This window comes from Myxine glutinosa, chromosome 13 (genome assembly GCF_964187855.1).
Source record: "Myxine glutinosa chromosome 13, kmMyxGlut1.1, whole genome shotgun sequence".
Lineage (NCBI taxonomy): Eukaryota > Metazoa > Chordata > Myxini > Myxiniformes > Myxinidae > Myxine > Myxine glutinosa.
The window spans coordinates 48,004,099-48,128,687 of NC_136273.1; the positions used below are offsets into that span (position 1 = coordinate 48,004,099).

At 46.9% G+C, this 124,589-nt stretch overlaps 1 protein-coding gene across 2 annotated transcripts; it reads right to left on the reverse strand.

Annotated features, from left to right (window-relative positions):
* Positions 1 to 2,784: 2,784 nt before the first annotated feature.
* Positions 2,785 to 118,493, reverse strand: GK5 (glycerol kinase 5). 2 transcript variants are annotated; one of them, XM_078767423.1, is made up of 17 exons: positions 118,297 to 118,493; positions 98,288 to 98,463; positions 89,168 to 89,261; positions 86,972 to 87,047; positions 83,083 to 83,176; positions 81,495 to 81,626; positions 76,067 to 76,142; positions 73,275 to 73,336; positions 67,591 to 67,664; positions 52,968 to 53,028; positions 52,712 to 52,838; positions 34,839 to 34,943; positions 23,914 to 24,008; positions 23,337 to 23,440; positions 23,149 to 23,208; positions 10,752 to 10,885; positions 2,785 to 4,293 (listed from the first exon to the last, which is right to left on the reverse strand). In XM_078767423.1, exons 1-17 carry the CDS (start codon positions 118,469 to 118,471, stop codon positions 4,133 to 4,135), a joined length of 1,806 nt encoding a protein of 601 aa, XP_078623549.1. In that variant the 5' UTR covers positions 118,472 to 118,493; the 3' UTR covers positions 2,785 to 4,132. The 2 variants fall into 2 exon arrangements, with proteins under 2 accessions (XP_078623549.1, XP_067990450.2); XM_068134349.2 differs by lacking the exon at positions 118,297 to 118,493 and adding an exon at positions 117,805 to 118,082.
* Between the last annotated feature and the right edge of the window lie 6,096 nt (positions 118,494 to 124,589).

Below are 124,589 nucleotides of genomic sequence, written 5' to 3' on the forward strand. Positions count from 1 at the left end.
ATCATCATGTGCATTCCTCCAGGCCTTAAGATATGTTTTCAATGCACAGGATCATCCCATTGAAGTTGAACAGCAATCTTAAATAACTGAAGATCACAAACCATTTACATGTATTTCTGTTTGTATCCTTTGGTGACATCTTCCAGTATATTGAGCATGGTCAGAACAGTGTTTGGGTGTGCTGCTTGTGCATATATCAATGGACCAACATGTACTTTGTTGCTTTCTTTACAGCTCCTTCTCGTGCCGTCACTGTCATGTAACCGCCCCATTCTACCCCATGTTCTCCATTGTTGTTTTGGGTCACGTTAGACACCAAACATTCCACATCGGCATTCAAAGCAGATGACATACTTGTTGTCTTGTCAATAGTTGCAATGGAAGGCCCTCCATGATGCAAGACCTTGGCTGGAAGTACACTTTCGGTCTATGATAATGTTAGTATTTCACCGAGACGAGGCCTTTCAAGTCGACAACTTTCAACTGTTGCCTGGCCAGTCTTGGTATCAACACACTGATATTCATTGTGACTGTTGCTGCTTGTCAGAGTTCTGCGACTTTGCATCCATAGGGGGATGTTGTGTGACCTCTATGACAATCACATGTGTTTCTCGAACACCATTTGGAGTTGAAACATACAGATCATAATTGTCGATCCAAGAACCATCTCTGCCGCCATCCTACTTTAGTCCTCTTCAGTATAATCCTGTTCCCCCATGTACTTTGTGATAGACAGATGAAAACACAGAACTTTATCATATGTTATGACACAGCCAAACTCGTGAAGAACTTTGATGATTTCCTCAGACCCCAAGCGATTATGAAGATCACCACCAGGCCAAGTGTGACATTATTTGCTCTTTTTAAAGATGCTCCAAAGATGGATGGAGGTTATGTTTTCACTACTGTGTTTGTGAACAGGATATCTCCAAAGGTTGTAGACTGATTCGGACGAAATTTGGTGGAGAGATTGGGTGTGTGACAAGGACGAATTGAGATTTTGGTGAAAATCTGAATATGGATTTGGATACGAGATGCAGATTTTTTTTTTTTTTTTTAATACACAAATCATTCTTCACCATTGAGTGAAAGGGCCAAAAACGATAGAGCATGATATTTCAAAAAGTTGTGGACGGATTTTGACAAAACTATAGGGAGGTGGATGAGTTTATTAGGCGACAAGAACAAGCCGGTTCGATTTTGTTTCAAGTCCGAATCCAGATCTGGTCTATCAGTGGGATGCAAAACAGACTGTTTAGCCTGGCGGAGGTTTGCGCTCCACCGAGTGCTATTCAAGTTTCCTTCTTTGGTTGGTCTAGTGATAGTTTGTTTTTGTTTTTTTGCTAAAATTTATATTCCTATTATATTTTCGGCACCCATTGACTTGGTCTTTTGCTTTAATTTTCACTTTGGGGGGGGGGGGGGGGGGGGGGTTGCTTCTCCTTCTTGAATTGTTCAATTCGGCCTGTTTCTCAGTTGTTACATCTCTCTAGTCTATTTCCATGGTGGTATTTGGTTTCTATTCATGGGGTCTGACCTATTTTTCTTGGCGTGTTTGCCTGTTCCTTTTCTTGAATGAGCAGTGCCGCTGCAAAACACACAATATCGATTTTGGTGTCTTTTTCTGAGTGATTTTTCTCCTTGGTAGTATTTTTCTCCATTTGTTTTCTATTCGATAGTCATGGTTTTTCCCTTTTTGTTAGCCAACTCTTCTTCCAGCCTCAACTGCTTATAGTCATCCTTGTATTCCTCATCTCCACTCTGCTGTTCATCCTCATTATCATCTGGCCGTTCTTGATTTTATCCCTTTTGTTTATGTATGAGTCATCTAGTCTGGGTTATCCAACTGGACTTGTTTTCTCGCTCCAAGGGTGGGTCTGCCTTATTTCCTTGTTATACTCCGGCCTTGCAATTGGGCTTTCGGTGTCAGAGCCATGGTCCGAGTTCGGTCCTGTTGCACGCACAGCTTCTCCTCTCCTTTGTTATTGTGACTAGGCAATCATTACTTTCTGTCTCTCTTGGTACTCTGCATACTGAGACTTGCTCTTACTGTTCTCCTCGCTGGCTACTGGGATGACCTGCCCTCTTGAACCTACCTGCCAGTGCCAGATTTAGGGTAGAGCAGACTAAGTAGTTGCCCAGGGGCCTCCACAAAACTGTTTTGAAAAAGGGCTTGTGCTTTCGGCACTGTGCCTCACCTGCTCTCACTGCGCCAACATGGCGTAAGACCGAGTTCATTACTTGACAACCTTGTGCTCCCAAACCTGGCACAGATGCTTTTTTCACTGCCCATGGGCCTTCCACAGTCCTAAATCTGGCGCTGATACCTGCTCGCTCCTGACATTCTGCTTGGAGTCAGCCCAGCGTACAACAGCATGGGGCTCTTCACTCCATGCTATTTCTCCCTCAACCAGCTCAGTGTGAATGGGAGGTGTGTGAGTGTGAGAGTGAGAGCGAGTGTGAGAGTGAGAGTGAGAGTGCGGTGCCTCACATGTGTTGAGATTGTTTTGCTAAATTAGTGTTTAACAATTGTTTTCTATCTGTCCTTGTCCAGGATTATGTGCCGTTTGTCATATGCACCTCAATTATTTATTTAATTATCAAAACTTCATTTGTGCATGGTTAGACATGAGGGGTTGACATAACACAACCGTTTATAAATTGGTTTGTGTCATCTGCGATGCCAACTTGAGGGAGCTCGGTTCACACCAAACAGCGAAGGAGCGCTTGTGTCGGTGCCGTCCACGAGACAACACGTTGAATACAACCAACACTGGCATGATCTTGAAATTCAATCAAAATATTTAATTAACATCAAATCAACCTGACATTAAATACAAAAAGATTGAATGTTTTGACACATGAGGACTACATTTAAAAAATAAATGACATTTCCACCCAAATTATCATATTGTCTGTGATTTGAAGTTTATAAACATTTCTTGGAATTACTTGAAGTTCAACAAAATGATAATTCACAGCAAATGTGTTAATTCATCCCGATAATCACACCAAGGAAGACATCGCATCACAAACCCATCGCAAACCCGCATTCAATATGCCGACCTTCTAACTAAACGGGTGAGATTCCGTGAACCAATCACCTTACTACGTGTCCACGTGATAAAACTATCCTGTTTCGTCACGTGAGCAGATACAACATGGGTCAGGAGAACAGGGCCTAATGGATCTAGATGAGATGTAATAGTGTCTTTACACAAACGTGAGCCATAAACTGATGGTCTGAAGTAAACAATCGTTTCAACCTTCTCATACATCAAGCACTGAGGAATATTTCTCACAAAGTTTAAAAGCCTCAAATGGACACAAGCTTCGAAATGGATAAGTTTGTAGTACTACTGCAACAACAACAACAACAACAGGCATTTTAAGGCCATTTTCCCTGCCAGAGCGGGGGTTAGCCTTGCGGTCCCCATGAAGTACCACTGCACCCAAAAGTCATTTTCTGTGGACAGATGCATTGTGGGTGGAGAGGTTGGATCATGTAAAATGCATTCATGAAGCATCTCTACGAGGTAGTACCAGGGGCCAACAAACAAACAGACAGGAAAACAAAGGCATATCAGTACCTGTGTTGATATGTACTCATGGAAGCATGACCACAGGTAGGTCTCAGCCGAGTAATAATTATATGGAAATGTTGAGTTGATATTTGAAGGTTCGAGTAAAGTTCAATTTACACAGTAGTAGTGATGGAACAGAACGCCATAATTTCAGGTTTGAAACGCCGATTCACGAACGTTCCACCCGTGTTCAAAGTTTGTAAGTTGCAATCCTGTAAATCAGGCAAAACTTGTGGCAAGGTAAATGGAGTAATACAACATAAATGTTTCACCTCAGGAAGGCCAGAAAGAAGGGGGTGAAAAAAGAACTACGACGAGACAAGCGACCGTTTTGTTCAATGGTATCTAGAGACAATGGAACAGTCTGTGAGCACATCACCAACAGTGAGCACATCAACAACTGAGCACATCACCAACAGGTCAGACTATCTCCAAGGTGTCAATCTTGTCCACTAAACTGTGCATTTTCAATTTTTTGGAGGTGACCAAAATCCAATCTATGTTCACCCATTCGTCTTACAGGTATGAACATCGGGCATGCCACGTGCTTAAGCTCTCATGTTTTCAGGGTTGTACCAGCCACGGGTGCGCTCAACCGCCTTTTCCCACCGGTGGAAAGCGTCCATCATCGATAGTGGACCCTTCCGTGGTTCGAATTGCTGGTGTCTACCACACATGGCAACCAGCTGCGAACGGTCGGTCCAAAAACCTTCAAAATGAGAGGTGGTACAACTATGAGTATGATAAGGAAATGCAATAAAAGAACAACCAATACTCACTCATATTGTACCTTTAAGCTTGAGGGAATAACCAGAGAAACTTCAATTCATTAAAAAAAAAAAAGGAATAATAGGTCTCAGCTAAAATGTAAAAAATACTCCATTACAAGGCAACATTTAACCTTTTAATTTATGAACCAGATATCCATTTAAATTAAGAACCAGGGAATTGATAACCCCTTCTTGGAACTCCCAGAGCATCAGTGGTAACTGCAAGTTACGAAACAGTACCCGATGAAGATATTCTACCATGATTAAATTTTCATGTTTATTTGTCGTGTTGGGGCTCGTGGATGAGCTAGGCCACAGAATGGATCAGGATGTAACAAAACAAAAATAACTGCAGAAAGAGGGGAAGGGGGGGGGGGGGGGGTTGGTTATGGGATAAAAACACATCAGCAGCAAGATTGACGGACAGAATAGATTAAGACTTGGGCACATAAGGGATCCGAGAAAGAATGAGGATAATGAGAGGACACATGGAATGGGCAAGATGGATACAGTCGCAAACTCTCAATTACAGAAGGGGAAGGAAAAAGTGGAAACTCGGAAAGAGGTGGGCTAGGGAGAGGAGGAGTTATTGAGTTAATGAGGGTATAAAAGATCATGGTTGTGGATTGGGGGGGGGGGGGGGGGGGGTTGAGTTAGCAGAATAAGCAAGACTAGAGGAAGAGGTGAATCCTGAGATGGTGGTAGAGATCAGTCTTGAGTAAATGGAGGAATGAATGAGATTGAACAGACTGAGGAAATTAATTCCACAGGCGGGGAAAAATAGGAACAAATGAGTGTAGGCGAGCAATAATTCTGGATTTTGAAAGTTTCACCAGAAGAGAGTTGATGGTGGACCATGTGCTCCCTGTATATACTTGGGGGAGGCGGTGGAAGAGAGAAGGTGGAAGAGAGAAGGTGGAAGAGGAGGTGGAAGAGAGGAGGTGGAAGAGAGGAGGTGGAAGAAGACAGACCGTTTATGTTAAACAGATGATGTCCGGTTTATCAGCAGCAGCTTGGATTGAGAGATATGTCAGGTTGGAATGGAGGCCTCAGATGTTTGAGGTCCACACAGTTAGGGACAATGGCGGAGGTGCAGCCCAGGAGGTGGGGGAGACTTTGGGGGTGGGGGGGGGGGGGGAGGAGAGGGGGGAGAACACATGGAAGAAGTGGGGTTGGAAGGACATGGTCTGGTCACAGATCTGGGGGATGTATTTAATAATATCAGTACCTCTCTCTTGCCGGAGATGCACTGATATTGTTAAAGAACAGAAGAAGAAGAAGAACCATATTTAGAGGCCATTTTTCCCTGCAGAGCGGGGGTTGGCCTTTTTCGGGCACCTTGGTCCCCTTTTTGAAGCAATGTTTTACGGCCGGATGCCCTTCCTGCCGCCAACCCTGTTAGTCACCCCTTGCGACACACAGGGAATTACCAGTGAACTGGTACTCAATTTGCCGACCTCGGAAGGATGACAGGCTGAGTCAACCCCCCTGGTGTTAATTCAGCGATCAACCGGGATATTGTTAAAGAACGTGAAGGGGATTTGATTATTGTGACCAGACAACCTCTGGTTGGACATATGGAGTAAATATGATCAGATGGGACGCAATAATTTTTGTTGAAGGCACAGAGAAAGGTGGTACTGCAGGTGCGGGAGGAGGGTCGATGGACCAAATGCTTAGCTGACAGACATACTTTGAAAATAATATTTGTGAAGAAAAGTAATCGAATGTGGTGAAGAAGAAGAACATGTGGGACACTCCTAACAGAGAAGTAAGGGAAGTGAAGCATTTATAAATATTTTTAAGTGCTTTGAAAGGAATAAGGGAAAAGCGTTTCCATTCAATGAAAATTAATTTGGGAGATACTGTGGTGGGAAAAGGTAGAAATAAAGAATGAGGTATAGGATGAAAGTACAGGCAGCAGGAAATTGGGGCAGAATGAGATCGTTTTGGAGTGAAAAATAAAGTTATTTCTTTTTTTTTTTTGTCGAGGTGAGGAGGGGAAATAGGAAAACATTGTGGAGGGAGAGAAAGTATGATATTTGGGAAGGAAAAAAGCTGAATGAGAAACATGGCAAAAGAGACAGATTTTTAATGGCAGCTATCTGATTAGAATGCCTTGAACAACATATTCAACAAATACACCACAAGGTCAAATTTAACACGGAAAATTGGACGAAAACACAAAGAGCAACACAGGGATGAAGATAAAACAAAAAACACGACGGATCAGCTTCAGAAAACCTAGCTCTGATGAAGCGGAAGCGGAAGTTGCAGGTTCAACCAACATGCAAAAATCACTCAATTGAAAGTTCAATATGCGATTATACGAAAATGAATATTTAAGCCTCCCCCTATGGGATAGGGGAAGGCTTAGAGCTGTTGTAGGGTTTGATGCTGCAATTATTTCCCCCAATTGTTAATGGAGCCCTAGAGTTTCTTACACCCCAAACAACCATTTACGTTTTTCTCCCTTTTGTCTGACATTGTCCAAAGCTGTTTCTCCGAAACAACTGGGACTTTCGAAATAAATGTTTGCATCGATAAAATGGGGGGAAAAATGTTCGTGACATTGACATAATTTTGTGACCTTGACAAAATGTTATGATCATGTGACCTAATTATAGACATTTTAACATTTTTCACAAAAACTCGACTAAAGTTTGTCCCTTCAGAACGAAATTGCCCTCTCTAGATAGCCGAGACTCCTAGAGGAAGGTGCATTTATACTTGATCTGCATCATACCCCTCAAAGTTAAAGGTCAAGGTCAAAAGATAGTCTGAAAAAAACATTTTTTGGCATCGCTTCATTTTTGCCATGCGGAATCTCAAAAAGCCTTCCAAGATGTTCTTGCATCATTGTGTACCTGCACTGATTTTGTGCACCGATTTGATTAGTGTCCTTGATCTACATTTCTCACCTTATTAACTAAAAATACGTTTTTTATGCCTCTGTCCCCAAAGGTGGCCGTAGGCATTGTTATCGGGTTGTCCGTCCGTACAGGCTAAACCTCGTTTTTCTCAGCAACCACATGTCCAATTGAGACGAAACTTTCAGCGTAGGAGTGACACCCATGCAGAATGTTTTTAATGATAATTGTGACGTCATTCGTCACGTGGTATGGCAGCCATCTTGGAATAAACTCAAATAATGAAAACAAAAAATTTCTCGTAAACCACTGAATGGAAAAATTTGAAACTTGGCACATTGTCAAGTACTCCCAATGGTGGGGGGGAGCATGATAATGATTACATCATAGGTGAAGTGGTATACCAGCCTACAATGTTTTAATCGAATTCCTTAACCTAAAAATCAGAAATTGCATGCACGTGACCAATTTGTATTGAAATATTAAATTTGTGACATCATAGGTCACAAGGCAATCCCTGGTGTTGGGCTAGCGGCTAGGGTGCCGGCTTAGGATCCTAGGATCCTGGGTTCGAATCTCGGTCGATCGCCGAATTAATGCCAGGGGGGGTTGACTCAGCCTGTCATCCTTCCGAGGTCGGCTAATTGAGTACCAGTTCACTGGTAATTCCCTGTTTGTCGTTGAAGGCGGAAAAAAGGGTTGGCGTCAGGATGGGCATCCGGCCGTAAAACATTGCTTCAAAAAGGGGACAAAAAAACAACAACTACCACGGTCCCCGAAAAGGCCAACCCCCGCTTCGCGGGGAAAAATGGCCTCTAAACGGTGGTTTTATAGGTCACAAGGCTAACCCCCGCTCTAGCAGGGAAAATGGCCTTTTAAAATGCATGTTGTTGTTGTTGTATAGGTCACATGGTTTGGCAGCCATGTTGGATTCAACGTAAAACCTGAAAAAAACATCTCCCAAACCACAAAATCGATTGACTCGAAGCTATGTGTCGGTTAAAAGATCATCATGAAAACATCATTGGTCACATGGTGTGGCAGCCCTATTGGATTGAAGGAAAATATTAAATAATTATATCTCTGAAACCACTTGCCCTATCGATGTGAAATTTTACAAATATCATCTAACACCATTGTTGCATATAGTTTGAAAATGATGATGTCGTAGGTCACGTGGTTTGGCAGCTATCTTGGATAAAAAAAAACGAACCCTATCCGATCAACACGAAACTTCACAAACATGATCCCCTACCCATACATATGTGAGTGCACATTTTTTAAGATCATAATTATGTCACATGGTGTGACAGCCATATTAGCTTGAAAGCCGATTAAAAAAAAAAAACCCGATAAATAAAAAATCCCTTCTCTGAAACCGTTTCACCGATTGATGTGAAACCTGTCATGGTTGGTGAAAATGTGATACTTGAAAACAGCTGAAGGGATTTAAATCAAATTTGTTTATTTTTAGGACAGAACGAGGGCATATACCCGTTGTGGGACTATGTGGAGGCATATTGGCGACACAGTCGCATTGCTCTAGTTTTATCATAACTTGAATCATTTTCTTCCGATTTTCATGATGTTGAGTTGTATGGATAGATTGTAGATGGCGACACATTTTCTTAATTTATACTCTATCTCTAAATGTTGAAGGTCAAGGTCATATATGAAAAAATAAATAAATGGTGTTCCAAAAAAAATATGGCCATCATTGGATTGTGGGCACAAGGGGAGGCTCACCCTTGGCGATCGTTTTGTGACCACAGATATAAGGTTTATTCTGACATTTCGCTTTCATTGAATGGAATGATTGATGATGTAATTATTGTTGTATGACACTTCAAATTTAGAACATGCATGTCTATTATTGTTTGTCATAGAATAGTTTAATATTGGTAATGTTACCGAAGTGAGGATTATTGAAATGTGAACCAATGTTGAATGGTCATAAACACAGACCATGATATGGTGGTTGGATAGGCCCAGACAGGAAAAGCATGCCTTAACAAGCTTGATCTCAGAGGCCATGGGCAGTCATGTGATTGGCTATTGATGGGCAAGGGTGTACCAAGAATGCTAGACCTAAATGCACGGAGAAACGAGGACCGAGAGACGCACACAACGTTGACAGAGGGAGGAATCGGATCAAGGAAAAGAGAAGTTGGTGAAATGATTTTGTTGGGATCACATAGAGTTTTTTTTTCATAGAGTGGGAGTTTCATAGAGTTCATAGAGGGAGTTTTTTTTTTTTACCCCACATAGAGTCTGGTTGGTTGTTGGCTTAGCTTAGTTGGTTGGACTCTGGTTGTTGGCTTAGCGGTTAGGGTGCCGGCTTGGGATTCTAGGATCCTGGGTTCGAATCCCGGTCGATCGCTGAATTAACGCCAGGGGGGTTGACTCAGCCTGTCATCCTTCCGAGGTCGGCAAATTGAGTAACAGCTTGCTGGGATGAATGATCCCGGTGTGTACCCCGGTTTAGAATAGGTACACCGTATCCCTGCGCATCGTAGGAGGCGACCAAGGGTTGGCGTCAGGAAGGGCATCCGGCCATAAAAACATTGCCTCAAACAGGGAACCATGATTGTCATGGGGCCCGCAAGGCTAACCCCCGCTCCAGCGGGGAAAATGGCCTTAAAAACGATCATTCATTCATTCTTTCATTCACATAGTCGTGCTTGAGGGAGTGCTCCTTTTTTGTCATACTTGGGGGTGAGGAAGGGTAGGGGAGTCCCAAATGAAGTTGACAGTTATCAAGGCAAAAGGGAAAGGATTTCTGAAATAATTTTTCCTATTATAATAAGCATTCTTATATCCTTAAGAGTTCATGGAATTCCCTTGAAAGTGCTTTTGGTTTCATATTACAATGATTTATTTTGTTATCACATCTCAATTAATTAATTTCCTCCTGGAATTGTACATTTGCATCACACTGTATGCAACATAAATAAATATATTTTAATCACCTCTTCCTCTAGTCTTGCTTATTCTGCTATCTCAGCCCCCTCTCACATCCAGTCTGACCAAGACACACATATTCTTCCATTAATACCCTCCTGGATCAACTCTCAAAATCCAGGCTGACCACAAACCTCCACTCTTTTGTTCCTCTTTTCTCCTATTTGTGGAACTCATAAGGTCATGGGGAAGTTCAATCTCACTCACTCTTCCTTACATAACTTGAAGGTGATGCACCACCACCTCACGACATCCTTTATCCAAATACACAATCAAAAATTTCCATTGACACTTATAGCCTGACATAACCCAGCATTCTTATTTCCAGGCTTCTGTTTCCTCCCCTCTTCTCTCCTCATTTTCCATTCTTTCATTCTTTCATTCCATTGCTTATTGCATCCACTGCCTCCACTGTCAGTATGTTCCCTTTTTGCCCTCTGTTACCTCCCTCGCTCTTCCATGAACCTACATCTGGGATATAAAATATAAAGATGCAACAAAAAATACACATTGCATTGACTCATTCATCGATCGTTTATTCACTCTATAAAGAAAAACAGACTCACCGACAACAAGTCCTGCCAGGAAGGCTGCCCCCTGGCAGGACATATTTGTACGCTTCGCTCTGTGTACCGTTTTCCCCAACACATCTGCCGTTTGCTGCACCACAAAGGTGTTGTTGGACACCCCACCATCAACCCTGAATGAACAGCAACAGCACAAGGTCATCATTTATTAATAATAATAAAAAACACAACAAACATAAAGCATTTATATCCTTCACGGATAACAGTCTGTGGATCAAGGAGCATTTATGGAATTTTGTTTTGACCAAAACAAAAACCCACCAAAAACAGACAATGCAATTACCGTATTTTTCGGCCTATAAATCGATGTGGAGTACAAGCTGCATTGGCTAGTTTTACCACTTTTTTTTTTCTTCCCTTTATTAATAGATACGTCTATTTGGAGTACAAGACAAAGCAAAATCAACTATGGTAGTTGGAAAAACTGTCAAGTCAGTCAGAACAATGGAGGTGTTATTTTCTCCTTACACAATACATCACTGGCTACAGTACTTCAAGGATATTTTTTGTATACATAATCAAGGATCATGGAAGAGCGAGTACACTGAAGGGATCAGGACATAACAGGACAAAAGGAAAAGTAGAGAGTGAGAGATGGGGTGGGGGAACACAAACAGCAGGGTTGAAGGACAAGATAGAGGGAGACTTGGACAGACAATGGGTCTGGAGAGGAATGGGGGGGGGGGGGGAGGGCAGAAAAGGACGCATGGGGTGGACAAGATGGATAAAGAAGGGAACTCTCAGAAGGGAAAAACTATAAATATGGAAGGAGGAGGGCTTGAGGCGGGGGTAGAAAAGATCACGGCTTTGGATTGGGTATGATGTGAGATGGTGGTGAACACCTGCCTCGAATATCTGGAGGGAAGAATGAGATTGAAGAAAATGATGAGGTTGGTTCCAAGGGTGGGGGGAAAAAAGAGGAAGGGATCAGTGGAGTGATCCTGCATTTAGGTAGTTTCACCATAAGGGGGTTGATGGTGGACTGTGTGAGCCCTGCATAAACCTGGGAGGGGTGGGGAAAAAACACAGAAAGAGCAGAGGGCGCAACACCAGAAAGGAGGCGGTAGAAGACAGAGACCACCAACATGCCTGCGATGGGAAAGTGATAGGCCCATAGACTCAGCTTCATCGTGGGAGATTCCAATAATCTTGTAGGTCTTGGTTTCCACAGCGTCAATCTGAGCAAAATGCGAAGCTAAGGAGCCACCCCAAATGGGAGAGCAGTATGAATGAATGAATGAATTCATTCATTCATTACCTGAAAGACACGTGTGTGTCTGTTCGATAGAACTTTGTCTTTTCAAGGGACAACCATTATTACTATTATAACTCCGAAGATGGATGGATGTTATACTTTCACCCCTGTCTGTCTGTGAACAAGTCATCTCAAATGGGAGAGCAGTACTCCAAGCTGTGGATGAAGGCCTTTTAGGCAGACAAGTGTTAAGATGTGCCAAGGAAGGACTTTGTACGGCAGAGGATGCCCAGTTGGCAGCTAACTTTGGTGGCCAACTTTGAAATGTGGTTTGCCCAAGAAAGATCATGTCTGATAATGAGACCAATAATTTGAAGGACTGAACTTCTTCAAGAGCGTTGTTGAGAAAGTAAATACGTAGAAGGGTTTGCCATGCAGTCCTTTCAGAGAGAGATTGCAAGAGTGTGAGATGTGTCAGGATTGAAAGACATATTCCAAGGGTTTGAAGAGAGGGAAGAGGCTGCAGCCTGTCTGAAGAATGAGGGATGTCACCGCAGAGGGAGGAGTCGGCAGCAAGTAGATAAAGAGGATTTTCCAGAGTCAGATAGATCATTTATGAAGATCAAGAATAGGACTGGGCCCAGAACACTGCGTTGTCACTCCAGCCTTGACAGGGAGAGGAGATGAAAATATTCCGTTGTGACACACATTGGCTACTAGAGTAGAGGAAATCAGCAAGCCATGTGTGGAGTTAACCTTGGATGCCATAGGCAGAGAGTTTGGAGAGTAGAGTAGGATGCCAGATTATATCAAAAGCATGAAATATGTCCAGAGAGACGGCCCTGAACTCATTTCTGACATTGAGGGCCCCCATCCATTGTTGGGTGAGTAGAAACACCATGTCCAAGATGGAATTGACCTGGTCTGACACCAAATTGATGATCTCAGATGAGGTTGTTGGAGAAAAGGAAGGATGTCCTATCGACATTGATTATGGATTCCATGACCTTGTTGATGATTGGAAGTAAGCTGATAAGTCTGTTGTCATGAATATCAATGCGTTGTTTTGTGCATATTGTTGCGGATCTGGGTTTTGGGGTTTTCAGATGATTGGGACTTCTTGGACTCCTCCAGAACCCTCATGTCCCGAGGTCACTGGTTATGGTCACAGCTCTGCAGTCTGGCGGGTTGCAAGTCAACCACGAACACTAATTGACACAACCAGAACTGGCAGGGTTCTCACTACTACACGCGTTACCTTCCCGGTGGCACGGTGATACCAAGGGGAGCTTGCTCATACGCTTGATACATAATTCCCTCCTCTCTTTAATCAGGTTCAGCTGAGCAGAGCTGCCAAGCACGTACCAATATATCACGGAGCCATTTGGTTGGGGTAGAACGTCCCGCCTATCACGAGTACATCTTAATTGAGTCAATAAGAGGGAGCCGAAACGGGCAGGTTGGAAACAATGGTTTACAAAGTAACTCGGCGCACATTATTTGCAAGGGTCAATGAAAGCAACCAATCTGTAATAATGAAAGAGTGGGTGTCAGTCCATCTGCCCATCTCCTCCATAACACCAAACAATGAAACCTAGCGGCCCCAACCTTTGCATGCATGCTTCTCAATCTCCAAAGGAGTGCATGAATGAAAACTAGGTGTTTGGGTGTGTTAAAACACCCTTTTTGAAGATGATCAATGGCCTTATTTAATTAAACTAAAACAGGCTTTATCCTTGGTCAGTCCGCTATCCCTCGCAGGGGTCTTATGCTTTTTCGACCTGCTCAAAATCGCCTTTCCTTGGAACAGGCTGCAACGGGTTCTGCACGATTAAACGCTCAAATTTTTTTTTTTTTTTCACTTTCCTCACTCACATTATCGAATGTCTGATCTTCATACCTACGGATCACTATAGATGTCGCTATTGTAGGTGCTATAGTTTTTAAATTAGGACCATCAAACAATTTTATGCATTATATGATGTTTTTAAAGTACATAATCAAAGTTGTGATATTTTTAAAAGAGAGCAGGAAATCTATATACTATTATGGATTACATAAGATAAAGACTCCTTCATTCACCACTTGCGTCTGGTCGCGTGGCATATATAGAGCATAAAAGTAAGCCGTTCCTTATCAATCAATGTTTGTAAAGGCATGGTGATACAGTCGCAAGCAGTGTAAATCAACTTTTTAATCAGACAATCTATTATTATAGATGGAACACCGGTGCTCCCTCCTCAGATTGAGTCTATTTTATTTATTTCCTTCATTTAAAAAGTAAAAAGTACATCGATCGACGAACAAAGGCAGCCCTCTGCCCAACACCTGCATGCGTTCAGCATACTGCATCGAGTGGTGTGGTCGATGGTCAAGTAATGGATATTTTAATATAAAGATCCTAGTTACCCTTTGTTTATGCCCTATGGTGACTGGGGTTGGGGCTTTGGGGGAGGGGGGTGGAAGCAGGGAGCGCAAAATTATGTTTTGTCCCCGCGGCACCAGACACCCTCATTACACCACTGGTGAGCATGTCTATAAAAGTTTGTACTACAGCATTTGTAAATCAGTAGTAGAACATCTATATATACATATACATATACAGATACATATTGTTACAGACGTGGCTTGGATGTTATTTACCGAGCGGTTTTATGGTATGACCACGTCTGCACAAGTTACCCGATTGTGCCCGAACGTTGACTAGTCGCGCGATGCTGGCTCAATAAGAAAAAGAAGACACCCGGCTGGATTACAATAACACAATACGACACCAATGTTTCAATTCTCAAGACCTCCGGAGGAGATTATATTCGTACGGAAAGGTCAGATTACAGGGGCTAGAGGTATAATCACAGAAAGACAGGCACTTAGACACACTCTTATATTAACCCCGGACAGACGACAGACAAACGGGACAACGGCTGACTCACACGGGGGTTGATGGCAGGAAAGCGGGTATCGATGGCTCCAGGTCCTCCTGGGCTCGGGGCAGGGTACAGTACGGTCCGGTCCGGTCCAAAGATGCGGGGAGGTATCGTCGCGCTGGGGGTGGCGGTGGCTTCTCTCTCCAAGCTGAGGCGCATCTGACGTCACATCCGGCGCGGGGCCGCGTATATCCGGCGGGGAGTGACACGCCCTCGGCTCGTTAGCTCCGCCCCAGATGGAATCGGCACGTTGCTTCTCATTGGGTGCGTGGGGGGGTTACTGGCTCCGCCCCTGACGAGGAGCTGACAGCCAGCCCTTTCGGGGTAACGCCGTGGAGCGCATGGTCATGGCGGGTAACCGAGCCGGTGTGAGGACGCACACTCCCCGCCCCTCTGTTGTTGTAGTCGTAGTTGTAGTTGTAATTGTTGTTGTAGTTGTTGTTATTGTTGTTGTTTGGGGAAGAAGATGGGAGGAGGTATGGGAAAGGTCCTAAACTCACTACTGATGCCATATAATCACATTCTGGTGCAACGAAGAGTCATAATTAATGGAAACGAGGCCTTAACTGACATAGAATAAGAATAACTAGGAAGATGTCCGAAAGTTGTCTACGTGTGGTGCGGTGGACCTGGGCACGACATTTAATGGGGGAATAAGGGGAAGGTCGGCTCTACTGATTGTTATTTACATGCAATGGGACTAGGGAATGGGGGATTGGGGAAAGTTGGGGAGTATTGGAGAAAATAGGGGAATATTTACAAGCGGATATGGAGGCCAAATTCCATATTCGCAACATTGCACCCTTCTCTACCCTCGGGGCGTCCCGACCCGATAAATTTTTACCTACTTTAGTGTGGCACGCAATGTAGTTCCCTCTACTATTAACTCTACCCTGAGTGCGACAGTTTTACAGATATTCACAAATGAGTAAATATGTCCCCCTGCGACGTTGCACCCTTCTCCTCACAGAAACACACCCACAGGATAACCGAATCCGGAAAGAATCCTCAAACTAAACATACAGCCGGTAGGGAGCATTATTTACAAGACTACGCTGCTATTTACACTACGATCCAGGACCTGTTTTTGGAGGAACACATGCAGATGTTATGCATAGAGAGAGCGCGCTTGCCAGCATCGATACACCAACCCACGAGTGCTCTGTGGCCGACGGCCTTTAATAACGTGCAGAGCACCCTTTCCCGAGCATCAAAAGCACCACCCCACCACCAATCGGTGCAGTCACCATTGTTCATTGGAATAAAAATAAATTCGACAACCCCTAACCCTGCAGGTGTCTCTTGCGCTTCTTGTGGTGCACTTGGTGTTAACTAAAAGTGGTTCACCTGTATGGCATAGGTGCCACGTTGACCCATAGGTCCATCCCCGGGTGGTGCTTGGCCGCAAACGAACTGCGGTCCTTTGTGGGTGGCCACAAACATTGCGGTCCATATGGTGTATCGATCCCGGCAGCAAACAGCGAAAGTGCAGGCCCACAACTGCGCAGCCAGCACCTCTCTCTCCTCTCTCTCTACCCCAAAGCCAGATCCTCGGAGGTGGGAGACAAAAGAAGCAGACAAGTGAGTAAGGTGGTAAGGGCGCAAAAGTGCACGCAATGTAAGGTGATGCACACTGGGGGCACATGGGAACCAGGTGAGACAGGTACGTTCCTATCGTACGCCCCCCCCCCCCCCACCAGGTAACCTACATGGCCCCTCCCTTACCCCTTACTGTATCCACACAACACAACACTACCCATAAACATCTACTTTACAAATCAACAAACATCCCTACTGTCTTCCCCGTTCCTCCCATATACCAAATTCGTCTTCTCTCCCTCCTAACCAATCAAATTTGCCATTTTCAACTCTCATCAAAATTTGCCATCTCCAACTCAACATCAAAATTTGCCATCACCAATTCATCATCAGTCCCTCCTAGGGAGGGAGAGATGGAATCACCCCAATGTCTCATCCACGTCGTGATGCGTCTCACAAATCCAACAGCAATTCTCATTTCTGCAACACAACAAAGAAAACACAGGTGTGGAGTCATCATCATCACCTCAGGTAAGTGGCTGCGTATGGTGCGACAGGTTCATCAATCCTAACTATTTCCTAAATGACTTTAACAACTTTACACTACCCGGGGTCTTTCTCCGGCCAACCCATTGGCCCTCTTACACTATGGGTTCTAAAAACCAACTCCCATTGGCCAAACTGTGGTGCTCTTCAATTTGGGGTCTCACTCCCCCGATTCATCTCCCGGTGCCCTCGCACAATCTCTGGGCTGTGGCGTGTACCTCTCCCAGTGGGTCTACCCACCTGCACACCTCCACCACTGCAGTTGCCTCCGAGCTTACCTGCTCCTTACCCTAACCTATCTACCTGGGGAAGGCCCTCTGGCGCTCTCCCCACTCCGTGCCCTCTCTGGCACTGGGCTGCCCGATCCACACCCGGGATCCTCAGGCACCCACTCACAACTACCGGCTCCCAGAGCCCACCTGCGGCCTCACCTGGCCGACATCCTCACAGTGGTGGAGTGCCCAACCAACTACACACACTAACAGGCTACACGCCCAGCCATTTCCACAACACTAATGCACCCATCCACAACACCATTCTGCCACCGCACCACAAATGCCAATATCCAACCACAATTTACCTGTACCCTCTACCTAACACTTACACTACCCGCCCCGGGTACTCGTGAGAGGGGTCCACTCTTCCCCCATCCACACCTTCGCACCATGCACACCACTCCGTACCACTTACTCCAACTCTCTCCACACACCTGTACTTGCACACCTGTGCTCTCACACTTGGTGCCACCTGCACCCTTCTCTCCCCAAGCGCATTCGCGCTGATCCACACACTCACTACTCATACACTGCTCCACACACCTGTCCAATTGCACACCTGTGCAATCACACCTGTTCCATCCTCACACACACGGCATCATCTCAGCTAACTACTCCCTTCTGAAACTTGCGCTTCCCAGTCGTCCCTTTAAACTATTGCGCTCCCACGTCATTATCATCCACACTAATCTACCTGCGTCCCCACTACAGGTATCAGTCACTAACTAAACTTAACGTTACCTAATGTCAATCTCTTCTAGATCCCTACACACAATATCCTAACCCACCCGGGCTAGTTTTCACTGCCATACACCCCATAAGCTATTGCTCCTTTGCCCCCACATGGGAAGGATGGTGGATTTGCCATCCCACCACATCGGGGGTCTCTTACTACCAATTTTGCACATCAAATTTCAACAAATCAAAAATTTGGCCAATCACTGCCCATCATCTGCCAATCACTACTGCCAATCCTTTGCCAATCATCAAATTTTGTTTTTCTCTAATTTTGGGTCCAAAACACTAACCTCATCACCCAGTCGACTCACTAATACCTCTCGGTGCGCCAATCCCTGTCCAAAGCCCGGCTTCGTAAAGCCAAGCAATGGATGCTGGTTGTTTTGTGCCAGCGGCTGGACACGTCCGGTACTCGGTGCAGGGACGGGGGTTTACCCGTGCCGAGATCCCACACATCACCTCGGCGTGGAGCCATCCAATGTCCCGATCTCGACCTGCCGGCATGCCTCAACAAAACGTGGTCGCCATAACGACCCTTCCTATCCAGCCGCCCGCTCCGCCTAGTGGAGCGCAGACGCGGCCGTTCAAAGCGAGGCCCAGCACGCACCGAGGGCCCGATTCGGCTATAAGTCGTTCTAAACTCTATCCCGTCTAACGTCGATGCTTCACCTGGACGCTTACACCCCGCAGCCCGTTCCTTGCTCACACATCCAGCCGTGCCCATGCTCCTCGTACCTTTCCTTACACACCCAGGTACACTCATTCCACTCACAGCCTTGGTCACACACCTGACCACCGAACATTTTGGCACACATTCGTTGCTCGCACACCTCACCAATACACCGCTTCGCGCCCCCTCCTCGGTCACCTCCTCTGTGACAATCACAGGTGTGCCCTCATTCGCACACCCAACCACGTGCCTCACCACCAACTCCAGCGTGCATTCCCACTCACGCTCTACCATTCCAGGTGTGCATCCTTCTATTCCAGGTGTACATCCTCGCTCACCTGTCACAACTAACTCACGCTCCATGTCACTCTCACTACTTTCACCTCCATTCCTGACAGCGCACTCATCCTTACTCTTGACAGCGCACTCTTTCCCCATGCACCTGTCCGTCACACACCTTCCTCGCGCACACTCTCCCGTCACACCCTCTGTAACACTCACCACAGGTGTGCATTCTTCCTTGCCTTTGACAGCGCACTCTTTCCCCATGCACCTGTCCGTCACACACCTTTCTCGCGCACACTCTCCCGTCACACCCTCTGTAACACTCACCACCCCGCGCTTCCATGTGCCCCCTCGCACACGCGCTACGACCGACTCACTCTCGCCAGCACCCTCACTCCTTGGCACACACTTTTTCCTCACACACCCCAGAGTCGGACTTTCTTGCACACCTCCTCTTTCGCACACCAGACCTGTCACACACTTCACCAACGGCCTCTCACGAACACCCAGGTCTATCTCGACCCCCAAGCTTCTTAAATCCCCTGGCGCATCATACGCACGACCATATTGGTCACCACTTACACCGGGTCCTCTTCCTCTTCGCTTCTCCTCCATCACCTGCGAATCCCTCATCCGGTTAATGAGCACATCATCACGATCCAAACACAGACTTTGGACCAATTCTTTTACTTCCTCTTTTATCTCTTTGTTATCCCCTCTCCGTCGCTTCTTAATTTCGCTCACCCCTTCTTCCACTTCTTCTAATTTGTGCTTCACCTCTTTTATTCCCCGGTACGTCTCCTCAAGCTCATCCTCTAAGGCTACCTTGACCGTTTCCATGTGCGTCCTCACCTGCCGGTCCTTCGTCTCCATAACCTCTATCACCTCGTCCAGCCTCGTTGTCAGTCCCTCACGTACCATCTGACATTCCCTCTTTGTCGCTATCAAGTCGTTTTTTATGTCGTTTTGTGTCGCTTTTAAACCTCCTAATACCGCAGTGTTCCTTTGAACCTGCTCCACTAACTCCGTCTGTCCCACCGTCAGCTGCTCCACCTCCTGCGTCAGGTCCTCTATGCCCCCTTGTAACTTTACAGTCCCCTTTCTCACCTCCTTCTCCATGTGCTCCTTACAGTGCCTCACCTCCTCGCGCACTCCTCCGACCTCCTCACTCACTCCTCTTCTGATCTCCTCTCCCATCACTTGCATCTCCTGCCCAGATGCCACCCTCATCTGCTCCATTTCCTCCCTGTGAGCATCCAGTTTGGCTTCTACCCCCATTCTGACCCCCTCTATCTGCTGCCCCATTTGGTTAACTTCCCTTTCCGCTTGGTCCCTCATGTCCCTCAATTTGCCTTCCATCCTGTTTTCTAACCCCTCTAACCCATTTTTCACTCCCTCTATCTGATTCTCCTGGGCAGCCATTCTATTTTCTACCCCCGTTAACCCATGTTTCACCTCTTTTATCCCGTTGTCTAACCCCTCAAAATTATTGTCTAACTTCCCAATTTTCTTGTCTAACTCCTCAAAATTATTGTCTAACTTCTCACCGGTACCCCTCGCTTCGTCCCTCATTACCCCCAATTGCTCACTCCGAGCCCTCGCTTCGTCCCTCATTACCCCCAATTGCTCACTCCGAGCCCTCGCTTCGTCCCTCATTACCCCCATTTGGTTTTCCAATCGCTCACTATTCTTTTCCATAAGGGCCGTCATTTGTATAAAAAAAAGTTCCAATCTTCCCAGCGGCGCTACTTCGGTCGCGGGCACGGTGACCAGCGAGGCGCCTTTTTGCGCGCCTGAAGCATCGTGCGCGAGAGCGCCATTTTGTGCACCTGCTACCCCCGCTGTTTCGCTCTCCTCATGTCCCTCATGTCCCTCAATTTGGTCCTGGACCGACCCTACCTCACTCTCCTTTACCGGACCCCAGCTGTCTTGACCCGCCATAGCGCGACTTTCAAAATTCGGTTTTTTATTTTATTTTCGTAAAACAAATTCAAATTTCGCCGTTATAATTTCGCGCGGGAAACGCGCTCCGAATCGATTCTACTTGTTACCAATTTGGGCCTAATAAATTTAGTCCCGGGTTCGAATTCCACTCCTCGACACCACTTGTTACTTAATAACACAATTGGTGTTCCAAAATTTGGGCCTAACAAATTTAGTCCCAGGTCCGAATCCAACTCCTGACAACCAATTGTTACAGACGTGGCTTGGATGTTATTTACCGAGCGGTTTTATGGTATGACCACGTCTGCACAAGTTACCCGATTGTGCCCGAACGTTGACTAGTCGCGCGATGCTGGCTCAATAAGAAAAAGAAGACACCCGGCTGGATTACAATAACACAATACGACACCAATGTTTCAATTCTCAAGACCTCCGGAGGAGATTATATTCGTACGGAAAGGTCAGATTACAGGGGCTAGAGGTATAATCACAGAAAGACAGGCACTTAGACACACTCTTATATTAACCCCGGACAGACGACAGACAAACGGGACAACGGCTGACTCACACGGGGGTTGATGGCAGGAAAGCGGGTATCGATGGCTCCAGGTCCTCCTGGGCTCGGGGCAGGGTACAGTACGGTCCGGTCCGGTCCAAAGATGCGGGGAGGTATCGTCGCGCTGGGGGTGGCGGTGGCTTCTCTCTCCAAGCTGAGGCGCATCTGACGTCACATCCGGCGCGGGGCCGCGTATATCCGGCGGGGAGTGACACGCCCTCGGCTCGTTAGCTCCGCCCCAGATGGAATCGGCACGTTGCTTCTCATTGGGTGCGTGGGGGGGTTACTGGCTCCGCCCCTGACGAGGAGCTGACAGCCAGCCCCTTCGGGGTAACGCCGTGGAGCGCATGGTCATGGCGGGTAACCGAGCCGGTGTGAGGACGCACACTCCCCGCCCCTCTGTTGTTGTAGTCGTAGTTGTAGTTGTAATTGTTGTTGTAGTTGTTGTTATTGTTGTTGTTTGGGGAAGAAGATGGGAGGAGGTATGGGAAAGGTCCTAAACTCACTACTGATGCCATATAATCACATTCTGGTGCAACGAAGAGTCATAATTAATGGAAACGAGGCCTTAACTGACATAGAATAAGAATAACTAGGAAGATGTCCGAAAGTTGTCTACGTGTGGTGCGGTGGACCTGGGCACGACATTTAATGGGGGAATAAGGGGAAGGTCGGCTCTACTGATTGTTATTTACATGCAATGGGACTAGGGAATGGGGGATTGGGGAAAGTTGGGGAGTATTGGAGAAAATAGGGGAATATTTACAAGCGGATATGGAGGCCAAATTCCATATTCGCAACAATATTATACATATACATATATATAATGTATATATATATATTAAGTAATGACTTGCGGTTGGGATTAAAATCAAATGAATCCATTTTTAGTTCTCCAACCTTTAATGAGCAAATAAACAACTGCTCGACGTTTCGATCAGCAACACGGATAAACGTGCATCCACTGACCTTTCTCAAGAGTAAAGCAAAACAACTCTGTACCCTCCCTTATATAAGGGAAAAAGGGGTGGGGACACCGAACCACCAATCAATGCCATTCTGGAACAACTCATGCCATTCAAATTTAAACCGTACATTTCATCGATTTATTTGAATTATGCTACATTTTGTTTGATTCAACGTGTGATTTAACGGTTGTTTTGATGCAACATCCCAAGGTGTGGTTTCAGTGGTGCAATGGTTTTGATGTATGGTCTTATATAAGACGGGTCTTATATAAGACGGGTCTTATATAAGACGGGTCTTATATAATACGGGTCTTATATAATATGGGTCTTATATTCTAGTATTTATTAAAAAAAGAAAAGAAACAAGTACAGTAATAAAAACATTTTTTAAATGAAAAAGGATGTAAAACAAGGTAGGGATGATCCCATGAAATGATCATGTGAAACCATCCCGACATCTGAGTAATGGTCGTCCCCAGAAAAGACACACATGTCAGTTCGATAGAACTTTGTCTTTTCAAGGGACAACCATTATTACCATTATAACACCGAAGATGGAGGGAGGTTATGCTTTCACCCCTGTCTGTCTGTGAACAAGACATCTCAAAGTTGTGGACGAACAAGTCATAACCACCTCTCTCCCCCCCCCCCCCCCCCACCCACCAATTTTATGTTTCAGGTAGTATGTCAAGACTAAAATCTGGCCCATAAAGCTTGTATACTTATGACAAACCTGATGCTTGCAATAGCAATCCCAGTTTCTCTCTCCATTGTATCCAAAAGTAGTTTGTTCCTAAAAAATAATAAAGGATGAAGAAAAAAAAAATCAAGAAAATTAGACAACACAATGAATCCCATATGTATTCAAATTCCAACCCAAGCTTCCTTACACCTCCTGTATTGACACTAATAGTTTCTTACCTGAAGATTAGAGACTCGAGGATTGCTCTAACTATGTGGGCCGGAGTAGTTGAGGGACGCAAGCCAAACATCGCCGTGCATGCAGAGGGGTCGTTCACCGGAACCTATGAATGCAAATGACAGAGGTTGTCCATGCAGTCAAATTAGGGTACATTTATTAATTGTAGATGAAATCGGAAGAGTGGGGGAGTTAATTTATGAAGTTTCAAAATTATAAGGAGAGAGGAAAAGAGAGACAGAAGAAGGCTAATTGGATGTGGGAAGAGTAGAAAGAGAGAGAAGGTTGGGAGTATGCAGGAGTAAGGGGGAAACAAGGAATGTTGGGAGTGGGAAAGAGGGGGAGGGGGATGTGAATATGGAATTTTAGGGGTGGGTGGAGCAGAATACAGAATGTTGGGGGCAGGGAGATGAGAATAAATAAGTCTGAACTTTAAATACTATTAATAAAAAGAAAACCAATAATTTCAGTGTGGAAAATCGAATGGTTTCTTCAGGTTGCTGCAGATCAGATGCAACGACTTTGATAAATACCAGGATGTACAGTGTCGAGACTCGGTTATCGGGCAACATTACAAACCTGAATTCCACTGAAAGATGGGACAAAGTATACACCATCTGTATCCGGTACACTGTTTGCTATATCCGCTGTTTCGGCAACATCTGTGAAAAGCCCTGCAATACATGAAACAATACATTTGGCACCACAGTCGACTCACTGCGATACATTTGGCACAAACGCAGACTCCATTCATGAGATGACCGAATGGCTCAATTCTGTATTTACTTACAAATGTTGTGTCCCAAACCCCTTGCTCTCTGTATAAACCTTACCCAGTCACACATAACTTCGCACAGACACTGTGTCTTTGTACCTGAGAAGATGGAGAAGCTTCTGGCAACCATAGACTCTGATTCTGCAACTGGATCAGATGGCATTGTCTCATAAAAACGTGCTGTACTGCTCTTGCACGTCCTCTCTCTGCCCCTTTCCCCATATAATTCGCCCGAGGTCACCTTCCGTCGACTTGGAAATCTGCTATAATCACTGCATTACATGAAAGGTTCAAAAACCTGATCCCCTTAACTACAGATCTATGAGCTTACTTCCAATCATCAGCAAGGTCATGGAATTAATCATTGCAGTTGGTTGCGATTAAATCAATCCTTTTCACCAACAATCTCATCTCAGATCACCTATTTTGATTCAGACAAAGTCAGTCTACCTCAGGGATGTTGCTGCTCCTCTCCCAAAAAAGTATTGAGGCCCTCAATGTCAGACGTGAGATTAGGGCCATCTCTCTTGGCATATCTTATGCTTTTGAAACAGTCTGACATCCTGCCATGCTCTCCAAACTATCTGCTCATGGCATCCAAGGTCTATAGTCTGGAGGCACTTCCAGGAAATGTGACAGTAGGGGTACACTCATGTTACAAGCTGGCAACAATGTTTTTCTGAAAGCCCAGACCTCTAGGAACCCATAAAGTCTTGTTGCCAGCTTGGGAAATGGTTTGGACCAGATTTGTGGCCATTTTTCAAAATGGCCGCCTACATTTTTGGTGTTTTCTAATATTTGAGCTCTAGAACTTATATCTGGCTGTCTTAAAGGTCTCTAGGGTTATGACCTTATAACATATAGTCATACAACAATCCTCACCCAAATTGGGGTGCATGGCATATCTATAAGTGGTTTTATTGAAGCAAAAAGGCAAAAATATGCCTGAAAAACGCCTTCATTTTGATTTTTCCAAATCACTAAATTGCATACTGTGAAGTTGTTCTTTGGTCAATTTCTTTCAAAATAGTTTTAAAATTTGCCCAGATCCCTCCTCTTCATTAGCAAATCTTCAGGAATATACCCAAGTTCTCAGAAAATATGTTTTATGCATGATCAGCTACCCCTACCCCCTAAATCACAAAACGTGCCAATTTTCAATATTTCCAGATTCCAACCAATATCATTGTTGTATGACTTTTTCTCATCATGATAGGTCCAAATTAACTTACTCTATGTGATTAGGTGTTAATAAAAATTGAATTTCACACTTTAGTGAAAATCCAAGATGGCTGCCAAATGGCCAATAAAATATAATATTTCACATTATGACGTTAAGTTAAGGTAATGCAGTCTACCATTTGATACCAACACATTTTTGAGACTTAATATATTGCAATAATGATGCTTTCCTTTGTATCCTTCCTCAGGTCCTGCCCGAATCATCATTTTAACATAATTGTTGTGTTAACAATGTACTATAACATATTGCTTGTTGCATGTGCTGTAAATAGCTTTCAGTGTTGTGGTAGACATAGTCTTTGTCTCTTTCCAGATATGAATGAAGATGGAACCTGTAGCTGTGATAGGCGGGAGACGGAAGAGAGAATCAGTTGCACTGGACATCGACTGGAGCATATGCCTCATTTGCCAAGGCAACAGAAAAAATGAAAAGACAACCAAGCCCACAGATGTTGGTCTCGAACGCTTTAAAGACTGTGATTACGAGACAGAAATACCATGACCATGAGTACATCTCAACACTTGACAGAATACAGAGTATTGACCTTGATGATGAAAAAGAACACATAGTATGGCACAGGGGCTGTTATTCAAAGTTTACACATGCCAACCATATTGAGAGACTGAAAAATCGGCATGAAAAGGAAGCAAAGGACTCGTGTGACCAACCATCTACATGCATTCGCCCCTCTTCTAGAGCATCAGTTGCTTCAGTGTCCTGGGACAAATGTATTTTCTGTCAGGAGGATAAGGCAGGAAAGCAATTGAGGAATGTAGCCACTTTAGAGACCTCAGACAGAATACTAAATGATGCTCAAAAGAACAAGATTATGAGATCTTGAGGCAGGTTTCAATGAAGGGGACTTCGGAGTGAAGGAAAGCACACAAAAGTTCAACCAAGTACCTGATGATCAAGGACTGGAGCATGTCAACAAGATGGGCAAAATCGCTGGAGGAGTCATTGGTATCACACGCTCTGAAACTGCCCTAAATCGGTGGGGACTGACCTACATCGATAGAGCTAGGATTGCCGATGAAACTAGGGACATGCTCGGAGTAACAGAAGATAATAATGATGACCAGTCTGTGCACAAGGAATCTGGAAAAGCAAGGATGCTGAGGGATGAATCTGATGTCCAAAGCCTGATGTCGATGTTTCAGAGATTTGAGGTCTTCAACAAAGAGTCTGAGGAACTTGTATGTCTCACTACTGGGGATATTGCAAATGCCGCAATTAAAAAGGATCTGCTATGTGCGGAGAAGGTTGGACATCAAGTGGCCCGTACCTTTGTGACTGAGCGTTTCATTGAGAAAAAGACCAGCCTACACACAAGCATCCCAAAACAAAAGTTGAAGACATTTGCATCCATGTTTGCTGTTGAGGTGTCCAAGGACAAGAAGAAAAAGGGTACTGCTATTGTCAAAGCAGATCGCGATCTGTTTCAACGACTGATTGTTGTCATGGAGGCAGGCAGAGATATTGACATAGATTCACTTCTCACACAAGAACTTTGCCATGTACCTTTAGCTCTAGCCAATACTGATGGGACCCTCAGACAAACAAACAAGTCACAGTTGCTACCTCTTCTAGAGAAAGATGGTGTGTCTCAGGCAAATGCCCCAGCATCTAACACACCAACATGCACAATTGTTGATGGAATGGCCTTAGTTCAGGCATTGGGAAAGCCAAAGGACACAAAGACATTTGGAGACTATGCCAAGAGGGTCGTAGCTGCAGTGTCAAACAACTTCAAGGAGCCCTGTAACCGTGTGGATGTGGTCTTTGACTGCTATGAAAAGCACTCAATCAAAGATGCAACAAGAAAGAGGCGGGTTGGAAAGGGTCGTGGCATTAGATGTGAAATAAGCAACAGAGATCTCAAGCTACCACAGCAATGGAAATCTTTCATGGATGTCAATGACAACAAAGTGGCTCTTACAAAGCTTCTCAAGGAAGAACTACTTGAACATGAACATGAAGCCACACAGGAATTGGTGGTTAGTGGTGGAAACAATGGCATGGCTGCCTCTTCCACAGGCAGGAACATGGAGCATCTCTGTTCATCACAAGAGGAGGCAGACACGCGTATGATTCTTCATGCTCTGGAAGCAAAGGCTAGAGGATATGAGAGGATCGTCATCACCAGTAGTGATACCGATGTATTATTGCTTTTGATGGCCTTCCAGCCCCAAATGCCAGAAGAGGTATGGATGAAATCAGGGACCTCTAAATACAGGCGCTACATTGCTGGCCACAAAATTGATTGCACTGATGATGTCAGGGACAGTCTTCTAGCTTTCCATGCCATTACAGGATGTGACAGCACCAGTCAACTCGCAGGCATATCAAAGAAGGCAGCATGGAAAATATTTTGTGAAGTTCCTCACCTACTCTCCCAGCTAGGGGTTGCACATGTTCCAAGTGAAGAGATTTGTGCAAAGGCTGAGGAGTTTGTCTGCCGTCTTTACAACCCGAAAGGAGACGCAAAGGAAATCCAGGCGCTGAGATGTTCCCAATTCAGAAAAGTTGGTAAAAAGCCAGAGAACATGCCACCAACAGAGGATGCATTGCACCAGCACATTTTAAGGGCACATCATCAAGCCCTTGTGTGGCGAAATGCCAATGTGCCAAATCCAGGAATCCCCAATCCAACAACATCCGGCTGGTACCTTGAGGACAACCAGCTGATGCCCCGTCTCATGACCAAGGAAGGGCTCACAGCAGAATGTGTCAAAATTGCGACGTGTGCATGTACCTCAAAGGCCCGTCCATGTCTAACTGGCAGGTGCAACTGTAGGAAAAATGGATTGCGGTGCACATTGGCATGCAAATGTGCAGACTTATGCAGGAACCCCCTCAATGACTCTGATAGTGATTAGACGACATGCATGGAAACTTGAGTATATTCCATAATGTCATATTGTTACTATGCTGGCTGTATTTGACGTAATGTAACTAGTCTTGCTTCAGCTCTGTTCCACCAATGTATTACTAGTCTATGATATGACTGTATCCCACATTCTGTCACTTATGTATGAATAGCCAGATTAGCTTGTTGGGTATGACTTTGTTAATTCAGTGCCAAATATTTGTTTAGTTTAAAGGTGCAAGCATTGCATTGACGTTTGTATTGTTTGGATCAGTGTAACATAATAATGTTTGCATTATGTATACAAGTTATGTATGTTTATTTTTGTTTTACATTAAATAATATAGCTTATATTTTACAATCTTCTATGTCTTCATTTATGTAAGTGCCTTGTTTGTCAGCTATGTTGGAACTAATATACTCCGCAAACAAGGCACTTCCAAATCCACACTACTTTCCTGAAATTCAAATGTTATAAAACATAAATTTTACATAAAGTCCCCCTCTAAAATAATACATCTTCAACTCATCAAGACTCTTTCACATACATGTGACCTATAGAATAGTAGTGCCTCATATATTTAGTATAAATGGAACATTTTAGAAGTGCCTCTGAATGAAATTGCAGTCTTATGGTCTCGCGCCACCAAATATTCTATGGCCATTTGGCAGCCATCTTGGATTTTCACTAAAGTGTGAAATTCAATTTTTATTAACACCTAATCACATAGAGTAAGTTAATTTGGACCTATCATGATGAGAAAAAGTCATACAACAATGATATTGGTTGGAATCTGGAAATATTGAAAATTGGCACGTTTTGTGATTTAGGGGGTAGGGGTAGCTGATCATGCATAAAACATATTTTCTGAGAACTTGGGTATATTCCTGAAGATTTGCTAATGAAGAGGAGGGATCTGGGCAAATTTTAAAACTATTTTGAAAGAAATTGACCAAAGAACAACTTCACAGTATGCAATTTAGTGATTTGGAAAAATCAAAATGAAGGCGTTTTTCAGGCATATTTTTGCCTTTTTGCTTCAATAAAACCACTTATAGATATGCCATGCACCCCAATTTGGGTGAGGATTGTTGTATGACTATATGTTATAAGGTCATAACCCTAGAGACCTTTAAGACAGCCAGATATAAGTTCTAGAGCTCAAATATTAGAAAACACCAAAAATGTAGGCGGCCATTTTGAAAAATGGCCACAAATCTGGTCCAAACCATTTCCCAAGCTGGCAACAAGACTTTTTGGGTTCCTAGAGGTCTGGGCTTTCAGAAAAACATTGTTGCCAGCTTGTAACATGAGTGTACCCCTACCACCTTTTCTAGGCCACTTTTGGGGATATGCCTCCAGAGCACTACATCACTCATGGCTAACTAACTTCCTCTACTCTCATAGCCAACATGTGACACTCAATGGAATCCTTTCACCTCCTCTCCCTGTCAAGGCTGGAGTGCCCTAAGGCAGTCTTCTGGACCCAGTCCTATTCCTGATCTTCATCAACGATCTCTCTGACTGAAAAATCCTATTTATATATTTGCTGATGCCTCCACCCTCTGCCATGACATAGCTCATCCTTCTGACAGACATGCAGCAGCCTCTTCCCTCTCCTCAGACCTTGACAAGATCACAAGCTGGTGTTACGGATTCGTCACTTCCGTCTTTGTGGTTTTCATCTACTTGAAGCATTTTTAGTTTCAGGTACTATTATTGTTACGGTTTCGGTGTGAAATGGAGATAACTGTCTTCAAAGGTAAAAATAGTGTTTCAGAAGAAAAACGAAATGGGTGAAGAAGAACCCGGAAAAAGAAGAAGAGGCGGGCGATAGGATCGAGAGAGATCTGAGGAGAAAAGGCTTATCTGCTTCGTGGTGGCGAGCGGACCTTGTGGACATTGGTCGCGAGCGAATGTTGGTTTCCCCGGGAAAGGTATTCCCGTGACAGTGTCGTTATTGCTGTTGCAAATAAACCTGCGTGATGGGTTTTGGTTCCGAGAGTGAATCATCATTGGAGAGCAAGCTGACGCCTCCATTATTGGCCGGTCCGCCATTTCACATAGCACCAGCCCTTCGCCCGGTTCCACGTGTGTGTCGTGGGTTTTCCCAGAGCGACCTCAGCGTGGGAACCGCTGATTGTTCATGTCAGCTTCATTGTCGGGTGAACGGAAGGTGTGAGTTCCCACTCACCTTTTGGGTGAACCATTACCGGACCGACCTCTCACCAAGCGGCTCTTCTGCAGCTTTGACTGCCGACCGACCTGGGTTCAGGTCTCAGTACGACCTTTTCGTGTGATCGCCAGAGCGGGGATCGACTTTGGCCTTGTGTCGTGACACCGTGACTTTGGGGAATGTTACAGTTTGCTCACGTTGGAGTACTGCGAGTTATTGATTAAGGAAATATTGGTGATACCATCATAGGAATTGTATGGTTTATGATGTGCAAGTGAGAGTTTCCTTGTACTTGCGTTAAGTGTTATTATTGTGTGAGTTTGAATACAACAATTGGTTTTGTATCAATTGCTTGGTGTGGTTCTACCATTGGTCATTAGGACACACACATAATAGCACATCTTTCTGCCGTGACTCCTTTCGAGGCTCGGAGGTACACTGTGGCCGGGGTTTGGGGGGGGGGGGGGGAGGGGGGGAGCACGTAACACTGGTCAAACACTTACAATCACAAGCTGTTTTTAAATCCTGAGAAATCCCACACTCTTACTATCTTTCTCCAAAAGGACTATGGAAAATCCTCACATCTACTTTCTTAACACTCCCCTCAAAGAAATTCAGTCACTCAAACCTTTGGGTCTCCTCACTCTTGACATTGAGAAGATTAGGAATAGGATGATCTTTCTTGGGCAAACCACATTTCAAAGTTGGCATCCAAAGACAGTAACCAACTGGGCATCATACATCACACAAAGTCCTTCATTAGCACATCTGAACCTCTTTCACCTACAAGACCTACTTCCACAGCTTTATGCAGTACTGCTCTCCCCTCTTGGCTGGCATCCCACCTCACACCTTGCTCAGCTTGACGCCGTGGAAACCAAGGCCTTCTCGATCATTGGAATCTCCCATGATGAAGCCGTCTATATGTCTATCACTTTGCCATCGCAGAAAGGCATCAGTGTTCTCCTTTGTGGTCTTGCACCCCAATGCCATCTTTATACTTTGTTTCCTCCCCCTCTGCTGCCCCCACCCCAGGTATATGCAAGGCGTACTCGGTCCATCAGCAATGCCCTTCCAGTAAACTCCCCAATTGCAGAATCACTGATCACCTCCACCTCGTTTGTTAATCTTTTTCCCCACCTGTGAAACCAACTTCTACATTCTCTTCAATCTCATTCTTCCCTCCAGATCTTCAAGACAGATGTTCCTCACTATCTCCGATCACCCCCATCCAAAACCATGACTTTTTCCAAACACCACACCCACCACTACCTGAGCATTTGCATCTGTATCAATCTTATCCATCCCCTACCCCTCATTCTTCGACACATTCCTTGTTGTCCGTCTCAGTCTTTTGTCCCTCGACTCTGCTTTTGGTTTCCCCCATCCCTGCTGTTCCTTTTGTTCTGTTGGATTTTGATCTGTTCTGTGTTCTAGCTCTTCCATGAGCTTTGACTATGTATTATAAAAAGGACCATACATTGTGACGTGGCATAACGGAGCTCTGGCAATCGCAAAGCAGCACAACGGAGAGCCAGCAATCAGGATGAAACGGAGAGCCGGCAATCGCGACGTGGTGTGACAGAGCCAGCAATCGCAATGCAGAACAATGAAGAGCCGGCAATCGTAAGATGGAGAGCCGGCAATTGCAATGTGGCGCATCAGAGAGCCGGCAATGGCGAAGCGGCACGACTTGGAGCCGGAAATCATGACTGAGAGCCGGCAATCAGGACGCAGGGCAATGGAGAGTCGGCAATCAGAATGCAGGGCAACAGAGAGCCGGCAATCACGACACAGGGCAACGGAGAGCCGGCAATCATGACACAGGGCAACGGAGAGCTGGCAATCACGACACAGGGCAACGGAGAGCCGGCAATCACGACGCAGGGCAATGGAGAGCCGGCAATCACGACGCAGGGCAACGGAGAGCCGGCAATCACGACGCAGGGCAACGGAGAGCCGGCAATCACGACGCAGGGCAACGGAGAACCGGCAATCACGATGCAGGGCAACGGAGAGCCAGCAATCACGACGCAGGGCAATAGAGACCAGAAATTGTGACACAGGGCAATGGAGAGCCGGCAATTGCAAGTCTACACAATGGAGAGCCAGAAATTTTGATGCAGTGCACCGGCAGTCATGGCTCTGTGCAACGGAGAGCCGGAAATCATGACACAGGTGTTACGTGCTCCTCTCCGACCCCCTGGTCACGGCGTACCTCCGAGCCCCGAGAGGAGTCACGGCAGAAAAATGTGTTATTCTGTATGTCAAAGATCAATGGAGAAGCCACCCCAATTGTTACTCACAAACAAATACTGTATTAAGATCACATAAGAATAACGGTACAACAATAATAGTAATCAAAAGTACAATCAATATCCTATGATGGTACCATCAGTTTTGTAATATATAACTCACTGCGCTCCAAGTGAGTGAACCAAGAACATTCCCAAGGTCTCTTATTCCCGGCTCCAAGCCAAAGTTGATGTGCTCCAGCGATCGCCAGAACGATGTCCCATCGAGACCAGAATCCCATTCGGATGGCAAGAACAGTCCCGCTGCCAACGCGGGGCACAGGCGCCCTCAAGGCGACTGGGAAATCCAAAGGCGCCCTCCAGGCGACTGAGAGATCACACCCTCGGGTATGGACGAATTAACCTTCAAAAAGCCACGTCACACACACGCCCCAGATTGACGTCTGAATGCGGTGAAAATGGTCGAAAAGACACGAAACCGTGAGCGAAGCACAAGTCCTGCGTGAGTCAAAATGGCCGACGACCCGTTCTTGAGATGCAACGGCCCGGCGATAATTCTCCTCGGAATCCACCGCCAAAAACCTGACACGCCGGTTGATCGGTCACAGCGATGACAACTCTGTCGCAGGAATCCCTTTCCCGGAAACCCGAAAGTTTGCTAGTGACTCTTGCTCGCCAACGTTCGCTCCAGAACGCAAGTAGCTCGGCTCCTTCTTGTCCGAATCACTCGCTCCCCCGTTTTTTTCCTCTTCTTCCTCTTCGTCGTCCGGTTCCCGATCCGGTTTCCTGTTTCTTTTAACATTAACTTTTTTACCTTTTGAAAACAGTTCATGAACAATAAACCTTTTGAAAACAATAATAGTACATGGAATCAGAAATATTTACAGTGGATGCAAACCACCACAACGGAAGTGACGAATCCGTAACACAGGGCAACATAGAGCAGGCAATCATGAAGCAGGGAAACAGAGAGCTGGCAATCATGACAGATTCCAGGAAATCGTGAAGCGGTAAGGCAGAGTGGTGGCAATCGTGACGTGACAGAAACTGGAGATATGTTAGAGAGTGGGGTTTCCGTTTCCTTCGATTAAGGGTACAAGCAACGGTTCCCGCCCTATGGGCGGGGCTTCAATTGGAAAGCCCAAATGAAAAGGCAAAATATCAGAAATTGAAGGCTTTTTTTATTTTAAACAATTCATATAAACATCCGTTGAATCATACCACACGCAAATCATCAAAATCTAAACAGTACATGGCACCCATTTTGAAAAAAGATTGAATTCTGCAAAACGGAAGCGGCCACTACACGTCTTTGTCAGTCGCACGTTTATGTGTGAAGAGTGCGCGCCGAATCTGTAACACGGAAGCGGCTGCTACACCTGTTTCTCAGTCGCTTTGCACACGCTGCCATGTTACTTCGGAGCCGCACGTTTATATCGGAAGAGTTCATCAGGAGTCGATCTACTCTCTCCTGGTACGTATAATAAACAGTATTTGTACAATTTCAATAAAAGCCACATCACTGTTCATATCAGTAAATATTATTACATCGTGTTTGGAAAAACTGGAAAATTGGAAAAATTGGAAAAACAATATAGCCTATTTTACTCCAGAGGGTCCCATAATTACCCACCCAAAATATCGTTGCGATCGGTTCAGCCGTTTTTGAGGTACCTTCGAACGGACAGACAGACATTTGGTGAATTATAGTAAGATGAAAGCGAGATAGATGGTACTAGGGTTTTAATCTCTTGAGTGAGAGACCAAAATCCCATGCAATTTGAATATCAAACAAGGAAAATTCCATCCAGTCCGCATTGGGCAAACAAGCAGGGGAGGCAAAAGAGGCCGGCCATGTGGCTTAATTTGAACCTTGAACCTGATTTTTCGACATCCACTACTAATACACAATCAGAGCTATAATATAAACACCAAGCATTCCATAGTACTTTTAAACATCCACTACAATTACTCAGTAGTAGCTTTAAACCGCAACACTAGCAGAAGTTTTAAATGAGCATTTAAAATGCTTCTTTTTATTATAAAGAAAAATGTTTGATAATTGCCTCGTCAAGCAAACTAAACATGCATTTCAAAGTCGGTGCCAATAGTTTATGAATAAATCTCGTGACCCTGTCATGGTAAAATCCACATGCTTCGGGCTGCAGTGACACCCAAAACATACCCAAGTGTCCTGCCCACTCAATACTCGTTCCGGTGTCCGCTGCATTTCCTTCAGCCAAGAATACAACTTCATCTCCAATCTTCCAGCCAACCAGGGGGTACAGTCCTGACAAACACATGCAACAGGATGAGGGTGTGTGTGTGTATATATATATATATATATTATATATATATTTATTTAACGAAAGAAACATTAACCCCTTGACATGACGCTGACATGTGCATAAATTAAACGAACACATCACCTCCAAACTAGGAGGCATCCGTGTGGTACTCAAGTATTTGCACACTGAGATTAAAGCTCGATGGTCACAAATATACCAAGGCAGAGATGTCGATCTAGATTTTTTTGTATACAAGATCGAGGCTCGTGAAAGAGCTAACATTAATCACACAAAAAGTCAAACCAACACAAACCGACACATAAAACACAAAATAAGGGGAGCGGTAGACAAGATGGGGAGAGAGGGGGAAGGACACAAACACAACATTTGAGAGCAGGGACATCGAGAGAACTGTGGGAGGGAGAGGGATTGGGGGAGGTGGGAGAGGTATAAAACATATGGACACTGCAAGGACTTCCAGGAAAGAAGTTGGAATTTCGAAAAAGTGTATCTGGGGTGAATTAGAGGGGGTAGAAAAGATCAAGGTTTTGGATGGGGGAAGATAAGAGATGGTGGTGAACAGCTGTTTTAAAGACCTGGAGGGAGGAGTGGGATTGAAGGGAGTGGGGGAGTTTGTTCCAGAGGCGGGGAAAAAGGGGAATGAAAGAGTGAAGGTGAGCAGAGAGCCTAGATTTTGGCAGTTTAACCATAAGAGGGTTGCTGGCAAATCTTGTGCGACCTGTAGGAATATTTGGGGGACAGAGCACAGAGAGCTGGGGGAGCAAGGCCGGAGAGGAGTCGGTAGAAGACAGAAAGACCACCAACCTGCCTGCGGTGAGCGAGTGAGTGAGTGAAAGGCCCTCGGAGTTAGCTTCATCGCAGGAGATTCCAATGATTCTGAAAGCTTTGGCTTCAACAGCGTGAAGCCGAGCTCGGTGTGAGGCAGGAGCACCGGCCCAGAGGGGGCAACAGTATTCCATTGAGCTGCGGATGAAAGCCTTGTATATGGTGAGGAGCTCAGGTGTGCCAAGGAAGGACTTCGCACGACAGAGGATGCCCAGTCGGTGACTGGCTTTGGAGGCCAGCTTGGTAATGTGATTTTCCCAAGAAAGATCATGGCAGATAGTGAGACCCAAAAGCTTGAGCGACAGAACTTCTTGGAGAGGATTGTTGAGAAAGTAGATGGGAGGGTTTTCCAGTCGGTCTTTTCGGAGAGACATAGTAAGAGTGTGAGATTTGTCAGGATTGAAAGACATGTTCCACTTGTTTGACCAGTCTGTGATTTTGTCCAGGTCTGCAGAGAGTGAGGAGGCTGCAGGCTGCCGATCTGAGGGATGAGGAATGGAGCGGCAGAGAGTGGAGTCATCAGCAGAGAGATAGAGAGGATTTTCTAGAGTCGGAGAGATCATTGATGAAGACCAGAAAAAGCACAGGGCCAAGAACACTACCTTGAGGAACTCCAGCCAGATCAGGAAGGGGAGATGAGAGAAATCCATTCAGGGTCACACGTTGACTACGACCACAGAGGAAATCCGCAAGCCATGCGTGGAGATTTCCATGGATACCTGTTACGGATTCGTCACTTCCGCTGTTGTGGTTTTCACCCACTTGACATGTTTCTGATATTATGTATTATTATTATTTTCAAAAGGTTTATTGTTCAGGAACAGCTAGCTAAAGTTAAAAAGGTTAATGTAAAATGATACAGGAAACCGACCCGGGAGAAAAAGGCGGTGAAGAAGAAGAAGGCGTGAGGACAGTGAAAACGACGCGTTCTGAAAAAGCTCGGTACCTAGCGTGGTCGAGTGTACATGGCGAGTGAACTTTGAGCCCTTGAAAGGAATCTCGTGCGATCGGTGTTATCGCTGTAGTTGTGGAAAAGCCTGCGAAGTCAGGTACAGGCGTGAGGTTCCGGAGAATCTTCGCCTCGAGGCCGCGGCTCGAGTGAGAGCCGTCCGCCATTTCGCCCCGCGCGCCGCCTTCATCGGAAAACGTTTTTGTTGCGTCGGCTGGGCTTATCCTCCGGTGGTTTGCCGGGGACGGCTGTGCAATAAAGCGGCGTCTGAAGATTGCACTGCGGTTCGCTGATTGAACGGTGCAGGTGCACGTCTGGATCGCGTCTTTGGGAGTTCCCTTTCCACTGCCCGTTTGCTGTTGGTGTGGATCACGTGACAGTCCATGCCTTACCTACACCTCCTTACTCGCCATCGCCCCGTCGCCTCATCTCCGTTGAGTTAGAGACATTGAGAAGGGCTCGGTTTCAGTCCCTGGGGGGGTAGCGTGAGTTTGAGCTAGGTTACCCTCTTGAGATCTTGATTGAATGGTTGATTGCCAATGGCGCGAACCAGGTCCCGACACGCCCTTGCTCGCTTGGCCCGATGAAGGCCTCGCTGGGTGTTCTCCAAACAGGGGCAGAATCGCCCAAGCCGCGCTGGATTTCGACGGCGGAAAGCAGCCATGAAGCGACGATATTCGGTCGGGCTGTAATGCGAACACCACGGCGGCCCGGTCAGTACCACACCCTTGGAAAGGACTTCGATGCTGTGGAGAGATCGAAGCAAGCCTCCTTCGATCACGAAGGTTGAAAATTTGTCATCTCCACCTAACAACAGTTGAAGACCTCGAAACAGCTGTCAGGGGCTGCTTTTATGACCTTCAACCCTCAACATGGAAGATGTCCAGAAGAACATTGAGAAAAATTCAAATTTGTGAGGAGAATGGAGGGGAGCATACAGATAAATTCTAACAAAATTCTAACTGCGTGCATAGGGACTTTGTAGCCTTGTTTTTAATCTCTTAGAAGTCTCTCCAATGAAGTGAGCTGTGCAGTTGCTGCAATTTATCTTGTAGATGACGGATGATTTGTCCTCTCGATCCAATCTGTCTTGTGGTTGCATAATTCTTCGTTTAATGGTAGCCTCAGGTCGATGTGCAATCCCAACTTCAAACGGGATCAGCAAGCGAGCAGTAGCTTCTGATACGTTTGTCACTTCGTTTGTCATACGAAGCTATTTAAGGCTGGATGTGTTAATGATATTTTTGATAGAGACTTGGCCACTCGTGAGGTCGCTTGCAAGGCTCTACTGCAGCAATTTACCACCATTAACTCAAGACAAAGCGTATTTTTCCAGATGAGTGTGCTATTTAACTCAGCAATCGATCCAGGAATGTTGATTTTTGGTGCAAAGAAAATCCTCATTTTTATGAGGAAATTGAACAGCATTCTCCTCATGTCATGATGTGGGCAGCAATTTCAGAAGATCACTTTATAGGGCCATATTTTTTCGATACAAGTGTCAATCACACAGCTTATTTGAACATGCTTCAGACGTGGTTTGTTCCACAACTGTGTGAGAGGTCTCGAAGCAACAGCTATCCTGCAACAAGATGGTGCTCCAGCACATTATGCTCTCGCAGTTAGAGAATATCTCAACGACAAATTCAGTGGACAATGGACGTGGTTCTGAGATAGTGTGACCTCCTCGAAGTCCGGACTTAACATGTGACAACTCGCTTTGGGGCATTGTGAAGAGGAAATTTGTCATCTCCACCTAACAACAGTTGAAGACCTCGAAACAGCTGTCAGGGGCTGCTTTTATGACCTTCAACCCTCAACATGGAAGATGTCCAGAAGAACATTGAGAAAAATTCAAATTTGTGAGGAGAATGGAGGGGAGCATACAGATAAATTCTAACAAAATTCTAACTGCGTGCACAGGGACTTTGCGGCCACTCTGTACATTAATCCCTTCAATCCATAACAACCACACCAAAAAAATTATATATATATATACAGACTTGGCATTTAATATGGAATATTTTTTTTTCTCGACTTGGGTTTACTTTCTGAACTCAGTATATCAATCTGGTGAGTTTCTTTTACCCTTCGGTGATGTCTTTGTTGAAAGAACCATGTCACTGATTGTCTTTCGCAGCAAGAAGTCAAGAACAGGATTATATCACAGGTGGCGTGACAAAATGTAAGGACAGGTACATTTGACGATTGGCTTCACATTCAGGTATATAAGGGTTGTTGCATTCTGTATTAGTGGAAAACAACTGCTGCACATCTACAAAAGTTATTGCCGCTTCCTCTGGAGATGGTCCGTCAACTTGACAATGCTGTTTGTCATGGAGTGGTGGCTTTACGAAATTCTGGCATGAAACAGTGTGCTATTGCTGGGCAGTATGGCATCACTCAAGGTCAGGTGTCAAAGATCCTGAAACGAAATGCTCAGAGGGGTGTCCCTACTCCAATACCGAGGCCAGGACGTCCACGCAGAACTACAAGGAGAGATGACCGCCAGCTGCACCAGTCAGTCTGTAATGGCTGTACCAAGTCAGCTAATCGGCTTAGGGCTGAGTGGCAGCAACTGACAAATGTGCCTGTATCCAGAAGGCTAGTCAACCAACGACTGGTTCAAGCAGGCTATCGTGCCAGGCATCCCCTGAGAAAGCCACGCCTGACCAGACAACACAGCCAGCGCCGATTGCAGTGGGCCAGAGAGCACCGTCAATGGCAGCCAGGACACTGGAATCACGTGACCTTCAGTGACGAGTCTAGATTTCTGGTCTAACGTCAAGATGGCCGTGTCCGAGTGCGCAGACAAGTGCATGAAGCCCAGAACGAAGATTGTATAGCGCCAACAGTCCAAGCTGGAGGTGGTGGGGTGACCGTTTGGGCTGCTTTTCATGCAGGGGTCAAAAATGACCTGGTTGTTCTGAATGGAAACCTGTACCAGTTCAAGTACAGGGTCATTCTGGAAGAAACATTGCTTCCATTTGTTCGTGCAGCCTTTCGAGGAAACTTTGTCTTCCAAGATGACAATGCACGGCCTCATCGTGCTCGCATGATCCAACACTTTCTTGCTGACCGTGGTGTAGAGCATATGGAGTGGCCTGCCATGTCCCCGGATATGAATCCGATAGAGAACTTGTGGGCAGAATTAACGCGTCAAATCGACAACTTGGACCTGCAGCCTACCTCTGTGCGTGAATTGCAGCAGACTATTGTCACTGCATGGCAAGCGATTCCTGTCCAAACCTTGGCAAATCTCGTGAACAGCATGCCTCGACGTGTACATGCTCTCCTGAATGCTCGTGGGGGTTACACGAAGTACTGAACTGTAATTTTACTGTCCGTAATCCCAGTCATAACTTAGCTTTTGTTTTTGTTGAAATTTTTTTTGGCTGATATGCAAAATAGAGATACTTCTGGAAAACGTACAGAAGTTTAACACAGTACTGTCCGTGAATTGAGTTCGATATCAGTTTACATCACTTTCAAGGATCAATTTATTTGCTTCGAAATGTCAAATGTGGTTTTTGTTTCTTTTGAAGGTCACATTAACAAAATCTAGAATAATTTCAACATAATTCCAATGAACTTTTGGTTCTAAGTCATCTTGAAAAGTAAGTTCACCCCCACAAAAAAAATATTCCATATTAAATGCCAAGTCTGTATATATATATATATATATATATATATATGTGTGTGTGTGTGTGTGTATGTATATATAAAAATACTAGCAGAAGTACCCGGCATTGCCGGGCGGGGGAGGGGAGGGGAGGGGAACGGGGGGAGAGCGAGACCCTTGGTAAAGCGAGCGATTTTTTTTTTCATAACGTCATAGCGTTCATAGCGATTTTTTTTTTCATAGCGTCATAGCGTCATAGCGTTCATAGCGATTTTTTTTTTCATAGCGTCATAGCGTCATAGCGTTCATAGCATCATAGCGATTTTTTTTTTCATGGCGTCATAGCGTCATCACTCATCACGTCATCACGTGATCGCTCTGAGCGAATCAGCGCCCACCTGCTCTGATTCCGTTGATTCCGTGCGCTGAAATGCGCTGAGGTAAATATGAATAAAAAATATGGATCGTCAAATATTTTGAGTTCGGCCATGTTCGTCCCAGGCTCAATGGCCATGTCTATGCCAAATATCAAGCACGTAAGCCTCTCCGTTTAGGAGTCTATCGGTAACATCTCTCACACACACACACACACACACACACACACACACACACACACACACACACACACACACACACACACACACACACACACACACACACACACACACACACACACACACACACACACACACACACACAACTGTGTTTTATATATATTGTTACAGACACGACTTTGATGTTAAAGTGGGCCGAGCGGAATGGCCGTCGTGTCCGCACAAATTACCCGACTATACTCGACGTTGACGAAGTCGCGCGATGCTGGCTCAATAAGAAAAAGAAGACACCCGGCTGGATTACAATAACACAATACGACACCAGGGGTTCAGTTCTCAAGACCTCCGGAGGAGGTTATATTAAGGCGGAAGGTTAGATTACAACTACAAGAGGGACAGCATAGAAAGACAAGCACTTAGACACAATCTTATATTATTCCCAACAGACGACAGATAAACGGGACAAAACTGACTCACACGGGGATTGATGGAAAGGACAGGCGGGTAGCGATGGCTCCAGGTGCACCTGGGCTCAAAGGTCAGAATCGACTCGGTCCGGTCCAGAGATGCGGGGAGGTCGCAGCGCTCGGATGGCGTCTTGTCTGCTCAAGCTGGGGGCGCATCTGACTCAGCGCTCGCAGGTGGCTTTCCTTCTCCAAGCTGGGTGCGCATCTCTCGTCACATCCGGCGCGTGGCCGCGTATATCCGGCGGGGAGTGACACGCCCTCGGCTCGTTAGCTCCGCCTCGTGGAATCGGCACGTTGCTTCTCATTGGGTGCGTGCGGGGGGTTTACCAGGCTCCGCCCTTGACGAGGAGCTGACAAGGACCCCCTTCGTGGTAACCCCGTGGAGCGCATGGTCTGGAGCTAATCGAGCCGGTGTGAGGACGCATCCTCCCCCGCTCCGCCGCCATCTCCTCTGTTGTTGTTGTAATTGTTGGGGAAGAAGATGGAAGGAGGTATGGGAAAGGTCCTAAACTCACTACTGATGCCATATAATCACATTCTGGTGCAACGAAGAGTCATAATTAATGGAGACGAGGCCTTAACTGACATAGAATAAGAATAACTAGGAAGATGTCCGAAAGTTGTCTACGTGTGGTGCGGTGGACCTGGGCACGACATTTAATGGGGGAATAAGGGGAAGGTCGGCTCTACTGATTGTTATTTACATGCAATGGGACTAGGGAATGGGGGATTGGGGAAAGTTGGGGAGTATTGGAGAAAATAGGGGAATATTTACAAGCGGATATGGAGGCCAAATTCCATATTCGCAACATTGCACCCTTCTCTACCCTCGGGGCGTCCCGACCCGATAAATTTTTACCTACTTTAGTGTGGCACGCAATGTAGTTCCCTCTACTATTAACTCTACCCTGAGTGCGACAGTTTTACAGATATTCACAAATGAGTAAATATGTCCCCCTGCGACGTTGCACCCTTCTCCTCACAGAAACACACCCACAGGATAACCGAATCCGGAAAGAATTCTCAAACTAAACATACAGCCGGTAGGGAGCATTATTTACAAGACTACGCTGCTATTTACACTACGATCCAGGACCTGTTTTTGGAGGAACACATGCAGATGTTATGCATAGAGAGAGCGCGCTTGCCAACATCGATACACCAACCCACGAGTGCTCTGTGGCCGACGGCCTTTAATAACGTGCAGAGCACCCTTCCCGAGCATCAACAGCACCACCCCACCACCAATCGGTGCAGTCACCATTGTTCATTGGAATAAAAATAAATTCGACAACCCCTAACCCTGCAGGTGTCTCTTGCTCTTCTTGTGGTGCACTTGGTGGTGTTAACTATTAGTGGTTCACCTGTATGGCATAGGTGCCACGTTGATCCATAGGTCCATCCCCGGGTGGTGCTTGGCCGCAAACGAACTGCGGTCCATTGTGGGTGGCCACAAACATTGCGGTCCATATGGTGTATCGATCCCGGCAGCAAACAGCGAAAGTGCAGGCCCACAACTGCGCAGCCAGCACCTCTCTCTCCTCTCTCTCTACCCCAAAGCCAGATCCTCGGAGGTGGGAGACAAAAGAAGAAACAAGTGAGTAAGGTGGTAAGGGCGCAAAAGTGCACGCAATGTAAGGTGATGCACACTGGGGGCACATGGGAACCAGGTGAGACAGGTACGTTCCTATCGTACGCCCCCCCCCACCAGGTAACCTACATGGCCCCTCCCTTACCCCTTACTGCATCCACAAAACACAACACTACCCATAAACATCTACTTTACAAATCAACAAACATCCCTACTGTCTTCCCCGTTCCTCCCATATACCAAATTCGTCTTCTCTCCCTCCTAACCAATCAAATTTGCCATTTTCAACTCTCATCAAAATTTGCCATTTTCAACTCAACATCAAAATTTGCCATTACCAATTCAACATCAGTCCCTCCTAGGGAGGGAGAGATGGAATCACCCCAATGTCTCATCCACGTCGTGATGCGTCTCACAAATCCTCACAGCAATTCTCATTTCCTGCACAAAACAAAGAAAACACAGGTGTGGAGTCATCATCATCACCACAGGTAAGTGGCTGCGTATGGTGCGACAGGTTCATCAATCCTAACTATTTCCTAAATGACTTTACAACTTTACACTACCCGGGGTCTTTCTCCTGCCAAACCATTGGCCCTCTTACACTATTGGTTCTAAAAACCAATTCCCATTGGCCAGACTGTGGTGCTTTTCAATTTGGGGTCTCACTCCCCCGATTCATCTCCCGGTGCCCTCGCACAATTTCTGGGCTGTGGCGTGTACCTCTCCCAGCGGGTCTACCCACCTGCACACCTCCACCACTGCAGTTGCCTCCAAGCTTACCTGCTCCTCACCCTAACCTAACTACCTGGGGAAGGCCCTCTGGCACTCTCCCCACTCGGTGCCCTCTCTGGCACTGGGCTACCCGGGTCCATCCTCCGGATCCTCGGGCCCCATCCACAACTCTACCGGCTCCCAGAGCCCACCTGCGGCCTCACCTGGCCGACATCCTCACAGTGGTGGAGTGCCCAACCAACTACACACACTAACAGGCTACACGCCCAGCCATTTCCACAACACTAATGCACCCATCCACAATACCATTCTGCAACCGCACCACAAATGCCAATATCCAACCACAATTTACCTGCACCCTCTACCTAACACTTACACTACCCGCCCCGGGTACTCGTGAAAGGGGTCCACTCTTCCCCCATCCACACCTTCGCACCATGCACACCACTCCGTTCCACTTACTCCAACTCTCTCCACACACCTGTACTTGCACACCTGTGCTCTCACACCTGGTGCCACCTGCACCCTTCTCTCCCCAAGCGCATTCGCGCTGATCCACGACACTCACTACTCATACACTGCTCCACACACCTGTCCAGTTGCACACCTGTGCAATCACACCTGTTCAATTCTCACAAACACGGCATCATCTCAGCTAACTACTCCCTTCTGAAACTTGCGCTTCCCAGTCGTCCCTTTAAACTATTGCGCTCCCTCGTCATTATCATCCACACTAATCTACCTGCGTCCCTACTACAGGTATCAGTCACTAACTAACCTTAACGTTACCTAAGGTCATCTTCTCTAGATCCCTACACACAATATCCTAACCCACCCGGGCTAGTTTTCACTGCCATACACCCCATAAGCTATTGCTCCTTTGCCCCCCCCTACATGGGAAGGGTGGCAGGGATGCCATCCCACCACATCGGGGGTCTCTCACTACCAATTTTGCACATCAAATTTCAACAAATTAAAAATTTGCCAATCACTGCCCATCATCTGCCAATCACTACTGCCAATCCCTTGCCAATCATCAAATTTTGTTTTTCTCTAATTTTTGGGTCCAAAACACTAACCTCATCACCCAGTCTACTCACTAATACCTCTCGGTGCGCCAATCCCTGTCCAAAGCCCGGCTTCGTAAAGCCAAGCCATGAATGCGGGTTGTTCTGTGCCAGCGGCTGGATGCGTCCGGCACTCGGTGCAGGGACGGGGGCTTACCCGGGCCGAGATCCCACGCACCATCTCGGCGTGGAGCCATCCCATGGCTCGATCTCGACCTGCCGGAATGCCTCAACAGAAAGTGGTCGCCATGACGACCCTTCCTATCCAGCCGCCCGCTCCGCCTATTGGAGCACAGACGTGGCCGTTCAAAGCGAGGCCCAGCGTGGATCGCGCACGGCGGTTCTTTCGAACCCGCCGTGGCTCGGATCCCCGCTGGTTCTCGCGGCACGTGAAGCCCGGCACGCACCGAGGGCCCGCTTCGGCTATAAGTCGTTCTAAACTCTACCCCGTCTAACGTCGATGCTTCACCTGGACGCTTACACCCCGCAGCCCGTTCCTTGCTCACACATCCAGCCGTTTCCATGCTCCTTGTACCGTTCCTTACACACCCAGGTACACCCATTCCACTCACAGCCTTGGTCACACACCTGACCACCGAACACCTTGGCACACACTCGTTGCTCGCACACCTCACCAATACACCTCTTCGCGCCCCCTCCTCTGTCACCTCCTCTGTGACAATCACAGGTGTGCCCTCATTCGCACACCCAACCACGTGCCTCACCACCAACTCCAGCATGCATTCCCACTCACGCTCTACCATTCCAGGTGTACATCCTTCCATCCCAGGTGTACATCCTCGCTCACCTGTCACAACCAGCTCACTCTCCTTGTCACTCTCACTACTCTCACCTCCACTCGTGACAACGCACTCACCCTTACTCTTGACAGCACACTCTTTCCCCATGCACCCGTCCGTCACACACCTTTCTCGCGCACACTCTCCCGTTACACCCTCTGTAACACTCACCACAGGTGGACACTCTTCCTTACTTCTGACAGCGCACTCTTTCCTCATGCACCTGTCCGTCACACACCTTTCTCGCGCACACTCTCCCGTTACACCCTCTGTAACACTCACCACACCGCGCTTCCACGTGCTCCCTCGCACACGCGCTACGACCGACTCACTCTCGCCAGCACACTCACTCCTTGGCACGCACTTTTTCCTCACACACCCCAGAGTCGGATTTTCTCGCACACCTCCTTTTTCGCACACCAGACCTGTCGCACACTTCACCAACGGCCTCTCACGAACACCCGGGTCCATCTCGACCCCCAAGCTCCTTAAATCCCCTGGCGCATCATACGCACGACCATATTGGTCACCACTTACACCGGGTCCTCTTCCTCTTCGCTTCTCCTCCATCACCTGCGAATCCCTCATCCGGTTAATGAGCACATCATCACGATCCAAACACAGACTTTGGACCAATTCTTTTATCTCCTCTTTTATCTCTTTCTTATCCCCTCTCCGTCGCTTCTTAATTTCGCTCATCCCTTCTTCCACTTCTTCTAATTTGTGCTTCACCTCTTTTATTCCCCGGTACGTCTCCTCAAGCTCATCCTCTAAGGCTACCTTGACCGTTTCCAGGTGCGTCCTCACCTGCCGGTCCTTCGTCTCCATTACCTCTATCACCTCGTCCAACCTCGTTGTCAGTCCCTCACGTACCATCTGACATTCCCTCTTTGTCGCTATCAAGTCGTTTTTTATGTCGTTTTGTGTCGCTTTCAACCCTCCTAATACCGCAGTGTTCCTTTGAACCTGCTCCACTAACTCCGTCTGTCCCACCGTCAGCTGCTCCACCTCCTGCGTCAGGTCCTCTATGCCCCCTTGTAACTTTACAGTCCCCTTTCTCACCTCCTTCTCCATGTGCTCCTTACAGTGCCTCACCTCCTCGCGCACTCCTCCGACCTCCTCACTCACTCCTCTTCTGATCTCTTCTCCCATCACTTGCATCTCCTGCCCAGATGCCACCCTCATCTGCTCCATTTCCTCCCTGTGAGCATCCAGTTTGGTTTCTACCCCCATTCTGACCCCCTCTATCTGCTGCTCCATTTGTTTAACTTCCCTTTCCGCTTGGTCCCTCATGTCCCTCAATTTGCCTTCCATACTGTTTTCTAACCCCTCTAACCCATTTTTCACTCCCTCTATCTGATTCTCCTGGGCAGCCATTCTATTTTCCACCCCCGTTAACCCATTCTTTACCTCTTTTATCCCGTTGTCTAACCCCTCAAAATTATTGTCTAACTTCCCAAATTTCTTGTCTAACTCCTCAAAATTATTGTCTAACTTCCCAAATTTCCTGTCTAATCCCTCAAAATTATTGTCTAACTTCCCAAATTTCCTGTCTAATCCCTTAAAATTATTGTCTAATCCCTCACCGGTACCCCTCGCTTCGTCCCTCATTACCCCCATTTGGCCCTCCATCCTATCCATTTTTGCATTCAGTTGGGTCAAGAATAATCTGAGGTCAAACCCGGTTTGCCCAGCGTCCCCAGCCGCCACCGCAGGCTCGCCCTCCGCGGCGCCGCTATTTTGGGCCCCTTCAACCACGTGAGCGAGCGCGCCATTTTGCGCGCCCGCTACTTCGTGCGTGACGGCGCTATTTTGCGAACCTGCCGCCCTCACTGCTTCGCTCTCCTCTTGTCCCTCAATTTGGTCCTGGACCGACCCTGCTTCACTCTCCCCTACCGGACCCCAGCCGTCTTGATCCGCCATAGCGCGACTTTCAAAATTCGAGTTTCGTAAAACAAATCCAAATTTTTTTTTTTCGTTATAATTTCGGCGAGCGCAGTAACCGCGGGACCGCGCTCCGGCTCGATTTTGTCGAGCGCAGTACGCGCTCCGAACCGATTTTCCCTCCCAAAATTTGGGCCTAACTAATTTAGTCCCGGGTCCGAATCCCACTCCTGACACCAATTGTTACAGACACGACTTTGATGTTAAAGTGGGCCGAGCGGAATGGCCGTCGTGTCCGCACAAATTACCCGACTATACTCGACGTTGACGAAGTCGCGCGATGCTGGCTCAATAAGAAAAAGAAGACACCCGGCTGGATTACAATAACACAATACGACACCAGGGGTTCAGTTCTCAAGACCTCCGGAGGAGGTTATATTAAGGCGGAAGGTTAGATTACAACTACAAGAGGGACAGCATAGAAAGACAAGCACTTAGACACAATCTTATATTATTCCCAACAGACGACAGATAAACGGGACAAAACTGACTCACACGGGGATTGATGGAAAGGACAGGCGGGTAGCGATGGCTCCAGGTGCACCTGGGCTCAAAGGTCAGAATCGACTCGGTCCGGTCCAGAGATGCGGGGAGGTCGCAGCGCTCGGATGGCGTCTTGTCTGCTCAAGCTGGGGGCGCATCTGACTCAGCGCTCGCAGGTGGCTTTCCTTCTCCAAGCTGGGTGCGCATCTCTCGTCACATCCGGCGCGTGGCCGCGTATATCCGGCGGGGAGTGACACGCCCTCGGCTCGTTAGCTCCGCCTTGTGGAATCGGCACGTTGCTTCTCATTGGGTGCGTGCGGGGGGTTTACCAGGCTCCGCCCTTGACGAGGAGCTGACAAGGAGCCCCTTCGTGGTAACCCCGTGGAGCGCATGGTCTGGAGCTAATCGAGCCGGTGTAAGGACGCATCCTCCCCCGCTCCGCCGCCATCTCCTCTGTTGTTGTTGTAATTGTTGGGGAAGAAGATGGAAGGAGGTATGGGAAAGGTCCTAAACTCACTACTGATGCCATATAATCACATTCTGGTGCAACGAAGAGTCATAATTAATGGAGACGAGGCCTTAACTGACATAGAATAAGAATAACTAGGAAGATGTCCGAAAGTTGTCTACGTGTGGTGCGGTGGACCTGGGCACGACATTTAATGGGGGAATAAGGGGAAGGTCGGCTCTACTGATTGTTATTTACATGCAATGGGACTAGGGAATGGGGGATTGGGGAAAGTTGGGGAGTATTGGAGAAAATAGGGGAATATTTACAAGCGGATATGGAGGCCAAATTCCATATTCGCAACATTATAGATACATAAATATAAATAAATATAAATATATTGTTACGGATCTCAACGTCGGCCCCTTTTCCCCTTACCAAGGGGGGATTAATACCCTTGTCTGCGACTGACCGACGTGAATCCTGGGGGTCCCAACGCTCCTTCCGGTCGGGAGCAGCCAGGGTATTTGGTCAATGAAAAGTCCCAAGGACCTGAGTGCCACTCCTGACCGCGAAGCAGGGGAGGGACTCCCGCTCGAACCACGGTTTTAGATGTTCCAATTGCCGAGCGGTTTTAGCAACCCGGAGTTCGAGCTATTAACAGTCACTAACCCGATTCCGAAGCGTTGGCCGAAATCGCGCCACAGGTACTCAATGGGGGAAATCACAAAGACGATCGGACGAGCATGAAGAAGAAGACGAAGGTAGGAAGAACACAGGTATTTATTACTAACTATTGTACAAAACCAAAGAAACCAAGGAGAAGGAAAGAAAACGAAAGTAATTTACAGAAGAAGGAGACACAGTGCAATTCTACTTATCTATACAGGCTTACTTAAACCCCAGGGACAAAACAAACAAGACAAACTCACGTACACAAAAGGATGGTATGGCAGGGATGGTACGGGACGGCAGAGGAGGGTCCAGGTAGATGGTAGGCGTCGAGGTTCGGCTCCAAGCTCGCGCTTTGGTCCACGCTTGTGGGTTCGAGGCGAAACCCAGCACACAGCTCCGCTTCGGGCTGGTAGCGAGGAGCCGGCAGCTCCACGTATTCGGTTTCACACCGGCAGCTGTCTCACGCGTCCTCTGCCTCCTGCGTCTCCGACGCTCCTTTACTACTTCACAGAATCTGTCTGCGGTCCAGCGCACCTCCCTCAAAAACCTCTCTCAGCTTCCCCTCAAACGAGCTGCTCTGCCTCGTGTCCGGCTCCGAGCTCATCTTTTCAAGCAGTCCCTCCCAACCTCCTTTTATGGCTTTTCCCGCGATCAAGCCACGGGTTAAGAGGGCACACCTACCGGGTCGCTCTCCGCAGTGCCGATTGGTGGGCATGGGCTCTCTGGCTCCACCCTTGATGACGATGGGCGGGCACGCCCTTCTTTCCCGAGCTGACCACGCCGTAATGGCGGCAAATGCAGTTGGCAATAATGCAGTTGGCAACAAAGGCTTTGGGGGAATTTGAAAAAGGGGATCTATCTTTTTCGATTCGGTGCAATGCAGTGTCAACTAATGGGCAACAGAGCCTTCAACTGGAACACATAATAAAGAAATAACTATTTAGAAGGGTATATGATTTTCTACGTGCATGCGATGGACTAAGGGGACGACCTTTGACCTATACACAAATGGAGGTATTTACAAAGATCATGACATTACTTACAGAGGGTGATATTTACAAACACAGGATTCTCAAATCCGCAACAATATATTCATGTAAAACAATCCAACCTGTCAGGTTATCTTCACTCCCATGTGGCTGCCTGTGAGTTACATCAGTTTTTTTTTTTTTTTTTTTTTTGTATACTGAATCGAGGCTCGTGAAAGAGCTAACATTTACTTCACAAACAAATCAACCAGACAAACAAAATATATAAAAAGAGGGAGCGGAAGACAAGATGGGGAGAGAAGGGGAAGCACACAAACACTTGAGAGCAAACAACATTTGAGAGCAGTGAGATGTGTGGGAGGGAGAGGGCTTGGGGGGAGGAGGCGTGGGAAGGGGGGGGGGGGATTCCAATGATTCTGAATGCTTTGGTTTCAACAGCGTGAAGACGAGCTAGGTGTGAGGCAGGAGCACCAGCCCAGAGGGGAGAGCAGTGTTCCATTGAGCTGCAGATGAAAGCCTTGTATGTGGTGAAGAGCTCAGGTGTGCCAAGGAAGGACTTCGCATGACGGAGGATGCCCAGTCAGCGACTGGCTTTGGAGGCCAGATTTGAAATGTGGTTTTCCCAGGAAAGATCATGGCAGTTAGTGAGACCCAAAAGCTTGAGTGACAGAACTTCTTGGAGAGGATTATAAGAAAGTGGATGGGAGGGTTGTCCAGTCGGTCTTTTCGGAGAGACATCGTAAGAGTGTGAGATTTGTCAGGATTGAAAGACATGTTCTACTTGTTTGCCCAGTCTGTGATTTTGTCCAGGTCTGCAGAGAGTGAGGAGGCTGCAGACTGCCGATCTGAGGGATGAAGAATGGAGCGACAGAGAGTAGAGTCATCAGCAAAGAGATAGAGAGGATTTTCAAGAGAGTCAGAGAGATCATTGATGAAGACCAGAAAAAGCACAGGGCCCAGAACACTGCCTTGGGGAACTCCAGCCTGAACAGGAAGAGGAGATGAGAGAAACCCATTCAGGGCCACACGTTGACTACGACTAGAGAGGAAGTCCGCCAGCCATGCGTGGGGATTTCCATGGATACCAAAAGAGGAGAGTTTGGTGAGCAGAGCGGGGTGCCAGACCGTATCGAAGGCACGTGATATGTCAAGGGAGACAGCTCTAATTTCCTGTTTGGCATTGAGGACCTCCATCCATTGTTGAGAAAGCAGAAGCAGCATGTCCAGAGTAGAGTGACGAGGTCTGAAACCAAATTGATGATCAGAGATCAAGCCATTGGAGAAGAGGAAAGATTTCATATCTGAAGCAATGATGGATTCCATGACTTTGCTGATAATTGGGAGAAGGCTGATTGGTCTGTAGTTGCTGGGATCTGTTTTTGCACCTTTTTTGTGCAAAGCGGTGATGTTGGCAGATTTCCAAGCAGATGGCAGATGACCTTGAGCAAAAGAGAGGGTGAAGAGAACAGAGAGAGGGAGTGAAAGAGCAGAAGAACAGGATTTTAGGACCCGTGGGCTGATGCCGTCAGGTCCAGTTGCAGAATCAGAGTCGAGGGTTGACAGAAACTTTTCCACCTTGTCAGGAGGAAAGGACACAGAGTCCAGGAGCAGCTGGGTACGACTGGGTACGGTGGGTACAGAGAGGGATGGGTTTGGGACACAAGATTTAGAGGCAAACACAGAGTTGAGGCATTCAGCTTTTTCATGTGCGGAGTCAGCCGTGTGGCCCTTTGAGGTGAGGGAGGGGATGGAGGGGGAACAAACACCAGAAACAGATTTGACCAGATGCCACAGAATTTGGAAGAGGGAGACAGATAAGAGAATTCTGTCCTGAGAACGGAGAGATATTGTTTCCTGGCTCTCCCGAGGGTGGACACACACTTGTTTCGGGCTTTGTGAAAGGAAATGAGATTTCCTTCCGTTGGATTTGCTTTCCAGGAGACGAAAGCAAGTTGTTTCTGGGCAATAGCCTCACCACAAGATTCCGTGTACCATGGACGGGAGGAAGGGTATGACAACTGAAGACGAGATGGGATAAATCTGTGCATGAGAGAGAGCCATTTACTTTGGAAAAATTCCCAGGATGAGTTGATGTCAGAGGCGGTAGAGATGGGAGACCAGTCCAGATGATTGATGGCTGCTTGAAGACCGTGCCAGTTGGCCTGAGTGAAATGCCAGACTCGTCGACGCTGAGGAGGCTCTCTGAGAATGGTCAGAGAGATGTCCACTTTAACAAGCACATGATCAGAAGAGCCGATTGGAGCAGAAGAAGAGCAGCAGACATTTTCAGGGAAGTTAGTCATAACCAAGTCCAGAAGAGAAGATGCTCCGTTGACTGAGATCCGGGTCGGGAAATTGACAGATTGTGTCAGTCCCAGTGAGTCACAGAAGTCCTTTGCTGAAGAGCCATGGCTGGTGAGAGAGGTATCCACACCCAGCCAACTGGCATGGTGACAAATGAATTCACCACATATGAGGAAGAGAGAGTTGGGATGGGTACAGTTACATCATCAGATTTACATCATCAGAAGAGACAGTTACATCAGATTTGCATCATCTATACTTCGCTTCGCTTAGTCAGACTGCACCAGTGCACCAACCTGCCACAGCAGTATATGGATGCTCGCCAGTGTTCATGTTGGCAAAAGTACCAGTGCCCATGGTGAGCTTTACATCACCATGTGTGAAGCAACATTCGCCAAACATCGCCGCCTGTTGGTCAGCGATCTGGAATACAGCACTCATGTTACCATCAGCCAAGAAAGGCTTTGCAACATGAACCTAAAACTGTGGTACATAGTACGTAAATAAACACCCACCCAGAGAGCCAAGGTATGGGATGAGATGGAGACTCACCAATGCAGCCACTGGCACAGAAACCCCCAGCACAGCCTTGTCAGTGTATCCAAAAATATGACTGAAAATAAAATAAAACTGTTCATGTCAGTGAAATGCCAGTTCAAGCAAATATGTAAAACTTTAGTAATTGCACAATGTGAACAAAATAAGTCATTTTATTAATAAAGCAACAGCTTGACAAAGACGTCACACTCCATTATTAAATCCATCGTGTACCGATAAAGTTCCAGGGCATTTACATTTCCCGGATATTTCTGTATGGGGAGAAAATGAGTAGAATGGGAGTGGGGCGAAGGGAAACACGAGGGTAGTGGAGCTGGAAAGGTGGTTGGATAAGGTAGGGCCAACGCGAAGGGAGGAAAGGAAGGATTTATGGAAGTAACTCAATGGTGTGTTTAAAATTTCCATCATATTTGTTTGCACATGTACATCGTCTCTATCATCTTGTGGAGATCAAACATTATTGGGCAGGGACCGAGGTCAAAGATAAAATTGCTTGTTTATTTTGTACAATAATGCCTGCGATTGCATCGAAATAAAAAAATTTGTACAACCCCTTCTCACACTACATTGCAAGAAAGACGACTCAAAATAAAATGAAACAAGTACAGATACATTCAAAGTACACCGCCCCCATGCCAAATAATTAAATATCCTACAGCGTGGCATTGCCGCATTAGCGCTAGCGGGCAAAGGGCATTAGCGGGCCTCTGGTGCCCGGCAATACCGCAGTGCAACTCATAGAGGCTGCATTGGGAGGGAGAGGTGTACGTTAATTGATTGATTAATTGTATAATTAAAATCAATAAAAGATTATCACAAAATATTTTCTTAATCAATTGGCTAATAGCATAACTAAACCACAAGTGCTTCATCCGAAGATGTATCTTTTAGAAATTTAAGTAAATAAGTCATTAATAAAAAATTAAATAATTAATTGATTAATCAATAATTAATCAATTAATCAATAAATTAATTAATCGATTAAATGATTAATCAATAAATCAAAAATATCCTTGATAGCCACCACTTGGTCACGCATGTCCAAATATTAGCTTCCGAGCTCAAAAGGTGCCTGAGATATTGGCCAAATGAGAGAGAAAAAAAAGAAAAGATTAATAATGAAAATAAATAAATAATAATCATAAAAAAATTAAATTATTAATCAATTCGGTCAGAGAACACACAAACCACCACCATTTGATCAGAATCTGTAACTTAAAAAAAAAAAAAATTTTTTAGTCATTAATCGAATAATTAAAAACAAACAAACAAACAAACAAACAACCAGAGTGAAAACTGAGTACTCCCTTTCAGCGTGCGTCACTGCCGAGCCCCCTTCGATGCCCGGTAATGACGATTTGCAATGCCTCGAGATGGCATAGGAAAGGTGCGGTGTACAACAGCAATATTTAAAAATTTAACCATTATGCATAACAGAGTGAGGGAAATTTAGAAAACTTGCAATATTTCATGCAAATGTCATTTAATCATAAAGATTTCAGGTAAAGGTTATTGTGCAAATCAGGATTCATTTATGGAATTTAAAAGGAGGGGTTTAGAGATTAAACTGCACAAGTGTGTATACATGCTTTTGACAAACACCGTTCTCTTGGGCACCAATACAGATTACTATGAGTCAGTGTACAGTACGAGCACCGCAACATTGATACTGTGCCCGAATCTCCACGCCAGCTTCCGATACTGGATGATGTTTTGTGTAATCCTATTCCTTTCTTCATCAGCATTAGTCTGGGTCCCCTGAGGTCACATGGAGGCTTATGATGTCGATGAACTATGTCAGAGGAAATTACAAACATGTTCTGGTGGAATAAGATCTAGCAATATGTTGCATCCGACTTATGTCTGTACAAAGGGCACCGGCAAAAATTGTCTTACAAGGTCCAAGAATGTTTCATTGCCTGTTAATCCACCACAAGAGGAGGTCTGTGCAGCTGCCAGTGGAGATGCCATTCCAGACGAATTGACCACATCTGAAACTCGAACGGCACTCGGTGGAGCGCATACCTCTGCCAGGCTGAACATTTTGTATCACACTGATAGGCCAGATCTGGATTCTGACCTGAACCAACATCTAATCGGCTTGTTCTCGTCACCTAACCAACTGATCCACCAAGTTTAGTCATAACTCGTACTTAACTTTTTAAAATATCATGTTATATATCACTCTTCATCCGATCTCTCAATGGTGAAGAATCACTTTTTTTAAAAATGATAATTATTATAGTATTACCGAATCCATATTCAGATCTTCACAAACAGCGAATCGATTCAGTCTTGTCACACACCCAACCTTTCCACCAAGTTTTGTCCAAATCCATCAAAAACTTTGAGATATCGTGCTATATGTCGGTTTTTAGCCCTATCACTCAATGGTGATGAATCACTTTGAGAATTCTCTGATCATCTGGATCTTCACCAAAATCTAATCATTTCGTCCTTGTCACATACGCTACCTCTGCCAAATTTCGTCCGAATCCATCCTCAACTTTTTAAGATATATTTTTCACAGTCAACAAACAAACAAACAAACATACAGACAGACAGTAGTAGTGAAACAGACAGTTGTGAAAACATCACCTTTGGTGGTGGAGGTAATGATCATATTCAAACACCGATCTCGATCTGAGGTGGCCGGATTAAATCTGGATTCATCAGTGAGCAAGACAGGTGTCTAATGATGGATTGGACCAGTTCTTGGACCTCTGCAATATTAAGACATATGTCATAGCTGTGGGTAATATCCCATGTTTAATTACAGTATCCCCTCTTGAGGTCTCAGTGTACTATTTCTGGGGGGGGTAACCTTCTGACAATTACTATGATGCAAGGACCATTCATCGAAAATTTGGCACTTTTGTTCGCCCGGCGACGGGCATTTCCAAAATGTTTCATTAAGCCACGTTTGTAAGAGAGTGAACACCAACAACAGGGTTGAAGGACAAAATAGAGTGAGAGTTAGACAAACAATAGGTGTGTGCAGGATTGAGGGGAGGAGGGGGGGAGGGGAGGGGGGGGGGGGGGGAGTGAACAAAATTAATCCAGAAGGAAACCCTCAGGAAGCAAAAATGGGAAATTGGAAGGGGGATGGCATGGGATGGGGAAGGAGAGAGGAGAACTGTATGACGGGGGGGGGGGGGGGGGGGGGTGAGTGGGTAACAAGAGTAGAAAAAGTAATTTGTATGATGGAGGATTTGTATGACATTTGTACATAGGTTTGTCGTGGGACATTACAATAATCTTGAAGGCGCTCTCACTATATCTCTCCGAAGGCACTGTCCGGCAAGACCATCCGATCTACTTTCTCAACAATCCTCTTGAGGAAATTCAGTCGTTCAAACTCTTCGGTCTCACCAACAGCCATGATCTTTCTTGACCAAGCTACATTTCAAAGTTGGCCTCCAAAGCCAATCAGTGACTGTGACTCCTCCGTTATACAAAGTTCTTCCTTGGCACATCTGAACTCGTATTCACATACTAGGCCCTCATCCGCAGCTGGATGGAGTACGGCTCTCCCCTCTGGGCTGACAACCCTGCCTCACATCTTTACCAGCCTGAAACCATGGAAAGGCCTATAAGATTTTTGGAATCTCCCCATGAAAAAGCTGAGTCTATGAGGCATGAGCCTATCACTTTGCCATCACAGACAGATCAGTGGTTTCTGGCTTCTCCAACCTCCTTAATAGTATTGCACACTCTTCTTTCCGTGCTTCTGCCCCCCCCCCCCCCCCAGCCCCTCTTCACCCCAGGTTTATGCAGGGCACACATAGTCCACCAACAAGCTCCTTCTGGTGAACTACAAGATCACTGCTCATCTCCAGGATTCAGTGTACCATGGGTAGGATAATTAATGATAGGGTGGGATGAATCTGCGCAAAAGTGAGCCAGGTTCTGTGGAAGAATTCCGAAGCAGAGTGACTATCAGGGGCAGTAGATACAGTGGCCTGCAAAATTATTCGCCTCCTCCAAAATTCACATTTTGATGCCACCTGAGCTCATTTCATGATAATTTCAAATCAAATTTAAAACAAAGGGTCTTCACAAATTACACCAGAATGATAAAGCTAGAAAATGCAAACAAAATGTGAATACATTTGATTAACAGAGAAAAAAAAAAAAATCAGATGATTCTCAGTTGCATAAGAATTAAAACCATTTGCCTAATTATCCCTAAATCACTTCAGGAGCAAATTATTTGATTGAAAGGTCACAAAATAAGTGCAATAGGCACCTGTTTGTAATCAGTGGTTTATCTTAAAAACTGTGTCACCAATATGCCTCCACATAGTCCCACAACGGGTAGATGCCCTCGTTCACTGTCGTAAAAATAAACAAGTTTGATTTAAGTCCCTTTAGCGGTTTTCAATCATCACATTTTCAGCAGCCATGACAGGTTTCACATCCATCGGTGAAGCAGTTTAAGAGAAGGGATTTTGAAAAACATTTTGAAAATTATTTTTTCAAATTTTTGATTTTGACATTTTAGACATTTGACATTTTTGTCACCATTTGACATTTTTGATGACAAAACAAATTTTCAAAAATTTGATTTTGAAAAAGTGAGGGGACTATTGGTTTGCTCTCCTGTCTGACTACAGGTCTGTCTGTCTGTCCGTCCGTCCGTCCGACTTGTGGTTTTCAGCCTCCCCCTCCCCCCCCCACAACTTTCAACATATTCAACTGAAACTTGGTACATGGCTTTATTATGATAGGTTCCAGAAGAAGTTCGAGTTTCATGGCGTTTAATCAATTCTTCAAAGAGTTATGCCCTTTTTGGACTTAAAATATCATATTGTGGTGCTGTGCACACACGATTCGTTTGTCAAGAAGGTAGGCCTTGGATTGTACAACGCGTTGTACAAACTGAAATGCTTTATTAACAGCTCGCACGTAAGCACTGGGCGGGCTCGACTATCGAGCCCGCATATATGTCCCGAGGCCATGCCTTGCCCCCGGGAGTGGCCGGTGGGCCGAAAGGCGGGGCATGCCCTCAGTTCCACCCTGCGCCTCCACGCCCGGAGGCTCGCGCCACCCACTGGTGGTGCGCGGAATTATTGCCCACTGACAATGTGTCCGCCACAATATCAGTTAGGGGACATGTATTGCAAAGCAATTCTCGCTCTTGTTCATCTTCCTTTCCCTCTTCCTTGTACTCTCTTCCTCATACTCTATGGCTGCTGCTAACACAATACATTTGTTTGGGGAAGTTGCTACAAGAGGATCGAGTAAAACTGAAAACGACGGCCTGGAGGGCCTTTGCTCGAGTACCCATTATTTACTGTTACGGAACCGGAGTACGGCACTCCCCTTAGCAAGGGGGGGTGGGGGGGCCGGGGGGGGGAGGGGTTAATCCCCTTGTGTTGTTAAGCTGGCCGTCTCCGTTCCTGGAACTATCCCGCTTTGTGGGGTGGGATTGGCCAAGGTGATTGGTCAATGGAATGGACTCCGCCAATCCCTCCACAAAGCAGGTGGATGGCCCCGCTCGAATCCCGGACAAGATGGTAAATGCCGAGCGGTTTAGCAATCTGAGGTTTGAGCCATTAGCAATAGACTAACCCGATTCATGAGCGGTTCTGCCGAAATCGTGCCACAGATATTCAATCGGGAGAAAAGACTAAAGCGATCGGGGGAGAGGAAGCAAAGAATACGAAAGGTATAGGAAGAACAAATATGATTTATTATACACAATTAATTAAAGAGGAAAGGAAAGGAAGAGAATATACAGGTAGAGGAAATAAAAGGACATAGGGCAGCCTTAAAACAGTCTTAATTATGGAACCCCAGACAACACACAGGACAGACCACAGACTTACACGACAAAGGGAAATTGCAATGGTCAGAAATGGCTGGAAGAGGGACACGGTCCAAGTAGCCGGCAGGCAGGAAGGTCCGGGGCCGGTGGCACGACGTCGAGGTCCCGCTCGAACGTCCACGCTCCGGTTCAGCGGCGAAAAGCGGCTGGCAGCTTCGCGTCTCGTTCACGCGGGGGGGATGATGCAATCACTCGTCTGGTTCAGTAGCTGGGCACTTCCCTCCTGCGTACCTCTCCGTGCTTCGATGCTGCGGTCATCTGCCCTCTTCCTCATCTCTGGAAGCAGTCCCTCGCAGTCGCTTTTATCACTCGTGGCCGTATCAAGCTGCGGGCTGCGAGGGCACGCCTATCGGGTCGCTCACCGCGGTGCTGGTTGGCTGGTTCGGGCTGGCTGACTCCACCTCTGATGACGAGTTGATGCCACGCCCGTGATCTGGTGGCTCCTCCCCCTTTTTCCTGTTCTTGGCCTCGTGAGCAATGGCGGCGTGGTGCCAACAAAAACAGCCCAATGCAACGGCGGCGAACGCCACCCTACTGTTACTGTGCGGAGGCGATTGGGGGAATTGAAAGGGACCTATCTTATTTGATTAATGCAACGTAGAGTCAAACTATTGGAAACACAGCCTTACCTGAAACACATAATAATGAAATAACTATGAAGAGGGCCTATGGTTCACTACGTGTTGCGATGTGGACTAACTAGGGGACGACCTTTGACCTTTACAAGAAATGGAGGTATGTACAAAGAGAATTATTTACAAAGGGGTATATTTACAACAATTTACACAGTGCAGGGTTCTCAAAACCCCAACATTACATTATAGACCGCCATGTTGTTAAAGCAGTGCCGAGCACTCTGTTGCGTTGGAGTGTTTGTTTGATCACTTTGAATCAAGCAAGCCGCTTCGTAAGCGATAGCAAGATGCTTGCTAATGTGACACACCTCTGGTGTTGGTATAGTGCAGGCATGATGGGTCAAAATATCTAAACGTTAATCATCTCCTGTATCAATTCCTTCTAGCATTTACCATTTGTCAAGTTGGACTGAATGGATAATCACCAGAGGCCTTTTCATGGGGGATTAGGATTAGCCCTCAGTCCGGACTGATGAGGCCTGCGGTCCGGATGTGGACCTCGGTACGCATTTTGAGGTCACACTTGGCACTCTAATTACACATTCATGTCCGATGAAATTTTTCATGGGGAGAACTTTTCTTATCTGAAAATTCCGCTATGGGTGAGCAAAGAGGCTCCTTCAGAAGAGAACTTGAAGCAGCACAGCACGACTAGAAATGTCTATTACGTATCAGTACTCACTCACAAGTGATACATTTTCAGCACATCAGCACCATGCACTACATGCTTACTCTAATTAATGAAATGCAGCACATGCGCAAGCCAATACCGGTCTCTTTTATTTTATACTGCCCACCGGTGCAGTATTGATTTAAGAGACAACTTATTTGGGAAAAGTTAGTATTGATTAGTACATAATTTGATAATTTTGGGGAACATCCCGCATCTGGGTCTATGTGCATTTTACAGAGGAACGCATTTTATGTTAAACTAGCAGGGGTAACCAGTATTGCCCAGTGCTGTTCTAACCCTGTGGATATTTAGATTTTTTTTTTTTTTTTTTTTTTGTGGGGCCCTAAAACAACACACCCACAAAGGAATGGGGTCAGTGGTCATTTAATATTTCCTTTAAGTCACTACAAAGTCAAAGGCACGAGCTACAGAAATTAAAAATATATATTTTTGCCTAAAACACTCCCCGGCACTCACTGATTAACCTCTGAAAGTTAGACGAAAATCCATTCAGGCATCTGAGAAAAATGGCGACACAAACGGTTCTCGTATAGTACATGTATGAGCAAATAAGGGTGGGGGTGGTGGGTGGAGAGGAATGAGGCAATTATGTGTTTCCCCCTCCCACGAGTAAAAAATTGAGGGGGGGGGGCGGGACGAAAGACAGATGTTCCGCCCCCTCCCCCTCCCCCCATCCATCCATCCATCCATCCATTGCCGCCCCGCCCGTACACGTTTCATTCAAACTTTAAAAACAATGAAAAATGTGTTTAAACCTCAAATCTAAAGTTTCCTCTTTTAATTTATTATGAACTAGCCGAAAGCACCCGGCGATGCACCGGTTTCTTTTTGAATGAATTTACGACTATAATTCAGCTTTTACTCGCGGCAGTAGAAGATTGACTACTATAATTCAGCTTTTACCCGTGGCCGTAGAAGATTGACTACTATAATTCAGCTCAGCTTTTAATTGTGAAATGGGCCCTGCCCGGCCGAGGCGGCCTCGCCAAAACCTTCCCGGGGCCCGCCCCGACATTTTTAGTTCTTTTTGAATGAATTTACTACTATAATTCAGCTTTTACTCGCGGCCGTAGAAGATTGACTACTATAATTCAGCTTTTACCCGCGGCCGTAGAAGATTGACTACTATAATTCAGCTTTTACTCGTGGCCGTAGAAGATTGACTACTATAATTCAGCTTTTACTCGCGGCCGTAGAAGATTGACTACTATAATTCAGCTCAGCTTTTAATTGTGAAATGGGCCCTGCCCGGCCCAGGCGGCCTCGCCAAAATCTTCCTGGGGCCCGCCCCGACATTTTTAGTTCTTTTTGAATGAATTTACTACTATAATTCAGCTTTTACTCGCGGCCGTAGAAGATTGACTACTACAATTCAGCTCAGCTTTTAATTGCGAAATGGGCCCAGCTCAGCCGAGGTGGCCTCAACCGGCCTCGCCACCTAGCCTATAACCTTCCCAGGGCCCGTCGTGACATTTTTTGTATTAGAGGTTTCCTCCTATCTTTCACCGTTCAGGAGATTAGCACGTGCAGACAAACAAACAAAAACTTTTTTATATATATATAGATAGATAGAAGACAGATTATGAATGAAAATATGGCAATTATATACACGGTATATCTATCCCCCCCCCAACCCTCTCCATAAATGCCCCTTCAATTTTCTTCCTTTATTCCTATCTCATCCCAAACTTGTTTACCTCTTCTCTCGCCCATCAATATTCTTGCCTTTCTCTTCTCACTCTGCTGTCTACCTTCTTTATCTTCCTTTTCACAATTTATATTTTTTCACTTTCACTCTCGCCAGCTTCCTCCCTCCCTCCTCCCCCCCCCCCCCCCCACAACAACAACCACCACCACCACCAAGCAGGACCAAGAGAATAATTAATGTTTTTTTTTTGTTTGTTTTTTTTGTTTGTTTTTTTGTTTTGTTTTGTTTTGTTTTGTTTTGTTTTGTTTTGTTTTGTATACAAGATCGAGGCTCGTGAAAGAGCGAACATTAATCACACAGAAAGACAAACAGACACACAAAACAAATAACATCGGGAGCGGTAGACAAGATGGGGAGAGAGGGGGAAGGACACAAACACAACATTTGAGAGCAGGGACCGAGAGACATGGAGACATCGAGAGAACTGTGGGAGGGAGAGGGCTTTGGGGGGGAGGCATGGGAAGGGGGGGGGGGGGGTGGGAGAGGTATAAAACATATGGACACTGCCAAGACTTCCAGGAAAGAAGTTGGAATTTCAAACAAGGTGGATCTGGGGTGAATTAGTGGGGGTAGAAAAGATCAAGGTTTTGGATGGGGGAAGATAAGAGATGGTGGTGAACAGCTGTTTTGAAGACCTGGAGGGAGGAGTGTGATTGAAGTGAGTGTGGGAGTTTGTTCCAGAGGCGGGAGAAAAGAGGAATGAAAGAGTGAAGGTGAGCAGAGAGCCAATATTTCGGCAGTTTAACCATCAGAGGGTGGCTGGCAGATCTTGTGCGACCTGTAGGAATATTTGGGGGACAGAGCACAGAGAGAGCTGGGGGAGCAAGGCCGGAGAGGAGTCGGTAGAAGACAGAAAGACCACCTACCTGCCTGTGGTGAGTGAGTGAAAGGCCCTCAGAGATAGCTTCATCGCGGGAGATTCCAATGATTCTGAAAGCTTTGGATTCAACAGCGTGAAGCCGAGCCAGGTGTGAGGCAGGAGCACCAGCCCATAGGGGAGAACAGTATTCCATTGAGCTGCGGATGAAAGCCTTGTATGTGGTGAGGAGCTCAGGTGTGCCTAGGAAGGACTTCGCACGACGGAGGATGCCCAGTCGGCGACTGGCTTTGGAGGCCAGCTTGGAAATGTGGTTTTCCCAAGAAAGATCATGGCAGATGGTGAGACCCAAAAGCTTGAGCGACAGAACTTCTTGGAGAGGATTGTTGAGAAAGTAGATGGGAGGGTTGTCCAGTCGATCTTTTCGGAGAGACATAGTAAGAGTGTGAGATTTGTCAGGATTGAAAGACATGTTCCACATGTTTGACCAGTCTGTGATTTTGTCCAGGTCTTCAGAGAGTGAGGAGGCTGCAGACTGCCGATCTGAGGGAAGAGGAATGGAGCGGCAGAGAGTGGAGTCATCAGCAAAGAGATACAGAGGATTTTCCAGAGAGTCGGAGAGATCATTGATAAAGACCAGAAAAAGCACAGGGCCCAGCACACTGCCTCGGGGAACTCCAGCCTGAACGGGAAGGGGAGATGAGAGAAATCCATTCAGGGCCACACGTTGACTACGACCAGAGAGGAAGTCCGCAAGCCATGCATGGAGATTTCCATGGATACCATAGGAGGAGAGTTTGGTGAGCAGAGCTGGGTGCCAGACCGTATCGAAGGCACGTGATATGTCAAGGGAGACAGCTCTGATTTCCTGTTTGGCATTGAGGACCTCCATCCATTGTTGAGACAGCAGAAGCAGCATGTCCAGAGTAGAGTGACCTGGTCTGAAACCAAATTGATGATCAGAGATCAAACCATTGGAGAAGAGGAAAGATTTCATATCCGAAGCAATGATGGATTCCATGACTTTGCTGATAATTGGGAGCAGGCTGATTGGTCTGTAGTTGCAAGGATCTGTTTTTGCACCTTTTTTGTGTAAAGCGGTAATGTTTGCTGATTTCCAGGATGCTGGCAGGTGACCTTGAGCAAAGGATAGGGTGAAAAGAACAGAGAGAGGGTGAGATAGAGCGGCAGAGCAGGATTTTAGGACCCGTGGGCTGATGCCATCTGGTCCAGTTGCAGAATCAGAGTCGAGGTTTGACAAAAACTCCTCCACCTTGTCAGGAGAGAAGGTCACAGAGTCCAGGAGCAGTTTGGTTCGACTGGGAAAGGTGGGAACAGAGAGAGGTGGGTTTGGGACTAAGGATTTTGAGGCAAACACAGAGTTGAGGCATTCGGCTTTGTCACGTGCGATGTCAACTGTGTGGCCATTTGAGGTAAGGGAGGGGATGGAGGGGGACCAAACACCAGAAACGGATTTGACCAGACGCCACCATGATTTGGAGGAAGGAGACAGGTTTGAGAGTTCATTCTTGAGTGAGGAGAGATAGTGCTTCCTGGCACTCCTGAGGGTAGACACACACTTGTTCCGAGCTTGGTGGAAGGAACTGAGATTTCCTTCAGTTGGATTAGCCTTCCAAGAGGCAAAGGCAAGTTGTTTCAGGGCAACTGCCTCACCACAAGATTCAGTGTACCATGGACGGGAGGAAGGGTATGACAACTGAAGACGAGATGGGATAAATCTGTGCATGAGAGAGAGCAGTTTACTTTGGAAGAATTCCCAGGAAGAGTTTGTGTCAGAGGCAGAGATGGGAGACTAATCCAGATGATTTATGGCTGCTTGAAGACCGCGCCAGTCGGCCTGAGTGAAATGCCAGACTCGTCGACGCTTAGGAGGCTCTCTGAGAATGGCCAGAGAGATGTCCACTTTAACAAGCAAATTATCAGAAGAAGAACAACCGATTGGAGCAGAAGAGCAGCAGACATTTGCAGGGAAGTTTGTCATAACAAAGTCAAGAAGAGAAGATGCTCCGTTGACCGAGATACGGGTCGAGAAATTGACATTGTGTCAGTCCCAATGAGTCGCAGAAGTCCTTTGCCGAGATGCCATGGCTGGTGTGAGAGATACCCACACCCAGCCAGCTGGCATGATTATCGTTGAAGTCACCACAGATGAGGAAGAGAGAGTTGGGATGAGTGGATAGACGTTGTTCCATGTTGTCAGACAGCAAGATGTAAATGGAGTCATCACTGTTTGTTTGACGGTACAGAACACATATGAACGAAAGGTGGGAGCGGAGAGGAAGCCATAGCCGTAGGTACTCCTGGGGGTGGGGTGGAGAGAGGGCAGTGCAAGGAGAGTGAGGAAGAGAGTTTTTGATAAAGATAGCCACCCCACCACCAGGCCGAGGCTCAGGTCTATCATACCGGAGGAGGGAGTAACCAGGAAGAGATATTAAGGAATCAGAGACATCTTGAAGGAGGAAAGTCTCTGTTAAGCAGATCAAGTCTGGATTGTCAGAAGCAACCTGTATGGAGAGATCAGTCAGGTTTGAGCGAAGGCCCCGGATGTTTGAGGTCCATACCGTTAATGAAGAGAGAGGGGGAGCATCGGGTACAGGACAGAGGAGGGGAGGAGTAGGGTAAGATGAAGGATGAGAGGGGGAGGTAGGGAGAGCAGTTGTTAGTGTGTCAGCGATTGCAGAAGAGTTCCAAGAAAGGGAAGGATGAAAGGTTTGAAGGTGAAGGGATGAGGCACAGAGAGGGGTTGTTTGAGGGGGGGCAGAGGAAAGAAGAAGGTTGGGGGGGGTGGAGGTATGAGATAGAAGGGAGACGAAGTGGGGAGGAGGCAGCTTTGAGGAGGAGGGGGGAGGAGGGAGAATTGGAGAGGAATGGTATGGGGGTTGATTTGAATGGGAGGGGTTGGGGGGGAGTTTTGAAGGGGAGGAGTGAGGGGGGAGTTTAGGAGGGGAAGGGCAAGGGGGGAGTTCAGGAGTGGAAGGGCAAGGGGGGAGTTCAGGAGTGGAAGGGCAAGGGGGGAGTTCAGGAGTGGCGGGGCAAGGGGGGAGTTTAGGAGTGTAGGTGCAAGGGGAGGGATTTGGATGGGAGGGGCAAGAGGGGAGTTTAGAAAGTGGATGATTAATGAAAGACGAACATTGAAAACAAATTGGGTTTGTTGTGATTTTCAAGTTAGCAATCTGGTTCAGAATGATGGAGGAGGGATGGAATGAATGTGAATTTAGACCATGTAGTGAGGGAGACGTATAAGATATTGAATTTCTTTTTTTTGAGGTGGAATGAGTTGGAGAGGAAATTGAGAAAAGCCTTTTAAATAGGAAGAAAAACAGCGTGTTGTAAAATACCACTGAGTAAAACACTGAAGGGGAAAGGTTATACATATTTAAATAATATTTAAACAGAACCGTGAACAATCTTATGTGCACAAAAATACCAACGGGGGGAGAGCCGAGAGGGACCACCATGAGTCACGTGAAGGGCAAACGGTGGATCAAGTGCAAAAGGAATTGACTTTCCGGGCCGACCGGGCCGACGTTTAGCAGGAATTGACTCAACACGGGTCTCACTGCATTACAAGTAATCAAGTCTGTTTAAAAGCATGTTCTACTTACCATAAAAATCCAGGATGCAAGGGAAATAGAATTGGGTGGGAAAGGGTAAGTGCATCAAAGAAGGAATTAACAATTACAGTAATGTTACTATTTAATAAAAATCAAAGGCAAAATGATGCCCCTACATGTGGTGATAAACGTCATCAATTGTTTCCCATGCTCATTTACTTGAAACATGAAGTCAAGAAAACATTAAACACTCCAAAAGTAGTTTGCACAAGATCAAAAGGTGCGATATCTTTGCAGGAAAGTCAGACAAGATCAAATCACTAAAATTGAGAGTTCAGCAGCTAAATAATCGAATAGGAAAAATGGCAGGACATCACCTACGAGATAAAACATGATTCAGACAAACCAGCGGAAACCGACGGGTAAACCGAGGGGGAAATTCTAAGCAGGAAATGAACCAGAATGGCACTCCGTTGAGTGCATACATCCAGGTCGAACAGTTTACGAGTTGTATCGCACGGATAGGCCAGATCTGCATCCGGACTTTAACCAAAAAAAAATCTAATCAGCTTGTTCTTGTCACCTACCCAATTATCCACCAAGTTTTGTCATAATCCATCCATAACTTTTTGAAATATCGTGCTACATATCATTTGGCCCCGTCTCTCAATGGAGAAGAATCACTTTGAAAATTATGTTATCCGGATCCAGATCTTCACGCAAATCAAATCAATTTGACCTTGCCACACACCCAAGCTATCCACTAAGTTATGTCTGAATCCATCATTAACTTTTTGAGATATCCTGCTAACAGACAGAAAAACGGACAAGCAGCCAGAGGTGAAACTAGAGCTGCACTCGTGGAGCGCATACCTCTGCCAGGCTGAACAGTTCATGTTTTGTATCCACTGATAGGCTGGATCTGGATCCAGACCTGAACCAATATCGAATCGCCTTGCTCTTTGTAACCTACAAAAATCACCTACGTTTCGTCTTAATCTGTCCACAACTATGAGATATCATGCTATAAAGTAGGACCTCGTTATCTGCAGGGGGATACATTCCTAGACAACGCCACAAATGTTGAATCCGCGAATGTGGGGGCATTGTTTCAATGGGAAAAGGGGGGATAGGTTCCCGGCAATTTGTGATTCATAAGTGAAAATGCCGACGAATATGTGAAAAAAAACTTTAATGTGAAAAGGTCAGCACAATTCTCGAAATTGCAGAGCAATGTTAAAGCACAGGAAGCTAAATGAATGATAAATGAATGCAGGAGGTCCTGTACGAGGAACATCGGGCCGAAAGACGAGCGTTTGAGAAAAACATTGCTGCCCGACCTGCTTAAGCTGACTCACCCGGTGTCTCTGATTGGAGGAAAGATTTCGGGAGGGATGGAGAAGAGGGAACACAAAAGGCCACTCCACGCCATCTAATAAATGTGAACACAGGATTTCTCAGAGTAATAAATAATAATAAAAACCTCAGTGCTTTTGTTTTAACATGCAGAAAAAAGTGCTTTTGTTTCAACATAATTTGTTTCAAATTAGGCAGCACATACAGGGTGTTTATAAAGTCCCTATCTATTTCAGTAAAATAACGGTTTTTACTGGTTTTTACCAGGCCGCCGTGGTGTTCGCATTACAGCCCGACCGAATATCGTCGCTTCGTGGCTGCTTTCCGCCGCCGAAATCCAGCGCGGCTTGGGCAATTCTGCCCCTGTTTGCAGAACACCCAGCGAGGCCTTCATTGGGGCCGAGCCAGCAAGGCTTCCGCTGCCGAAATCCAGCGCGGCTTGGCGATTTTGCCCCTGTTTGGAGAACACCCAGCGAGGCCTTCATCGGGGCCAAGCGAGCAAGGGCGTGTCGGGACCTGGTTCGCGCCATTGACCGAGTGGTTCGCACCAACCGGAGCTGTTTTCGGATGACGTGCTGATGTCCTTGGACTTCGCGCCAGGCTCTGGGCCGACCGGGCCGACGTGGTGTGTGGTGCTGATATTTTGAGAGGCTTGATTTAATACCCCAACCTCTCAACCCCACCTCCTTTTCTGCTACCCCACCGTTATTATTTGCGAGTATTTTTAGTGAAAGCCCTCAATATATTATATCCTTATATATATGTGCACATTATATATATGTGCTTATATATATGGACTTCCGCTTCCGGTCCGCTCGAGCAAGGAGGCTTGCTTCGATCTCTCTACAGCATCGAAGTCCTTTCCAAGGGTGTGGTGCTGACCGGGCCGCCGTGGTGTGGTGCTGACCGGGCCGCCGTGGCGTGGTGCTGACCGGGCCGACGTGGTGTGGTGCTGACCGGGCCGACGTGGTGTGGTGCTGACCGGGCCGACGTGGTGTGGTGCTGACCGGGCCGACGTGGTGTGGTGCTGACCGGGCCGACGTGGTGTGGTGCTGACCGGGCCGACGTGGTGTGGTGCTGACCGGGCCGACGTGGTGTGGTGCTGACCGGGCCGACGTGGTGTGGTGCTGACCGGGCCGACGTGGTGTGGTGCTGACCGGGCCGACGTGGTGTGGTGCTGACCGGGCCGACGTGGTGTGGTGCTGACCGGGCCGACGTGGTGTGGTGTGGTGTGGTGCTGACCGGGCCGACGTGGTGTGGTGCTGACCGGGCCGACGTGGTGTGGTGCTGACCGGGCCACCGTGGCGTGGTGCTGACGGGGCCCCGGCAGCCATGATGGCCCCCCCAACCCCCCAAAATTTCCATGTTTTAAACGTTTCCCAGTGTGTACCCTGGATTAGAATAGGTACACCGTATCCCTGCGTGTCGTAAGAGACTACTAAGAGGGTTGGTGTCAGGAAGGGCATCCGGCCATAAAAACATTGCCTCAAAAAGAGAACCATGACAATTACAACTACATATGGGCAGGGTACAGCCCGAAGTGGGGATCGGTTTCTGAGGTTTGGGACATGGAATGTAGGGACAATGACAAGGAGATCAGGAGAAGTGGTGGAAGTATTGGTCAGAAGAAGAGTGGACATATGTTGTGTGCAAGAGACGAGATGGCAGGGAAGTGGTGTGAGAATGGTGAAGGGTAGGCAGGGACAGAAATACAAGTTTGTGTGGCAAGGGTGCCTGGAGGGCGTGAATGGTGTTGGTGTCCTGTTTTCTGCGGAGTTTGTAGATGGTGTGGTGAGTGTGACTAGATTGAGCGATAGGTTGATGATGGTGAAAATGACGATTGGAAAGCTCTTGGTGAACGTCATCTCGGGATATGCTCCGCAAGTTGGTCGGAGCGATGAAGAGAAGGACAAGTTCTGGTGTGCGATAGAGAAGCTGATGGAAAACGTGAAAGATGAGGAAGTTGTTGTGGTCGGAGGAGACCTAAATGGACATGTGGGAAGGAGTATGGATGGTTTTGAGGGAGTTCATGGGGGTTACGGATATGGTGTGAGAAATGGAGAAGGTGAAAGGATTTTGGAGTTTGCTGATGGAGCTGATTTGTTGATTTGTAATACTCAGTTCCAGAAAGAGGATAATAAGCTTGTTACATACACGTCAGGTGGGTCAACGACAACCGTTGCCTACCTGAAGGTGCGTAGGCGAGATAGGGGGCACCTCCGGGACACAAAGGTGATCCCGGGGGAGGAGGCTGTTTCACAGCACCACTTGGTTGTCTGCGACATAAGGGTGAATGGTGCGAGGAGAGCTTGGCGGGTGAAGTACCAACCGAGAATGAAGGTGTGGAGGTTGAAAGAGGTGACAGTAAGGGAGGCATTAAAAGAGAGGCTGAGTAGGGTAGAGGATGATGTGGTTGAGCTTGAAAGTGGTTGGATGTCAATGAAAGCTAGTCTGTTGGGAGCCGTTGGTGAGGTACGTGGATGGACAAAAGGACCACCGAGGCACTCGGAAACATGGTGGTGGGATGATGAAGTTGGAAATAGGATTGACGAGAAGAGGACGAAGTTCAAGGAGTGGCAGAAGGCGAAGGGTACGGGAGCATAAACAGCAGAGCATGAAAGTTATAAGGCAGCCAAGAAGGCTGCAAAGAAAGAGGTAGCAAAGGCGCAGGAGGCATGTAGGAAAATGTTCGGAGAACGCTTGGACTCGGAAGAGGGACAGAGAGCAGTATTCAGGAGTGCAAAGCAGATCGTGAAAGAGAAGTGTGATGTGATAGAGGTGAGTTGCTTGAAGGATGAAGTGGGACAAATCGTTGTGGACCCAGATGGAATTCAAGGAAGATGGAAAAGATATATGGAAATGCTGTTGAATACAGAGAATGAATGGGATGGCAACATAGAGAGTAACCCAGTTTTAGGACCGGCAGAGAAGATAACTGAGAAGGAAGTTGAGGAAGCGATAAAAGCAATGAAGAGTAGAAAAGCGGGAGGGCCGACGGAAGTTGTGGGAGATATGTTGAAGGCAGCAGGAAGTTGGGGTGTGAAGAGAATGGCAGAGATCTGTAATCTGGTGGTGAAAGAAGGTCGCATTCCAGTGGATTGGGAACTGAGTACCCTCGTCCCTCTAAACAAGGGGAAAGGTGACCCTCTAGAGTGTGGCTCGTACCGAGCGATAAAGTTATTTGAGCATGGAGTGAAGGTATTGGAAAGGGTGTTGGAGAGGATAAGGAAGAAAGTGAACATCGACGAAATGCAGTTTGGATTTATGCCAGGAAGAGGAACGACAGACGTGCTTTTTATTGTGAGGCAGTTGCAGGAGAAGTACATGGAGAAGAGGAAGAGGTTGTTTCTTGGGTTTGTTGATCTGGAGAAAGCATTCGATAGGGTTCCACGCGAAGTATTTACATGGGCAATGAGGAAGTTAGGAGTGGAGGAATGGTTGATCAGAGTAGTGATGGCAATGTACAAAAGAGCGCGCACAGCTGTAAGGACGAAGGATGGGAACAGTGGTGAGTTTGAGGTGAAAGTGGGAGTGCATCAAGGGTCGGTACTAAGTCCACTACTATTTGTAGCTGTGATGGAGGTGCTGGCTCAGAACGTAAAGGAGGGTTTAACGTGGGAGTTGTTGTATGCAGACGATCTGGTGTTGATTGCGGAAAGTATGGATGGACTGAAGGAAAAGATGAACAAGTGGAAGGAATGTATGGAGACAAAAGGTCTGAAGGTGAATATCGGAAAGACGAAGGTGATGGCAAGTGGTAAAGCATGTGGTGAGGTGGAAAGAACTGGGAAGTGGCCCTGTGCTGTGTGCAGGAAGGGTGTCGGAGTGAATTCCATTCAATGTACAATGTGCGCTGATGGGTTCATCAAAAATGTAGTGGTCTGAGAGGGTCATTAACCAGTGTGGCAGCTACATTCAAATGTAAGGTGTGCACAGAGGGAGCTGCAGATGGAGGAAATGTTGAGTTGGATCTTGGAGATGGCGTGAACCTGGAAGGTGTGAAAACATTTTGCTACCTCGGAGACATGCTGAATGGAGAAGGTGGATCAGACTCGGCAACGGTTGCTCGAGTGAGATGTGCATGGAAGAAGTTTCGGGAACTGAGTGGCGTGCTGATGAGGAGGGGAGTGTCGTTGAAGCTCAAGGGAAAGGGGTATGCTGCATGTGTGAGAAGTGTTATGATTTATGGGAGCGAGACATGGGTAATGAACGTAGAGCAGCAAACGAAGGTTGGAAAGGGTGGAAATGCAAATGGTTCGATGGATGTGCGGAGTATCGTTGAGAGAGAGGAAGACAAATGATGAATTGCGAAAAATGATGGGAATAGAGCCTGTGATTGATGCTGTGAAGAGGAACAGGTTGAGATGGTTTGGTCACGTGTTGAGGAAGGATGAAAGTGACTGGTTGAGAAGAGTGATGGAAATGAATGTAGAAGGAAGTAGAGGACGGGGAAGACCGAGAAGACTTGGCTAAAGATGGTGGAAGAAGAAATGCGGGCAAGGGGGTTAACAAGGAGAGATGCAGAAAATAGGGCAAGATGGAGAAGATTGTCATGGGGACCGCAAGGCTAACCCCCGCTCTAGCAGGGAAAATGGCCTTAAAATGCATGATGGGTATTGTTGTATTGGTTTTTATTGCAAACCCCATGAAGATGAATGTGCAAGAACGTGTGATGGTGGGTGGTAACATTGCGTATTCAAGGAAAGAAATTTGAAAGAAAATTTCATAAGCCAGGTCCTGCAGACAAGACAATATGCAAACTGTTGAATAAATTCAAACGAACGGGATCTGTTAATGATGAACCAAGATCTGGACATCCACGCGTCTCAGACCATGCTGTAAATGCAGTTCGAAATGCTATCACGGAAGAACCACGAATGTCAATTCGTGCCGCATCACGTCGACTCAAATCAATAAAAACCGTTATTTCACTGAAACAGATAAGGACTGTAACACCCTGTACATCGATAGATTTGCTCAATATATACATAAAAAAAAAAAAAAACACACCATGGTATGTGTTCAACATACATTCAAATGATGATGCAAACTCAGTGCTATATATTGTAAAGAGCTCTTCATTCTCCAAACAAAACACAAAGTTACTCCAACTTTTCTTTTATACACACTTGCAAACAAATATTACATGAGATTCCCCTTATATGTCTGTTGGGCTAGCGGCTCGGGTGCCGGCTTAGGATCCTAGGATCCTGGGTTCGAATCCCGGTCAATTGCTGAATTAACGCCAGGGGGGTTGACTCAGCCTGTCATCCTTCCGAGGTCGGCAAATTGAGTACCAGTTCACTGGTTTTTATTCCCCTTATATGTCTGTCACTAAGACACAATGTCATGTGTCAATGGTGACTTCCAGTGTTTTAGATATTTATGGGTGAGGGGGTTATGACAGTGACAGGCAAGATGGGCCAAAAGTCAAAAGATCCATATGTCAGATTCTTGTAAAATATATTCCAATATCCTCCCCAGTATCTGCAAGACTAATTTGTTTCAAGGATAGGCCTTCAAGCAAATTTGTGCCTGATGAAGTCCCTGCTAAGTAACGAAATGGAGCCACCAACTCCACAAAACCATGACAAGTCAGAAGTATCATCTTTAGTCAACAAGGAGAAATAGAAGAGTAAAGGGGATTTTTAAAAAAGGAGAAAAAAAAAAGAAGAGGTTAGCCCACCTGGAAGGGGTCAAACACACCCGTGCTACTGGCGTTCGAGTAGTCTGTGGCATACACCTGGCCTGGAAAGAGAGGAACAAGGAGAACATCTCCATTCAACAGAACAGGAGGTGAGCGAGATGCAAGATTCCAAAAATATGATTCAGAACGAATGGAATGCCAACCCCAACAAAATAAAATATTGAAATGTAATCTGATGTTCAGATTTGGGATACCGTACTCTTTACAGAGCATTGGTGTTGCCAAAGAAGTTTCTTGGCAAGGGTTACACTGGGTGGTTTGCCATTGCCTTCCAAGTGTTGTTTGTCCATTCTCTATACTTTTAATTTCTCAGCATCAAGCAAGGAAGTAGCATGTACCATTTCTAAAAGTCTTTGGTACGAGTGGGCGGGGGTTTGAACCACGGACCAACCAGACTCAGAGCGGGCACTCTAACCATTACGCCTACAAACATTAATAAATAGCCCTGAGAGGGCTGACCATCATCTTGAGGTTGTAGTTCAGACCTCTGCCGATTTGGATAAACCCCCTCGGAGATCTTGATCTTCAGGAGTCTTTGTTCCAAAATCGAAAAATCTAAGACAGACCATCAAGTAGAAGGGCTGTATCAGGGTTCAGAGCAACATGTTGGTAAATAAGGGACAAGTGGGGATCTAAAGTTTCAGTGCTTTTGGAGCCCCCCATAATCCGAAAAAAAATAAATTTGTTATGAATTTGGGTAGAGGAATATCTAGAGCCAGATAGTTCTGTATAGGTAGGTATTCGAATGTCGCGATCGGGAATCTACCCTGTAATAAGTTCTGTGTTTTTAGGCGGTTTGTCAGGATAACAGTATACCTGTGAACATACCAGGATGTTCGGGTGTTAAATAGTGTGGGGAATAAGATAACACCCCTTGTGTGTCAGACCTGGTAATCATTCCTTTGTTCCTTCTGGCAATGCATACACATATAAACACTTAGATAGGCCATTTAGTGCACACAGTAATTAAATCCCCTTCCCTTACAACGACTTTGGAAAACAGGCAGGAAGCCAGATCGGGGCACTGCCGGATGGCCGCCGCCAGCTACACCTCCGGCAGGCCTAGCAACATCGAGTGACACGAGCTATAACCACGCTACAGGGAACGTGTGATTGGTTGGCGCGGAAGGCGCGAACCTCCAGCCAATTAGGGCGAGCAATACTGGTGCGGGAAGCACTCGGCCAATGAGAGGGCGCCAGCAAAACAGAACATTGGAGGAGAGTCGAGGAAGGTTATGAAAGGGAGCGCTGGACGACATTTGGACTCTTTCCTCGCTGGTCTCTTGTGTCTGCGCTTCCCTTCTTGGTCTTGGGAGGTCCCTGGTGGTCGTTGGTTCACCATCTTCGTGGTGCTTAGAGCGGTGCTCGGTGCTCTCAGTGCTTTTGGTGCTGTGAGCGGGTGGGACCTCGTGTGCGATCGATTTGGAGCTTGGAGCGAGTCGTGCCGCTGAACAGATGAGGCCAGGGCGAGCGGGTCGTTGAGGCCTGGTGGCGCACGAGCAGGGCCGAACGGAGCCACGTTGGACGACACACTACAAGACGACGGACAGTTAGGACGCCCCACATTTCACACACGCCGTACGCTTTATTTTCCTTTCATTCATTCCTGTGTCCTGTTGTTGAGTCTGGTGTGTGGGATCCCAATTTAGGACTATTTATTCATCGTCGCGTTTCACTGTATCGGGTTCCATTTAATAAATCATTGTTTTTGTACATTTTACCCCGGATTCCCGTTTTGAGTTAATTCCCCTACAGGATCGGAGCTGCAGTCGGCGCGCTACAGGTAAGCGCTTTTGCCATATCTTCCTCTTCCCGCGAGTCAAAACAAAATCTGTGTTTGGGCGTCGCCTCCAGTAAATCCGTTTGGTCCATCCGCGGTCCCTGGTGTTAACCGGAGGGATTCACACGACAATATACAGAAGCCTGACAATTGTGCGGGCTACTGTCTTGTATTAATTTCGCAAGTTTCAGAACAATCGGCCGGGAGGAATAGCAAAAAGAGCAAAATGTTAAACGACCGGATGGACGGATGGAAATCTGGACATCACAACCCATTTTACAAGTTCATCTGTTCGAGATAGAGATGAGATTACCTAAAATGTAATACGAGTGTAACGGCATGCCCATGTCAGATTACGATATGTATTGTAGCGGACTCGGGATCGGTAGAGATCACTGAAATCCTATAACCAGCCGACGATCCTGCAAGTAAACGAAACATGGATAATTCCACAGCATGGCAGGTTTAATGAGTGCCATCTAAGACATTTCATTCAGGCAGGGTCCAGCCCAGATAACCTGGGGGGTGGGGAGGGGGGGGGGTAACGATAGCCTAGATAACCCAGTGGGAATAATAGCTCAGATAATTCAGTGGGAATGATAACCCAGGGGGAACAATAGCCCAGATAATCCAGAGCAAGCGTTAACCCAAGATAACCCAGGGCAAGCAATAACCCAAGATAACCTAGGGTGAGCGATAACATAGGGCGAGTGATATGATACAGCACCCCAGGGCAAGCCGCATGTTTTACATTGGTAAGGTTAAAGGAACCATATAAATAATGTTTGTTATGAAAAGTTGCTCAAAGCATTGCTAATACACGACCCAGCTTTACATTTTATGATCCTCGTGTTCCAAACTTTAGGCTATGACAAATAATAATACAGGGTCAGCAGAAAATGCAAACGGTGGACACTAGTCAAAAACGAGATGAGAATGTGCAAAATAATATGAGAAGGAAAGGAAGGATGAAAGCAAGTTTGCTGCTCACCATTTGTCAGTTTGTACAGTAGCCAAGTGTCAATGCAACCAAAACAACAGTTTCCCTCTCTAACAGCCGTACCTAACTGCACACACAGGGCGAAATACACACAGACAGGTGGAAAGTCTGTTAGCAATAGCGAATGAACCCTCAGCAATAATTGACATATCAGCAGTTAGAGCGGAAACCGAAGGGGCAGGCCACCCAGGGTAGGCCACGCAGCCACAGCATGCCACACCCCAGTGCGACAAGAGGGGCAAAAGCAGGGGTTTTCAACCTTTAGTAATATGTGCACCACTTTTCTCAGTGGCATTGATCGTGTACCAACCAAGATTTTTAAAAAGTGAATTTTTTTTGATAAAAATATATAATCTCAGAACTTGATGAAATAATAAGCGAGATCGTGATTACAAACACATTTTTATTCTCATATAGTTTTGCAGCAAACACGACAACAATTTAAAAAAACTCTTAGAACTGCAGATCACTCGAAAAGGAGTTTCTAAGTCAGAATTCCTATTTCAGAAATGCATCTGTTGCTCTAAGCACGAATTTTCATCTTCATGTGAACACTGGGCCAGTTTATTATCAATCAGATTATCAAAACGAGGACTCGTTTCCGTTCATCTTCGAGTTCAAGTCTTAAAATTTAGATTTCATCACGAAGAGGGATGAGAATCCGTTCTCACACAACCATGTTGATGGAAGCACCATCAGGGAACAAATCTCTTCAAAGATATCCCTGGCTCTAGAATCATTCTGGAGATGAATGAGAGACTTCTGGACAGGATCAGGTAGCTCCATCAGGTCATCAAATCAAAGTAAGTCATGAACTGGTTTTGCATTCAATTCGGAAAGATCAGGGCAATAGGATGCAAACTCTTCATTCAATGCAGCGAGATAGCTTTGAATGAGGATTTTCAAGAACTCTGGCAATCACTCATCAACTCCACATTCACTGATGTCAAACATTTCAAAATCCCCATGTCCAATCTTCCTGTTCCAGAGGAATGGCTCAAGCGGCTACGTTGAGCCAGAAAAAGTATCAGTTGGTAACATTTCCTGCCCATTCAGTGTGTAATAAACTGGGATTCTTCTTTAACCTTGACATGTTTGTTTGCTTTTTTTGTCAAATATAATCTCCTGGACAATATAAAGTAATAACGATTCTATTGTAGCGGCTACCGCTGGGTTTTCACAATCGCCTTGCACCTATCAAGGACGCGGAGCGATCACCATGCCGGGCTCGTCCAGGACGCCCGGGCAGGCCCGCGCTCAACTTGCCAGGCCTCAGTCGGGACGCCCGGGCATGCCCGGGCAGGCTCGCCCTCAACTTGCCAGGCCGCAGCCAGGACGCTGGGCCACGCCCCCTCTCGCCTTTCCTGGGCAAACGCTCCGGGATAATTTGTATATATATTGCTGCCCGATAAACGGGCTTTTCAGAGTGCCTGAGTGTTTGGTTTGATTAAAGCAACTCGGATGAATTCCAGCTTTTTGTCGCGTCCATTCTTCCGATCGACGTGGGAGCCCCAGCTCCTTCATTGGTGACCTACCGACATGGACACGGCAGTCGCCCTTAAACTGCCTACCTTCTGGGAGGCTCACGCGGCGGTTTGGTTCGCACAGGCGGATTCCCTGTTCGCCCTGCGAGGCATCACGGCCGACGACACCCGCTTCCACCATGTGGTAGCAGCGCTCGGTTCGGCCACCGCGGCCCGCGCCCTGAGCCTCCTCGAGAGCCCGCCAGCCGCTGACAAATATGGCGCAATTAAGAAGCTTCTCCTCGACGCTTTCGCCCTCCCATCGGCGGAACGCGCACGGCGCCTGCTCGACCTGCCCGAGCTCGGCGACACGCGCCCTTCCGAGCGAATGGACTACATGCTTTCACTGCTCGGCGAGCACTCTCCGGCATTCCTGTTCCGGGAGCTGTTCCTCCGTCAGCTGCCTAACCCGGTACGCCTCGCCCTGGCAAGCACGACGATCACAGATCCCCGGGCCCTTGCCGGAGAAGCCGACAAGATCTCCGCCGCAGGACAGCGCATCGCAGCGGCGACATGGGACCCACCGCCGTCCGACGCAACACCCATGGCGCCCGAGCACCCGGCACGGTCGACGACCGAACTGCCGACGCAATTGGCGGCCGCTACACCGAGCCGACCACCTCCAGCACGACGACCGGGGCCTCCACCTGACCAAGCGTGGTGTTACTATCATGCCAGGTTCGGACAGAAGGCCCGGACATGCCGGCCCCCGTGCACCTTCGGCAGGCCGGGAAACGGCCGGGCCGGCGTTCATTACCAGCCATGAGCGCCGGCCACACGGGCAACTTACTGTTCATCACGGATAAAGCGTCCGGACGGCGCTTCCTGTGCGACACCGGTGCCCAACTGAGCGTCATACCCGCTTCTGACCAGGACAGGCAATCCGCGGTTTGCGGCCCCTCCTTGGTTGCGGCCAACGGATCGACCATCCGCACCTTCGGCCCGCGCAACGTCACCCTCTGCTTCGGCGGCCAACGCTTTGCTTGGACGTTCGTAACCGCAAACGTGCCCATGGCTCTGCTAGGCGCCGACTTCCTCTGCGCACACGGACTGCTGGTGGACGTCCAACGGCGTCGTGTAATCAACGCCGAAACCTTCAGCTCCCTGGTATGCACATTGAGCAGCTCCGCGCCGACCGAGCTGGCATGCGCCATCCCGGCGGCGAACGAGTTTGCTCGCCTGCTCAAGGAGTTCCCGGCCCTCACGCGGCCGACGTTTTCGGCCGTCGCAGTACGGCATGGGATCGAGCACCACATACCAACCACGGGCCCGCCGGTCTACGCCAGGGCCCGCCGCCTCGACCCAGCCAAGCTCGCCGTGGCGAAGGCCGAATTCGACGCGTTGGAGCACCTCGGCATCGTGCGGCGCTCCGATAGCGCGTGGGCCTCGCCACTGCACATCGTGCCAAAGCCGGGGGGTGGATGGCGCCCGTGTGGCGACTACCGCCATCTCAATGACGCTACCACCCCTGACAGGTACCCGATCCCGCATATCCAAGACTTCTCCGCCCGTCTGGCGGGACGGGTCATTTTTTCGAAAATTGATCTCATACGGGGATATCACCAGGTACCTGTCAGGGCGGCCGACGTCCCTAAAACGGCAGTCATCACGCCGTTCGGCTTATTCGAATTCTTGCGGATGCCGTTTGGTCTCAAGAACGCGGCTCGGGCGTTCCAGCGCTTGATGGACGGCGTGCTGCGTGACCTGCCGTTCCTTTTCGTTTACCTGGACGACATCCTCGTCGCCAGCACGTCCCGGGCCGAGCACCTCCTCCACCTCCGAACACTGTTCGGGCGCCTCAGCGAGCACGGCCTCATCGTCAACCCGGCCAAATGCCACTTCGGCACGACGGCCGTTGATTTTTTGGGCAAGCCACATCACCAAGAACGGGGCCGTGCCGCTGCCAACCAAGGTCGAGGCCATCACCACGTTCCCGCGTCCCCGCACCATAAAGGCCCTGCAGGAATTCCTGGGAATGGTGAATTTTTATCACCGCTTCGTGCCCCGCGCTGCTCAACTCATGCGGCCACTCTACGAAGCCCTCCGGGGCAAGCCGGCCAAGCACGACATCGCCTGGTCCGCAGCAATGGATGCGGCCTTCCAAAGCTCAAAGCGGGCCCTCGACACCACGGTGCAAGCCCTCCGGGCGGCGGACACGGGCCTCCGCCTGGCCGACATCCCCTTCGCGGACACTGTCCTGCTCTGCGACGTCTCCCAAGGCCAGCCTCGCCCCATCGTGCCCGTCACCTGGCAACGCCGCATCTTCGCCTCCCTCCACGGCCTTTCCCACCCGGGCCGGAAAGCTTCCCAGAAGCTGGTGTCGGCGCGATTCGTCTGGCATGGCCTTCGTCGGGACGTCCGCAATTGGACCAGCACTTGCACGGCCTGCCAACGGGCCAAGGTCCACCGACACACCCAGGCCCCGCTGGCACCTTTCACCGTGCCCGAACGACGTTTCGACCACGTCAACGTGGACCTGGTGGGCCCCCTCCCCCCGTCACGGGGGTTCACACACCTGCTCACCATGGTGGACAGGACCACCAGGTGGCCGGAGGCCGTTCCCCTCGTCTCCACCACCACCGCCGACGTGGCGCAGGCTTTCATCGCCACCTGGGTCGCCCGCTTCGGCGCACCGGCGGACATCTCGTCAGACCGCGGACCACAGTTCACCTCCGAGCTGTGGGGCGCGGTCGCCCGCAACCTGGGGGTCAAGCTCCACCGTACTACGGCCTACCACCCCCAAGCAAACGGGTTGTGCGAGCGATTCCACCGCTCCATGAAGGCCGCGCTCATGGCCGGCCTTCAAGACGGCGGTTGGGCCGACCGGCTGCCGTGGGTCCTTTTGGGCCTCCGCACGGCCCCCAAGGAGGACCTCCAAGCATCCACCGCCGAGCTTGTCTATGGCCAGGCGCTACGCGTCCCGGGCGAATTCGTGCCCGACGCTACCAGTCCCTGGTCCGCAGCTCACCAGCGCTCGGACCTCCAGGAGGCCGCCCGACGGTTTGCCCCCGTGCCAACATCCCACCACGGTGACCCCCAGTCCTACGTCCCCCCAGCACTTCGCACAGCGGAGTATGTTTTTGTGCGTCACGACGCACATCGGGGGCCACTCCGGCCGCCGTACGACGGGCCCTTCCGGGTGCTGCGACGGGACGACAAGTCGTTCGTCATCGACATCGGCGGCAGGTCGGACCGGATTGCGGTGGACCGCCTCAAGCCGGCGCACGTGGACGTCGACCACCCACCACGGGTGGCCCTTCCGCCGCGGCGAGGCCGCCCCCCGTCCACGGTGCCCCCCACTCGACCGCCCACCACCACACCGGACCCCCTCCCACGACCCGCCAGGGGTCGCTTCGGCCGGGTCATCAGGACCCCCCTCAAATTGACCCTGCCGGTGCAAGTCGATTCTGGGGGGACGTGTGTAGCGGCTACTGCTGGGTTTTCACAATCGCCTTGCACCTATCAAGGACGCGGAGCGATCACCATGCCGGGCTCGTCCAGGCATGCCCGGGCAGGCTCGCCCTCAACTTGCCAGGCCGCAGCCAGGACGCTGGGCCACGCCCCCTCTCGGCTTTCCTGGGCAAACGCTCCGGGATAATTTGTATATATATATTGCTGCCCGATAAACGGGCTTTTCAGAGTGCCTGAGTGTTTGGTTTGATTAAAGCAACTCGGATGAATTCCAGCTTTTTGTCGCGTCCATTCTTCCGATCGACGTGGGAGCCCCAGCTCCTTCACTATCATCTATTTTCATCATAAGCACAGCAACAATGGCTGTAGTAAAAGTATGCAAACATTCTAAGTATAAAATTCCATATGTACCACCGGGAGGGAACATTTGGGCTCGAGAATTGCGATGACCATGCAGAGTACAGTCGTATCCGAAGCAAACTAACCTGTGGTATGTTCCTCAGCGCCCACACTAGCCTTAAGGTCACGTGCTGCGTGCTGAAGCGCAGAATGCTTGCCGCTTGAAATCTCTGTTGTCGTGAAAATGTGTGAAGAAGCTTGCAGGCACCTTGAAGACACTGAAACACCACAGTTATCATTGAAAGCACAGAAGCCTTGTGTTGGTTTAACGGTTATGGTGGCTGGCTTGAGATCTTTGGATCCCAAGTTTGAACCTCTGTCGTGCCGTTGAAATAACTCCAGTTGGGTTGACTCAGCCTGTCATCCTTCCGAGGTCAGCAAAATGAGCACCAGCTTACTGGTAATAGGGGGCACTGCATCGGTGGCACAGCAGCACCCCCAGAAAATGATGCAGGCAAGCAACCACAGGCCGCATGCAAACCACCACCACATTGATTGTTTTTGTTTTTATGTTTTGCTATGCATTATGTTTTGCACTCTGTCAAAGCGTCTTTGGGCTTCCTGAAAAGCGCTATATAAAATAAATGCATTATTATTATTATTATTGAAAGCACAGGTGGGTGAGCTCATCAAGCAGATTACCCTCGCAAGCAAAAAAACAAACAGCGAAATGCTCTATTTTATGTTGATTCATAAACTGCATAATAAATCCAGATCCCAGAGATTTTGGTGCAGGTGAAGCAAATTATAGAAGGTGCATCACTGTACACCAGAGCATCACACCCACGGCAATTGAGCAATCAGTGCACCACATAATAAAACCATCTTCACCACTCCATCTACAGAGGATGTATGCAGAATTAACATTTACTAGGGCATGCCCGTACTATATCTATATCTAAAATTATATCCCCCCCCGCCCCCTCTATTTACATGAAATGGTTTGGTCCAAAGCGAACGGCTTGCGAGTGGTGACAATCCCCCCCCCCTCTATTTACATGCAATGGTTTGGTCCAAAGCGAACGGCTTCCGGAGTTTGGTAAAGAAATCGCCATCGCGTGCACAAACGCGCAGGAAAGCGAATGAATCGCAAATTCGTTTTTATTAGTTGTAAAACATAGTTTAACGCCAACATAGTTTGCAAACGTGAAATAAATGAATACGCTCTCAAATGTGCCATCCGAGGCAGAGTGTGCCCGCCACGTTCGGCACACGCGATCGTTCGCTGCTCTCTGATTGGTTGAATCGTTTTTTGGACATAGCTCGGTAAGTAATTGTCCGATTAATATGAAACCTTGAAAAGGCACATCCTCGGGTCCCCAGCAATATACCTGGCAAGTTAAAAGTATATCGGACCCGTGGTTGTCGAGAAACAGCGGTCACAGACAAACAAACGTACAGACAGACAGAGATTACTGGAATTATAGATAGATTATAGCTACAAGGCTTTGTATATGCCACATGAAAATGAGTGGAAGCAGAGGGTAGCTGGCACTCTTTTACATGGCAATGGAAGTTTCCACAGCTCACAGTTCTTCATTACCAATCATAGTTATAAAAATAATGGAATCAATAATTAAACAAGCAGTGTGTCTGACACATGACAATTACTATATATCATCACAGTTGAGCCATTATTTATGCTTCATGCACATAAATAACATGGAAGCATACCCTGAAGCTGAATGAGCGGTTCCAGTCTTTGACAAGGTGTGAAGCACGAAGGTCTTGCCAGCCCAATAAGTTGTGGAATGGCTTTCCGGTCTCACTACAAAATAAGGACAATCCATGGTAAGTCTCAATACAAAATAAGGTATTTCAAAAAAGTGGATCTGGGATGAATTAACAGAGGTAGAAAAGATCAAGGTTTTGGATGGGGGAAGATAAGAGATGGTGGTGAACAGCTGTTTTAAAGACCTGGAGGGAGGAGTGGGACTGAAGAGTGTGGGTGTTTGTTTCAGAGACAGGAGAAAAGAGGAATGAAAGAGTGAAGGTGAGCAGAGAGTCTTGATTTTGGCAGTTTCACCAGAAGAGGGTTGCTGGCAGATCTTGTGCGACCTGAAGGAATATTTGGGGGACTGAGCACAGAGAGAGCTAGGCCGGAGAGGAGTCTGTAGAAGACAGAAAGCCCACCAACCTGCCTGCGGTGAGTAAGTGAAAGGCCCTCAGAGTCAGCTTCATCGCGGGAGATTCCAATGATTCTGAAAGCTTTGTTTCAACAGCGTGAAGCAGAGCTAGGTGTGAGGCAGGAGCACCGGCCCAGAGGGGGGAACAGTATTCCATTGAGCTGCGGATGAAAGCCTTGTATGTGGTGAGGAGCTCAGGTGTGCCAAGGAAGGACTTCGCATGACGGAGGATGCCCAGTCGGCGCTTGGCTTTGGAGGCCAGCTTGGAAATGTGGTTTTCACAGGAAAGATCATGGCATATAGTGAGACCCAAAAGCTTGAGTGACAGAACTTCTTGGAGAGGATTGTTGAGAAAGTAGATGGGAGGGTTGTCTAGACAGTCTTTTCGGAGAGACATAGTAAGGGTGTGAGATTTGTCAGGATTGAAAGGCATGTCCACTTGTTTGATCAGACTTTGATTTTGTCTAGGTCTGCAGAGAGTGAGGAAGCTGCTGCCTGCCGATCTGAGGGATGAGGTATGGAGCGGCAGAGAGTGGAGTCATCATCAAAGAGATAGAGAGGATTTCCAGTCGGAAAGATCATTGATGAAGACCAGAAAAAGCACATGGCCCAGAACACTGCCTTGGGGAGATGAGAGCATTCCATTCAGGGCCACACGTTGACTGCGACTGGTAAGGAAGTCCGCAAGTCATGCGTGGAGGTTTCCATGGATACCATGAGAGGAGAGGTTGGTGAGCAGGGCGGGGTGCCAGACCATATCAAAGGCATGTGACATATCAAGGGAGACAGCTATGATTTCCTGTTTGGCATTGAGGACCTCCATCCATTGTTGAGACAGCAGAAGCAGCATGTCCAGAGTACAATGACCTGGTCTGAATCCAAATTGATGATCAGAGATCAAGCCATTGGAGAAGAAGGAGGATTTGATATCCAAAGCAATGATGGATTCTATGACTTTGCTGATGATTGGGAGCAGTCTGATTGGTCTGTAGTTGCGAGGATCTGTTTTTGCACCTTTCTTATGCAAAGCGGTGATGTTGGCTCAAACTCAAAGAACTCAAAGCTGATGACAGATGACCTTGAGCAAAAGAGAGGGTGAAGAGAACAGAGAGAAGGTGTGAAAGAGCGGCAGAACAGGATTTTAGGACCCATGGGCCGATGCCGTCTGGTCCAGTTGCAGAATCAGAGTCGAGGTTTGACAGACACTTCACCTTGTCAGGAGAGAAGGACACCAAGTCCAGGAGCAGCTGGGTTCGACTGGGTAAGATGGGTACAGAGAGAGAGGAGTTTGGGACACAAGATTTTGAGGCAAACATAGAGTTGAGGCATTCAGCTTTTTCACGTGCGGAGTCAGCTGTGTAGCCGTTTGAGGTAAGGGAGGGGATGGAAGGGGAACAAACACCAGAAACAGATTTGACCAGATGCCACCAGGATTTGGAGGAGGGAGACAGATTTGAGAGTTTAGTCTTGAGAGTGGAGAGATATTGTTTCCTGGCTCTCCTGAGGGCAGATACACTTGTTCTGAGCTTTGTGAAAGGAATGGAGATTGGTCTTGTTGGATTTGGATTTGCCTTCCATGAAGAGAAGGCAAGTTGTTTCAGGGCAGCTGCTTCACCACAAGCTTCTGTGTACCATGGATGGGAGGAAGGGTATGACAACTGAAGACGAGATGGGATAAATCTGTGCATGAGAGAGAGCAGTTTACTTTGGAAGAATTCCCAGGAAGAGTTTGTGTCAGAGGCAGAGATGGGAGACTAATCCAGATGATTTATGGCTGCTTGAAGACCGCGCCAGTCAGCCTGAGTGAAATGCCAGACTCGTCGACGCTTAGGAGGCTCTCTGAGAACGCCCAGAGAGATGTCCACTTTAACAAGCAAATTATCAGAAGAAGAACAACCGATTGGAGCAGAAGAGCAGCAGACATTTGCAGGGAAGTTTGTCATAACAAAGTCAAGAAGAGAAGATGCTCCGTTGACCGAGATACGGGTCGAGAAATTGACATTGTGTCAGTCCCAATGAGTCGCAGAAGTCCTTTGCCGAGATGCCATGGCTGGTGTGAGAGATACCCACACCCAGCCAGCTGGCATGATTATCGTTGAAGTCACCACAGATGAGGAAGAGAGAGTTGGGATGAGTGGATAGACGTTGTTCCATGTTGTCAGACAGCAAGATGTAAATGGAGTCATCACTGTTTGTTTGACGGTACAGAACACATATGAACGAAAGGTGGGAGCGGAGAGGAAGCCATAGCCGTAGGTACTCCTGGGGGTGGGGTGGAGAGAGGGCAGTGCAAGGAGAGTGAGGAAGAGAGTTTTTGATAAAGATAGCAACCTAACCATCAGGACAAGGCTCAGGTCTGTCATACCGCAGGAGGAAGTAACCAGGGAGAGATATTAAGGAATCTTAGACATCTTAAAAAAAAAAGAATTAATGCATTCTTTTTTTCTTACATTTGAAACTCATGATTTCTTCTTAAATACATTTTTGGCTCAATCATAAACAGTGATAATTATGGAAAGTTGATTCACAAATTTGGATAATCTTTTGACGGGTACTATGGTGATGATGGAATCGATGCAGGAATAAATGGGGCCAAACGGCAATTTCATTCAGTTCAGTATCTCATTTTAACCACAGTGAACTGTCACGGTGAATGAACAGCCATAGTACATCACCAATGCAAAAAAAAGAAAAACAAGTACAGATACAAAGTACACCACCAAAAAATAAATATCCTCCAGGGCGGTATCGCCGGGAAGCCTTCGGCGCCGGACAATACCACCGTGCAGCACAAAAAGGCGGTATTGGGAGGGAGAGGTGTACAATAATTGATTAATTGCATAATTAAAATCAATAAATAATAATCGTAAAATAATTTCTTTATCAATTGGCTACTAGAACACCTAAACCACCACCGTTTCATCCAAATCTGTAGCTCTTTTTTTTATTTAAATTAAGCCATTAATCAAATAATTAAATAAATAATCGATTAATTGATTCATCAATAAATCAAAAATACCATTTACAGCCAAATCACTTGGTCATTGTCAGCTTCCTAACTCAAAAGGTGCCTAAGATATTGCCAAGATGAGAAAGGAAATAAATAAGTACTTCATTAATCTAAAATAATTAAGTAACTAATCAATTAATCAAAAAACAAAAAATACAGTTTTTGCCAAAGCACTTGCTCACTATTGTGCCCAAATTTCAGATTCCTAGCTGAACGGCTAGCTGAGATATTGCCCGGACAAACAAACAAGAAAGAAAGAAACTAAACAATCGGAGTGAAAACCGAGTACTCCCTTTCAGCATGCGTCATTGCCGGGCCCCCTTCGATGCCCGGCAATGACGTCATGCAGCATCTGGAGATGGCATAGGAAAGGAGCGGTGTACAACATTTAATTGCTGTAGGGACTTTTAAGAGGGTTCCAAATTACCGGTGCCAAGTACAAAACGTTGCTCTCTGCGTGGATATTCCAAGTGCTACGATCTCCGAAGGTTTGGCACCAGAGTCTGTAAAGTAAATAAAAACACAAACAGCACTAATTACACCAACCCAAACACCTCATTTTACCATAACCCATCATCCTGTAAAGCAACATCACAAATCCATTTTAAATCTGCACATTCTCACAGTAACAGATTAACCACTTGGTAGTTAGTGGGCATTGTCTCAGGCGAAGTTGTTTCATTAGATCTCCAACTATTAAACATTATAGTTACTGTTGTGATGAAAATTTAATGTATGGAGAACTTCAGACCTTTGTTAAATTAACACGTGCCTATAATCCTAAAATTGTGTGATGAACAGAACCATCCATCAAGAGTAATACCTCCATAAAGAGATCCACATGACCTGTGGCCACATTTTAAAACTAGAACGGCACTCAGTGGAGCGCATACCTCCGCCAGGCTGAACAGTTTATGTTTTGTATCCCACTGATAGGCCGGATCTGGATTCAGAACTAAACCAAAATCGAATCGGATTTAACAGACAAACAAACAGGGGTGAAAACATAACCTCCTTCCACTTTCGGTGGTGGAGGTAACGAGCAAAAACACCAGGACTTGCATTTGGGGATGCTTTACATTTACAAAACTCATACAAGCAAACTTTTCAGGACAAATTACACTTTAGCTTTTGTTCGTATTGAAAGAGATGCAGCAATAAATTGTTATGGACTCAAGAGACTCATTATTCATCTTCCTGGGCCCACCATCCACTAACACGACCACAACAGCAACATCATCATCACTGCCATCATTGGGGATTCTCACCTTTACAGATCCTAAGATCTTTGCACATCTACACTTTGGTTTTATTTGCTTGTACCGCATATGTAGCATCTCCTGCAAATTATCGTTAGCTAAAAAGGTCTTTCTGATCATTGGGAATCCATTCGAACAACACAGCCAAAGTGACATCATCTGCTTTTTATTTTTAAGATACAAATTTGAGGCTCATGGAAGAGTGAGGCAACAGGGGCTAAAAAGGTAACAAACTTAGTGGGCCTGCATGCAACCCTCACTCTCTTAACAGCAAAAAACATCATTAGTATGGGCATTCTACACAACATATTACACACTTGTTGTTAAAGTTGAACATACAATCTAGTCCTTATATCAGCTTCCTGCTTTTTGTCCTAATGCCCCTCATCGTTAAATGCATCGCTTGTTTGTCTATCTTCATCTACCTCTGCACTACTGTTGGCATTTCCCCTTCCTCCTGCTGTTCCCTTTGTTATGTTGTGTCCTGATCTGTTCTGTGTCCTAGCTCTTCCACGAGCAGAGACCATGTGTAATAAAAAAAACAAAAAAACAAAATAAAACAAATCAGCTTCCTGCTTTTTGTCCTCGTATCAGCTTCCTGCATTTTGTCCTAGTATCAGTTTCATGCTTTTTGTCCTTGCATCAGCTTTCTACTTTTTGCCCTTGTATCATCTTCTTCCTTTTTTTTTTTTTTTTTTTGCAAGCCTGGTGTTGGCTTAGCGGTTAGGGTGCTGGCTTGGGATCCTTTGGATCCTGGGTTCGAATCCCGGTCGATCGCTGAATTAACGCCAGGGGGTTGACTCAGCCTGTCATCCTTCTGAGGTCGGCAAATTGAGTACCAGCTTGCTGGGATGAATGATCACGGTGTGTACCCCGATTTAGAATAGGTACACCGTATCCCTGCGCATCGTAAGAGCATGACCAAGGGTTGGCGTCAGGAAGGGCATCCGGCCATAAAAACATTGCCTCAAACAGGGAACCATGAGCTCATGGGGCCCGCAAGGCTAACCCCTGCTCTAGCGGGGAAAATGGCCTTAAAACGATCATTCATTCATCATCTTCTTCCTTTTTGTCGTTGTATCAGCTTCTTCCTTTTTGTCCTCGTGTCAGCTTCTTCCTTTTTGTCCTTGTATCAGCTTCCTGCTTTTTGTCCTCGTGTCAGCTTCTTCCTTTTTGTCCTTGTATCAGCTTCCTGCTTTTTGTCATGAAAGGGGCATGGCTTCACGATCCCAACTGAGACTTGGTAAGAGGTATAGCTTATTTTGGTGCCGATTCTAACCCACCAATGATATGAACAAATGACCTATATACCCATGTTGCCATCATGTCAGAGTCATACGGTTCATATAAACTATAAAGCATACCATGTACAGCAGCTTGCGCTACCTTCACAAACTGCTCATACAGGGCTTCAGGTTCAAGTTCCACCCAGCCAGGCTGAGGGTACAGCAACGCAGTCTGCACTCGTGGAAACACACAAAACAAACCCTAACTTATCTCACATACCTTATGATTATATACGAGCAAAGGCACCCAGCATTGCAGGGCAACACAAAGTTGCTTCGTGACAGGAATATGACAAGAGGAGAGGGGGAAAGAGAGAGGAGGGGGAAAGAGAGAGGATGGGGAAAGAGAGAGGATGGGGAAAGAGAGAGGAGGGGGAAAGAGAGGTGGGTGAAAGAGAGAGGTGGGTGAAAGAGAGAGGTGGGTGAAAGAGAGAGGTGGGTGAAAGAGAGAGGTGGGTGAAAGAGAGAGGAGGGGGAAAGAGAGAGGAGGGGGAAAGAGAGAGGAGGGGGAAAGAGAGAGGATGGGGAAAGAGAGAGGAGGGGGAAAGAGAGAGGAGGGGGAAAGAGAGAGGAGGGGGAAAGAGAGAGGAGGGGGAAAGAGAGAGGAGGGGGAAAGAGAGAGGAGAGGGAAAGAGAGAGGAGAGGGAAAGAGAGAGGAGAGGGAAAGAGAGAGGAGGGGGAAAGAGAGAGGAGGGGGAAAGAGAGAGGAGGGGGAAAGAGAGAGGAGGGGGAAAGAGAGAGGAGGGGGAAAGAGAGAGGAGGGGGAAAGAGAGAGGAGGGGGAAAGAGAGGAGTAGAGAGAGGATGGGAGGGAGGATGGAAAGGGGAAGGGAGAGGGGTAAGGGTGGTTGAGGGGGTGGGGGGAGGGTGAGTGAGGTGGGGGTAAAGAGGAATATATATGCATATATAAATACATGTAAAACTATTATAAAAAGGATCATCCAAGTCGGTGAAATAACTTAACATAAAAGTAAGATAAGGGTGAAAAATAAACCGTTTTAAAAGAAACACGATCGCCGTTTTGGGCATAACCCTTGGTCAAAACAACGAAGGAACCAAAACATCTGATGCAATATATTGAAGCGCGGTGCTACGCGCGCGACTTGCTACCAAGGAGGAAGCGGACAACGCGGTTAAACAAAAGTGTCTTTATTGACAAGAGGTCACTGTAGCACTGGTGCGCTCCGGGCTGCGCGCCCGGTGTATATCCTGAGGCCACGCCTACCCCTCGGGCGTGGCCGCCGCCCACTTGGTGCGCGGAATGATGTCACCACGCCAGTGGGCTTTCGTGTCCGCCACAATATAGTCAATAGATGACGTAATTATAAACAAGTGCGTGAATAAATTAATCAAGTGTTGGAATAAAGAAAAGTCCAGAATGTAACATGAATTCCGAGGAGGGTGTATAGTACCAAGCTGAAAGATGACTTTCTCCTCCAAGAGCTTTCGATCGCTTTCTATCTTGCAAACTGCTGTACATTGGTGAAACCAAATGACGTTTGGCTGACAGCGTGGCTGAACATTTAAGATCTATACGTTTAAACCACTGAACTATAACACTACGTGGAACGGACAGTCTGCGAACACACACACAAAAGGCCCATAGGCAGTGAGTTTTACATGAAGCCACGGGATCGCAATGCATTATGGGATTTAGTCACGCAAAAAGCGTATTGCTTTTGTATCGCTGTGATTGAACGACGTACACATCTTGCAAGATTTATATAGAGATTTCTTTCATAATTGCACATTTGTTCTTAGTTGTTTCACTTCGGTGACATGATACTAGAGTAAAACAGAATGCCATCCTGTTCTGCAATCAACTGCACGAATCGAGATGTTCGTGAAAATCGCGAGAAAGGGTTGACATTTCACAGGTAAGGAAACGCCAATTTACAGGCAGTGTAGTCCCAACCATATATTTTGGTGTTTGTTGTGTGGAGAATGGTAATCAAAGAAGGAGAGATGTGACAAGTTTAACATGAAATCACACCATTTTCTGGTGTACAAAACAATATTGATGTCCGTAGTTTTGTCTGAGAAAGAATTAAAATTCAAGAACAAAAAAAATGTATACCAAGTTTCATTTCATTCGACAAAACAATAATGGAACAGTTGAACTTGCTGTCGGGCTGTCTGGCGTTGCGACTGAATAACATTGGTGTACGTGCTGTGTCATTAACGTGCGATGGGCCATCCTGCCATATTGCAATGATGAAGGTACTAGGAGCAAACGTGAACATCAATGGAATGGATCCTTCATTTCCACACCCAGCTGACCCTTCCGTGCGCGTATATGTGATACTTGACGTCTGCCATATGCTGAAACTACTTCGCAATTCATTTGCAGATGGTGGGATTTTTAGAACGCAGGATGGTCAAAGTGTGAAATGGACATACATTGAAGAGCTTCACAAACTTCAAGGATCTGAAGGACTCCGACTTGGGAACAAGGTAAAAAATGCCCACATTCAGTGGAGAACGCAGAAAATGAAAGTGAACCTGGCAGCACAAATATTCAGTGCCAGTGTTGCTGATGCTCTGCAATATTGCGAAGAAAAACTTCAACTTCCACAATTCCAGGGCTGCAGTGCAACTATAGAGTTTCTTCGGCATGTTGATTCAGCCTTCGATGCTTTAAACAGCAGAAATCCGTTTGGAAGGGGGCTGAAAGCACCATTGAAAGGGGACAACCATGCATCCATTCAACAACGATTGCATGATGCTGAAGTCTTCCTTCTCGGTCTCAAAGATGGATCTGGTAGGAAAATGTGTGAAGGACCAAGAAAGACTGGTTTTGTTGGCTTCGTTGTTAGCATCAGAAGCATTTTAAACATGTATCAAGAACTTGTCGCACCAACCGATGCCCCACTCAAATACCTACTAACGTATAAATTCTCTCAGGATCACATTGAATTGTTCTTTTCCGCCCTCAGAGCACGTGGAGGATTCAACAACAACCCCACTGCAAGACAGTTCAAAGCTGCATACAAACGCCTGTTGATGAGACATCACATAAAAAATGGCACTGGGAACTGTATTCTTCGTGATGACACAGCCATTCTTCACAATGAGAGCGTCAATGATGTCACAACTATGAACATTACTCGAAAGTATGATCTCATTCCCAGACAACCCAGCAAGACAGATCATGACTACAGTGACATGCCACATATTGAGCCCTTATCAGAATATAAGGATGCGGCTGTCAACTACATCAGTGGATACATTGTGAAATCTCTTAGGCTGCATATGGACTGTATGGAATGTGCCAATGCAATGTCATCTTCTGATGGCAATGCTCATGACTTTGTCACCATGAAAGATCGCGGGAGGCTGCAGAGGCCATCAGCTAGCGTAGTATCTGTATGTAGAGAAACAGAGAAATGTTTCCAGCGACTTCTAAGAATAACTCAAGGAAAGCTTCCTCAAGGCCGTGGAGTGACATCTGCTATCTCTTCCTCAGTTCTGGAGAACACAAGCCACATGAACTTATTTCCTCAGTTGCACCGTCACCAGTTTGATACTACAATTGACAACAACCACATTCACAGCCTGATCAAGAAAATTGCATCACGGTATGGACAGATCAAGCTCTACCACTTAGGAAGGGTAAAAACAGATGCTGCTACTGGGCCCAAAGTAAGGAAGCTCCTAGCCAAAACAATTTTGTTTCGTCATCAGTAGACATGGACTTTATATTATGTAGAAAATGATAATAAATTGGATTTTTTTTTTTATTAGCATACAACATCCAGATATTTCAAAGACATGTATGATCTTAATGATAGTGAAAATTATTGTCACTGGTAATTTTTTTAATAGTATGAAGCTTTGACACTTGACTGTGTACAGTAATTTGCCTTGTTATTTGTATAACTACAGTTGAAAGTTCTTGCCTCACTCTCATCAGCTCATTTCTGAAATGCAACATATTTGTTACTGTATACACTGTACAGAAAATGTTCATGTACCTATCATGGACATTTATGCATGTTTACTCACTATTATATCTATGTATGTGTACATGTATGAAGTATATGATGCAATTTAAGCGCTTTGTTGTGCTACACTTCCTTTAATTTTTTTTGACATGTTTATTGTAATTTGCTTTGTGTGTGAATTATGGACAGTATGCCACAAAATTACCTAAACTCGACCTTGATAGCCATGTTTTGCCTTGTATTTTGTGCAAGTACAGTGTACATTACAGTATTAGTCATGTGTGTAACATTGATAATCATGGATTCAATATTTTTAGTACGTTCTTGCGATGAAAATAATGGCAAAATTTATCTTGGAAAACTTACACCTACCCACAAAGGCTATGGGGGCATTCATTTTTCTGGGTGCATACGATAGGGGGCGCCATACATGTCGGTGGCTTCAGCGGATCACGGGCACCGTCCGTTCCACGTAGTGTTATAGTTCAGTGGTTTAAACACAACAGGTCGGCCAGCAGCAGCACATTTTAACCTTGCTAATCATACCAAGGAAAATTTCCAGGTGTGTTATTAAGGTGTGCTCCAATGATTTGGATCGTGCTCCACCCTCGAGGAATTCATGTTACATTCTGGGCTTTTCCTTATTCCAACACTTGATTATAATTACATAATCTATTCACTACATATTGCATCAGATGTTTTGGTTCTTTAGTTTTTTTGACAAAGGGTTATGCCCGAAACGCCGATTGTGAACATGGTCATAGCCAGTAAAGCACAAGGTCTCTGTCAACTCTGGAGAAGTTTGAGTGAAAGCAACACTAAGGAAATACAAGCTTAACAAACCATCAAATGATAATTCAATGACAATCTCGAAAGAGAGACATGTCTGAAACTGGCAAAGATTGGACTGGTTGATGTTTCCATCTGAGCATCCAGCTCATGATTCTGGGATCGAATGAATGAATATGAATGAATGAATGAATGAATCCCAGGTTCAAATTTGGTATGCTCTATTGGTTTGACTATTGTCTAATATGTCTTTGTTCTTGATATAAAAATGCATTGATGTCTCTCAATGTCCTTGTTCTGAATGCGATTTATATACAAACTCTTCATTGAGCCTTGGACTGTATTTTTAATAATTTACTGTAAAAATTATGAAAAGTTTTAATACTGTGAAATATTTTTAAACAATGGTGGTTGCATAACAGCCATAAGGTCCACATCTATATATACTGAAACGCAAAAGAAACTTACCAGCTTTGAAACCTTTAAATATCAACAATAACACTGCGTGTAGTAAATGTGTGAACTTATTTGTGGACAATAGTGTCCTCGCTGTCAGACAAAACGGTCACGGATGGTCACTTGAACCTTCAATGGTCACTTCATAGCACAGCTGTTGAACAGCCGTTTTGACTGTCAGTGATTAGCCAAGGGGTACGGGATGATTTTAATGAGCTGCACGTGATGTCTTGATATTGGCTTTAAAAATGCCAGTGCAAAATGGGCATTTTGACCGAAAGATTTGACCATTTTGACCAACTTAAAAAAGACCGAAAACACAAAAGAAACTTACCATCTTTGAAACCTTTAAATCTCAACAATAACACTGCGTATAGTAAATGTGTGAATTTATTTGTGGACAATAGTGTCGTCACTGTCAGACAAAACGGTCACGGATGGTCACTTGAACCTTCAATGGTCACTTCATAGCACAGCTGTTGAACAGCCGTTTTGACTGTCAGTGATTAGCCAAGGGGTACGGGATGATTTTAATGAGCTGCACGTGATGTCTTGATATTGGCTTTAAAAAGGCCAGTACAAAATGGGCATTTTGACCGAAAAATTTGACCATTTTGACCATTTTGACCAACTTCAAAAAGGCTGAAAACGCAAAAGAAACTTACCACTTGTTTGAAATGTAATAAAATTGTAACAGTTCAAAATAAAACAAACCAACAATTGCTAATTGAAACATTGGCATTTTATTGATGACATGTCAAGTTTTTGACCAAGATACACCATCTCATCAGTTTGTTCTGCAGTACAGAACAGCACAGGGTGCAATGTCAGTCCCCTTTCAATAGCGTGTATGGCCACCATTGTTTTGGATACAGGCAGTGCATCGTCGGCGTATACTGCCTACCAGTCTTTGGATGGATTGCTGCTGGATTCTGTCCCACTCAGTCCTCAATGTCTGAAGCAGCTCTGCCCGTGTCCTGGCCCTGCCAACTACGCGTCTCCCAAGCTCATCCCACAGGTGCTCTATGGGATTCAGGTCAGGGGAGAGCGCAGGCCACTGCATGGTGTTGATGTTCTCGCCTTGGAGAAATGCAGTGGTAAAGCGAGCAGCATGGGGACGAGCGTTGTCATGCTGAAAGGTTCTCAGTTCTGGGTGGTCTAGCAGGAATGGCAGCAGATGAGGTCGCAGGATGTTATCCACATACCGCTGGGCGTTAAGATTCCCATCCACAACCACCAGTGGCGTCCTGTACCGGCCTGATATGGCGGCCCACACCATCACACTTGGGCCACCCCACCTATTAGCTTGACGCACGCAACAATCGGCATATCGCTCGCCAGTTCTTCTCCAGACACGCTCACGCCCATCAGGACTGTCCACACAGAACCTTGACTCATCGCTGAAAGCGACCTCGTTCCACTGCGCCAAGGTCCACCGCTGATGCTGCTGGCACCATCTCTGATGGTTGCGGCGATGGGCAACCGTCATCACGGGGCCTCTGTATGGTCTTCTGGCAGTCAGACCATAGTCATGCAGTCGTCTTCGTGCAGTATCATTGGACCACCGTGGGTTTGCACGCCCCGGAGTTTCTGCCGCAGTGCGGGATGCTGGACGGAATTGATCCCGCAGGTGACTTCGGACCATCTGCCTGTCCTGCCTTGCAGTGGTGACTCTTGGCCTCCCTGATCGAGGTCTGTCATCTGCAGAGTTGTGAAGGGTGTCTCTGTCCACCAGAGCCGATATCGTCTGGTGTGAACAGCCAAGGCGACATGCCACCTCACGGTAGCTCAGTCCGCCTTGCAGCATGCCCAGGGCACGCTGCCGTTGATCCCTTGACAATCATGGCATGTTGATTGAAATGCCCATTTTGCACTGGCCTTTGTAAAGCCAATATCAAGACATCACCTGCAGCTCATTAAAATCATCCCGTACCCCATGGCTAATCATTGACAGTCAAAACGGCTGTTCAACAGCTGTGCTATGAAGTGACCATTGAAGGTTCAAGTGACTATCCGTGACCGTTTTGTCTGACAGTGACGACACTATTGTCCACAAATAAGTTCGCACATTTACTATACGCAGTGTTATTGTTGATATTTAAAGGTTTCAAAGGTGGTAAGTTTCTTTTGTGTTTTCGGTCTTTTTGAAGTTGGTCAAAATGGTCAAATTTTTTGGTCAAAATGCCCATTTTGCACTGGCCTTTTTAAAGCCCATATCAAGACATCACGTGCAGCTCATTAAAATCATCCCGTACCCCTTGGCTAATCACTGACAGTCAAAACGGCTGTTCAACAGCTGTGCTATGAAGTGACCATTGAAGGTTCAAGTGACCATCCGTGACCATTTTGTCTGACAGTGAGGACACTATTGTCCACAAATAAGTTCACACATTTACTACACGCAGTGTTATTGTTGATATTTAAAGGTTTCAAAGGTGGTAAGTTTCTTTTGCATTTCAGTATATATAAAACACTGTGTGTGTGTGTGTGTGTGTGTGTGTGTGTGTGTGTGTGTGTGTGTGTGTGTGTGTGTGTGTGTGTGTGTGTGTGTGTGTGTGTGCAATGTTACCGATAGACTCCGAAACGGAGAGGCTCACGTGCTTGATATTTGGCATAGACATGGCCATTGAGCCTGGGACGAACATGGCCGAGACCATATTTGACGAGATCCATATTTTTTATTCATATTTACCTCAGCGCATTTCAGCAAAGTACCCGCTAATCTCAGCCGGTGCCAGAGCAGCTCGCTGATTCGCTCAGAGCGATCACGTGATGTTCCATCCCCGCCGCTAGACGGATTCGCTCAGAGCGATCACGTGATGTTCCATCCCGTCACGTCACACGTTTGCACGTAATTCAGGGCGAAAAGCGATTGCGATTTTTGACCTTTATGCGATCGTGTTTTGTGTCGATTTTGTGCGATATGAATTAAATTTTAATTCATATTTCGTGTTTACGAATCCAAATAGAAGGATTTCCCCTTTCCCCTTTCGAATACGAATTCATCTTTTAAATTTTAATTAATTAATGTCTTTGAAACAGCTCTGAAACGTCTTTCCACAACCCTTCCGTAACCGATTGGAGCAGTTTATTGCCGCACAAAATGGCATTTTAACAGTTGTCTGGCTTTTAAAATCTGGGACACGTTCAAAACAAACGAAATCCGCGAAGCGAGTTGGTCGAGTCGTGCTGACCAAGATGGCGACACGGCGGCTTCAGTTTTCACGGAGTATGAGCGTTATATATATATTTTCAATTCAGTGCGCCCGACTCACTCACGTACTTGATTTGTGGCATAGACATGACCATTGGGCCTTCACGGTGTAATTTGTGCGAGGCTTTTGTCCGAGTGAGCTTGAGTCGAGAGGGCGAATGTACTAGTTGGGAATGTACGGGTCTCCCTTCCCCCACCCGGCAACGCCGGTACTGGAGGGCGTGGGTCACAGGATCGGTGAATCTCCAAAATTCCGCTTCGTGCTCTTGCGAAGATGCAGGACGATGTCGCGATTGTTGTGCTGCTCTCCGACCATGAGAACTGCAACGTTATTGTTGACTGCCCCTCCCCTTCCCTCCCACCCTTCTCCCCTCCCCCTCCCTTTCCCCCCTCCCATCCCTCACCCTCCCCATCCCCCCTTCCCTCACCCTCCCCATCCCCCCTCTCATCCCTCATCCTCCCCATCCCCCCTCTTCTCCCCTCTCCCCCTCCCCCCTCCCATCCCCCCTCTTCTCCCCTCTCCCCCTCCCCCTCTTCTCCCCTCCCCCCTCTTCTCCCCTCCCCCCCGTTCCCCTTCCCTCCCCTCCCCCCTCCCCGCCCCTCCCCCGCCCGGCAATGCCGGGTACTTCTGCTAGTTTACAATAAAGCAAGAGTCCATGCCAACATAAACGCATGCCTTTAAAAGTGTTACTGGTGAAAAACTAAAAGCTATGTGAGGCGACCCGTGACAAAGGCCAATATCACTACACAAAGTGCAGAGAATTTAATGATTGTCGTTCACAAATCAATATTCTACCTTCTCAATTGCCGAGCCCACGATCTCTGCCTGCTTTCCATAAACATGGCCTTGGATGGTCGTTGTCCCAACATCCACAGCCAACACGTAACCGGCAGCAGCTGGCTCGGAATCCTTCGCATGCCCGAATCCTTTGGTATCGCCGTCCGGCCGAGCCTCCAGGGTGGTACCGTGATCTGTGGAACAACGAATCACTTAGAACGTTGACATGACAAAGAACAATTGGCACACTCAATGGAGTACAGCTGTCTAACATATGGCCTGGTGCCCCTGCTATACAGTTTACACCTTCCTGTCCAAAATACTACAAAATTCAAAGCTCTCAACATTACTGATATTGTGCACAAGGCAAACGGGCTGTTACTTTCTCAATGCAGACAGAGACCACTGGATAATGTTTTCCATTGCATTAATTATTTTGCTCCCACTGTTCTGTTCTCACCCCTCGAAATTGTTCTTATAACCCTCTCCGAGCTTCTTATTCTTTGGACATGGCTGCTGGTTGCATCATTGGTGGGAGCACAGCTATGTCACTGATGCAATGTTCCTAATAAGTTAGCAAAGGTGTTTTTGGAAATTATGATAATAATAAAGTTTCAAATTTATCGGTTAAGCGGTTTCAGAGAAGAATATTTTTTACGTTTTCGCACGGTGAACAAGTGCGAGGATTGCTTTGCAATACATGTCCCCTACCAAGTTTCAATTCAATATCAGCAAACGCATCCCTTTATTTTGGTGCTACATAACGACGCGTTCCGTGCTGAAAATAATAAAACAAATAACCCGATGTACATACATCAAGCAAAAGCATGTGCAAGGCTTATGTGCATATATATATATGTAATGCTTGTGGTTATATACCTAGGATCATTCCAATTGCAATGGGCCATGGACTAACACCCAGGCCTAAGATCTGAGGCCTGACGATCTGTGCTTCTTCATGGAATGGCAGCCCATTGTTTTAATTGGGGTGGAGTCAGGGCAGCTGTCCATCCATCCAATGGGTGCAAAGTAGTGGGGTGGAGTCACGGCAGCTGAAAACTGAGCCATGGATGACATGTGATATTTCCTAAGTCCGTAAAGGGCACAACTGTGATTCTGTGAAAAATTGACGAAGCGCCTTGAAACTTGAACTTATCATAACAAAGCCATGTACCAAGTTTCAATTGAATATGTTAAAGGGTATGGGAAAAAGTCTGTAAAACCACAGAACAAATTTCAAGGTGGGACGGACAGACGGACGGAGAGCAAACCTACAGTCCCTTCCGGTGAAACCGGTAAGTGACAAATAATAATAATCTCACCAATTTAAATAAGGTACGATGCCAAGATGGCTTGGTCCCAGAATAACTACAATGATGAGCGATGCCGTCGGCTTCCAAGCAGTCCAAATCTGCCACCTCCATGGAGTCCCATTCATCTGTTTTCTGGGAAATTGGAACCCAAATCCATTGTCAGCTTGGGACAAAAATACATAAATTGTGATTTTTTTGTGTCCCATTCAGTATGAATTTCAGTGTTTGTGATTCCGTTATTCGACCAATAGCGAGCGTCCAGGGTTTTTGAACAGAAGCTTCAAACTCACACTTTAATACTGCTTCGAGGTACTTTAGGTGTTTTCCAAATTTCAAATTTTCAGTAGTACTGGAGAAAAAGATAGTTTTACATTTGGGACAAAATCCAATATGGCCAGCAATACAGGACATCATACTAAAATACGCCATTTGTGTCTGTCTGATGAATTTTTGACACCAATACATTCTGTCGTTACTTATCCAATCTCAAGCAAACTTGACAGGACGACGAAGGTTTACACAATGAAGGTTGTAGCACATTTATTTGCCCCCCACCCCAAAGGGGCTTTCTCCCCCCCCCGAGTGAGTCTGCCCGCCATTGCCGTGTCAATGGGGTTGCACGTTGAGGTGTATATAAATGTTAAATTATCTTTATCGTGGCGTATTTCCAAAGAAGCTTTATCGTGGCGTTTTTCCTAAGACGCTTTTAATAACAAAATGAATGATAATCGCATATGATAATGATAATCGCATATAACATATTGTTGCGAATATGGAATTTGGCCTCCATATCCGCTTGTAAATATTCCCCTATTTCCCCAATACTCCCCAACTATCCCCAATCCCCCATCCCCCATTCCCTAGTCCCATTGTCTGTAAACAACACTCTGTAGAACCGACCTTCCCCTTTTTCCCCCATTAAATGTCATGCCCAGGTCCACCGCATCTCACGTAGACAACTATAGGACATCTTGCTAGTTATTCTTAGTCGATGTCAGTTAAGGACTCGTTTCCATTAATTCTGACTCTTCGTTGCACCAGAATGTGATTATATGTGATAACACCACCTGAAAAACATCGCCCGTCTCCGTCCATCCCTCTCCTCTGTGGCTGCAGAAACCCTCATCCACGCCTTCATCACTTCCCGTCTGGACTACTGCAATAGCCTCCTTTATGGTTCACCCTCAACAATCACCAATAAACTCCAATACATTCAGAACTCCGCTGCCCGTCTACTCACCCATTCCCGGACCCGTGACCACATCACCCCCGTCCTTTACAAGCTTCACTGGCTCCCCATCTCCCAGAGAATCCAGTACAAAATCCTCCTCTTGACCTACAAAGCCCTCCATAACCTGGCCCCATCCTACCTGGCTGACCTCCTCTCCAGACACACTCCCACCCGCAACCTCCGCTCTGCTGGTACCAACCTCCTGACCCCCCCCATCCGGACCAAATTTAGATCCTGGGGGGACAGGGCCTTCTCCATCGCTGCTCCCACCCTCTGGAACTCGCTACCTCACACCATCAGAGACTCCTCCTCACTCACCACATTCAAAACATCACTCAAGACCCACCTGTTCAACACTGCATTCAACATTTAACCCACAGCATCTAACCCCTGACTATCTCCTCTCCTTCTCCCTCCTTTGTGCTTTGAATATTTCCCTATTGATTCTTCTTTTTTTGCAATTGTCTTTATGTTTTGCTATGCGTTATGTTTTGCACTCTGTCAAAGCGTCTTTGGGCTTCCTGAAAAGCGCTATATAAAATAAATGCATTATTATTATTATTATTATTATATGGCACCAGTAGTGAGTTTAGGACCTTTCCCATACCTCCTCCCGTCTTCTTCCCCAAACAACAACAACAACTACAACTACAACTACAACTACAACAACAATTACTACAACCACGGCGCGCGGGGGGAGTGTGCGTCCTCCCACCAGCTCGGTTAGCCGCCATGACCATGCGCTCCACGGGGTTACCACGAAGGGGCTGGCTGTCAGCTCCTCGTCAAGGGCGGAGCCTGGTAAACCCCCCGCACGCACCCAATGAGAAGCAACGTGCCGATTCCACGAGGCGGAGCTAACGAGCCGAGGGCGTGTCACTCCCCGCCGGATATACGAAGCGACTCACCGGATGTGAGGTCAGATGCGCCCCCAGCTTGAGACGACAAGACGCCACCTCGAGCGCTGTGAAACCTCCTGCATCTACTGGACCGTACAGTACCCTGTCCTTGAGCCAAGAGTGCACCTTGAGCCATCGATTCTGCCTTTCCTGGCCATCAATCCCCGTGTGAGTCAGCCTTTTGTCCCGTTTATCTGTCGTCTGTTGGGGTTAATATAAGAGTGTGTCTAAGTGCTTGTCTTTCTATGCTGTACCTCTCGTCCCTGTAATCTGACCTTCCGCCCTAATATAATCTCCTCCGGAGGTCTTGAGAACCGTATCCCTGGTGTCGCGTCATTTTAATCCCAGCCGTGTGTCTTTTCCTTCATTGATCTAGCGTAGCGCGATTAGTCAACGTTCGGGTATAATCGGGTAACTTGTGCAGACGTGGTCATACCAAAACCACTCGGTAAACTAACATCCACCACCGCGTCTGTAACAATTGGTGTCGAGGAGTGGAATTCGAACCCGGGACTAAATTTATTAGGCCCAAATTTGTAACAATTAGAATCGATTCGGAGCGCGTTTCCCGCGCGAAATTATAACGGCGAAATTTGATTTTGTTATACGAAAATAAAAACCCGAATTTTGAAAGTCGCGCTATGGCGGATCAAGACAGCTGGGGTCCGGTAGGGGAGAGTGAGGCAGGGTCGGTCCAGGACCAAATTGAGGGACGGGAGGAGAGCGAAGCAGTGAGGGCGGCAGGGTCGCAAAATAGCGTTGTCATGCACGAGGTGGCCACGGCGTCCACGCCCGCGACCGTAGTGGCGCCACCGGTGGATTTGAACTTGTTTTTAATACAAATGAAGGCCCTTATGGCCCAGAATTGTGAGCAAATGAGGGCTGATAGAGAGCGATTGGGTGAGCGATTGGAGGGCCAATTGGGGGTAATGAGGGACGAAGCGAGGGCTCAGAGTGAGCAATTGGGGGTAATGGGAAACCAAATGGGGGTAATGAGGGACGAAGCGAGGGGTACCGGTGAGAAGTTAGACAATAATTTTGAGGGGTTAGACAACGGGATAAAAGAGGTGAGAAATGGGTTAATGGGGGTAGAAAACAGAATGGCCGCTCAAGAGAATCAGATAGAGGGAGTGAAACATGGGTTAACGGGGGTAGAAAACAGAATGGCCGCTCAAGAGAATCAGATAGAGGGAGTGAAACATGGGTTAACAGGGGTAGAAAACAGAATGGCCGCTCAAGAGAATCAAATGGAAGGGATGCAAAAAGGGTTAGAGGGGTTAGAAAACACCATGGAAGGCAAATTGAGGGACATGAGGGACCAAGCGGAAAGGGAAGTTCACCAAATGGGGCAGCAGATAGAGGGGGTCAGAATGGGGGTAGAAACCAAACTGGATGCTCACAGGGAGGAAATGGAGCAGATGAGGGTGGCATCTGGGCAGGAGATGCAAGTGATGGGAGAGGAGATCAGGAGAGGAGTGAGTGAGGAGGTCGGAGGAGTGCGCGAGGAGGTGAGGCACTGTAAGGAGCACATGGAGAAGGAGGTGAGAAAGGGGACTGTAAAGTTACAAGGGGGCATAGAGGACCTGACGCAGGAGGTGGAACAGCTGACGGAGGGACAAAAAGGACTAACGGAGCAGGTTCAAAGGAACACTGCGGTATTAGGAGGTTTAAAAGCGACACAAAATGACCTAAAAAATGACTTGGTAGCGACGAAGAGGGAATGTCAGATGGTACGTGAGGGACTGACAACGAGGTTGGACGAGGTGATAGAGGTAATGGAGACGAAGGACCGGCAGGTGAGGACGCACATGGAAACGGTCAAGGTAGCCTTGGAGGATGAGCTTGAGGAAACGTACCGGGGAATAAAAGAGGTGAAGCACAAATTAGAAGAAGTGGAAGAAGGGATGAGCGAAATTAAGAAGCGACGGAGAGGGGATAAGAAAGAGATAAAAGAGGAGATAAAAGAATTGGTCCAAAGTCTGTGTTTGGATCGTGATGATGTGCTCAGTAACCGGATGAGGGATTCGCAGGTGATGGAGGAGAAGCGAAGAGGAAGAGGACCCGGTGTAAGTGGTGACCAATATGGTCGTGCGTATGATGCGCCAGGGGATTTAAGAAGCTTGGGGGTCGAGATGGACCCGGGTGTTCGTGAGAGGCCGTGGGTGAAGTGTGCGACAGGTCTGGTGTGCGAAAGAGGAGGTGTGCAAGAAAGTCCGACTCTGGGGTGTGTGAGGAAAAAGTGCGTGCCAAGGAGTGAGGGTGCTGGCGAGAGTGAGTCGGTCGTAGCGCGTGTGCGAGGGAGCACATGGAAGCGTGCTGTGGTGAGTGTTACAGAGGGTGTGACGGGAGAGTGTGCGCGAGGAAGGTGTGTGACGGACAGGTGCATGGGGAAAGAGTGCGCTGTCAAAGGCAAGGAAGAATGCACACCTGTGGTGAGTGTTACAGAGGGTGTGACGGGAGAGTGTGCGCGAGGAAGGTGTGTGACGGACAGGTGCATGGGGAAAGAGTGCGCTGTCAAAGGCAAGGAAGAATGCACACCTGTGGTGAGTGTTACAGAGGGTGTGACGGGAGAGTGTGCGCGAGGAAGGTGTGTGACGGACAGGTGCATGGGGAAAGAGTGCGCTGTCAAAGGCAAGGAAGAATGCACACCTGTGGTGAGTGTTACAGAGGGTGTGACGGGAGAGTGTGCGCGAGGAAGGTGTGTGGCGGACAGGTGCATGGGGAAAGAGTGCGCTGTCAAAGGCAAGGAAGAATGCACACCTGTGGTGAGTGTTACAGAGGGTGTGACGGGAGAGTGTGCGCGAGAAAGGTGTGTGACGGACAGGTGCATGGGGAAAGAGTGCGCTGTCAAGAGTAAGGGTGAGTGCGCTGTCAGGAATGGAGGTGAAAGTAGTGAGAGTGACATGGAGCGTGAGTTAGTTGTGACAGGTGAGCGAGGATGTACACCTGGGATGGAAGGATGCACACCTGGAATGGTAGAGCGTGAGTGGGAATGCACGCTGGAGTTGGTGGTGAGGCACGTGGTTGGGTGTGCGAATGAGAGCACACCTGTGATTGTCACAGAGGAGGTGACCGAGGAGGGGGTGCGAAGCGGTGTATTGGTGAGGTGTGCGAGCAACGAATGTGTGCCAAAGTGTTCGGTGGTCAGGTGTGTGACCAAGGCTGTGAGTGGAATGGGTGTACCTGGGTGTGTAAGGAAAGGTACGAGGAGCATGGGCACGGCTGGATGTGTGAGCAAGGAACGGGCTGCGGGGTGTAAGCGTCCAGGTGAAGCATCGACGTTAGACGGGGTAGAGTTTAGAACGACTTATAGCCGAATCGGGCCCTCGGTGCGTGCTGGGCCTCGCTTTGAACGGCCGCGTCCGTGCTCCACTAGGCGGAGCGGGCAGCCCGATAGGAAGGGTCGTTATGGCGACCACGTTTTGTTGAGACGTGCCGGCAGGTCGAGATCGGGACATTGGATGGCTCCACGCCGAGGTGATGCGTGGGATCTCGGCCCGGGTAAGCCCCCGTCCCTGCACCGAGTGCCGGACGCATTCAGCCGCTGGCACAAAACAACCAGCATCCATTGCTTGGCTTTACGAAGCCGGGCTTTGGACAGGGATTGGCGCACCGAGAGGTATTAGTGAGTCGACTGGGTGATGAGGTTAGTGTTTTGGACCCCAAATTAGAGAAAAACAAAATTTGATGATTGGCAAAGGATTGGCAGTAGTGATTGGCAGATGATGGGCAGTGATTGGCAAATTTTTTATTTGTTGAAATTTGATGTGCAAAATTGGTAGTGAGCGATGGGCCCGGTGGGTAAGGGTGGCATCCCTGCCACCCTTCCCATGGTGGGGGCAAAGGAGCAATAGCTTATGGGGTGTATGGCAGTGAAAACTAGCCCGGGTGGGTTAGGATATTGTAGGGATCTAGCGAAGATGACATTAGGTGACGTTAAGGTTAGTTAGTGACTGATACCTGTAGTGGGGACGCAGGTAGATTAGTGTGGATAATAATGACGTGGGAGCGCAATAGTTTAACGGGACGACTGGGAAGCGCAAGTTTCAGAAGGGAGTAGTTAGCTGAGATGATGCCGTGTGTGTGAGGATGGAACAGGTGTGATTGCACAGGTGTGCAACTGGACAGGTGTGATTGCACAGGTGTGCAACTGGACAGGTGTGATTGCACAGGTGTGCAACTGGACAGGTGTGTGGAGCAGTGTGTGAGTAATGAGTGTTGTGGATCAGCGCGAATGCGCTTGGGGAGAGAAGGGTGCAGGTGGCACCAGGTGTGAGAGCACAGGTGTGCAGGTACAGGTGTGTGGAGAGAGTTGGAGTGAGTGGTACGGAGTGGTGTGCGTGGTGCGAAGGTGTGGATGGGGGAAGAGTGGACCCTTTTCACGAGTACCCGGGGCGGGTAGTGTAAGTGTTAGGTAGAGGGTACAGGTAAATTGTGGTTGGATATTGGCATCTGTGGTGCGGGTGACAGAATGGTATTGTGAATGGGTGCATTAGTGTTGTGGAAATGGCTGGGCGTGTAGCCCGTTAGTGTGTGTAGTTGGTTGGGCACTCCACCACTGTGAGGATGTCGGCCAGGTGAGGCCGCAGGTGGGCTCTGGGAGCCGGTAGAGTTGTGGATGGGGCCCGAGGATCCGGAGGACGGACCCGGGTAGCCCAGTGCCAGAGAGGGCACCGAGTGGGGAGAGTGCCAGAGGGCCTTCCCCAGGTAGTTAGGTTAGGGTGAGGAGCAGGTAAGCTCGGAGGCAACTGCAGTGGTGGAGGTGTGCAGGTGGGTAGACCCGCTGGGAGAGGTACACGCCACAGCCCAGAAATTGTGCGAGGGCACCAGGAGATGAATCGGGGGAGTGAGACCCCAAATTGAAGAGCACCACAGTTTGGCCAATGGGAATTGGTTTTTAGAACCCATAGTGTAAGAGGGCCAATGGTTTGGCCGGAGAAAGACCCCGGGTAGTGTAAAGTTGTTAAAGTCATTTAGGAAATAGTTAGGATTGATGAACCTGTCGCACCATACGCAGCCACTTACCTGTGGTGATGATGATGACTCCACACCTGTGTTTTCTTTGTTTGTGTTGCAGAAGTAAGGGTTGCTGTGAGGATTTGTGAGACGCATCACGACGTGGATGAGACATTGGGGTGATTCCATCTCTCCCTCCCTAGGAGGGACTGATGATGAATTGGTGATGGCAAATTTTGATGAGAGTTGAAAATGGCAAATTTGATTGGTTAGGAGGGAGAGAAGACGAATTTGGTTTATGGGAGGAACGGGGAAGACAGTAGGGATGTTTGTTGATTTGTAAAGTAGATGTTTATGGGTAGTGTTGTGTTTTGTGGATACAGTAAGGGGTAAGGGAGGGGCCATGTAGGTTACCTGGTGGGGGGGGGGGGGGGGGGCGTACGGTAGGAACGTACCTGTCTCACCTGGTTCCCATGTGCCCCCAGTGTGCATTACCTTACATTGCGTGCACTTTTGCGCCCTTACCACCTTACTCACTTGTCTTCTTCTTTTGTCTCCCACCTCCGAGGATCTGGCTTTGGGGTAGAGAGAGAGGAGAGAGAGGTGCTGGCTTCGCAGTTGTGGGCCTGCACTTTCGCTGCTTGCTGCTTGGATCGATACACCATATGGACCGCAATGTTTGTGGCCACCCACAATGGACCGCAGTTCTTTTGCGGCCAAGCACCACCCATGGATGGACCTATGGGTCAACGTGGCACCTATGCCAAACAGGTGAACCACTAATAGTTGGCCCCCTGACGGCCGCAATAAGGAAATGGACGCGGTTGGCACCTTTCTTTATTTTTTTGAAGGAAGTAAGAAGGCCAAGTGCACCACACGAAGGCAAGACCAGCGGCAGAACATCGGCCGGCTGCGACACCACCGGTGATTTATAGACACTTTATTGGTGCACCGGATGGTGCTGACTGTACATGATGGGGTGGTGCTTTTCGTGCTGGGAAAGGGTATTCTGCACGTTATTAAAGGCCGTAGGCCACAGAGCACTCGTGGGTTGATGTATCGATGCTAGCATGCGTGCTCTCTCTATGCATAACATCTGCATGTGTTCCTCCAAAAACAGGTCCTGGATCGTAGTGTAAATATCAGCGTAGTCTTGTGTAAATAATGCTCCCTACCGGCTGTATGTTTAGTTTGAGGATTCTTTCCGGATTCGGTTATCCTGTGGGTGTGTTTCTGTGAGGAGAAGGGTGCAACGTCGCAGGGGGACATATTTACTCATTTGTGAATATCTGTAAAACTGTCGCACTCAGGGTAGAGTTAATAGTAGAGGGAACTACATTGCGTGCCACACTAAAGTAGGTAAAAATTTATCGGGTCGGGACGCCCCGAGGGTAGAGAAGGGTGCAATGTTGCGAATATGGAATTTGGCCTCCATATCCGCTTGTAAATATTCCCCTATTTCCCCAATACTCCCCAACTATCCCCAATCCCCCATTCCCTAGTCCCATTGTCTGTAAACAACACTCTGTAGAACCGACCTTCCCCTTTTTCCCCCATTAAATGTCGTGCCCAGGTCCACCGCATCTCACGTAGACAACTATAGGACATCTTGCTAGTTATTCTTAGTCGATGTCAGTTAAGGACTCGTTTCCATTAATTCTGACTCTTCGTTGCGCCAGAATGTGATTATATGGCACCAGTAGTGAGTTTAGGACCTTTCCCATACCTCCTCCCGTCTTCTTCCCCAAACAACAACAACAACAACAACTACAACTACAACTACAACTACAACAACAATTACTACAACCACGGCGCGCGGGGGGAGTGTGCGTCCTCCCACCAGCTCGGTTAGCCGCCATGACCATGCGCTCCACGGGGTTACCACGAAGGGGCTGGCTGTCAGCTCCTCGTCAAGGGCGGAGCCTGGTAAACCCCCCGCACCCAATGAGAAGCAACGTGCCGATTCCACGAGGCGGAGCTAACGAGCCGAGGGCGTGTCACTCCCCGCCGGATATACGAAGCGACTCACCGGATGTGAGGTCAGATGCGCCCCCAGCTTGAGACGACAAGACGCCACCTCGAGCGCTGTGAAACCTCCTGCATCTACTGGACCGTACAGTACCCTGTCCTTGAGCCAAGAGTGCACCTTGAGCCATCGATTCTGCCTTTCCTGGCCATCAATCCCCGTGTGAGTCAGCCTTTTGTCCCGTTTATCTGTCGTCTGTTGGGGTTAATATAAGAGTGTGTCTAAGTGCTTGTCTTTCTATGCTGTACCTCTCGTCCCTGTAATCTGACCTTCCGCCCTAATATAATCTCCTCCGGAGGTCTTGAGAACCGTATCCCTGGTGTCGCGTCATTTTAATCCCAGCCGTGTGTCTTTTCCTTCATTGATCTAGCGTAGCGCGATTAGTCAACGTTCGGGTATAATCGGGTAACTTGTGCAGACGTGGTCATACCAAAACCGCTCGGTAAACTAACATCCACCACCGCGTCTGTAACAATATTGTTAATGTTATTACAAAACAATATTAATACTAATAATGTCCCACTTCCCCAAGGCGTTTTTCCTGCAGTGATAACGTGTATAAATAGCTTATCTTACTATAATTCACCAAATGTCTGTCCATCTGTTGGCAGGTACCGCAAAAACGGCTTAACCGATCGCAACGATATTTTGGATGGGTAATCCTGGGACCCCTGGGAGTAAAATGGTTTTTCCAATTTTGTTTTTCCTATATTGTTTTTCCAATTTACCAGTTTTTCCAAACACGATGGAATAATCTTTACCGATATGAACAGTGATGTGGCTTTTATTGAAATTCTACAAATACTGTTTAGATTTTGATGAGAATTATGAACCTGCCGCAAATGCGGAAGTGGGACCGTCACCCAACCATACGGAACTTCACATCAGGATTTAAATATTTGTTTATGTCACGAATGTTGTTATAAGTTTATTTTTTATATTAATGCTATTTAATTTGTGATTGGAGTTATGTTGTTTGGAATGAAAAAAGAGATATCGAGTTCAAGTGAATGACATGCCGTGATGGTTTCTACTTTCTAAACGTGAAATTCGCAGATCGCCATATGCAGATTCGCCACGGACCCACGAACGATGTTTCTATACGTGAACGCGAACGGGTACGTTTTTCATGGAAGTCCTTCACGAACTTGCTGTCCATGTCTGACGTGCGACTGAAGGTGCTACAGGAATGTGGAATTTATTGGTTTCATGCTTCAGCATTCGCCGTTTCTGCATTGCCTGTTTGCTTCTGGCCTCCAACCCGTGCGTGGCACGGGTACCTCACTATAGTCCTTGAGCCAGACCAAAAGTAATGCTCCGGCGGGGGGAGTAATTCTCATTATGATTTTCCATTAGACCAATGTCTCAAGTGTCAGAAAAGGTGTGATGGACATCTGAGAACGGTAGCTTAGTGCCCGGATGGACGCCATCTTTGAAACCACCCAGCTCGAAAATGCCCATTTGGTGGGGTACATTGTTGCACGTGTATCTGGACTTCTATACTAGCTATCGATGTGCGGTTGACGACTAAATATACGTCCGATGTGTACCGTCTAAATAAAAAATAATATGAAGCATTTTGTTTTAGATTAATTATTATAAAAATCAATTATCGAAAAAAAATCATATATTTTTCAATATTTTATTATTAGACTTGTACTTTTTTTAGTGAAACAACACTGGTATGATTTTCCAAATTATGCATTGTGCTACACCGTTTATCTGTCTATAAAAATAACTCAAAAACTAAAACATATCATCCACCACGAGTTTACAACAAATAAATGTAAAGAGGCATAAAATGACTTAGGCCGCCGCTGGCATTATCTATTCTGACGATAACGCAAGTTAGGAATGTCGTACGGAGAGGATTTTAACACCATACGATATCTAATAAGCAGGCGGAAATTGTTACATAGGAAATCTGCACTTTGGTGGCCATCTTGGATTTCAAAATGGCCGCCAATTATATTAATTATTCATTACTAGAGTTTGGAAAGACGTATGGAGCTGATTTTAACACCATACGATGTATATTCCTAATAAGCAAGCGGAGGTATCATTGAACATGTCATGTTTTAGTCAAATAACACCGGTATGATCTTCCAAATTATACATTTTGCTAAACCGTTTATCTGTCTATAAAGATTTTCAGGCAATTTGGCCTGCATTATAATAGAGAACAACATATGCTATACAATATACAGTGCACACAAAGTTAATCATCAGAGTCGCCATCAGAGTCATTGGCATCCTGAGCCACGATAGCATCATCCTGCACCATGTTGGAGCATCCCTGCAGCTTACACACAACAGTGCACTTCAACCCATTCAGTATGCAGGAGCAATCTGACGGTCGACACGTCCTTCTGCATGTGCATGAGATGAGATTCAAGACGACATCTGGAGCTGGTAGACCCGCCATCCATCGGATTGTGAGCGAACCGCCATCATCGAGTTCCCAACCATGTCCTGCTGATGGTGTTGGGACGTCTGGTAGGTTTTCAAGGCTGCGTCGCCAGATAGCCGCCTGATAGTTGGCCCTAAGCGTATGCTGCATCAAGGAGTCTTCACAAGGCGGCAATTGTCCAGATTCGATCTGGCCCTTCTTTGCACAGAACATGTGATAACGGAGCGAATTAACACCGACGATCTTCGTGTTCTTGGCGTACAGCTGACACGTGAAGGCCTGAGTGCTATTGAAGACGTCTGTTGGTACATTCCACGAAGATCCCAGATCTGTGAATGCTTGAAGATACAGCTCATTCGCTTGCACAAGCTTCAAAGCCTTTATCTTTCCTTGGCTAGCCAGAGCACTCACAGTGTCACACCCGCTCCATGCATGAAGCCCTGGCAATGCACTGCAAACTCCAGACCCCAATACCGCAGCCAACTTTCCAACGTCGATCATTCTGACTCGAACCTTTGTTCCTCGTCTGATGAAGAGCTGACTATCGATGGTTCTGCTGAGATGAAGACTGATGATCAGAACGTCGGTGTCATCTGCCACTAAGATGATCGTCTTGTAGTGGGTAGCGGCGTGCTTTGCGTGGAGAAACATACGCGTGTCTGCTTCCTCGTGGCTACATTCGAGTGCTTGCACCAACTTCCACCTATCGCGGGTCAGTACCAGACATTTTTCACCACAGGTGACATACAGTGTTCTGTTGCCTAGCTTTTCGCGATTTGTTTCATGTTTCCACGACTCCGCCAGAAACACAACCAGTTTCTCCTTTGTCTGGCTGCAAGCAAGGAGACGCCGCCAGTTCATGATTTTGTGTGCGGGTCTGATCTCGCTGAAACTGATGCCTTCATTTGAACCGCGGTTCACACGCTCAGCTGCTTTGATGGATTCTTCTGTGTATGTGTCAAAGACAACATCGATGCGCTCACTGCCTTGACCAGCGTGAAGCGCTGCAGCAAGGATGCGGTCAGATAGTTATTCGAACGTGTCGTTCTCGCCATGCATCTTTTGTATGAGAGCCATCGCATCAATTATTGTTGCACTTCGCTTGTCAACGTTCTCGGCTGGTTCCACAAGACCTTCCATGTGTTTCGCAAGTGCAGCTTTGTTCGTTTTTTTCATTGACCCATCAACGTTTGCCAAAGACCATGGTAACGGCCCTAGTGGGTGACAAAGGACAAGTTGCATGTCGAGGTTCCTTGTCTTGGCGATGAGTATCATGGTGGCAAACAGTTGTCTGTCAGCTCTCAGGACGATCTCCTTGTTTGTGCCCTTCACAACTTTCTGCTTGATCTTACCAAAGGTCTTCAAGTTTAGCTTGTTCAATGTGTCATGAAAGCCTGTTCCCTCTTCAAGACGTTTCTGGAAGCTTTGATACGCCGCTTCCCCCTTTTGCAGGGTGTTGAGTAGGTCATTAGAAACGTCCTCCCTCGCAGCCGCTCCGGTAGATATACTGAGAAGACATGACGGATCATCGGCGAATGGATTGGTCCAGTCATTTTCCAGTAGATCACAGATAGCTGTGACGCCAGACTCATCACGTTTGATGCGAGAAGTAGACAAGTCAGGGTGCTTGGCGTGAGATGTGTCGCTGCCATTCACAAGGATAGTTTCTCGTAGTTGCCTCAGTGCAGTAGCCCGATTTTCTGCAGTTAGATAGTATCGTGACACAGCCCCTTGTCGAAGACTAAAACCTCGTGTTCCTCCAGCTGTTTGCGTATCTTTGTTTACTGTTTCTTCTGTTGTCTGATCAACAGCGATTCTGGCAAATGGATTCCCTGGTCTAAGCTGTACGGAGAAGTAGCCTTGATTGAAATGCCTGTACAACTCGGGGCATGTTTCGTGGAGTTGCGTCATCTGTGCATAGTACACTGGTAGATATCTAGCATAGTTCACCTTGTTCATTGCGAAACACCAAGGGATCACTCTTCTGACACAAGCCAAGTGAAGCATCCAGTCGCCTTCTCTATCCGCACGAATCAACCCCAGCAGGGTCTCTACCATATCAATATACATCATCCAGAAGCGAGCCAGGTCTCCATGTTTGGTTCGCAGAAAATGTAGGTATTTCGCGAACATGTCAAAGCTCTGTACACATGAATCATCATCGAGAGCAGCAGCGAGAGTCTCGTGGCAAACATCCTCCTTGATGCTGCGAATTTTGAGGTCAGTGCTTCGAATCTGGGGTTCCTTGTCAGGATGATTGCTTTCTATCCACACCTGGAAGCCCTTCCAAATGATGCGCATTAGTGCCTCGTACATCAACTTGTGGAGTCGCACAGCACGGTTGTATTGCTTGCCTTCCAGAACCCTGTTGATGGAACCTTCAGCGATTACTCCTGACTCAACAGCTACATCCCGAAGGCCTGCATCTCCAAACATTTTCCCAATGCTCGACATGAAGTTACAGATGGTATGGAAGTTCCCCATCATGAGCACGATTCTTCCATATCGATCGACATCTTTCCATGCTATTTCGGTCGCCTTAGCAAATAGTGCCTGGTCTAGCACCACCGGCATACGCTCAAGCTGAAGTGATGACATGATGTTCAGAGCTTCTCTGAGGATTTATTGCACTGTTGCCATATCTGTGGCAGGCGCGTTTATAGTCGGCAGGTAGCCAACTACATCTTCCGTCACCTGAACACGATCTCTAGTCATGATGTTGAAACCAGTCCACGAACTGATTGTCTGGTCGCATGGTTCCAGCATGCGAGTCATAATCCATACGTGATTTCGGCACTGCGCAAGGGATGTTGCGCCTGCAAGAGTGTCAGAAAGATCTGCAGGCTTGATTGCAGGTGGGCCCTCTCGTTTCCCACCGCTGTATATTGGAACTAAATCGCTGGATGACGGGATAGATCGCTTCTTATCTGCTTTGGATACTGCCGATGGAGGTTGGGGCGGCAAACACGACTGCGACTTCGGTTGGACGATGATACCGTTGACGCGATGCGATGTTCCGCCACCACTCAGCGATTCCTCTAGCCTGTCGATGTTATCGAATGCTAATACAGTCGGGACCGAAGGGTGCACATGTGACGGAAGTGGTACTGTATCTTTCTCCACACTTGCTAATTTGTCTATGCATAGCGCTGTCTCGATTTCTTCCAGAACTGTGTACGAACATCCGTGCCCGAGTCGATTCAATATTCTGATGACCTCTGTATTACCGGTGAGCGTTTTCATGACCCACGGAAGTAGGACATGCTTCGATGTTCTGATGGTACCCCGGTGTACAGCATTGATGATATCTTGAGCCATCGACCATACCAGTGTGTCGGCACGCGCAGAGCTACCCCCACTCCCGCAAATCAAAGTATGCAGAAATACACGAAGAGAATCTGGTATCTTCACGTAATCTGAAGTGAGTTCTGCTGGCTGAGGTGGCCAACGTTCATTGTAATGAGCATCTTTGATCTGGTGTCGCAGTGAAGTAGCTGCACGCACAATGTTACTTTCACCGTCCGTTCGTTCAAATGCTTTCACTTCTGCTTTCAGGTTTACGCACTCTGCAGCAATCTCTCGCTTTGTCAGATTATCGGGCATCAAGTATACACGGTGTTTCACATTGAAGAAGATGAGCGATTCTCCAAACTCTCTTTGTAATGTGCGCTGCAGATTCTTCTTGATGGAGTCACGAACATCAACTGAAAATGTATCTGAAGACAGGATATCTGTTGCAACATCAACTATTGGAACAATCCTCGGGTTCAAGAACAAGTCAGTGCGAATGAAATTGAATATACATCGTATCATTTCTTTTTTCTCGATATTATCTTCAATGTCAGTTTCTACTTGAGGTTTTTGGGGCCGTGTGTAGTTTCTATACCAGGAGAAGTGGTAGTGAGCCTCAGCTGCAACCATATCTCGTGTAGTCAATGCCAAAACTCTCTCATCATTGCGAGCTGTCGCAGCATCTCTTATTGTCTTATCTGCTCGAAGTTCAACAGCCAAGACAACTGTTTCACGGGTACGACTGCCTTTTATGAATTTTGAAGCACGCTGGCAAAAAATGCATTTATCATCGTAGACCGTTGAAGTTGATCCTGTCTCTTCCCGTGATGATCGCCGTCGCACCGCATCGCCAGTATCAACTGAAGAACTTCTAGCTGCATTGGTCAAAGTAGCTAGGTGGTTTTTGTGAGTGAAGTCTGATCTACAAGCCCTATGGTATAATATTGGAATATTAGGAAGTTCAACTGCGCCTTCTTGGACTAGCTTTAGAATTGGATAAAAGTTTCTAACTGCGGCTGCGTCACACAATGTCTTCCAAGAACTGTTGCCCGCTGCCTTGCTTAGTTCAGAGAGTGGCGACTTCTTGCTGCACAGGATGCACGTTCCGGACTCAGGTTCAATCTTCGCCCGTTTCGCCTCGACACCGGCCATCTCAGCTGAAAGAACAAAAAGACTGACGTTAGATTACTCCGATATCCGAAAAGCTCGCCAGCTTACATAGACATACTCATCCAAGTCAGTGAACATGTTAGATGGCGCCACAATACAACTCTATAATAGAGTTGTATGTGGCGCCATCTAACATGTTCACTTTTAGTTCTTAAGCCACCCACCCCCCCCCCCCCCCCCCCCCCACTCAGAAATGAATCAGGTCACCACAACAAATCTCAGACTGAGATATAGAATATAGAATATAGATATAGAATAGACTGACGTCACTTTCGGCACTGGGTTCTGTGGGTTGATTATCGGCGGGAAATTCCAACTGACATAGTTTCGGTTTGTGGAAAGTGCATGCCTTTTCATATATTTTTTGTGTAAACTCGTGGTGGATGATATGTTTTAGTTTTTGAGTTATTTTTATAGACAGATAAATGGTGTAGCACAATGCATAATTTGGAAAATCATACCAGTGTTGTTTCACTAAAAAAAGTACAAATCTAATAATAAAATATTGAAAAATATATGATTTTTTTTCGATAATTGATTTTTATAATAATTAATCTAAAACAAAATGCTTCATATTATTTTTTATTTAGACGGTACACATCGGACGTATATTTAGTCGTCAACCGCACATCGATAGCTAGTATAGAAGTCCAGATACACGTGCAACAATGTACCCCACCAAATGGGCATTTTCGAGCTGGGTGGTTTCAAAGATGGCGTCCATCCGGGCACTAAGCTACCGTTCTCAGATGTCCATCACACCTTTTCTGACACTTGAGACATTGGTCTAATGGAAAATCATAATGAGAATTACTCCCCCCGCCGGAGCATTCACTTCAAAATATGGCCGGTTGGCTCAAGGACTACTAGTAGTTATAATGGCGTTTCTGTGGGAGCAACGGCTTCTTCAGGAAGTAAAAAACTATTATACACCACAAACCTCAACAAACACGTATGATTAGCTTTTTAAACAGTCGCTAATGCTCTTTATAAGACTAAATGAAGAAATTTGGACATCCCGACATCCCGACATCACAGAACTGAGCGAAGATCTACTGTACTCTATATAACCCACAAATGTTGGGTTAATAACATGGCCCATTCTGCCGCGACCGTGGCATTTTTCGTATCAAACTTTTGAAACTCGCTCCTGCTGTTTCCGACGAAACTGAAAGGGAGAAGCTCGGGTTGTGCACTTGTGCTACTTTACCAAGCAGCTAGCTAGCACTTGCCAAGCCAGCCGTTCCTTAACGGTTTTGAATGGAGTGCTTGCTCGAATGCTTAAACCACTTGGCGATTTCTCCACAATAAACTTGGTAAATGAACACACACCCAATGCTCTTGAGATCCGACCATAGATCGACTGTAATCTATATACCCCAAAGAGGAATGACCCTTTCTGCCCCTCCCGTAGTTAGCGGGTGTACTAGTAATTCAAAAACAAAATCCGTTCGGATGAAGTTACAAGGGTGTGCTATAAACATGTGCAGATTGACATAGCCAGCTGGAACAGTTTTTCAAAAGTCGGTGTCTACCTAGCTAGTACCTGCCACATACATAGGAATAGGTGCCTACATAAGAAGTGCCATAATAATAATGATGATCATCATCCGAAGAACACTCGGCTTCCCACCTGTCGTCTTGGAAGTGAATCAGGATGCAACTATGACCATCAACGTCTACACTGCACCGGTATTGCCAACCTGTGGTTGTTTTGTCCATCATTTTAAAAGCTGTGACGTCGCAGCACGTGCGTCAATCAAATACGTCGGTATGACCGACCGACTGGGCCGGGGTCCAAACCCCGGACCTCCCAGACTCAGAGCGGACACTCTACCCATGACACCACCGAGTCTGCCTGAGATTGTTCAAGTTTCAGACCTCGCCTACTCTTCAAAGCAGAACGTTCACGGACCACCAGGTAAGGCTAGCAGACGGGACAGCCGGCTTATCGTCTATCCGAGTGACGGTGCAGTTTGTGGTGCAACACACAAGTTGTTTGCGAATCGCCAATCCCACTGAACAATGTCAACCAGACTCGGTGGTTATACCCACACCAAATCGAACCCACACGACACTCCCAGAGGTAAGCGCGCTTCCTCTGAGTCATCACGTGGGCGCAGACAACACGGGAAATGCGCGACGTGACGAGTCAAGAGTTTCCCCATTAAGATGTGCTCAGGTTTTCCCCAAAATGCCGTTTCCGACTTCCGAAACGCCGTGGACCACCCGTTCGTACCTCGTGCCTCGAGCATGGAGCATGGAAACTGCGTCCGTCTTGGTGCGAAATGCCGATCGTTTGGAACGCTACGACTACGAGGGCGGGGAGGTCCGCGCCGTGTTCACGGGATAGTTACACATTGGCACTTCGAGAAATCATGGAACGTGCCCAAGTAAGCGATAACAAGTGCCACCTCCCATCACCGAAATCCTGCCCCATCACCTTCGGATTCCGAACGACACGTGTCACGTGCACTGTGCACAACATTACTGGTCTAAGCCCCGCCCATCATGCTCGGCAAGATGCACAAGAATGCAGAGCTTTTAAAGATCTACTCAGGTCTACATACCACACGTCGCCATATCACATCAGACTTTTTACTTTTATATTAAAATTTCAAACTGTTAACAGAAAATGCGGGTTCATTATAAAGAAACGAAATAAAATTTCGAGTTAGACTTAGACATCGAGACATCTCTGGAAAAAAAATACATAAAGGGAGACAAATACCTATTAAAAGGTGTTGTCTTGGCCGGATGGCCAGCCTGTCATCCTTCCAAAGTGGGCAAAATGAGTACCGGCTTACAGGGATGAATGAGCCATTCAAGTACCCTGCGTCAGAGTGGCCACCAGTCCAGGATTGTGCCCGATAGCTAGAAACTGCTTCGGCAGCCATATACATCATTGTGATGCAAAAAGGAGTGGTCATCATCTACACATAAGGAGTGGTCATCTTTACAAGTCCCACAATGACAAAGTGGAAATGTGTTTTTAGAGATTAAAATAAACTAGAGAGGTTCCAGGGAACCTGAACTCAACTGGTCTATATCAATATGGTTAGAATATGCATAATAGAACAACAAACGATGTAGTTTATATGTGCTAAAAATATATGACAAAACTTAATTTCATTATGGCCGCCCTGCCTCGCCCATTTTTGGGCCTGCAACGCCCAAATGCAATCCCAAACTAGTTTATGTCTTCAGCATGCTGCATAACAAGTTTCATCAAATTTAATCAAACAGACAGACAGACAGACGACGGACACTGGGTGTCGACAAAAACTCAGCTGGACATAGTCCAGGTGAGTTAATTTTAAAAAATGAATACAGAAATATCAAATTTACATCAGTACTCAACCCCGAGTCAATACTTCATAGCAGCGCCTTTGGCAACAATTACAGCTTCGAGTCTTCTTGGGTACGTCTGTATCAGCTTTGCACATCTGGATTTGGGGAGTTCCTCCCATTGTTCCTCAAGCTCTGCCAAGTTGGATGGGGAGCATCGGTGAACAGCAACGTTAAAGTCTTTCCACAGATTCTCAATGGGATTCGAGTCTGGGCTTTGGCTGGGCCACTCGCGGAATTTCACGTTCTTGTTCTGAAGCCATTCCAGTGTTGCTTTGGCTGTATGCTTGGGGTCATTGTCCTGTTGGAACATAAATCTTCGCCACAGTCTAAGGTCTTTTGCACTCTAAAGCAGGTTCTCCTCAAGGATGTGCCTGGACATTCATAGTTCCCTTTATCCTTACAAGTCCCCCAGTCCCTGCTGTTGAAAAGCTTTTACATAGCATGATTCTGCCATCACGATGCTTCTCGGTTGGGATGGTTTTCGATGGGTGATGACCTGTGCTCTGTTTCCGTCAGATGTAGCACTTTCAATTCAGGCCAATGGGTTCAATTTTAATCTCAGAAGACCACAGAATATTTAGCCTCATGCTCTCAGAGTCTTTTGCATTCCTTTTTGCAAACTCCAGGTGTGCTGTCATGTGCCTTTTTCTCAGGAGTGGCTTCCGTCTGGCCACTCTCCCATAAAGCCTAGATTGGTGACGTGCTGCACAGACTTTTGTCCATCTGTCATATTGTCCCATCTCATCCAAGAGACTCTGTAGTTCTGTCAGAGTAGTCATTGTGTTAGTGGTCACCTCCATGACCAAGGCCCTTCTTACCCAGTTGCTCAGTTTGGTCAGATGGCCAGCTCTTGGAATAGTCTGGGTAGGTCCATAATCTTCCCATTACCTAATAATGGAGCTCACTGTGCTCTTGGGAACTTTCAACAATCTAGAAATTGTTTTATATCCTTCCCCAGATCTATAGTTCATCACAATATTATCTTGGAGTTATGTGGACAGTTCCTTGGACTTCATGCTAGAGGTTCTGCACTGTCTGACATGCACTGTCAACTGTGGGACATTATGTAGAAAGGTGTGTTTCTTTCTAAATCATGTTCAATCAATAGGATTGACCACAGGTGGACTCCAATCAAGTTGGAGAGACATCTCAAGAATGATCAAAGGAAATTGGATTCACCTGAGCTCAATTTGGAGCATCATAGCAAAGGGGTTGAATACTTATTGACTCAAGACATTTCAGCTTTTCGTTTTTCATTAATTTGTAACAATTTCTAAAAATGAAATTCCACTTTGACATTATGGGGTATTGCATGTAGATCAGTGACAAACAATCTCAATTTTATCCATTTTAAATTCAGGCTGTATCTCAACAAAATGTGAAAAAGGTCAAGGGGTGTGAATACTTTTTGAAGGCGCTGTAGGTGGATGAGTTGGTTTGGTGACAAGAACAAGCCGATTAGATTTTGGTTCAGGTCTGAATCCACATCTGGCCTATCAGTGGGATACAAAATTGAAACTGTTCAGCCTAGCGGAAGTACGCGCTCTACCGAGTGTCATTACCCTCGCCAGAGGAGAGGGTATTGCATTTGAGTCCATTTGTTTGTCTGTCTGTTTGTTTGTCCGCACAGAATAAATATGATTTTCTCTGCAACCGTTGGTCCGATTGACAGGAAATTTTCACCACAGGTGCAACTCCACCTGTATAATTTTTTAACGATAATTATGACGTCATAGGTCACGTGGTTCGGCCGCCATCTTGGAAAAACCGAAAATCTTTGCACCTCTATATCTCGGAAACCGCTGAATAGAAAAAAATTGAGACATGGCTCATTGTAAAGAACTCTCCATGGGGAATAAAATATGTTAATGGTGATGTCATAAGTGCCTCCATTATGACGTCATAATTCGACAAGTACAAAACTTCATCCTATCAAGATGAAATTTATTGAGCGCCATGTCGGCATAAAGTGGTGGAGAAAAAAAAAAATGACGTCATTGGTCACGTGTTGCGGCCGCCATCTTGGAAAAACCGAAAAACTTTGCACCTCTATCTCCGAAAGCACTGAATACAAAAAAATTGAGACACGGCTCAATGTAAAGAACTCCATGGGGAATAAAATATGTCAATGATGATGTCAAAGGTGCCACCATTATGACGTCATAATTCGACAAGTACAGAATTTCATTTGATCAAGATGAAATTTATTGAGCATAATCGAGGAATAAATTAGTTTAGAAAAAAAAAGAATGATGATGTCATCGGTCACGTGTTTTGGCCGCCAAATTTGTTTCAACGCAACAAACAACAACAACAACAGGCATTTTAAGGCCATTTTCCCTGCAAGAGCGGGGGTTAGCCTTGCGGTCCCCGTGACAATCTTCTCCATTTTGCCATATTTTCTGCATCTCCCCTTGTTAACCCCCCTTGCCCGCATTTCTTCTTCGACCATCTTTAGCCAAGTCTTTCTCGGTCTTCCCCGTCCTCTACTTCCTTCTACATTCATTTCCATCACTCTTCTCAACCAGTCACTTTCATCCTTCCTCAACACATGACCAACCCATCTCAAACTGTTTCTCTTCCCAGCATCCATCACAGTCTCCATTCCCATCATCTTTCGCAATTCATCATTTCTCTTCCTCTCTCTCTCAACGATACTCCACACATCCACCGAACCATTTGCATTTCAACCCTTCGTTGCTGCTCTACATTCATGACCCATGTCTCGCTCCCATAAATCATAACACTTCTCACACATGCAGCATACACCTTTCACTTCAGATTCAATGACACTCGCCTCCTCGTCAGTACGCCACTCAGTTCTCGAAACTTCTTCCATGCACATCTCATTCGAGCAACCATTGTCGAGTCTGATCCACCTTCTCCATTCAGCATGTCTCCTAGGTAACAAAATGTTTTCACACCTTCCAGCTTCACGCCATCTCCAAGATACAACTCAACATTTCCTCCATCTACAGCTCCCTCTGTGCACACCTTACACTTGAATGTAGCTGCCACACTGGTTAATGACCCTCTCAAACCACTACATTTTTGATGAAACCACTCAGCGCACATTGTAAATTGAATGGAATTCACTACGACACCCTTCCTGCACACGGCCACTTCCAAATTATTTCCACCTCACCACATGCTTTACCACTTGCCATCACCTTTGTTGTTCCGATATTCACCTTCAGACCTTTGGTCTCCATACATTCCTTCCACTTGTTCATCTTCTCCTTCAGTCCATCCATACTTTCTGCAATCAACACCAGATCATCTGCATACAACAACTCCCACGGTAAACCCTCCTTTACGTTCTGAGCCAGCACCTCCATCTCAGCTACAAAAAGTAGTGGACTTCGTACCGACCCCTGATGCACTCCCACCTTCACCTCAAACTCACCACTGTTCCCGTCCTTCGTCCTTACAGCTGTGCGCGCTCTTTTGTACATTGTCATCACTACTCTGATCAACCATTCCTCCACTCCTAACTTCCTCAATGCCCATGTCACTACTTCACGTGTCACTACATCCAACCACTTTCAAGCTCAACCACGTCATCCTCCACCATACCCAGCCTCTCTTTTAATGCCTCCCTCACTGTCACCTCTTTCAACCTCCACACCTTCATTCTCGGTTGGTACTTCATCTGCCGTGCTCTCCTCACACCTTTCACCCTTATGTCGCAGACAACCAAGTGGTGCTGTGAAACAGCCTCCTCCCTCGGGATCACCTTTGTGTCCCGGAGGTGCCCCCGATCTCGCCTACGCACCAGCAGGCAGTCAATGGTTGTCGTCGACCCACCTGATGTATATGTAACAAGCTTATTATCCTCTTTCTGGAACTGAGTATTACAAATCAACAAATCAGCTCCATCAGCAAACCCCAAAATCCTTTCACCTTCTCCATTCCTCACACCACATCCGTAACCCCCATGGACTCCCTCAAAAGCGTCTATACTCCTTCCCACATGTCCATTTAAGTCTCCTCCTACCACAATAACTTCCACATCTTCACGTTTTCCATCAGCTTCTCTATTGCACACCAGAACTTGTCCTTCTCTCCATCGCTCCGACCGACCTGGGGAGCATATCCCGAGATGACGTTCACCAAGAGCTTTCCAATCATCATTTTCACCATCATCAACCTTTCACTCACTCGAGTCACACTCACCACACTGTCTACAAACTCCTCAGAAAACAGGACACCAACATCATTCATGCCTTCTGGGCACCCTTGCCACACAAACGTGTATTTCTGTCCCTGCCTACCCTTCACCATTCTCACACCACTTCCCTTCCATCTCGTCTCCTGCACACAACATATGTCCACGCTTCTTCTGACCAATACTTCCACCACTTCTCCTGATATCCCTGTCATTCTCCCTTCATTCCATGTCCCAAACCTCAGAAACAAGGCTTTCATCCGCAGCTCAATGGAATACTGCTCTCCCCTCTGGGCTGGTGCTCCTGCCTCACACCTAGCTCGTCTTCACGCTGTTGAAACCAAAGCGTTCAGAATCATTGGAATCTCCCGTGATGAAGCTACCTCCAAGGGCCTTTCACTTACTCACCGCAGGCAGGTTGGTGGTCTTTCTGTCTCCTCCTGACTCCTCTCCGGCCTTGCTCCTCCAGCTCTCTCTGGGCTCTGTCCCCCAAATATTCCTACAGGTCGCACAAGATCTGCCTGCAAAGCTCTTATGGTTAAAATGCCAAAATCAAAACTCTCTGCTCACCTTCACTCTTTCATTCCTCTTTTCTCCTGCCTCTGGAACAAATTCCCTCACTCTTCAATCCCACTCATCCCACCAGGTCTTTAAAACAGCTGTTCACCACCATCTCTTATCTTCCCCCATCCAAAACCTTGATCTTTTCTACCCCCGCTAATTTCACCCCAAATCCACTTTTTTGAAATACCAACTTCTTTCCTGGAAGTCCTTGGTGTCCTTGTGTTTATACTTCTCCCACCCCCCCCCCCCCCCTTCCCACGCCGCCTCCCCCCAAGCCCACTCCCTCCCACACATTCCTGATGTCCCTGCTCTCAAATGTTGTGTTTATGTGTTTCCCCTTCTCTCCCCATCTTGTCTACCGCTCCCCTTTTTATATAGTTTGTTTGTCTGTTTGATTTGTTTGTGTGATAAATGTTAGCTCTTTCACGAGCCTCGATTATGTATGCAAAAAAAAAAAAAAAAAAAAAAAAAAAAACCATCTCCACGTCGGTCATCAGACGTTTCGTCGTCATAAATGGAGTGATTTCCACCTTTGCTTCGATCGGGTTCCCCACCTTGAGTTTTGACGAGAAGGAGTGGGGTCCCCCACGGGGTACTTCGGGCTGTACCCTGCCCATATGTAGTTACCTTCGCAAAAGCGGAAGGTTATGTTTTGATCGCTGTGTATTTATTTGTATGTCTGTGTGTGTGTGTGTATGTTATTCGCATAACTCAAATAGTATTCAACCGAATTGCATGAAATTTGGTGGGATGATTGGTTATTATACGGGACACATTTGATTAGATTTTGGGAGCAATCGGGTCAAAGGTCAAGGTCAAGGTCACGAAAAGGTCAAAATCGTATTTTTGTTGTTCTGTTCCCTACACTCCCATGCCAAGTACAGAACAGTAGCTGCGGCGAAGGTATGCGCTCTACCGAGTGCCCGTTCTAGTTGTAATTG

Coding starts and splice junctions, on each gene's coding strand:
- GK5 (XM_078767423.1), bottom strand. CDS start 118,471: ATGATGTATATGGCTGCCGAAGCAGTTTCTAGCTATCGGGCACAATCC. Junction 98,464..118,296: donor AAGACAACACCTTTTAATAG/GTATTTGTCTCC, acceptor GTTGTTCCACAG/ATCACGGTACCACCCTGGAG. Junction 4,294..10,751: donor CCTGGCAGGACTTGTTGTCG/GTGAGTCTGTTT, acceptor CTCATTTTGAAG/GTTTTTGGACCGACCGTTCG.